Source organism: Dermacentor silvarum, chromosome 3, assembly GCF_013339745.2.
Source record: "Dermacentor silvarum isolate Dsil-2018 chromosome 3, BIME_Dsil_1.4, whole genome shotgun sequence".
NCBI classification, from domain to species: domain Eukaryota; kingdom Metazoa; phylum Arthropoda; class Arachnida; order Ixodida; family Ixodidae; genus Dermacentor; species Dermacentor silvarum.
This window is the reverse complement of record NC_051156.1, coordinates 9,409,450-9,536,545: the sequence shown is the minus strand read 5'-3', so window position 1 is coordinate 9,536,545 and position 127,096 is coordinate 9,409,450. Positions and strand designations below refer to the sequence as shown.

The following is a 127,096-nucleotide window of genomic DNA, read 5'->3' as shown; positions in this document are numbered from 1 at the left end:
AGCTGTCTCTCCTGGCTTGTCTGCGTGTTCTCCTACCTTGGGACTTGATTTTCTTGAAACTGACAAGGTTTCAGCAGTAGGATAATTGCGAAGCTGCCTCCATGCTCTGTTCTGCTGCCTACGTGCGTTCCGGCATTGTTCATTCCACCACGGAACACGGCGTTTGCTAGAAAGACACTTGTTTGGGGAATACACTTAGAAGCTGCATCTATTATGAAATTTGTAAAATACTCGATGGCACCGTCAATTCCGAGCGATGAAATGTCAGCCCACGAGAGCTTACTGGTAAGTGTTTGGAATTTTTCCCAGTCCGCTGCATTGACCTTCCACCGGGGAGCATGTGGTGGAGATTCGTATTGTCTTGGCGCTCTCAGCAGTATTGGGAAATGGTCGCTCCCGTAAGGGTTTTTTATAACTTCCCATTCAAGTTCAGGTAATATGGATGGAGAAGCTATGCTGAGGTCTATAGAGGAAAAGGTTTTGTTTGCAAGACAATAATATGTCGGTTCTTTTTTGTTAAGCAGACAAGCACCGGATGAGAAAAGAAAATCTTGAATTAGACAGCCTCGCGCATCGATGCGAGCGTCGCCCCACAGACTGTTGTGTGCATTGAGATCGCCAAGAACAAGATAGGGCTCGGGCAATTCGTCTATCAAGGACTGAAATTCGTGTTTGTGTAAGCGGTAATGTGGGGGTATGTATAGCGAGCAAATGGTGATGAGTTTGTTAAGGAGAACCAGTCGAACTGCCACTGCTTCAAGGGGTGTTTGCAGCTGCAAACGTTGACATGCTATGCTTTTGTGAGTCATAATGGCAACACCGCCTGATGATGCGAGACCATCATCGCGATCTTTACGAAACGTAACATACTGTCGAAGAAAGTTTGTATGTGTCGATTTTAAATGAGTTTCCTGTACACACAGCACTTTTGGATTGTGTTTGTGGAGAAGTTCTTGCACATCATCGAGGTTCCTAAGAAGGCCTCTGATGTTCCATTGTATAATTTGTGTGGCCATACTGAAAGTAAATGGGTGCTGTGTGTACTAAAAACAAAAAGGAAGTGTTGCATTAGATTACAGAGCCCTTTCCAGGCCCTGTAACGTGGGATTTGTCTTTTCTGAAGCGGTCGAGGGAACCTCGCCGCTCCTTAGGCGCTTGGTGCGCCGTCGGGGTGGGTGTGGTGTCCATTGCCTCTTGTGAGGCGCCGGACACGCGCTCTTGCGAGCGAGAAGTTTCACGAGAAAGTCTCGCCGCGAAGGACGAGACATTTGTGCCCACCAGCCCGGATGTCGATGGGGCTGCCTTTGGGCCTGAGCTGCGCCGGCTGTTGCCAGCACCAGCAGGGGCCGGTGAGGGTGAGGCAGCCTTGACTGCACCCACCGTGGGAGCTGCTGGCGGGCCTGCGGGTTCGCTACGCGAAGCGCAGGCTGCCACCGAAGACTGTTGTGGTGCCGGCAACCCTAGGGTAACCGGGCCTGTTCGCTGGTTGGGTGGAGTAGACTTAGCTCCTTCCACCCTGGGGGCAGGAGCCACAAGCGACAGCTCGCTGCGCGCGAGCTGGGCAGGTGGCAGTAGCCGCTGCGACGCTGCCCCTTGACGCGCCGCATCAGCATATGTGGTAGTGTCGAATGGTGAGCACCTTTTACGTGCTTCCCTGAACGATATGTTCTCGCGCACTTTGAGAGTGATAATTTCTTTTTCTTTTTTCCAGTTAGGACAGGATCTGGAGTAAGCTGGATGTTCACCATCACAGTTTACACAGTGTGGTGTCGCTTCGCAGTTATCTGAGGCGTGACCTTGGACTCCACATTTCGCGCATGTAAGTCTACCACGACAGCTCTGCGAGCCGTGGCCAAATCTTTGACATTGGAAACATCGTCTTGGATTAGGTATGTATGGTCTGACAGCTATCTTAGTGTATCCGGTTTCTATTGTTTGTGGCAGATCGCAAGTGGCAAAGGTCAGGATCAGGTGTTTTGTAGGAATTTCTTTATTGTCTCGTCGGATAATGATACGCTGTACGTTGGTTACATTTTGCTCTTTCCAGCCCTCCAATAGTTCGGTTTCGGACAAGTCAATGAGATCTGCATCAGAAACTACTCCGCGTGCTGTATTCATAGAACGGTGAGGTGAAACGGTAACAGGAATGTCTCCGAATGCCACAAGCTTGTTGAGTTTATTGTGCTGCTCTTTATCACGGATCTCAAGCAGGAGGTCCCCGCTCGCCATTTTGGTGACTTTGTAACCTGGGCCAAGGGCGTCAGTCAAGCCTTTTGCGACTAGAAAAGGGGATACGGTTCTTGCTGGTTTTTCGGTCTTCTCACTGTGAACTACTTGGTAACGGGGGAAAATTTATCTTGGTCTGAATAAGCTTAATAGTTCTTCGGTGCGTCCCCTCTTGTGAGGGTGACCATCAAGTAAACGGGGAAATGCAGGCGTTCCCATATTATTTTCGTTTATTTCGGCAGCAATGGCGGCCACCCACCACGGAGCCCAACTAGGGGACGCTGCAGCACTTAACACGTAAGGCTGCAGGCGCCAACCGTACATTGCCACTATAACCTAATATATTATACCCAAGGGAGGGTACATACACAAGGTTAACCCAAGCCGCCTGTGAAAATTAGGAAGTGACGGAAAAGAAGAGATGATAGGAGAGTAAAAGAAAGGAGATAGGAAAGCAAAAGGTTGGAGAGGGGGACAGGAAAAGGCGACCACCGATTTCCCCCGGGTGGGTCAGTCCGGGGGTGCCGTCTACGTGAAGCAGAGGCCAAAGAGGTGTGTTGCCTCCGCCGAGGGGCCGTAGAGGTCCAAACACCCGGCATCGGCTCAACCCCCAGGATCCCCTTTTCCCCGGACACGGCTAAGCCGCGCAAGGCTACACGCGGGAGGGTCCAACCCTCATGTGCTCGGGTACGTGGTGTCGCAACGCACCAAACGCCTGCTTACGCAGACGCCCCTGCGGGAAAGCGTACTACTGTTTCACTATGCATGCTCAAAGTTCAGAAATCGCAAAACTGGCGGAAAAGCGTTTTCAATGGCCGAAATTTGTGCATTTTTTCTTTCAGGCTAACAAATTTTTTTTCACAATTTCAGAATTATTGTTCTGAGCCCAAAACCTGCACCTACAGTAAATTATATAAAAATCGGGAATAGTAAGCAGGACTACTTGTTCGTTCTTATCTGGATTCACCCAGCAGAGCAATTAAACACTGGCTTGAATACAACATGATACAACCACAAAACAAATTACATAAATTTTATGGTATTAAAGAAAAACTTGACCACTCCCCATCTCACGCCGTAGTTTCATGAGTATTTATTTCTTTCCCCTTTGGGCATTTTCTACACTAGAAACGGATACAGTTGCAGACGGATTTTTCGGACTCTAAAAATTCGGACTTGTTGGATATTCCGGACTTCATAAGCGCACCGCACCGTCAGGGTTCCCAAAGACCTAATGCATTTTCGCGACCGATTTTCCAAACGAATTTAGGCACCAAGTTTCGATTTTCCAGACTAAATCGCTCGTTCCGAGCCACGCTACCTGAATCACTAATCACTTTGCACAATCCGTTCTCTAAGTTTCGGTTGCTATATCGCACATGGTGTGCTTCGGAGACGTCGCATCTTTGTGTGTGTTTATGCGGCTTCACATTTGTGTGACCAGCGACACCTCCGGTGCCTTCGCGAGAGCAAAGTGGTGCGAAGTAACGGGGCTCGTTTCTTCGATCTCCATGGCGATCTCTGCTAATGGTGATCGCCAAAGTGGTGCACTCTCTTGTCGGAGACGACGTCAGTCTTGCGCAAATCCAAGCAAATCTGATCGCCTCCAAGCATATTGTTATGGGGAAAGAGAGGTTTAAATTATATATCATACGATCCCGGCTGGTACGAATTTCGCTGTGATACGAATTCGTAACATTCCTCGGCCGAAATACATTGCTCACACTACGAAAAAAATCTGCCATTCCGAACGCATTGCCATGTCGTTGCGGATCATACGAACGCGTGAGCAACAGCAGTGGCGGCCGAGCCAGCGGAGTGACTGGCACAGATAAGCCGGCACAGCGAGATCTGGGCGGAATCCATTATCGCCAAGCAACCGGCTACATCATGCCGCTGTGCAATCTCTCATTGGTCCCCACGTCGAGCGGACCAGACTACATCACAGCCTAGCCGATGCTTAGCGAGAAAGTAGACAAAAACCGCTGGTGTAACGACGACCGCGGCGCAACACCCACGGCCAAAACACTATCTGCATTCGACGTGCTCAGGTAGTTCAGTGGCGTGCGAAAAACATTCCCGAGATCAGGTGCGCGCACTTATACGCCTTTCAGAAGGCGATCGTTGACGATTTGGGCAAGAAGAAAACGTACACGGTTAGTAGAACCCCGTTGATATGTTTTTCAAGGGACCGCGAAAGCAAAAAGTCCCAGTTTCGGCCGAAAGGTGAAGCAACGATTGCAATAGCAAATTAGTAGAGAGCTGTACGAAGTAAGGATAGTAGTTGTACCGGCCGCATAAACTTGTAAACATTCGCTTACTAACAAAATTAACAAGCACGATGTCACACGTGCACAGGTAAACATTAACACATCTCGCGCGATGACCGTGGACACTCGCAATCGAAACGCTTCTGTGAGGAAGCGCAGCAGCAGCAGCAGCGAGTGAATTGACCTTTGGGCCGTCTCTCGCTTCAACGCTAACTAAACGACGAAGGCACAGTGCATACAAAGCTACCGGCACTAGGCGCACTTTGTCAACATCGCAGATAATTTTGACGATAAGGTCCGCGCAGGTGCACACTTCGCGCACGTCGCAGATCGCTTTCAAGATACGGCACCCGCGCGGCTACGTTATATCTGCAACGTGCCAGTCGCTTGTTGCAATGTACAAGCTGGCTGCACTGCTAAATTTACGTGACCACCACATTCAAACGCAACGTAAGATGCAGGAACATTACAGATTGGCGATGTATCACAGGGAACTTAATACGTGGAAGTCAATGGGATTAAGGTCGGGACCGCGCGGCGTAGCAGCCGAGAAAACGCAGCAGCGAGGAAGGTATCAATGGGGTTCCACTATTAGAAATCTTTTCTGGTAAAAATGAATTAATTTTTTCTTGATTTTGTGATGTTTTGATGATACAAATATTTCACCCGACCCCGCGAGATTCGTATCACAGAGATTTTACTTTACTTACAATGCATCCAATGGCCTACAAGGCATACAATCATTATGAGGCAGGGCATTATTAGACATTTTTTTATGCCACTATAAGGCTGATAATTTTTATTTTTTGGGGTGAACGAGTTTTTCGGACTGTGATTTTTCGGACATTTTTTCGATCCCCGCGAAGTCCGTAAAATTTGTCGGCGACTGTAGTTGCACCAAGATGTCACCTGTGTAATTGTGCACTGGGGCGCATGCAAACGATACATGACCGGGCGGCACAATACGCTTCTTGTGCAGGCTAATAAAGGTGCGCGCTGATTCTGAAGGCTCTGTATTGTACTGGTGATAAAACTACCAGCTGCTGGAGACATTTATCGATCAACAATATTGCTGGTAAGTTGAGGAACATACTTGCAGCATCAAGTTATGCAAATAATGAAGCCGCATTTCCTGAATGTAGACGGGCAAAGATGACAATCTGACAGATCCGAATGCGATACAGGTGTGTGCGAATGTCCGCGAAAAAGTAAAAAATAAAAATAAAATAAAACACACCAATGAATTCGGAACATCTGCGACAAGATCTCTTAACATGTTCAAATCAACTAAACACGAGCTATGTCGCTCTGCCATGTCCATAACTTGCATATCTCGTGTCTTCGAAAGCCTCACTCTTGCAAATGCAACTTGTTATTTAGTACATGTATATGCGCGCTTTCAAGGGACACTAAAGACAAAAATCATTTCTTTTGTATCAGCAAAGTACCCTTTTCTCCAATATCATAAAGACCACTCTTATCATGACGAGAGACGCTTGGCAAGCCAGAAGAAGCGCAATAACAAGACAGGTGGCGACGCCTCCTAAAGGTTCCCGCACCAGCTTGCTGTGTCGTCATGGATTTTGACAGCGTCCTCAAGGGCATAGGTAATTCTTTAGCGGTAAACATTGACATACATTGTGTTCTAAGGGAGCCAAAGATTGAACATGGCGAGTTTTGTGAACTTTTGCTGGGCCAACGTAGCCCAAGTACGAAAAAAATACATTGAAATCCGTGATGGCACAGTGACACAGTGGCGTTGGCGATTCGGTGTAAAATTTAATAACTGAAACTTTGACCTTCCCTTTCTCTTCTAATAATCAACCTATTATTTTGAACTTAATGACAACAAAGCTTTCAAACAATGCTTTATCAGTCTAAACTGTTTTGCTTTAGTGTCCCTTCAAAATTACCTGCCAGGGTATAACAATTGTTGTGTTTCTGTAGCAGCTATTTCTGCCATACTATGCAGAGCAACGTCTCACCCACACCAACACAGAAACACTGTATGTTCTCATACAGTGCAAAAAAAAAAAAAAGCCCTTAATATAAGAACAACGAACCTGTGCTCTTGCATAAAACAACTAAATGAAATTCCGTGGCAGTATAATGAAAAACGAAGAATGCAATGGCACTGAAGCATATGCTCCGGCACGTTATCCAACATTACAAGTCATTCAGGTGCTGGCAGCAGGCAGTTCCACGGTATGTCCTCGCTATCAATACAGTCGATGCTCATTATAATAGACCACAAAAATCTAGTGAAAAAGGTACGTTATACCCAAAGTCCATTCTATCCAAAATTAGGGCTGCGGTATGTTGTAAAATGGCGGACCTTCACATATATACCACTGTCAGACTCGAAGGCGATTGCAATAACGATGAAAATATCGAAATTGGTATAAATAACAGATAAATTAGTTTACGTGACAACTGCACAACCGTGCAGCACGGTGCCTTGCTGTCTGCTGTTTTCTGGATGCTGGTCACTGACAAATGGCAGTTCTTCTGCACTAGAGCACGTATACACACGTAGAAGATTAAAAATGGCAGTTTTCCCGCATTAAAGCATGCATACACCCTTGCACAATGGCAAGATTAATGGCCAGGGTAACACCAGGGAGTCGACTGGCCAGCTACCCACCACCTGACTGCACAGCTTGAGCACACCATCGCCGCCGGTGATAATGACATCAACTACATTTTTTCATACGAAGCAGTTGCCGGTAGAACAAACTGTCTTAAATTTATGTTGCACGACAAGCGACAACCACTGTAGCACGAATGTGAGCTGCGGTACGAGGCAAATTCAACTTGTCGCCTGCATCTGGCCCCCGCTGCACCTGCACGGCTCGACTGCCTCCCGAACTTCACTGGAGGCTGTGAATAGCAGCCCATTGTCTTTTTTGAGCGAATCGTTGAGACGAGGAATAAAGCATAATTGAAATGATGCATTTTGCAATTATCGGTAGCTGGTTTTGAAGCGCCTGGCTTCGGTGAGCAGCACTGCCAGACGCTACAGCATGTTCTTCCACCTGTGTTCAAATAAAGGCCCACGCAGTGAACGTCTTGCAGTGTCAGTGAACTGACTAGCCGCCCCAGAGAGAAGAAAATCAGTCGAGCCCTCACATCACAGTAGACGCGCTTGACCATGCCAACGCTGAGCGCCAGCACGTCGAAAGCGTGTTCGAGCACGGCCGTGACCATGGCCCGGTCCTCGAGCGAGCCGCACTGCTCCACAAAAGCGTGCAGGAACAGGTCTGTGCTCAGCTCCTGCACTGTCCTTGCCTTGTACTTGTTGTCGTTGCAGTGGTCGGCCACCGTCTGCAACTCCGAAGCACTTGACGTCACGGGAGGTCCGCAGCCTGCATTTCATTTCATTTACTTTCTCTTAAAGCCGAGCAATTACAGAGAGGTATGGATGGTATGTAAAAACAAATTGAGTGTAATAAAGTTAAGTTGAACGGTTAACAAGGACTTTCTTGAAAACATTCGCACCAACGATGGACCTAGTATAACAACAGAAGCAACGGGAAGGTGGTTCCACTCAGGGCTTGTCAGAACGAGGCGCCCATGTGTCGAGGTAGGCCGACCCAGGTGAACTCTTGCTGCGAAGGGAGCTTACGTACAGTGACCAATGTTTTTATTCCAACAACTTTAAAACCACTGCTTCGTTTCCACTACTTTGCAGCATTGGTCCGCTTGATTCAATTAAACATTTGGCACCATTGTGCGCCTTGTTTGTACAGCTTAGATGTTAACAAGTACGGGGCAAGAAAACCATTTACTCCTTTTTTTTCTTCGATTAAATGTAGTGTTTAACTGCCTGAGGTAACTTGTGAGCTACGAGAAGTGTTTTAGAGGCCACTCTGGACTAATTCCGGCCACTCCTGGGATTTTTCAATGTGCACACCAAAAGCTTGGTACACGAGGCTTTTTGCATTCCGGCCACCAACCCATCAGTTCATAAACCGTCACCGTACGAGCTATCCACAAAAAACGTCACTGCTGGCCCACAGCCAGCGCTGTTGCTATTTTCCGCAGGTTCCGCCACTACGCACCACCGAAGCACCGTATAAAAGGAGTAGCACATGCAGAACAGATGCAGACGCTGAGAAAAACTACCGCCAAAATGGGAGCTCCATGTCACCTCCAAAGCGCAATATTTCTTGCCGTGGATACCACACTGTCTCGCTCGAGACGGACACCTGAACTATTCCAAAGCGCAAGCGCGCGTAAACGATACCGTCCGGAAAGTGCAAAGGATGACCATGCGGCTGCCCCACGATATGAAGGTTACATTTCTTTGTGGCGCGCAGCTAGTACGGCTGCAGAAAGAAGGGTGAAAGGAAGAGACATGCCTCTGTTGCTAGGCGACACTTGTCTGGGCGGAGCATGCGCTCGCAAAACCCGATGCGTCGTCGCCTCCGCAGTCTCTCGTGTTTGTTCTCTCGAGCACCGTCTCAGGTTTTACGAACCCATGCACCGAAGCGTCCCCTTTCTGCGCCTTATCATCTCCTAGCCTACTATTTTGGCTGCCGTAAAGTATACGCAGAAATCTATGAACCTCCAGATTTTTTTATTATTAGTTTGTAGTACTGGGGGGTTAAGATGACACAGAAACTGAATAGTGATCGTTATTCTGAAATGTTTGGTATTCTGAATTATTTTTACGTTGAAACTAGAAGCACTCGGCAGGCGATTTTTGAAAAGTTTGTTAATGTGGTGTTCGTAGTAACGAGGTTTCACTGTACTGTGTTTTGCAAGATGGCTGTATCTGTTCAGAATGATATTCAAAATTAGCTGAAGACTGACCCCCATTGTAGCTTGGCATACAACACTGTTCTGGGGCGATATCGGAGATCTTTGTTCAAAACGCGTTCTGTTCATTTGCTGTGACGCGACATAGTGGCAGTATGCAAAATTTTTTGAGAACGAGAGGGTGAGAGCAGCCAATCGGCAAGTGGTGAACCATTCCATAGCGGCAGCCGCCATTGGAATCCAATCCAATCCACCAGACGTGCCATGCAAAGCCAGACTCGTGGTGAGCGGATGACCGCACGAATTTCCCATCTCTTGTCGCGTTCTGCTCCTAGCAGACTACGTGCTCATAATCTAAATGATTGACAGGAGCGTGTCGACATTTTCATGTCACCAAAAACAACAAACTCACATCCGGGGAGTTCACCGCTTGCCGATTGGCTGTCTCTCCCTCCTGTTACAAATTTTGCATACTGCCACTTTGTGACCGGCACTATGATAGTTGCTCTTGATCGCGATGCGCAGCTCCACGATCGCTGTGATCGTGGAACCGTCGATTGGTGTGCGGCGAGGAGGAGAGGCCAGCAAAAGGGAGGAGAGGAGGAATGCCACTAGCTAAGTTTATTCAAGGAGCTTAGGTGTGAAGGGCACCAAGTATTGCTGTGAGTGCGCGCTCGCCGCTGATAACACGCGTGCACAGCAAGGAGGAAAAGGTTGCGCAGGCGGCACGGTAGCAAAGCTCACAACAAAGAGTTCAACCAGTGCTGTGTTCTCAACCCCTAGAAAAAAGTGATGCCTAGGAAAGAACACCAAGAACTACAGCCCTGGTGCTTTCTAAGGTGCACAAAAAAGAAAGCAATACTTTGGATGCAGTTTTCTCAAAACTATATTTTATGCTCTCTGTCTTGCTCCTGGAGCTGATATCTTGACAACCACTTGGGTTATTTTCAATCTGTTCATGTCGTTATGCTGCTTGAAGAATGCTGTACCCCGTGACATGCTTGTTTTGTAGCGGTGTGCGAATATGGAGTATCACCGAATCGAATAATGAACGTTCGAATAATTCAATATATTCGAGGAGAGACCTGCACAGTGTCACATGTTGCATGCACCACGAAGCCCCTTGTGCGTGATGCCACCCAAGTGAATGTTCCACTTCGTTTTCAGGGCAAAACGAGTAACGGGCACGCCGCAGATGGGCCACGCCATCTGACGCAGTAGCGGACTTCGTCACTGTGAGCGCTCACTGACGTCGGCCCGAGGCAGGGAGCGCACACACTGTGCCCGAACGCCGCAATTCGCACAAAGGCGCCATGCCGGCTGTGGCCGCCGCTGTCGGTACAAGGTTTGACTAGTTCGACGGGACCGACTGAAATGATAACGCGATGCAGACAGAGGGAATGGCCACAAAAGCAGTGCATATTTTGTAAAGCGCAAAATCATGCGGGAAGGTCGAGCCGATTAGCGGGCGATAGGTACGCAGATCGTGTTGGATAGGCAGTGACGATCTTCACACCATTTCAATAGCCGTCAATCTAACCCGCATGCGTGACCTCAGGACCAATCACCTGATGAGCCACCCGTATAAACATACTAGCAGCAAGCGAGCATTGTGTGAACTTACCGTAACCTTGCAGATTTCAGTCTTTGAAATCACTCCGAACTTAACAACTAAACAGTGCGGATGGTGCCTGCTTTTCACTGCCGGCAAAGGCTATGCGCGGAGTGGTGATCGAGTCACGTGACGCGTGGCCCTTTCGGCTGTCCAGCAGATTGGCCTTACTACTGCCATAAAGTTGGGATAACCCTTCTGTATTTTGGAGAAAAACTGGAAAGCAAACTTTCTATTCAATAAATAAAAGATGCTACAAGCAGCCATTTTTTCCTGTGTACTGACGTCGCATTTGCATGTTGCAGACGCATCAAGAGCCGGCATAGACATGCGAGAGGTGCACTATGCCTGGGATGAACCACTGTTCTAGTACAGTGCAACAGAGTAGCTACTCACCAAGAGCGGCCGCCAGCTGCCGATGCACCACAATGTCAGCGTAGCGTCGGATGGGTGATGTGAAGTGCGTGTAGAGAGGCACATTGAGAGCGTAGTGCGCAAAGGAGAAGGGATCCTCTCGGCGCCCCGCACAGAAGTAGACTGCCATCTGTGTCACAACACACGTGTCAATGTGATAAACGAAACACGCACTACTCCTGATGCTCAACAGACACGCAAGTAATAAAACAAGAGGTGACAATAATACTGCGCAAGACTCCATCTTTTGTCACACCTGCTTCTGCCCATCTGGCTGATCATCTGGCACTTGAAGAAATCATCATCATCAGCCTATTTTTATGTTCACTGCAGAACGAAGGCCTCTCCGAGCTATCTCAAACCTCTTGCACAAGCTGACCCCATCTGATGTCTGCAAGTTTCCTAATTTCATCGCCCCACCTATTTCTCTGTCGACCTACATAAACTGCGCTTCTCTCCTTGCAATTTAAAGCAATACTGTCCCGTAATGTGATTAATCAACAACATGGTGCCAAGTAAAAAATTCTATAGCTGTCAATGTGCATAAGTTGCCTTTCTTTAACCCGAAACTTCTTTGTTGGGAATGCTGCGAGACATGGCATTACTGACCGAAAATTGCACAGTGCACATATTTTTGTGGACAAGCACTGCAAACAGGATGATGATGATTATCGTTGTGTGCCAAAGCTAGACTCTAATTAAAGGTGTACAGTTTTAAACAATTCAGTCACTAGTTGTGATGGATTGTAGATAAATGTTTAAACAGTACTGTCCCCCCCTCTAACAAAACAAGAAAAAAAAAAGGGAACTTTTAAAGCTTTTATACAAACATTAACAAAAAGAATAAAGTGCTACAAACTCAACTGAAAGAAAGTCAAGGTGGTAGGATGATGCTTTGTGCATCTTCTAGTGAGTCCTCACAATTGCTGAGTAATTGACGCTGTGTACACAATTGTGTATGCCAAGAAAGTGCCTCAACAGCAAAAGCATTGATGAAAGTAATGATATTTAAGATATGTCGCATGCATCTTGAAACGGTTCCGATTGGAATCGTGTTGCCAGTTGAAATAACAGGCTAAACATGTTTTAGTAAAGCGAGTGGGAAAGTAGACGGTTGCGTGCACTTGCTCGGTGCGTGCATGTTGTATCTGGTGGGTTTGCTCCTTTCAAGGTGTGCTGCAGCAGGCATAATGCCTGGATGAGTGCTTTTCAAGCCTGCTAGACATGAAAGAGTGGATGTTCCCGTATGTAATGTCCCTGTAGCGAGTTTTCTCAGCGAGTCCATATTCTGTAAACTTGACAAAACTCACTAAAGAATTGAAAATTCTTGATCTATTCAGCAGCTATATGCTTTTTATGATTTTGAATATGCAAGAGATGCGGTGAAATAAGTTTTTAATTAACAGAATTCATTGGCACCTCAAAGCGTTAAACATCAACTGATGACAGCCATGGTGTGTATTATTTCTTTTCTAAAAAGAATGAAAGCATCGACTTGGATCATACACACACACAAATTATTGGCTGCAAGCATTCCGAGAAAAAATGCCCATCCTTTCACCACTGCTCATGAAACACATCCCACTGAACACCCCATCAAACATGGCAGTGCCTTTAGCAAATTAGTCGTGTGCAGCAACACACTGCAGTGAAATGGGAGACCTGCATTAGGCAAGCAAATGTTTGTGTTGACCTAAGGCTCCATGTTAATGATTTCTTCCTTGACACCACTGGACACACAGTTGATGACCAATTTTTTAGACATGCTCGATAATTCAAACGTTTTTGCGGCACCGCCACGTACCCCATTGAGCCAATTAAAAGAATGTCTGAAATTTTGCACACTGAAACCCTTGACCGTCCAATCTTTCAGACTTTTTGCCGTGACTGCAGGTTCGAAACGACATCAATCAAAGCCACCACCGCCACCATTTTAAATATCTCACAGTCTAGAACGAGCACTTTCACATGCCGATCCACTGGCAGCCATAGCCACCCCCGCAGCAATTTCAATTTCATTGAAAGATTCGCCACTGTCAGCATGGGCACCAACTCCACCACTGTGATCCTCGCCGATGGCTTCGAAGTGCAGAAAGCGCGACAACGGTCCAATTGTTGTATAATGGTGATTACAAAAAGTCAGGTTTGCCGTAATCCAGTTATGTTATGCGGTGAAGCCGACCAAAAGTGGGAAGGGGCCACAGCCACGAGACACAATATGTACACCCGTTAGCCAAAGTATACGGCCCACAGGGTCGCTGAAAAAACTGAATTTCTTCGTAATTAACATACATAAACTGAAATTGTTGAGTACACTGGAAAATTCGCAATGCCAAGTTGAAACAGCAGTCCACAATTTCAAGTTGCATGCACAGACAGTTGAAAAAAATCGGCTTTATCGTGCAATCCCTGGTTCGTATACTTTTGCTCACGGGTGTACAGTGAAACCTCGTCAATACATACCCACTTAAAATGTACTAAAGCTTAAAACATAGTTGTGATGAATCCCCGACCCAGTCTCCATTGAGCCTAATGTATTGGATGACTGCTTACGCGATACTGGCTCGTGGTATGACTACCAGTTAGTGTGTATCGCAATTGCTTTTTGTTGCGTAAAGTTAAGCTGTGCCGCTTCAACTCGCGGTGTGGCCAAGGCCATGCTGTGTTTCAAAAGGTCTTCTGCCTTTTTCAGAAAGTACAGAGTCCAGTCAACCAATGATTCCCGCTTCCGGGCGAGTGCGGCGATGCTTATACAGATAAGCCCGACTGGAGTGGCTTTTCAAGAGCTAATGCTGGGCTCACCTTCATGGGCTTGGAGAGCAGGTGCGTGAGCACGTTGAGTTTGGCATGCGACAGCTCGTCGTCTGCGCCCACCAGAGCATTCAGGGAGGCCTGCAACAGCACATGAGGCAGGGCATCTTTCACGTGACAAGTTGGCTAGAGCGAGTGGCACACACTGGATTGCCTTTGCACGACAGCATATAATCAGCCGACATGACAGCACAAGTACCACATTTCAAGCATGCAGAAGGTCAGCGAGCATAACTTCGCTGAAGGAGACAAGAAACCAATGAGTGGCAGAGTACACTGGGGTTGTATGTATGACTGCATCATGAAAACCAGTGCACAAACAAACCTCAGCATACATCTCGAGATCTTTGATGTATTCCCAATTAAACTTAGTTGTGAGTCCAGCGAAGTGTCCTCCCCTTTTATTTGAACCAGTATGCTCTTAGTTTGCTGGTTTGCATAACGCAGTGAGTGGCACTGCCAACAATGATAGCAAGTGATTGCGTGAGACTACTGAGACAGGGAAGTTCGCGGTAAGTGCCAAGATTGGTACACTGTACAGGCCAATTTAAAGGAGCACTACAATGACATTTCGATTTTTAATTTTTTTTTTGCTCTAGATAAAGGTCCTTGATCTTGAAACCCTAGAAAAATACTGGCATATGTCAGAGCCTTTGCTATACAGTAGACTTCTGTAAATTTGACTCCGATTATTTCGATATATATTGGTTAATACGATCCTGACCAAAGCACCCGAAATATGATTTGCTGGATAATTCGAACTTGGCTGGTCATCAGGCACGTGACCTATGGTGACTGCAGTGGTGACTCCAACAGTCTGTCTTGGCGGAGCTTAAGGTACAATACATGCGTAGAACAAACGCCATCTTCCGTCGAAAATGCCTATTTTCGGGCTGCCCCAGGAAGAGTTCAGTAGTTCACAATGAATTATTACAGTGCCCTACTTATTCGTGTAAAGAAACCACTAGTATAATGAACCCACCCCCACTTTTGTTCTAGAAAATTGAAGTTTTACTTTTTTTTGCCTTCCATAAAAAATGCACAACCAACCTTCAATGCATGTGTTCAGCAAGTTTGCTTTAACTCGACACAATAGGCCGGCGCCATCAGCTCTTGCCATTTGGACGCCCATCTTGCCATTTGGAGGCTCGGTTTGGCTCACTCGGTTGTCCATGTTGCTACTATATTATAGGCACATTCTCTCTGGAACAGCTAACCTGCAATGCATGTCTACACGATATGGCCCGATAGCAACCTATCGTTTCATTTCTGCTGGCTTTGCATGGCTATTACACACCTGCTAACATATTTTGCAAAACTAGTTTGCTACTGAAATTTCGAGTTCCAGAGCAACCACCTCAGCTGCAGGAGGTTGTGGGCTCGATTTCCATCGCTGCCAGTCACCCACTGATTCAAATGGGTTCAAAGTATACCCTGGCCTGGCGTTTGGCTTCCTCCAGGGTAGGTACGAAAAGAGCCTGCGCCCTCAATTCCCGTCAAAACCCTCGTAAGCATAAAAAAGCAGCTTTGGGCCGCTCCCACGGTATATCGATACTGAGATGCACTGTCGATATCAACACATCAAACAATTTTCTTCAAAGCAGCATTGGGGCACACACTTCTCATTTCTCGGAGGACGCAAGAACAGCATGAATTTGAAACAGTCAACCACCTGTAGAGTGCCAGCCGAGGTGGTGTCGAGTTTCACACCGTGGGCCGAGCAAAGTGCCTCGACCTCTATCAGCTGGGCATCGTCGGGCGGTGGGTGCGAACGCAGGAAGGCCTCCTCGGGAAACGCCTTGTACAGCCGGTGGGCCACGGCCATGTTGGCCAACAGCATGAGCTCCTCAATTAGCCTGCAAGGCAGGTGCAGATATAAGAAAGACAACCTGCCACCTTCACTCCGATCTTCATAGCCAGTGCACTCCTTATAAAAGCAGCAAAAAAAAAAAAAAAAAACGAACACTATTTTAATCCCCCACAGTCATATGTTGTATCACCACGACCACATCCACCGTAAAACAAATGCCTGTACTGGTGCAAGACGAATTCCTCCAGTTACTCCTGCCTGCACCAGTCCATACCTCGCACTGCTGACCTGAAGCGGCACAAGGCATTGATGACAGATGCAAACACTTCCTAGTTGCACAAGCTCAAATGTTCCCCTTCCCTTTTGGAGAAAAGCATGTGAATGCCTCGAGTGAATTGGGAAAAGCCGAGGTACAGCAGCATGAAAGGAAGAAGCAGCATTCATTCAGTTCTTTAAATAAAAAATGGCTCATAGCAACCGCAGCTTGTATTCTTTTTTGAAACAATATCTATTTCATTTTTTATTTTTCTTATCTGTCGTGCTGAGTGGCTGATCCAGGCAATAACAGCAATGCTGCAGCATCCAAGTCAATGAACTCCAGAAAGAATGGAAAATGAAATGGATCGTTACAGAATGCAGCCTTAGCTCCATCACCTTCACTTTTCGAGTCTTATTGCAGTATGTCTGAATACAGTGAACTAATGATAAAACTACTGCGTTTCACTGAATTATCGCATTCACTATAACTAAGCGGGTTCTACTGCACATGTTAGTCCTCAGACCCACCCTTAGACTTTACCAGAATATCCCGAGTAATTAATTGCAAGTAATCTGCAGTATTGCTGAACAGGACAATGTTACCTGGAAACTGTAAGTTGTCAGATATTCCCCACTGCTCGTAAGTGGTGTGTGAATAAAATACTCGAATGTGCTACAAATGTGAAATGAACAGTGGACACTGAAATAAATAAATATCTACAGTTCAGTTTTTTTAATATTTGGTATATTCGGTGAAATACCCGGCCTTGGTCAGTGCCTCGACGCACACAGCCTTTCCACGGTGCACGGTCTCTATCAAAACAGAGATTGTCCAGGTAGACAGGACCAATAAAGCCAATTCCCATGTGCAACGGGGACAGAGGGAATGGTGAGAAAAGCAGCATGTATGGGAACTGCGAAAGCATGTCTGAATAGTGGGCTCATTAGTCACCAAAAAGTATGCAGATTGTACAGAATATGTATGTGTGTTCCCACATGTTAATTCACACATTCACACACTCAGTTAGGAGCTTTCGTGTACCTGTGAGATTCAGCACACAACCTGTTGTGTGCCTGTTGTGTGCCAGTAACCTGTTGTTACTATAAAAAATAGAATACAAAAACGAAATCGACTAGGAAAGCAAAAAAACTTGGCTTTTGCAAGAACTTTGTCAGAGAGCACACATAGGGAATGCATTGCAAAATAAAAGTTAACCGTGAAACTTCTACAGTTAAACCTGCTTATAACGAGCCTCCATATAACGAATTCCTGGATATAACGAAGTTTTTCGAATCCCCGCCGTTACTCCATAGAAGCACATGTATTTGAGACCTCTACGTAACGAAGTGGCAGCGGGAGACCCCCTCGATATAACGAATTTTCCCCTCCGACCACCTAGAGATTTCGCCCCAAATTTTGTAATTCTTGCGCGAGCAGCAACCGGAAGCACCTTCTCCGCCGCGATAAAATGCGAAGCGAGCGCACGTGTGCGTGCGGGCGTGCGTGTGCGAGGCGGCCCTGCATGCCTCGACCCGGCGATCTTGCCGCCGCCGGCGTGACCTTTCCCCCTTCCTTCATTCGAATCTGATCCTGCCGCTTGCTGCAGCTGGCCTAGCCCGCCAAGCCGGCACTCTCTCCTTTTCCAGCGGTTGTTGCCGACGCGCTGGTACACGCTGTGGCACATCAGACTCAATGAGCGCGTACACGCGCTCTCAAACGCTGGCGGCGTGTGGAAGCGCCGCTGGAGAAGCGAGCGAAGTGACCTTCGTGCTGTTGTCTATCACTTCAACGCAAACTGAGCGCCGAGAACGCACAGCACGCAGAAAGCTACGAGCCGCCGACGCACCTACACTGCTAGTCTCTGCCCCAACGCAGATCGCTTTCAAGATACGGCCTGCGCGACCGCGCGCCGCCCCGCTATCCCTCCCCCCTCGCCGGTGCCTTGAGCGCAACGGAAGAAAGCGCGCTTCCTCCCCGCTTTTCTTGCGCGCGCGAGATTTAGACGCGGTCGTCGGCTCCCCTCGCACGTTTTCACTCGCACATACAGCATACGGCGCGCGGCGACTTTAGGGTACGGACGCGCCAGCGGCAAAAACACGCAGCAAAAACGCGCGGCAACGCATCATGCCGCGCGCGGCAAAAGCGGCAGGAATCGGGTGTCTTGCGGCGTGCCGCGCGAAATGGGTTCTGCGGCAAATGCCGCGTGCCGCGATATGAAGAACCAATCAAGAGCGACGAGGGTGACGTCACGGAGCCATCACAACCAGAACGCCGCCGGTCCGCGCCGGGTTTTCAATCGACGACCGTCGTCTCGCATGAAACAACGAGCGCTCGCGGTGTTGCTCGCCCGTTCGAAGAGCGCGGGAGATCTTATCACGCTGCCGCGTGGCGAGACGCGCGTGCCACGGTAGGATCGCGGCAAGGCGCTGACGCGCGGCAACTTGCCGCTTGCTGCATGATGCGCGTTTTTTTTTTGCCGCTAGCGTGGCCGTACCCTTATATACGGAATATCTATGAGCCAAAACCAATTTTAGGGCCACAACGCGTCATGGACACCATCTTTACATAGCAAATACGGATCTCAAGGGCCATACTTTTGCTGGCGGAATCCGAAAATACGTCATAGTTGTCGCCCCCGGCACTTTGGGAGGCCGATGCCATCGTCAAGCCACCAAGCCAAGCGACATGAAAAGTCAAAATGGCCGCTCGGGCTGACGCGGGGTGGCAGTTCGCAACGTATGATGCGGGAACGGTCCCACAGTTGCGACACAACAGCGGGGTTACCAATGCATTCAGTTCTAAGGGAGCTGTGTCGGGACCGGTCGAAAACGACGTAACAGCCGCGAAAACGCAGCCCCCGGGAACGTAACAGCGAGGTTCTACTGTAACACTATACGACGCTACGACGCCATCGTGACGCTCACTCTTCGTTTCCGATGCCTCGCGCTTGTGCGAAACGACACGCCTCCACGCACCGGTATCTGGTGTGACATTCCGAGGATGAGTGCTTCGACGAAAACGGAAAACGGGTGCGCGTTACAATTGAGGGCGCATTAGAATCGAGTAAATACGGTAAATGTTTATTTTTTCGAATTTTTGTGCCGAACCTGCATATAACGAAATCCTCTTTATAACGAAGTTTTTGGGGAATTTGTCAATTTCGTTATATCCAGGTTTAACTGTATTAGCCTACTTTGGCAAGCATTGATCGAGGCTTAGAACCGCATTGCAAACAGCACAAAGTGTGCTCCATGCATCGATCATCGACAGCGGCACTGCCATGGAGCAGTATTCTGTTGATTGCTTTCGGAGATATGATCACTTTTATGAGATTTCGTGTCACTCGCCACTGGATGCAGAGCAACGGCGTTACTCTAGTGCACGTTGTTGCCTGTAGACGCTGACACATCTGGTACCGAGTGTGAAAGTGATCGTATCTCGTATCCCCGAAAGCAATCGCACGTTATTGTGACCCCTTTGTGCAAATTTACGTCCGGCGACACCGAATCCGCATACGATGCCTATTGAGTGGTACCGAAACTAAGCGGATTCTATGGAGCCCTCCACTACGGCGTGCCTCATAATCAGAACTGGTTTTGGCACGTAAAACCCCAGAAAGAAGAAAGAAGAAGTACTGCACATGTTAGTCCTCAGACCCACCCTTAGACTTTACCAGAATGTCCCGAGTAATTGCAAGTAATCTGCAGTATTGCTGAACAGGACAATGTTACCTGGAAACTGCAAGTTGTCAGACATTGCCCACTGGTCATAAGTGGTGAATATGCGTCTCTTGCTTCCTTGCAGCAAGAGACGCATGTTCCTGGATGGTTGCTCAATCACGGCAGGATGCGTGGCTGCCATTTCGAGCGCCATAAACATGGCCATGTTGGTGAGATGCAGATTTTTGTTTTTGCCCTGTTTCGCAGATTATGCACTGTGCTAGGTATGCAGAAACTGTTGTGACATGTCATGTGGCCAATGCGTGTGGCTGTTCTGTTTGAAACGGTCGATCAACAAGATGGCGTCCATGACCTTTTCCTGGCACACAAGATCACTTCAGGCGCTTGGGTCGTTTCTGTAAAAAAGAATGACGGTATCTATGCAAGCGTAATGTAGTGGTATTTTACGCAATTTAAGTGCGGAGCAATATTTGAGCACGTTTTGGAGTCTGCTATCCTTGGGCGAGTAGGTGATATGCTGGGTACCGTTCCGGCTAATTTCGTTGATGCAGGATTGCACTTCAGCGACATTTCTTTGTTGAGAGATACGAAATGCATTGAATCCTATGGTCATTTGCCGGGGGATACGAAAATATTGTGTTGTCGGGCGAATTTTGTTATCGCGGTTTTCGCCTGTATGGGTAAATGTGGAATATAGGTCGACTCCTTGCTTTGAGGTGAACAAAATAAAAAATAAAATTATTTAACACAGTTAACTGCAGAACATACTTTATTTTATCAATATTGTTGTGAGAGACATAAACGCACATGAGCTGCCAGAGTTCTCTTTAAGGGATGGCTGCTAGTCACTTGCGACATAATCGGTGATGTCCAAGGCATCTGTTATGCAGGACTCGCTATGTGTGCCTAAGGTGCACCACTCACTGGGCACTCGAGGTGCACACTGGCAATCACTGCAGCTGACTGTAAGCATCGTCATGTGAATGCATCATTCGTTTCAATGGTCTAGCTTCCATCGATTGCAGCTACATAAGACAACGGGGCACTTTTCCATAAAATTTCTTGGAAAAAACTCAACCAATGTTTTGTTTTTTTGATATGTGTGCCTGCAGTAAGTGCTGGCTGGGTGTTTGTAGACTCAAACGTCCCTTCAAGCCTTCAACGGCCATCAGACTAACCCGTGCGCGTGATCTCTGGACAGATCACTATACATATCACCAGCAGCAAGATATATCAGTATATAACCACTTATACCACTTATAACATAACTGTAACGTATGAGACACGCGGAACCATATCCGAAGTCTTCGTGACAAAGTGCACTTCATCAAAGTGCTTGCCAGGCACTCCCATTGAATGATCGTTCGTTGACTGACTGGTGCCTGTGCACTGCGCTTTGTCAACAGTGCACGTAGTGAACCGAGCTCCAACAGCACTTTCGCCTTGCACCTCGCTAGTGTGCTTCGCGGGACTTCGGCAAAATGGAAATTTGAACGTGGCAAATGCGACCGGCAGTCGTAGGCAGTGCTTTGCTCCGAGTTACATCACGCGAAGCACAGGGAATGGCATACAAACAGTCTGTGTCACTGGGGCGCTTGGGGACGTCAGCAGAACGGAACTTGTTGGCACGTCACAAATGCTGTCGGCACTCATAGGCAGTACTTTGTCTGGAGTTCCGTCACGCGGAGCACAGGGCACAGGATTCGGACCGTCCATTTCAAGGGGGTCACGCACAACAATGTCACTGTCATAAGTGGCTGTAGATAGCTTTTTTTTTTTTTTACTTATTCGAGGGTTTGGACACTTCCGTTTTTGGCTGGGGAAACGAACTGTCGTATACTTTTGTTTGAACGATTGTCGTTGATTCATGATCATGTTAGAACAACCAAAACCATGTAACGAGAAAAGCAACACGCTGCACCGAGACATTGATAGACAATACGGTGCTCGCACGTGGAATCATACAACAAAGGAATGGGGGTTGCTAAGGTGACCGTGCCCTCGACCAGTGGCGACGTGCGCTAGGCGCGGCAAGACAAGGGCGTCAGCTCGGAGGCCGCCACAATAGAAGGGGGGTCCTCAACTGTTTCCTTTGTTCTGTGTTTGTTTAAGGGTGGAGCTAGCGTGAGACAAAAAAAGAAAGATGCAGATTTTGAATGATACCAAGATCGTGGCACTAAATAGCGGGAAAGATGGCTCCGTGAACTTTGGCGTTACTGCGCAATTTTGAGCTCTCTTGCTGTCTGCACTGACAAAATGACTTTTTTGGGGTACTTATAGTGCGTTTTTAGCCATATTGTTCTGATACAGTGTTGATTAGGCATTAAAGATGCCAAAACACGTGGTTTCCAAAAATCTATTTGCTTTGCAATTTTCGGGATCTGATCCCCTCGTCCCTCCTTAATAGCGCTGGAGAGACTGTCCCTTCTTGCCTGACAGCCTTGTTCACCAGTGTTTACCACTATTTTTTTTATTTTCTTGCGAGGAATTACAATGCCTGTGGAATCCCTTTAATCTGCTTCCTTCATGCCTTGACTGAGCTAGTGCCTCCACAAATGCTGGTGTATCTTTAAAATCAGCCTTGGCGAAACAACACGTGGTTAAATACCCAGTGCACATATTCAAGGCCATTCTACACAACTTTCTGTATGGCCCATCTGTAATGAATGCTCAAACTCTCCTTTCATTGCTTAGAAACTGCCGATACTACCGTCTTTGTGCGTCAGCCTGTCACGTGTTCAGTCCTGGCTGCTGATGTGCAAGGCTTCTGTGGTGAATGCCTTGCAGTGCAACCACAAGTTACCTTATCATACGTGCTCAAAACTTCTCACACGAAACACACGACAGACAGTAAACACTGTAAAGCAGTTACAATCCATAGAACCAAGGAGCAGAATTCTAATGCGAACTACGCTATGCTCACTCTGAACTGTAATGACTACACAGTGTGAATAATTCAATAAATTGCTGCCCACAGCTGGTCCCCCCCCTCTCGATCGACTCACCGGTGGCTCTCAGTGTGCTCGTAGACAGAGAAGCCGTAGGGCTGGAAGTTTTCGCCAAGCGAGAAGACCACCTTGACTTGGTCTAGCCGCAGGGCTCCCCCACTGAAGCGACGCTTGCGCATGGATTCCGTCATGCCACGCAGAACTCGCAGGCACTCGGCCATCTCTGCGATTGTGTGCTTGCCGAACACATCTGGCAGCTCGCCTGGGGCCCGTTCCCGGTCAGGGTCGTCCAGTAGGTCCTGAAAGAGGAAGTTGGCATCCATTCGTTTAATTTAATTTCATTACTTTCAAACCAAAGGCATTACAGAAAGGAGCCGGTTTTAACAAAATATATACATGAGTTGACATCGCTACAAAATAAATTATGCAATGCTGCCTCAAAGTATGCGTTATCCTGGATGGTAGCGACCGAAGCAGGAAGGCAGACTTGTTCTCAGAATAAAGTAGTCATGAAATACAGTAGACTTCCGTTAATTCAGCTCTGGTTAATTTGATTCCGACCAAAGTACCTGGCCAGCGGCCATACATTTCCATGGGACCATACCTACGTTATTTCAATCTCAAGATTGACTGGTAAGCTTCGCTGCAATACAGCCATGTTATTTTGCGAAGCATACGCAAATTATTGCAGTAAAGCATACCAAGAATGGAAAGGGGCCACTGTCTAAGGACAAAATACGCGTTTCTTGATTATACAAGCACGCACGCAAGCAAACTACAAACTTGATCGTGTATTCCTTGTCCACCGCTAGTTGGTAGCATAATATTGGGGCTGTCACTTTGTATTGTCTGCTATTCCTTTTATGAATTTCCCTTATTGTATTTTGCAGAAAACACCGGTGTTATACTACATAATCTGTGCAGTTCTGGGTGCTTTGCAAAGGGAGATTTTAGGCATCTTGTAACAATGGCTAAAAGACTTGCTGCAAGAATTCTGGCTGTTTACCATCCCCAAAAATGAGGTCAGTCAATGCAGCATGCTATTCTGTTGATGAAATGTCTTTGATTCAAGTTACAGATCACGTTTTAAGTATTCTAACTTCATCTACAGTACAATAAAACATTTTTCCAAGTACAGTAAAAGCTTGTTAATTCGAAGTTCACAGGGACGCTTAACGAGTTCGAATTAAACCGAATTCGAACTAGCGAAAGTCATTTAAAAACAGTGTGATGGCCGCCCCTGTGTATGTGCCGACTGAAGAGGAAAATGAAGTATCATGCCGTGATCGCGAGTGAGCCCCGTGCTACGAAAAGCCCTTGCAGTGCCTACCTTTACGTAACGTTCTTGCAACGTTATTGACGACAATAAACCTCATCGCATTTGGTGGAGGTTGCCGAGATCCTTCGCCTCGGGTTGCTAGAAAGCACGTTATTTACTGACAAAACTAATCTGTGATCATTTTCTGCTTTTTTTTTTGTTGAAAGCGATGGCCATCAGTTTGTCTTCGAAAGCGCGAATGTGACACATAGCTTCATCTTCACCCTCCTTGAAGTTGAAAAATAGGCGCCCAACACCAAGCGCCTCCATTGCAGTTGCCAACGAATTTTTCGGACTTGATGGATATTTGGGACTTCATATATGCACCGTCAGGGTTCCCATAGACCTAATGCAATTTTGCGACCGATTTTTTGGACAAATTTAGGCCCCGAAGTTCATTACTCCGGAATAAATCACTCATTCCGAGCCCCGGTACCCCATTGTGGAGGCTGCCATGTTGGATTTTCCGCTGGCTTGGCTTCCAGTGGCCCGCTCTATGGCCTCCAACATTGGGAATGAACACGATATCCTCTAGTCTCGGAGGCCATGCCTGCTCTTCCTTGGCTGACAAAACTCTCTAGGGGACGGCACTTTTTCTGTTTTATATTTTCGGTCAGCACTATCGTCATAACCACTTATTGCGGGTTCTTTTTTTTTTTTCACTGCGTGGGGTGATTAACTAGCTTTTACTGTAAATGCCACGTGTTCCATGATGACAACATGGCTGTACATTATGGAGAAATGTTTACACTTAAACTTGTGGATAAGGATGCCACAGTGACATAGCTACTTACGAGGAAGTGCATCAGGAGGTGCCCAGTTTCATAAGCATAAACAGTCGAACACAAGCAATTAACATATCTACAGTGCCTCGCTCTATTGCACATGGGAATGATCTTCTGCAGCACATGGCATTTACATAGAACAGTAAGACATTTCACAGTAACTTGCATGCGCTGCACTTCCAATATTGCCTAATGACATTTCGCAGTGTTTATCTTTGCTTTTAACCTTTGTATGCACATTCGCTATCACTTTATTTTGTGTTGAACTTCTTGCCCCGTATAAAATGTTATCCCCCTTACTCAATGCCCTTCAATGGGCCTGTAAGGAATTGTAAACAAACAAACAAACAAACAAATAAATAAATAAATAAATAAAATAAATAAATAAATGCAGCACAGAAAAAGTGCAGAGCTTCATCCCTTCAGTTACATCTAAGGCTTCACCTGTGCGTGCTCGTAGCTCAGCTTGCAGCACGACCGGATGATGGAGCGGCCAAACCACTCGCTCAGCACCCGACCGTCGGACGTCAGGGTCCACACCACGGACACGGTCAGCTTGTCCTCGCCGGGGTGCAGGCTGCACAGGTTGTCACACAGCAGTCGGGGCAGCATCGGAATCACCTGAGAAAACACGCACGCACAAAAAGGAGTTGAATAGTGAAGTATGGGAACTATGGCATTCATGGACAGCAGTGTAGTGCTATTCGTTAAAGTACATCGTTACAAAGAGAACAGGGGTCATATTTACGAGCCACGTCGAACGGCACAATGCTACAGCAAGGATAAGATCAGGGCACTGCACAGCCCAAACGGTCATGTTGTCATAGTCCAAGCGATGACCATCACTTAGTGCATTGCGAACCACAACACCCCATAAAATTACGCTGAACGTTTCCCATAAGTTGTTCTTAAAAAAAAAGTACTACAGTTAAACCTCGATATAAGAATATCCTCAATTCAACAAAATACTATAACTTCTTACAACATTATGCCCATAGAACATCATGAATCTCAGTCGAACCCATTTATAATGATCCCAGATATAATGAAACCACATTGTTGCGCATTTACAATTTTCCTACCCTGCCTATTGAAACTGCTTCCAAGTATAATGAATGTATTTTAGAGCACCATACTGTTACAACAAACGGCTCGAACTCAATCACGATAAAGAGAGGGCACATGTGAAGTACCAAAGCATGGAAGCGCACGTCCTACTTAGGTCCAAATACAATTGTCATACGGCTTTCACTATGAATGAGCGACTGCTGCGCGCGAATTTCGGAAGCCATGAAGGTTGTGTGCTTTCAAGGCATGCCTCCAGGGAGGATGTACACAGCATGAACAGAATGGCACGGGGCGTGCACTGTCGCGTGCGCCGGTGCGATATCGGATGCCATGACGGTGGCGACTGTCGTTTACGTGCAACTGTCCATGCGGCCCCACGTCCATTGCTCCTACTTCAAGGATTTCGAACGACCATCTATGTCCTTCCACCATGGGAACAATGGCCGCTCGAGCGTTCCTGTCGATGCGGCCAGAGTCGGCAAGCACGCTGCACCATGCGCTGCCGCCACGCAGTGTTGCAAGGGATTGGGGGTTACTATGCCTTTATCAGGAGATCACGGCACTTCGTTTATGCATTGCCGATTGCTGATAATGGTTCGCGGTGACGCTTTACCTTTCAAATATCGAATTTTTTTCGCCCGAAGTGACATAGATAGCGTACAGCATAGATAACGTACAATAATATTACAGCTCTTGTGTGGCTGATGTGAAGTCGTAATGACGAGACCATGATGTCTGAAACTTTCGCAGAATGGTGGCATGCCGCAGTAAAGTTTACACTTACGGCCAACTAGAACGCTTTCCTCTCTTTTGCACAATACAGCCATGTCCCGCAGGTAGTAAAATATATCACAAGCTCTCAAATAACTGTGCTGCAGTTTCAGAATGACAGGCGATTGGAACCGAGTGTCATTTTAAAAGAGCTATACAATGCCGCATTATGTTCTTTAGATTGACCGGAACAAAGATGACACTGAAAATCTGGTTTTCGGGCCAAAGTGCTGCGGAATTGTAGCTGCTGACGCCAGCTTCAGAGTGGTTAACTTTTGAGCGTATTTTAGGGCGAGTCCATATATAATGAAGTACTGATATAACGATCACTTTTTGTGGAACTATCGAGTTTGTTATAAACGGGTTCGACTGTATGCCAAAGTGTGTTTATCCCCGATTTCAATAGAGTGTCGATCACTTATAACGTAGCTGCTTATAGTGCAGGACCGGATGTAATACGGTCTTTTTAGAGTTCCGTTAATTTTCCCATAGCACTCTATGTATACGTGTGCGCTCCACCGGGCTTCCCTCGCCTCAGATCAGTTTCGGCAACCGGATGGGAAGGCCGTGAGCAGTGCGTTCCGCCGAGGAGCAGGCTGCGTTTGAGCAACGGCGCTACGAACGCACTCGGGAAAGGGCTCATCGTCGATGTGCCGATTCTAGCGCGAGGGCTTCTGAAGACCAGGCGTAACATCAGTGAAGAGCCGTCGAACCCGAGTTACAGGTGCACGATGTTGAAGCCAAACGCCAGCGTCGTCTTGCCCTCCAGGAACCCGACAACGGCGGTGCACGCCTCGGCAACGCTAGCACCGACTTATCTGGGGCGACAGTGATTATTCGGGGCGACAATGATTTGCATGTGCATTTATTAGCGAGTTTGGTTAACTTTAACACGTTGAAACATCGCAATTTGCATTGTCAATGGTAAAAAAATTTGCCTAGTAAGCTGTTACAGTAAAATATTGGGCATTTGGCTCATGTTAACTTGGAAAATTAGGTAATTCCCACAAGCTGTCTGTTTCTCCCCAACCTGTGCCTTATTATACAACGTCAAAGGCCCATAAACTCGGGGGCATTTGAGCCTTTGCCAGCCGCCATCACTCACTGCATTTTCTGTCAAGCAATGAGCTCGGATTGGGGATGGAGCTGCAAAAGAGTGCACCCTTGCCGTCTGCAAGCCCGTGCACCCTGCTACTGAAAGGATGGCTTTCCCGCAAAGCTTAGGCATTCAGTGGCAAGGCATGCTTTACAGGCTAAATTTTGCAAGCAGCCCATAATTTCACAAAACTCAGCACGAAATTAGATACACCGTTCTCAGATTAGATAAACCAAACCGCTGAGCCAGCAAAATATTCAATTTGTTTCGAATATTCATATCTAACCAAATATTCAAAAATTTTCGAATACCTATTTATTGAATCGAATAGAAATATAAAAAATTTTAACATTCGAAATGTTTGACATTTGCAAACCTCTAGTAATAGCCCAACCTGAGGCTGCTGTGGCATGCAAGCCAATAATGATGTGAGCGAAAAGAATACGAAAAGAATTGTTACTGGACATGGCTACTGATTTCATTCTTGCCCCTTCCACTAGCTCAACCACACTGGCATAAGGAAATGACTTGTGTAAACGGATCCAAGCAGAGACGGGGGCAATGCCACTGCAAGGGCCCCACTCACTTGCTCCACGAGGTAGACGCTGGTCGCCCGCTTCTGAGCCACCTGGTCAAGCTTCGTTCCGGGCCGCACGAAGCGCGACACGTCAGCTATGTGCACGCCCACCTCCCAGAGCTCCTGTTGATCTCCTTCGGGTACAACCAGCCGGCGACACGAAATTGCATCGTCCAGATCCCGCGCAGTCTTGGGATCCACGGTGAACACCAGCTCGTCTCGAAAGTCTCGTCGTCCCGACAGCTCTTCCTAAAAAACCATGACAAACGACGGGCCACTTCACGATGGGTTACAATTTTACAATACAAGCACTGTAGCAGTCTGTACTAGGCACACTCGGCTCCAAATAACGTCAAGAATGGCGCAGGTTTGAGCCATCTGGTAAACCCAGATTTAGAACCATATAGCACAACGACGAGACTTGTGCAGACAGACAGAAAAAGTAGTGCACCCATCTTCCCCTTTAACCCCATGCCAGTCTTCTCTTCATGCTGTAGGCTATACCTATTCAAGATGTTTGTTTACAATCAAACCACAGGGCCAATGAAGCATTTCTTACTCCCCATTTGCAAAACTTATACAATTACGTACATACCTCACTGCCGCTGTATACAGCCGACTTCCGTTAAAGGGGCCCTGAAGCACATTTCTTTGAAGCCTCAAAAACACCTCGGAGCAAGTATGGTACCGGCACCTCCGAGGAGTATACAGTAGAACCCCGCTGTTACGTTCCCGGGTGGCGCGTTTCCCGGCTGTTACGTCGTTTTCGGCAGGTCCTGGTACATCTCCCATAGAACCCAATGCATTGGTAACCCCGCTGTTACATCATTACAGGGGACCGTTTCTGCATCATACATTGTGAACTGCCACCCCGCGCTGGCCCGAGCGACCATTTTGACTTTTTCTGTTGCTTGGCTTGGTTGTTTGACGATGGCATTGGCCGCCCAAAGTGCCGGGGCCGACACTTATGACGTATTTTCAGTTTCCGCCAGCAAAAGTATTGCCCTTGAGATCCGTATTTGCTATCTAAAGATAGTGTCTATGACGAGTTGCGGCCCTAAAATTGATATTGGCTCATAGATGTTCTGTATAAAGTCCAAGGGCGATAACGCCGTCGCCGCGCGCCGCATGCTATATGTGCGAGTGAAAGCGTGTGAGGGGAGCTGACGGCTGCGTCTAAATATTGCGCGCGAAAGAAAGAAAAGCAAGGAGGAAGCGTGCCTTCTTCCGTTGTGCTCTAGGCACTGGTGAGGGAGTGAGGGGGAAGGGATAGCAGGCAGCGTTGTGCTCTGGCATTAACTGCGTACTGCGCGGCGGTGCGCGGTCGCGCGGGCCGTATCTTGAAAGCGATCTACGTTGGGGGCAGAGTCTACGCAGTGTAGGTGCATTGGCGGCTCGTAGCTTTGTGCGTGCTGTGTGTTGTCGGCGCTCAGTTTGCGTTGAAGCGATAGACAACAGCACGAAGGTCACTTCACCCACTTCTGCAGCGGCGCTTTAATTCCGCAGCGGCGTTTGACAGCGCGTGTCCGCGCTCATCGAGTGTGATGTGTTCATGTTTGCCTCTGGGCACTGACACCATGCTTGTTAATATAGTTAATAAGCGAATGTTTACAAGTTCATATGGACGATAAAACTACTATTCTTACTTTGTGTAGCTGTCTACTAATTTGCTATCGCAATCGATACTTTTGGCTGTCGGGTGAAACGACTTTTTTTCACACTTAAGAATTAAAATAATATTGTGTGCAGATCAACACTACTCCTATTTTACAATTTTTCCTGTTTCCCGGCTCTTCCGGTTTTTCTTTACGGTCCCGTGAAAAACGTATCAGCGGGGTCCTACTGTACTACCGAAAATTTTTTCAAGAAGACTTAGTGCAGTAGACTTCTGTGAATTGGACACAGTTTAACTAGATTTTTTCGGTTAATTCAATCCCAGCCAAAGGTCCAGGCTAGTGCCCAGGCTAGTGCCCAGGCATTTTTATGGGCCCAGACTTTCGTTATTTCGTTTCTAAAATTGGCCTTGACCAACTTGACCAATCAGCATGCACGCACTTGACCCATAACACGGTGACCCTGACACTGACCCCTTTAGTGGCAGCATCTGTCTCGGAGGAGCTTAGGGGTCAGTGCTAACAACGCTGCATTGTGCACATTTCAACTCTCGTCAGAAACACCTATTTGCACCCTGCACTAGGAAGACTTTCAATCAATAACCGTAGCTCACAATGTCTTGTTTACCCAATTCTAATGCCCACCTATTAAAAAAAAATAAAGAACATCGGGCCAAAAAGTGCTTTCACGATGCAGTCGGACACGAAAACCAGAACCACCTTTGCAATGTTTGCATGCTTCGCTGCATAACATGCATGTATGCGGCGAAGCTGACTTTAAAACCCGTGTGGCGAAACTAATCCGCCTTTTTCATTTTCTTGTGCTGCCCTCTGCCGCGCGCCGCTGGAAACGTTTTGGTAGGGTGCTGGGGCTTTCGCCGGTTGATTTGTAAACCTGCGCCCGTGTTAAGTGCACATCGGTTGTGCGTTTCGTGGATCGGGAATATTTATTACTGGCTTATGGGGGGCAGAATGTCGTTCCTGGAAGCCATGTAGCACTCACCAACTATATACATGTAGGGTGAGCAGGCCTGAGTGTGCTGTTTTGTTTACAGTGCGGCCGATAAAGGCACGCTGAGTTCCCTTTGCCGTAGCGGCTGCTTTGGAGTTTGTTGGTGCTAACTCCTGCACTTGCACCTCGCTTTTTTTGTAATTCTTTTTACACATTCTTTAGACATTTCGCATAAATAAGATGTTTTCGAGTGCGCAGCCTTCCGCATCGGATTTAGCAAAGCGATGCACTTGCTTACATCGGCATCTACAGCCACAGATCATTGTTAGCGTCAAAAAATGGGGGAAAGGTGCATATATGAAAAGGCGCTGATATGAAAGAATGTCAAAACGTAGAATAAAACACATATCTGCTCATATGAGCCGCGTTGTTCTATCGTGAGACGAGTCAGTATGAGCGGCTGAGCCACTTAAACAATGGCGGCTGTGATCAAGTTACAAATATTGGGCTGTTAATTTATTGCTGATTCTCGCTTTTCTTTAACTTCTCGATAGTTAGTTTGTGCATGTCATAAAGCATTATTAGAGCAAACTGTGCTCGCATAAGCGCCCATTTAAAGGCTGTGTTGTTCTCCTGCAAAAACGCGGATGCCATCGCTGACACCGTTGGTATATAACTGAGCGAAGCGGCTGTTTATGCTGCTATACCGAATGTACCGTTTCTTGTTTCGGGTTTGACGCAGAGATAAAGAGTACATCTCAAGAATTAAGAAATGTGTCAGCATGCCAACACGTAAAAACCACCCATCTACGTTGCAAATATGACCGACAGCCTACGGGAACGGTGACGTACAGATGTTGGCACAGGCGTTGGGCACAGCGCTGTGTGACCGCTTGCAGCTCATTGTGTACGCGCCATGGGAAGCGAAGGGTAGTTTATTTCAAATCACTAAGGCTAGAATTGGACTATAAAAGCAGTTTCCTACATTATAATTTGCTCACTTTTCAGTACCGGTCCGCCGGTAGCGGGTGCGCGAACTCGACGGCACCAGGCCTAACCTTCGCTGAACAGGATCAACATTGGCTCAAACTTATGTACACTGATTGAGAGGGTCGAATCTTGTGCATTTCAACTTTGTAGGCATGTCTTGACTCACTCTGAGCGCGTTATGGGTTCGACGGCTGATCGCGCGGTGTTCGGTCGAATGATGGTCGGCACGCTAATTTTATCGGTGCTGTCGACAAGAAAGCCCGTCGCAGTACGACAACTCGCACTCGTCGGTTAAGTCTTGTAGGCCTGGTATGATAAAATTGTCTGAGCGACACAGTGCTGAATGGTTGGCCAATCGTAGGCGTGCGCGTCTTATCGGTCTCGTATCGACCCAGTGTTACCGCGCCTTGAACGAGTATGTGAAGTCGGACACACGCTGCCACTACCAGCAAGCGAGGACAGACGCTGCAAGAAGTCTTCGTCAGCAACGTGTTTTTAAGTGTCGTCCAAGTGTAACGCAGGGGTTTATCGATAAATTTGCTATTACAGCCATCAATGCAAGGCGGCAACTACGTGGTTCCCTGTGCAGTCTAGACGAAGCCCTCACCGCTTTCTGTTAAAAGTGGAGTTGCAGTCTTACGCTATGCACGTTTTCGGTACCGCACCGACGTCGAGCTACCAGTGAAGTTTCAACGAGGTACACAGCACGAGTTTGCACTTGCAGTAGCGCACGTGCGAACGCATTTTTTTTTGGGGGGGGGGGGGGGGGGGGACGTTTCCCCAAGACGGGGCCGCACGGCCGCGCGCGCGACCCTTCCAAAACGTTTCGCGACTAATCCGCCAGGGCAGGTCGCATGCGCCGTAGCGCCGTGAAAAAGGCGGATTAAAGTTAAACCATTCAGTTGCTAGTTCAGTGTGTGTCATTGTCCCTTTCTGTCCGTGTCCATACGTTCTGCTCGAAACCATTTGTGCTATGTGCAACCAACAAGCTCAGGCAAACACTATTCTTAATTAAAGAATGCCAGTGTGGAAAAATTTTTTTGTTAAATATCAGATGGGTGTTATATTTATATTCTGTTTAGCAATTTCAATGTCACTTTTAAGGTAGTTTACCCCATTGGACACATAGAAAGCAGGCGCACATTTGATTCTGCGTGGTTCCTGCTGACTTATGGTGCCTATTTCTGCCGACTTCTGGTGCTGTATCGAAAGGCTTTCGTTCGTGTGCTTCATCACGTTCGATGTCTCGAGGATGATGCCCCACCGAAAATGATCTCTCGAGAATATCACCCCTGAATACAACTTAGCTGCTATTCATGCGCCATCGTGGCTTGTAGTACTTATAGTCATCCTGAGAGAGCATCTGGCAAGCAGACCTTGCTTGCTTAAGTGACTGTGCTTGCGAAATGTAGCCTGTGCAGCTTTGTCAAGTGCAGTTTACATGCTTTGTGCACGTTAGCTGGTCTGCGTCGCACTTGCCGGCTGCAGTGGAGTGCGTGCTCCGCCTTGTAAGCTGGGACAGGAAAGATGTGTTCTGCTTTTCTTTGCGCAGTGTTGTGCACTGCACAGCCATCATTTTTGTTTGAGCATGTGTTCGAGCACCTGACAGCAACGCGACGCGTCACCATTCTTGCAACAGCTCAAGTCACGTGTGAAACGAGAAAGCATGCCGAGAGAGACACCCATCGATTAGCGAATGTTGAGCGAGCGATGCACCTGGGTGCCTAAGTGCAACTGAGAGATAAGCAGTCGTGCACAGTGCTAGGACTTTTGCCATATCTGCATCACTACCGCTCACCGTCAGGTGCACGCGTCGTCTGCTTAGGCACTATGTAAAGGCTGCTAATAAGAAAATTAGACAATTACTAGCCCTGCGACTTTTCCAAAATTACACTGGTAGTATATCCTATGCATTTATAGCCTATTGAGCCCAAGTGAAATTCTGTTGCAGTTGGCCTTTAAGAAGTGTTTAATCTTGAACAAGCTCGACAGCACGGAAGATGACTCGATTCTCAGGCGATCACTTAAAGAGATAGTTTTGCTTTCGTGAGACTCTGCTCGTCCTGGCACCGAACCCCTCAATGTACATGACCGACAGCACTCTTGGCACTGTGCGAAGACCAAGTTTGGCACAGCGCCAGAAACACTTGTCGCAGACGCATTCGATGCCAAGTCACACAAAATTTCGCTAATGTGAAGCTATCGCTGAAAGTGATCGCCCAAGAAATCAGCCCAAGGAAAGCTCTACCTCCTCCTCAGATGAGTGAAGAGAATTCGCTTCCGGATTGTGATTCCTGAAATAACGGTACTATATTTTGTTCCATTCATCTTGTATTATTTTTTATTTTGCATGACTGGAAAGTCGACCCTTGCATTACAATCACGGTCACGTAAACATTCAAGTAACTATGGTACTTTTTCGTATTTGGGCTGTTACTGCCCAGTAAACGTTCTTGAAACTAGTTCAATGTTTGCCTATTTTTGAATACAATGGCAGTCAATCTTTACTGGAAAAAAATTAACAAGGCCGGAGCAGAGGCCTTCTAAATTCATGACGTCACGGTGAGGTGGTGTGGGATCTTAAAAGTAGGTGTTGCTTTATTATTAATGAAAATATATTCTTGAGGTGCATCTCCCCTTAAATGGCATTTCTTGATCTTATGGTTTTACAGGGAACAGTGTTGTGAACTAACCAACCAATAATTTCATTATGATTGATCAACCAATCTCCAATGACTGCTACTTGTAATTCACACAGATCACAGTAGAGTGCTGCAGACACTGTTTCAGCTTCAAACACAGCAATAACATGGCGATGATCAGCAACTTCTGAAAAAAGTTGCTGTGATTGATGTGACTGCTACTTCCATATGTAAAATTTGGAGCTTTCCATGCATTTCACGATGAGTGCAGACAGTGCTATCAAACTTAACATGCTCATTTCAATGTGACACTGATACACACTTCAGTAAAATTGAACTAACCTCAGGCACTTTCCAATCGGAGCTGACCCCGAGGTCTTCTAGGATGTCTGGTGGGAAATCTTGGTGGTCCACATCATACGACTCGAGCATGGCATTTGTTTCAACTGCTAGGCTGCCTGCGGGGCCGAGCAGACGACGAATCTTCCTGCACAAGGGAAACATGGGGCCATGTATACAGAACAGGCTCTCTCTCACTTGCATGTCTAACAGCCTTGTGGGCCATGCTGCTCTCGTTTATCTGAACAAACAGGTACATGGCAATTTGTTTGCAGAGTTGAGCAAAGCACGATGTTGGCCTATCTGGTGCAAAGCTGCCAAGGTCTGTGGCAAAAAACTTAAGTGTGGACTGCAGTAGAGTGCTAACTTAGGCCTGTTGGTACATGTTGCATCAAAAAAGGAGTAACGGCGCAAAACACCGGACATATAAAAGGAAATGGATGAAGCGCTGGTTGGTTGATAATGAGCACTTTGTTAGTTCCAGTCTGTATGTCCTGTGTCTTCTTGCACTGTTATACTTGTTTTTTGATGCAAGTGTGAAGAAATGCAGAGAAAGAGAGTCCCTTTTGTCTTCTGTCTTTTCTTTCTTCCACTCCCCCTTTTCTCCACAAACACTGATGACTGCTTTCGAAGTAACAAGTATCTACACTTCCCAGAAGTGGATGGCAAGTCCCAAGTTTTTCAATGAGCAAGGATCAAATAAATTAGACCTGTCACGATATCATCAAATTAAATTGGCAGCCATAGGTGCATAAATCATGTTGCTTCACGACCAATCGAGGCCCCGTAAACTGTTCAGGATGCAAATTACATTCTAAAGTGGTGGTGCGTGTGAAGTGTGATGCGCGAAAACAGTCGACTGCATCAGCTTGCCCCGAATGTTGGTTGGTATGTAAAACACAGTCGTGGCTGTGCAAATAAGGACCTTTAGGAAAAATGTATGGGGCCACACGTGCACACACACAGGCGACAACACCGTGGCTTTACGACTGCCATCTGCTTCCCTCCTTTTGAAGTAAGGAATGAATAAAGTTTAATTCAAAACCGGCACAAACTCAGTTTCCTATTGAGGTAGGAGCGAATCGCCTTCCGATTCATTGCACACTGCCTTCACAGCTATCATCCCCGACCATACGGCAAGCCATTGACAGGCCATCAAGATTGACAGGAGATGCTTTGCTGGCCTGTCAGAGGCATCACACTTGCAACTTTTTATCACAGACATGATTGCGATTTTTTTTTTAGCCAATATCAGTGCATATGCTTTGAACAAATATTGAAGGCATTTTTACGTTGGCTGCAACTTTGATGCGGTTTTGACTGTACAGACTACATGGCAAACAAGACATCAGTCACTCGACTTGTCTTCAAGGTGTCCCAGCTTTCCGAGAAAAATGCCATTACCACACATGCAACAGCACCGCAGTGCCCCTAGGTAACTCTCATGTTTGGCATGGCGAGAACACTCACCCCATAGGAAAGGTGGCGTCTGGCAACCACTTGACCAACTCGGCTAGGAACAAGGTGTGGGAGAAGTCTGCCGGACGCTGAAAGAAGCCTGCGAGGGGGACAGCATTCAACAAATCAGGTGTGCACATGCACAAACTTCTTATGTCAATGGAGTTGTGCAAAAGCACCCGAGCTCTTCGAAAAAAAAAAAAAAAAAGCGTGTCAGGCATGTGAGGCCACTTGCTCTCGAGGTACTAACGAACTTGATTACCTAAGCAGACACGGTGCGCATTAGATACAAGAGTTTGAACAGCTCGTAGGGGCGTCACAAAGATAGAAAAAGTTCTAACGAAACCACTATGGCAAAAATGATTACTGGATAGGGGAGTTTCACATCGTAAAGCAGGAACTCTTACCACAAAATCATCATGCACATATGCAAGCACACACATGCACGCAGACACAAATGAGGCCTTGCAGCTTCCTTTTAATACGCTAGCATTAGCAGTGCCAAATCGGAAAAAAGTGTGTGAAGTAAGGGAAGCCGGTCATGCGATAGAGATAAGTCGTGTGGTACATAGATGTGCATGTGCATGTATATACTATACATATATATATATACACATGTGCACGCATGCACACACACACACACACACATCCCTCTACCACGTGCCAGACTACTACTATACACAGTTAAAACTTGATATAACGAAGTCAGTAAAATCAGCAATGTGCTTCGTTATATTGAAATTTCATTATATTAAATTTGATCTTTTATGCAAATAAGTATAGTCGCCAATTAATCTTTATTACCCGGAAGGGGCCGTGAAATTTTGCGTAATCAGCAATTGAAAATAAAAAAAGCTAATTTGAATTAGGAAAATATCATTATGCTGAATTTGAGAGTCAGGGGAGGGGGGCTGGGCCCGTTCAGCTTTTCGAACCTTCCCCACATATACAATCATAACATAAGAAGCCAACAAACAATGACACCAAGGACAACATAGGGAAAATTACTTGTACTTACTAATCGAATGAAAGAAATGATAAATTAATGGAAATGAAAATGGATGAACAAACAATTGTCCGCAGGGGGGGGGGGGGGGGGGGGGACGATCCCAGGTCTTCGCATTACGCGTGCGATGCTCTTATCATTGAGCTACCGCAGAGCCATTTTCCCATCCACTTTCTGGGGTATTTATGTTTTACAACTAGAACTAACCCTGGGAGTTATCATTACTTCCATTAATCAGAATTGGCGATCGGAACACGATTGCTTCTCGGTTGGATGTTTTTTTGTTTGTTTCTTTAATATTGGCTGTCAAGTTGGGGGTGTGGCCCTTACACAAGTGTGGCTCTTACACCAGATTTATTCAGCAAGAATCTTTCTTCGTGTAATTGTCTTACACTTTGCTATCATTAATACTGCTTCACCTTCCCGGCAAAACTGCAGCTTTTTTATTATTATCTTTTTTTAATACTAGGAGTGTGAGTCCGAGTATAAGCGTTGCTGCACATGTCTTCTATATATTCCGATTTTGAGTGAATCTGGCTTGGCCTAATTTTGGTTACTGAGTGAATTCTATATACAGTAAAATCTCGGTGATACAAATTTCACATGGTCGCGTGAAATATTTGTATCACCCGAAATTCGTATCATCAAAACATACACAATATCAAGAAAAAATGAATTTATTTTTACCAGGAAAGATTTCTAATAGTGGAACCCCATCGATACCTTCCTCGCTGCTGCATTTTCCCAGCTGCTACGTAGCGTTTTCGCGGTCCCGACCTAAATCTCATTGACTTCCATGTATTAAGTTCCCATGATACGTCGCCAATCTGTAATGTTCCTGCATCTTACGTTGCGTTTGAATGTGGCGGTCACGTAAATTTAGCGGTGCAGCCAGCTCGTACGTTGCAACAAGCGACCGATGCGTTGCAACAAGTGACTGGCACATTGCAGATACGACGCAGCAGCGCGGGTGCCGCATTTTGAAAGCGATCCACGATGTGCGCAAAATGCGCGCCTCCGTAGACTTCATTGTCAAAACGATCTGCGATGTTGACAAAGTGTGCCTAGTGCCGGTAGCTTCGTATGCGCTGTGCCTCCGACGTTTAGTTCGCATTGAAGCGAGAGACAGCGCAAAGGTCAATTCGCTCGCTGCTGCTGCTGCGCTTCCTCACGGCAGCGTTTCGATTGCGAGTGTCCACGGTCATCGAGCGAGATGTGTTAATGTTTACCTGTGCACGTGTGACATCGTGCTTGTTAATTTTGTTAGTAAGCGAATGTGTACAAGTTTATGCGGCCGGTACAACTACTATCCTTACTTCGTACAGCTCTCTACTAATTTACTATCGCAATCGTTGCTGCACCTTTCGGGCGAAACTGGGACTTTTTTCTTTTGCGGTCCCTTGAAAAACGTATCAACTGGGTTCTACTAACAGTGTACGTTTTCTTCTTGCCCAAATCGTCAACGATCGCCTTCTGAAAGACGTATAAGTGTGCGTACCTGATCTCAGGAATGCTTTTCGCACGCCACTGAACGCCTGAGCACGTTGAGTGCATGGAGTGTTTTGGCCGTCAGGGCTGCGCCGCGGTCGTCATTACACCAGCGGTTTTTGGCTACTTTCTTGCTAAGCATCGGCTAGGCTGTGACGTGGTCTGGTCCGCTCGACGTGGGGACCAATCAGAGACTGCACAGCCGCATGATGTAGCCGGTTGCTTGGCGATAATGGATTCCTCCCAGATCTCGCGATGCCAGCTTGTCTGTGCCAGTCACTCCGCTGGCTCGGCCGTCACCGCTGTTGCTCACGCGTTCGTATGATCCGCAACGGCGTGGCAATGCGTTCGGAATGGCAGATTTTTTTCGTTTTGTGAGCAATGTATTTCGGTCGGGGAATGTTACGAATTTCTATCACACCGAAATTCGTACCAGCTGGGATCGTATCACCGGGATTTTACTGTACTTATGACCTCTGCCTGCAAGAAGCGATGTTTCCATCCCTAATACGTAAATGTAAATTATTAGAAGAGTTTATTTATTATTATTATTTTTTTCATGAGTCATTAGCATTGCCTATTGGAAATAGAAGCAATACTGAGACACATCATTTACGTGCTTTTCACGCGCCGTTGATAAAAGACGCTGCCTCAGGGGTCACTGAAGTCTGGAGGTTTTTTTTTCAAAGTAAAAAAAGCAGGCAAAGCAATTTGAAACGAGGTGAAAATACAGCACCATATTGACGCGTACTCTATCTAGACGTTTAAACGACGATGACAGTATGTGCTTTAACTGACTCTGAGTAGTAGGACAGGCTAATTCGAAAACGAAGAAGATGTCTTTGTGCTGGTGATTCTTAAGCTGTTCCGCCGTCTTGCTCAACGTGTTGCCTCTTGTTCGCGTTGACTCGTGACAATATTCATTCTCTAAGCATAGGCTATCCGTACCTTATAAATAATTGTTAGTTGGCTACCTCCTTCTCCTTAAAAAATATAATAAACTTTGCCCTGTACACACATTTAAATATACTGCGTCTGTGCATGGTGTGCGCAGTGGAAATTTTTAAAAAATGTTGAAGTGAAGAAATACGGATGAGGTAGCCCGGCTGCCACAGGTGCTTCTAATGCGCTTATCCTCCTATTATCAGGATTTGCAGAAATAAAGCGGAAGTATGAATAAAAGCCATGCACGTCTGCGCTAACAATGATGCAGAAAGCTTTTAGCCAGAATAAATATTTAAGTGATAATGAAAGTGGCAAAAGAAACCTCAAATGATGTAGGTAACAGAACTCAGGTGATGACACTTTAGGAGGGGGGGGGGGCTTAGGCCCCGGAGCCCCCCGTAGCCGGCGCCTATGCACCAGACGAGACGCCCTCTTTCTCTGGCGCCCCGACCCTAAACTGGACCAACGACCTCGCGGATGCCTGCTACCCACGAGTGACCTCGTTGCCCAAATGTCAAGCACAATGAGACAAGCCTATTTATGACCTATTTACAGAGTGGATTTTCCCTCTGCAAGTGTTACTTATTGCTTGCAGAAATAAACACGGTTAAAGCCGATGCTGCTGGGTTGCCTTATTCAACCGAACCCAGCGTAGCTGCGATTACACGTGCTATGATTTGGGGAGTACTACGGAACGACTGTGTGCGGCTAGATCCGGAGCTTGCCTTCAGTCCTAGTCTCATGCAGAGCATACCTCCACAACCTTTTACCAAGAAAATGTGTCTGAATATAGCCTGCCCATATATGACGGCAGCCCGAGAGTTCACTCTGGTAGTTTTTCAGCCTCCACAATCCAACAGTCACTCACCCGGTGGGCACTCCTGGGCGGGCACCATGAGGCGAGGAAAGCGGGCGTCCCTCGGAGAGAACAGCACCCACATTGGGTTGTTGTCCTGCAGCTGTCGCAAGAGGCCAGCCGTCACTCTAGAGTTCTTGGCCTCCAGGATGTGCACCACCTGCACAGGGTGACAGTGATGCAAATGATTGGTCGGTCGGGTTGAAGGTAATGTACCAGAGCAATGCAGGGACCGAGGGCGCATCCAACACTGGTGAACTGCAGAGAACGCACAACCAGTACGTTGCAAATGGTCCCTGGTCGAAAAGTGACAGTTTCACAGGTCAGTCACTCCCCTACTGGAGTTGCACAGCTGCTGAAGTAATTGGCGGCGCAGGAGCAGGACATTGCAATGAGCTGATGACTATTTTACGCGGTGATGGCAGTGCAAGCTGGAGAAAAAAAAAAGAAAAAAAATTTCATGCTGGAGATCATGGGGTTTCGAGCGCTCGCAATAATTGTCCGACGCCGTTGCATTTCCCAGAACTCCATGCGCCTTGCCTCCCCGCCTGGACGGGATGGCAGGGGCCCATTGGCGAAGTTTTGACGGAATTCGGCCCCTTACTTACATGCTATCTGGGTGTGCATGCACAAGACGCGGCCTGGGGAGACCACATACAGGCATCAGAGGGTGCATATGTGCTCCTCTCGGCTGGCAGCGGTCCCTTTGTCCGCCGCTGGCCGACGGTGAGCATGCCCACTCTTCAGTCATCTCAATGTCCTGAGGCAGCGCCTTCCGATTGTGTCCCTTTGTTTCTATTTCCTGCTGTTGGGGTGTGCAACGCCAGGCACTGACCTAAGGATAGGCGACCGCTCTATAGACTGGGTTCTTTGTTTTCTCTGCCGCGGTGCGCTGATAGCAGCCACAGGCAATCATTTGCCCATACTTTTGTTTAGCAATTACATTCCTATTTGGTTGTATTTTAAATGTGTGTTGCATCGAAACCCGGCTTAATACAGTGTAGACCGCTTATAACGTAAGTCGCCGGAGTTGCGACATCTGCAGTAAAATCGGTACCGCACTATAACCAAAACAACGATTTTCAAGGCCTGCACATATGCAAAACATGTAGACCAAGCAGCCGCGTGTATCCGAGAATTGAAGCGTCCGACCGGGAGTTTTGCATCTGTTTAAATTTACGAATGTTGAAAGGTTAATGTCCAAGTACCCGTGGTCTTTGCATGAAACAGACAAAATAATAATAATTTAAAAAAAAATGGCAACTGAAATTTCAGGCGCAGTATTGTGCCACATTCGATTTCTCGGACTGGGGCCGTATTCTGAAACGTTCGCCTAGGCGAAATTTCGCCTAGGCGAAATCACCGTGCGCGCTGATTGGCTAGTTGAGCAAAATTGAATGACGTCGGGCTCAACCACCCAATCAGCTCATCCAATTTTGCTAAAACAGCCAATCGGCGCACGCCTGAAAGCGAAAAAAGAAATTTCGCCTAGGCGAACGTTTCAGAATACGGCCCCTGATCGACGTATACACGATGTCGAAAACATGGCGACTGCGGAACAAGTTGCCGCCATTCGAGCGTTACCTGTGCCCTGATTTTCGTTATCAAGGTGGTTTCTACGCTTTCCATGAGCCATATAGCCACTGTAATGCATTTCATTGACTCAGCATGACATGACAACTTTGGTCGCCAATGAGGCGCGCTGGTTAGGCCTAGCCGGCGGGGGTGTTGGGCGGCATGCCGTCGCGATAAGCTTGCCCTTGATATATTTGTACTTGTAGACGATTACATAGAGACTACGCATGCAATCACGTGCACGGGCTGCACGGGCTTCGACGACGCTACGTCGAGTACCAGCCCAGCTACCGTATTTGGGTCTGGTCTCCAATATGCCGACGAAGACTTAGCGACAAACTGTTACGACGCTATTTCAGACCCTATAAGATCATCCGACGTATTGGCGCACTGGACTATGAGGTCGTGCCAGACGGCATTTCGCAACCAAAGCGGCGCCGTGCACGACCTGAAGTCATTCATGTGGTGCATCTTAAGCGTTTTTACGGCCGCTGACGAACTTAGGGACTTTCTTGCTTTGTTCTTGTTTTTTCTTTGTTGTTTTCGCTTTCGTGTTTGTAGCATCGGGACAATGTTTTTTTAAGGGGAGGGTATTGACATGTGAACTTCTTTATCTTTCACCGGTGGCCGCTTTTCCCCGGCTAACAAATGTTAAACGTTATTGCTAGGCGCAGGATGCGCCTGCATGTGTCGGAAGTTTCTCAACCTTATCGATGCTTCTATCAGTTGCCTGTTGTCACCGACGCTTATGTATTTTGATTTTATGAGCGACGCAAATTGTCTAGTACTTTCTGGAAGACATGCGGGCACGTGGGATTACTCTGGAACCTTCGATGACTCATGTATAAAAGCCGACGCATTTCCCCGCTGATCAGATTTCGATGATCGCCGACTGCGTTCGCCGCTATCGTTGTGCTTCAAGTGCAACTTGCTTTTGTGGGCACAGGTTCGGCCAATAAAGTCCGTTTCGTTATTAACAGTTTTGCGAATGTTTTCTTCACCGTCACTAGTACGTGACAATATTGTTTTCGGCCGGTCCCGGCATACCTCTCATAGGACCCAATGCATCGTAACCCTGCTGTGTTGCGACTGGGGGACTGCCCCCGCATCATGCGTTGCAAACTGCCACCCCGCGCCAGCCCGAGTGGTTATGTTGACTTTTCATGTCGCTTGGCTTGGTGGTTTGACAATGGGATTCGCCCAAAGGGCCGGGGGCGACACCCCCCCCCCCCCCCTATGACGTATTTTCGGTTTCCGGCAGCAAAAGCATGGCCTTTGAGATTCATATTTGCTATCTAAAGATAGTGTCTATGACGTGTGTTGGGGCCTTAAAATTGGTTTTGGCACATAGACGTTCTGTATGAAGTCCAAGGGCGATAAAGAGAGCCAACGACCTTGGTTAAATGTTGCGCACACAAGAAAGAAAAGCGGGCAGGAAGCGTGCTTTTTTCCGTCGCGCTCGAGGCACTGGGGGGATGGGAGGGTTAAGGGGCGTCATTATACTCTAGCAGCAACTGCGTACTGCGCGGTCGCCCGGGCCGCATCTTGAAAGCGATCTGCGTTGGGGGCAGAGTCTAGGCAGTGTAAGTGCGTCGGCGGCTTGTAGCTTTGTGAATGCTTTGTGTACTCGGCGCTCAGTTTACGTTGAAGCGATAGACAGTGCGCAGGCCACATAGCTCACTGCTGCTGCCGCGCTTCCTCACGCCAGCGTTTTGACAGCGAGTGTCTGCGCTCACAGAGTGTGATGTGTTCATGTTTGTCCGGGCGCGCGACACCATCCTTGTTAATATAGTTAATATAACTAGTTTATACGGACAACACAACTACTATCCTTACTTTGCACAGCTGTCTACGAATTTGCTATCGCAAGCAATGCTTCGGCTTTCGGTTGAAACTGCGAGTTTTTTTTAAAACGTATAAATTAAAATAAAATTTTGTGCTGTTCACCACTACTCTCATTTCTCAATTTTTCTGATTTCTCGGCTCTTGCGTTTCCCGAACCTTACATTTTTTTTAATGGTCCCGTGAAAAACGTATCAGCGGTGTTCTACTGTAATACATATTCTGGCAGCAAAGGTGTCAAATATAGTCACCTGCTGAATTTCAAGATGCCTGATTTGTCAGACCTGCGTGATTATTCGCACTTCCCTGCGACATTGCTACCTACCCCTAGCACAAATGTAGAACAACAAAAACATAAACTTCAGACATTGCACAGTGTTTTGGGCATGAACTATGCACGCTATGCTGCAAACATGGCGCTATAACCACATGGTGGCTATAAACAAAGTTTGCACCCTGTAAACTAGGCACGAAACTGCAACTTAAGTTGCCAATGCCAGAGAAAGCGGCGCAGGTTAGGCCTAGCAGCCTAAGCACTGCAGCTGGCAGAGTGGCTGGTGACAAGGCATTGCGGGAAGCTCACTGTCAGTATGTTTGCACTCAGACTCATAGAACCTAGTAGCCATTGAGTGCGAGATCAGACTCATGGGCTCGACTGACGGCCGTACTAGCAGAGTACAGATCGACCCCCCCCCGTGTCCGAAACACGGCAGCGGCAGCAGCTTGGCTTGGTAGAACCGCAGTTGGCAAACCAACGTACCGATCCCACGTGATAACTCCGATTGCACGGTTGTGTCTTTTGGCGGTGCAGAGTGCTTTTATGTAATTTATTGTTCCAGTGCCTCGTATTGGTATGGCAAGGTGCCGACAGGCCTTCGAAATATGTAGGGGACCACTGCAGCCCTGTTGGAAGCACCCTGCTTGCATTTATTAGGCAGAGACCCATCGCAATTCTTTTTTGGTGAGACAGTATAGACCACTTATAACGTAACTGTTTATAGTGCAGAACTGGCTACAACGCGGCCTTTCGCGACTCCCGTTTACCCTCCCATAGGACTCCATATACACGCATACCGCTTACATTGCAGCCGCGTGAGACGAAATACTGGTTATAATGCGGCTTCCGCGGGAAAATCTCGCCGACAAGGGCAGCAGCGAGCCCGCTTCTCAACAAGATGCGTGCTGCCGGTCGGCGTATGCATTATTCTATGCAATCACACTCTCATTAATTCGGACTTATTTGGCCGCACATCGGTTAATTCAGACTACTTTCGGAGCTCGGTGAGCGAGGAGCACCACAAATGTGCGACACAAAAGAGCAAGAACGGCGCTAGCGTCCAACCGAAACAAAGCAGCGGTACAGCGTACTAGAATAGGGCAGTGAAGCGACTGTCGGGGGCTGCGCCTTGACAGAGCTGTCACGGTAGGTAGCGAATGTAGCGGCGGCGCTGCAGTTGCCGACTACGCTGTTCCCGTTGACAACGCGTGTGCGATATTTGGCGTAGGCACTCTGTTTCGGCTACGTGCTCCTTTATTTAGTGCGTGTTTTTCAACACAGTTCGTGTAGAATGGTGACTCCTTGCTTCAGCAATGGGTAAGCAACACTTGAACCATTGCTACGCCCCTGGATGTAGCACTGGATACACTCGAGCGGATGCTACAAAGAAGCCCTCACTTTTCAAGGCACGCAGGACCCTGAACGACGGAGCCTATGGCAGCGGAACTTGCACAGAGCGGATAAACCACTTACGGAGGATTGTGCAGTTTGCGAACTACACTTTGAGCCGCATTTTGTTGTGAGGGATTATGTGCACGTAATCAACGGCGAAGAAGTTCGTCTACCGCGACGAAAGCCTACGCTTTCGTCAGACGCCGTGCCAAATCTTACCGAACGCCCCGGCGTACTTATTCAAGTGCGTGGTGCTGAGAAGGAACGCGAGAAAATGCAAGGCTGAAGAGACCAACAGACCAGCTAAAAAGGTACTATTCTCGAGTGCTGAAGAGCATCAGACTGCAGATGAGCCTACTGATGTTTGTGAGACAGTTTGTGTGTACCAGCCCAAAGTGGTGATGTAAATTCTGTCGTGATTGTCGCTGCGCTAAAGAATGTAACCCCGCCTAATAAGCGCTGGGTTCTGCATGAAACGCAAGACAGAAGGAATTTGTTTCACTTCGTGAACCTTTGACGCCGTCACAGGTGAAGTGAGAGTCGAAAGGATAGCTCTGGTGCTTTTCGTGTGAAGACATTTTTGCGTTATTTAACCATGGCATTGCTAAACACATTTATATTGTGCATTTCTCTGCATTAGGTTCTCAATTTTGTCATACCATGGAAAACATTTTAATGCGTTTCTAAATCATTGTACATATATGTATGTTAATACCTTCTGCATTTTGACCTGGAACATCTTGTATATTTGTGTTGTGCATTCTAATAGTATGTGAATTCTTGGCATCCTCACACCACGGCAGTGGGCAATAAAACTTTGAAGGTAATCATTATCTGTTGCAGTTTTTTTACTTCTTTCGTCTCATCTATTGATACCAGTAGACACTGCGCATGGCATGCACTGTCATTTCCAATCGGTGCAAGAAAGCATCTTTGCATCGCGGTTTTGGCTAAAATAGAGAAAGAGTAAATTTCAAACACTAGAAAATTTCATTTCACTTAACGGGGGCGTCCTGGGTGCGACTGAATGAAAGAAGTTGCGGAAGTAGCCTTTAGAGTGCACATGCCATGCAGGCTTCGATGCGCGCCTCCCCGTAGTCGCCGATCACAGCGCCGCCGCAATAGTCGCCCAAGGAGCGCGGTCGTTCCACTGCCCAATTCTAGTACACTGTAGCGGCGGAGTCTGCATCGCCACAGCCATCAGTTGAAATCATACTGTGAATGACAGCAACGCCGGAACGCTTTGAGCCTATTTGTGTCTTTAACGCCTGTATTCTTGCATTTACCGCTGCGCATAAATCCGCGTTGGCCGCGGGCTTTCGTAACTGTGTAGTCATCATCCCCGATCGCGTTGATAGTGGCCGCGGTTTTCTCCGCAGCGGTTACGGCGAACAGTAGTTTCGTTTTTACTCGGTATGTGCGTAGGCCGCATGCCTAAAGAACTGCGTAGTCGCCATGGATGATCACTTAGATAGTGACCGCGGTTTCGACTGCCAGTTGTTGCAGCAAATGGTAGTTTATTCGCCCAGGCTACGTGCGTGCGTAGGGCGCGTGCCTTCAGCACCGCAAAGTCGCCGTTCATAATCACATCGATAGCGGTCCCGGTTGCGGCAAACAGCAGTTTCGTTTTGACTCGGTGCAAAGCTGTCGAGCTTGAAGAGCACCGGCTACATCGCGATTATGTTTTCGCCAGCTCACTAGAGAAAACGTAATCGCAATGTGCGTGCGAAAGTACAAAGCGTGTCTACATGCTTGATCTACATGTTTTGCATACATGCAGGGCTTGAAAATCGTTGTTTTGGTTATAGTGCAGATATTCGCAACTCCGGCGACTTATGTTATAAGCGGTCTACACTGTATCTGTGTGTATGCTTATAATAAATATTAGATATAATGAAGATATTTTCGTGGCTGATGCAACTTCATTATAACAAGGTTCGACTACGTTACCAAAGACTCATCCAGGCTGCTTCTGCTTTCCTTGCCGGAATCAGTGCTTGAACATATTCGACGCTTTCAATTCCTTTCACTATCATTTGGTCAGATTAAGATTATACTGTACACATGTGCTGAAGGAAAGCCTCTCCTTTTAATTTCATTCTTCCCTCTTTAATTCTTCGTTAAGTCTTTCATCAATAGTTTGGATAAGTATACGAGGTAAGCTGCACATGCAGTATACCTTTTGAATTAGGATACAAGCGCAAGAACTTGATGGAATAAAAAACACACAAAACGTGTATAGTAAAAGTGTACATTAAATTCTGTGCACTTTATTTTTTTTATAATAGAAATTGGGAGTTAAAGTGTTAACTTTGACAACCAGGGAGGGATCTTGCCATGTGCACCCAATTTTTAACTTTGAATACTTATACTTTGGTTGTGAACGAAACAAACGGACGAAGAAAAGGACTAGATGACGCGAGCGCAAACTCTCAACTGGTAGTTTTATTGAAGGAACATTATTTGATGATAATGATGTTTCTTGACATCCCCTTAGAAATGGGGCGGGGACAAATAGTTTCCTAGCCTGCTTGATTTAATCAGGTTTTACAGTTTAACCTGGATATAACGAAATTGACAAATTCCCGAAAAACTTCGTTATAAAAAGGATTCCGTTATATGCAGGTACGGCACGAAAATTCGAAAAAGAAACGCTTACCCTATTTACTCGATTCTAACACACCCTCGATTGTAATGCGCACCCGTTTTTTGTAACCAAAAGAGAGGGGGAAAAAATGTGCGTGGACGCGTGTCGTTTCGCACAAGCGTGAGGTGTCGGAAATGAATAGCAAGTGCCACGATGGCGTCATATAGTGTCAGGTTAGTGAAGTGAAGCGCAGAGACTTGCACAGTAACCAAAGAGTGGCGCTGCCAGCGCGTTGAAAAAAAAAAAAAAAAACTTTTTTTTTTTTTCCTTCGGCAACATCAACTGGAAAAGGAGAGTGCCGGCTTGGCGGGCTAGGCCAGCTGCAGCAAGCGGCGGGATCAGGTTTGAATGAAGGGAGGGGGAAAGGTCACGCCTGCAGCAGCAAGATCGCAGAGTCGAGGGATGCAGGCCTGCCTCACGCACACTCGCATGCACGCACATGTGCACTCGCCTCGCAGTCGTCGTGAATTCAAGCGTGCCAAGCGCGCCGCCGCCACTTCGCATTCCGTCGCAGCGGAGAAGGTGCTTCCGGTTGCTGCTGGCGCAAAAATGACAAAATTGGGGCGAAATCTCTCGGTTGTCGGCGGGGAAAATTTTTTATGTCGAGGGGGTCTCCCGCTGCCCCTTTGTTACGTAGAGGTCTCAAATACATGTGCTTCTATGGAGTAACGGCGAGGAATAGAAAAACTTCGTTATATCCAGGAATTCATTATATGGAGGTTCGCTATAAGCAGGTTTAAGTGTACTACATCTATCGCTATCTAGCCTTTTGCCTAACTGATCTCAATCTTAAATTTTGTATTTAAAGCTTCTATCGCCACACTGTACCATTACCTAAACTTGCAATGACTCCGGTTCTATCAATCTTTTCCCTGTTTTTCTTCCAGCAATACTCCAATCGTCTCAAACTTTTCTCCACTGCTGACGAGTTAATCTTTCCATATTCTTTGAATTCCAATGCTTCTGGAAGGTGGGCTCTCCCTAAGGGTCTCGCTGGATCAATATCTTGGCATTGAAAACAAACACATGAATACAAACACCAGATGCCTTTACTATCAGTCAATCCAATTGTTTTCAATGTTTATATTATTCCTTGTTTGTCCCGGTGTTAGTTTCACCACCAGGTGACGCTTGTAAGGATCTTTCAATAATGTTCCTTCAATAAAATTACAAGTTGAGAGTTTACGCGCTCGTGTCGTCTAGTCCTTTCCTTCGTCAGTATGCTTCCAGCACAACCCAAAGTACGAGCACGAATAGGCACCAACTTGCCCAGCTTTCAGTAGTTCTTCACATTGCCTTGCACTGGTGTTGACCCCTAGAGTGCTGCGACAGAATGCCTCCGAACAGGCCAGGTGGCAGCACCTACCTCTCCAGTGCGCTGTACGAAGCGCTTGGAGAGTGGATGCCGCAGAATGTCGGACACCGTGAGGCCCTCGTACTGGCCCTTGGCTGCACGTGTCGAACTCTGCCCACTGTGCGTGGCGCCTGGCTCCTGCTTCTTCTTGCCCTTCTTCAACGAACGCCTTCTTCGGTGTTTGCTGTTTCCAGTCCCACGTTCGCCCTTGCGACTGCTGACGAGACAACATTCCTCCACTGCAGGTGCCGTCTGCACAGGCACTTCTGCAATGATAAATTTGAATTTAAATTAAACACTCAATCAACATTTCACAGTACGACATCAACAGCTTATTGTTGGAAGTGCAAATGTAGCGGGCGAAGGGAATGCAGTAAAAATGCATGTAAGGACTGCACTAGTGCAAGGGCCTCACCCTGTTTCCCCTCAAAATTTTGAAAGAAAGAAAAATTTATGTGTGGAACACACACTGTTTCCATGACCCATGTGCAAATAGTGGTTAGGCTTCCATGTGCCCCCCACAGATGGCACGCGAGAATGCGGATTCAGCTTCTTTCTCTTCTGCGCGAACTCACGCTATCTATATTGGATATCGGCGTCAGTTTTACCATCTCCAGCTTTTGTGGCTGTCAATTGCATTTCGTTTGCCTGCATTGATACATGCATTGTTTAGCTTTGCTGTGTGCAGTTTGCTTTTCTTTTTTTTCACGAAATCCCACCGAGCATTATAAGTTTAGCACGATGGACAAGCACCTTAATAGTTAGATGGCTGGTTTTAAACTGAAAGTTGTAGAGTTTGCTCTCAAACATGGCAAGTGTGCAGCAGGCAGAAAATTCAATGTAACCAAGAAGTGTGTTTGACGATGGTACAATCAAAAGGATGCATTGAGGAACTCAAGCTGCAAAAAAGCGCACTTTCTGAGGCAAGCCATGCAAGTTTGCTGAACTAGAAGAACAGCTCCTCCGCTATGTGACGGAAGCATGGAACAATGGCTGTGCATTCACAACACACATGTGTGCGAGTGCAAGCCTTGGCGCTTGCAAAAAGCATGGTGCGCGAGGACTTAAAAGCTAGTGCCGGCTGGGTACGAAGAGAGGAATGGCCTCTCCTTTCAGCGAAGCACCACGCTTGCTGTGCCAGCAGCTTCTGCACGACTACACTAGTAAGGTGCCCAGCTTTCAAAAGCATGCTCACAAAAACACACCTTGCACTGCCTGAGGTAGTATGGCCGCCACTGGAGCAGCAGGCTTGTCTTCCGGTCCTTCTTGGTCCCCGCTGGTAGCGAGACCCCACGTGAGGGGCCCCCAGCCACCGCCAGCTGTAGCGCTTTTGCCGTTCGACGACTGCTGCTGCTGCTGTGGCTGCTGCTCCACAGCGGGCCCTGGCGGAGGTGGCACATCGATGCCGTCTACCTGGAAATATCCACCCTCTACAGCTGCATGCAGACTCGGGCAGCGTACACAAATCCTTATTAAGCACTTTAATGAATATCGCCTGTTGTGCACAGCAGTTGGCTAATAGACCAGAGAAAGAACAGGCAGGGTCAAAAGTTTACAGGATGCGGGACCTCGAAAAATTCACCGACCATCACGATACTCCCTAATGCCAAATTTGAGCACAGCTCTATGCATGTTTTCATTTCACGACATATTGGCTGGTGCGGACAAGTTGCCTCGTGTGGCATGTGGCAAATGGAGTGAATTGTGGTGCACTGCCTCGCTAATCGGGAGATCGCGAGAGGCAGCACGTCGGTGACGTGTGGGCACGATTCACAGCAGCTGCCGCAGACAGACCTCCACTCATGCAGCGATTTTGTTTCCATAAATGGTATAGCTGGACGCGCTCGCCACATACCATAGGTGAACAGACGGTGGCACGCTACTCTGGTGCCATCTCGTAGCAGTTGTAGCCCATCTTGGAAGGCACTAGGCTTTTCTGCTCACGCTTTCGTCGCAGCCTCCTCATCCGCTTTCCTCCGCGAGCTCTCTTCACTATCGCCGCCTTTCATCGCCCGCTGCGCTCCGCATTCACTCTTTCGTTCTTCACTGTGCTCGTCCGCTCGGTTATGCTGAGGGACAACACCGACGCCAACACTCAATGCAGGAACGAGCACCTAAGAGCTGTGCTCTAAAAGCCGGATATGCCCGAGCACACAGCCTGCATTTCATTTGCGTTACATGTACTATCGCGCTCAGTATGAGCTACACCGCGGTAGCGCGTGGCCAAGCGCACTGTAAGGTTGTACAGTGGTGCCGATCATGACATGTTTTCGAGTTATCAGGGGAGAGTTTGGCAGTTACTGTGAGTGCGCATCGCCTCCACTCGCTTGCTTTTACCCTTGCCCTCCTTTATTTGAAGGAATTTTTCGCCATTTATTTTGCTCGTTCATTCTGTTTTTACTGAAGAAAAATTCGAAGACAATACAGCGAATTTGCCGCTGACTGGAGATGGCGTGTGAAACTTATCAAAGAATGAGCGCTACCTTCGTCCAAGAAGGACTATGCAAGTGCTTTTTACTTAATTGGACACTTTTTGATCGCGTCATGCTTCTAGCAAAGAGGGAGACCCGGTGACCACACGCGCTGTGCAATATTTTCAGTAGAAAGTTTTACCAGAGCTGTGCGACCAATGCACAACGCGTTGCCGTTGATACCGTTCCGGTGCTCGCTAGCAGCATTTCTTCTATGGCCGCAGTAGCCGTACTTTGCTTGTTTACCCTTACGCTGATAATAGCTTCCAATAACACCAGTTATCAACATATACCAGTCTCCAGTCAGTTCGCCTAAAAAAAGGGAGAGGCAGGAAACGCTTTTTTTGGATACGTCAACGTGATCGTGTGCACAGCTCTTGACTAAGAAACTTACCTGGCTTCCCAAAAGATTGTGTGATCATCAAAAGAGAGCAAAATGCGGCTGGAATGAAAAAAAGGCTTCCGATATTTCAGCGAAAACAGAAGCTGCGCTGCTTTCTTGTGTGTGACAGGAATTGGCAAGTATAGCGTAAGATGGAAAAGAAAAGCCAATTTCTGAGCAGTCAAAGAAATGAGGAACAGAAATGATGATGATGATATATGTTGTTTTCTGGCGCAAGGGCCAGCTATGGCCAAAGAGCGCCAAGACGTGGTGTACTGAGTGAGCAATGGTATGATCAATGACAGTGGTAGGTGTAGGGTGGCTGTAAAGGGGCCTAAAATTCTGCGCACTAAAGGTGCGTAAAATACAAAATTAATAAGATCATGACAATGATGTGATAGGGCGCAATGAATATGGTATAAAAAAAGCTGTGAGCGATACAAGGCACTACTGCCTCACAGAGACCCTTAGTAGCAAGAGCCTGGAGGAGAGTGCATTTCAAAATGCTGTCGCAGCAGCGTCCTCTGAAAGAGGACCCTGCTACGAATCTCTCGGGCGAAGAACTTGCAAAATGTCGATGTCGTTTAAAAAGGCTAAAACTGAGTCGTGCTGAAATACCGGGTCATTAGCTAAAAACATCGCTGGGTGAAGGGGTATGTTCTCTCTATAGGCTTGAACAAAGTGTTTCTTTCTTTCAGGTTCTATTAGAGGACACTGCACTAGGATGTGAAGTACAGTAAGTACCTCCCCACATCTAGTACAGGTCGGGGGTTCGCCTCCAGACAACAAGTAATTGTGCGTGCCGTAAGTGTGTCCTATTCTGAGCCTACAGAATAGGACATCATTTCTTCTAGATTTCGTGGTGGATGGCCAGTTCCCTAAGCGAGGCTTAATTAAATGAAGTTTGTTTAGACTCTGGGCGTCCCACAAACGTTGCCAGTGGGCTCGAAGTCTCTTGCGTAGATATGGCTTCATATCGGGAACAGGGACGGGCATGGATGTGTTTCCAGCTTTTGAGTCGATGGATGTGGCAATCTGGTCTGCCAGTACATTTCCCTCGATGTCTCGGTGTCCTGGCACCCAGCACACCACAACATGCTGCCCAGACGCATATATATTACATATTAATGAATAGAGCGATACTATTACTGGATTTTTGTGCCTTTTAAGAGATTTTAAAGCTTTTACTACGCTCAGCGAGTCTGTGTAGATAATTGCTTTTGGTATTTTCGATTCTTTGATATGTTTAAGAGCCGACAGTATTGCACAAGCCTCTGCTGTGAAAATGCTCGTTTGGGGGTGCAGGGCGTCGGCATCTGAAAATGATGGGCCAACCGCTGCATAAGAGACGCCAGCATGAGACTTTGATGCATCGGTGTAAAATTCTGGACAGGAGTATTTATGCTGCAGTTCGAGGAAATGCATTCGAATGTGTGCAACCGGGGCGTGCTTCGAAACATGTAAAAAGGACAAATCACAGTCGACAATCTGCCACTGCCACGGTGAGACCTGTATAGTGGGTGTCATTAGACGATGTTCAAAGAGTGGGACATCCATTTCCTCAGCCAGACTTCTCACACGCAACGAGAAGGGCTCTCTTACTGCAGGTCGGTTATGAAAGAGGTGGGAACTGGACAAATCATTTACGGTGGAATATGAGGGATGTTCACTGTTTGCATTCACTCTAAGAAAATACATGAAAGCTGTGTAGGTCCTCTGGAAGTGGAGGGACCACTCTAAGGAACAGAAAAATAACACGAGAATTGTAATATATCTTCACTGGAATACAAAGCAAATAACATAGTCAACAAGCCCTAGTCAAGATAATTATATGAATAACAATGTGAATAATGTATACCGAATGGATTCAGAAAGCATAAAAAACAAACGCAATATTGTAGTAACAACAGAAATAATGACATTTTCTAATATGAAAGGAAATATTAAAGGGCAAAAACATGAGTAACGAGAAAAGAAAATAGATGGAGCGGTCGTCACGCCTTAGCTGGATTCAGAAAGCATTTTTAAAAAACAAAGGCAAAATTGTAGTAACAACAGAAATAATGACATTTTCTAGATATGAAAGAAAATATTAAAGGGAATAAACAGGAGTAACAAGAAAAGAAAATAGATGGAGCGGTCATCACTCCTTAGTAGCGGGTCATGGCCTCTTGAACGGCAATCATGTTCTGTATCCTCGACGGGAGTGACGCGTACAGATTCTCAATGAAACTGTGTTCATTTTGGAGGCGCATTCATTGTTCTTCTACAGCGCTCCACAGCTTATCAGCTGATGAACTGTGCAATCCTCTTTTGCAGAGCCTGACCTTCATTCTACCCCATACGGCCTCAACGATGTTAAGGTCTGCACCTTTGGCGACCGACCTGAGACACCACACCCCTAGCATGTTCAGGAGCTCCTCGACAACCTTTGCAGTGTGGACAGGTGGCAGGGCTTGTTGGAGCAGGAAGTCCCCGTCAAGAAAAGGCCTGTCCAACGCGTAAGGGATCATGACATAATCAAGAATGTCGCAATACCTTGCCGATGTCAGCAGTCCTTCAATAGAGTGTAAAATGCCAAGTCCATCTCGGGACATAGCGCCCCAAACATCGACAGAGCGGCCGCTCGACGAGATTTCCTGCATGTAAAAGGGGTCGTAGCGGGCGTTGACAGAGCGCCACATGTGTTGCTTTTAGTCCCAGCATGTTGTGAAGGTAGACTCGTCGGAAAAAAGTAGTTTTCCAATTGTCCGTGGTTCAGCAGACGTGTTCGATCGCGAAGTTAAGATGCACCGGTCTCGTTTGCCTCGGAGAGGCGCGGCTTCTGGGCCGCAACGTGGCTCTCGAGTTTTCCTTCCGCGAGTCGTCTTATTGTCGACATGCTTGCAGACACACCAGCGGCAGCACTGATCTCCTTGGCAGTGCTGAAGGGGCTTGCCTGCGCGGTGTCGAGGATATCCATGTCCTGAGCAGCAGTCGTTGCACGAAGGTGCCGTTTATGAGGAGTGTCGCTCATGCAGCGTTCATCCCTATAAGCGTGAATGATGCGATTTACATTCTTATTCGACCTCCTCGTCAGCTCTGCTATTTGGCATTGAGTATATTGCTTCAGGGACAGTTTAATTATTTGCAGGCGCTCAGTGTTTTGGCACTCGGGACATTTTCCAAATTGAACGTATTAGTGTTTCATTGTGCACACTACACGCAGCCGCTTTCACCCAACAGGGTGCACGCCGCATCAGTCCGGAATTCGCCATTAAATAAAATGAAGCAAACACAAAGAGCCAGGCTAGATATTACCTGTTTTGTGAAGCTCGACTTGTCGAGCACGAAGTTTGGACATCAAGCCAAGGTGGTAGTTATCATTTTCGAAGCTAATATCACCACAGGGCCAAACGAGGGCGAGTGAGGTATCCACGTTGACGTATCCAAAAAAAGTGTTTCCTGCCTCTCCCTTTTTTTAGGCAAACTGACTGGAGACTGGTATATGTTGATAACTGGTGTTATTGGAAGGTATTATCAGTGTACTTAGGGTAAACAAGCAAAGTACGGCTACTGCGGCCATAGAAGAAATGCTGCTAGCGAGCACCGGAATGGTATCAACGGCAACGCGTTGTGCATTGGCCGCACAGCTCTGGTAAAACTTTCTACTGAAAATATTGCACAGCGCGTGTGGTCACCGGGTCTCCCTCTTTGCTAGAAGCATGACGCGATCAGAAAGTGTCTAATTAAGTAAAAAGCACTTGCATAGCCCTTCTTGGTCGAAGGTAGCGCTCATTCTTTGATAAGTTTCACACGCCATCTATGGTCAGTGGCAAATTCGCTGTATTGTCTTCGAATTTTTCTTCAGTAAAGACAGAATGAACGAGCAAAATAAATGGCGAAAAATTCCTTCAAATAAAGGAGGGCAAGGGTAAAAGCAAGCGAGTGGAGGTGATGCGCACTCACAGTAACTGCCAAACTCTCCCCTGATAACTCGAAAACATGTCACGATCGGCACCACTGTACAACCTTACAGTGCGCTTGGCCACGCGCTACCGCGGTGTTGCTCATACTGAGCGCGATAGTCCTAGTGTAGGCAAACACCATACTGTAGTACTGTTGTAATGGGTGCAAGCTAAAACTGGGCTGACATTTGGCTTTTTTGTGAATCTTGCAAACTTTCGACCTTGCCCGTACATGCCGCAAGAACACTCATGGGTGGGAATGCTTCACGTGGGTGCCGTCTCCCGTGGCACCCACTGTACAGTCAGGAGCAATATAAAGCAGAACACCTGAATTTAGGGCAAATCAGTTCCAGAGAAATCTCTAAGATGGAGTAAATTTCATGAAAAGGAACAATTTTCGTTCCACGTGACAGTAGCACAAAGCTACACAGGAAGCCCATATACTCAGAAAAGAAGCTTTGCAGTTGCAGAAAAATTTCTCTTGATTCAGTGATCGATCTGTGGACCAGGATACTGGTTGTGCCTAGGCCGCATGATGCAACACATATACACGGAGAGACAAAGAAAATGGACAGGTCATGCACTGTCCGCGTTACCTTTATCCTTTTGGTCATGTTACGTTGGCACTACCCAGGCACAGCTATGAATCTGCACCAACTTGCCCACCTTTCAGTCATTCCAAAGTGGACCATAATGAATTTTTCAACTGCGAAATCTATGTGGGTTTCCTCTGTAGCTTTGTGCTCCTGATGGGTGGATGCCAATTTCTTCCTTTCAGAACTTGATCTGCATTCGCGACCATGAATTTGCTTCTTTTAATGTGAAAATAAGGAAGTTTAAGTTTCTTCACAGAAAGAAGTTTCTTCACAGATTCTTTAAGAGGAGAGGTACATACTGAAGTGAAATTACTGCAATAATTTTGATTTACAACCACACGAAGCCAACTAAACAATGAAGGCTGGGGTAGCGTATGAGAAATTAACTGCTCTATTTAATTGAAATGTAATAAAGATTAGTGAAATGAAAGTAGACAAAAAGACAACTTTCTTCAGATGCGAGCTGGATCTACATTTTCCACATTACATGTGCGATGACTGCATTCACATTCTTAGGAATTCCAGTGTTTACTTGCTTTTAGTTAGTTATTTTGTAGTGTTGTAATTGTGCACAAACTGTTTGACTGCTTTTGCTTGTTAGGTCTCTTGGGACACGTCAAAAACTGATGTAGCTTTTAGTCCATAATGACTATCCACAATATATACTAGAAAATAGAACAGATTTGAATTGATAGACGGATTGATGCTCTACCCCAAAGCTACCATGGTAGCTATCCATACAGCCATCAGCTTTCCTGGTCTTTTGCGTGTGTGTACTATATCTAGTCCTATGAGTACCACTCTCAGCCATGGCAGTGGATGTGAAAAATCATCTCAACCAAAGGTGGTTGAGAGCCTTTGCTGTGTTGCCGAGCTGGAGGTGATGTCGACAAACACGAGGCAAGTTTGGCCAGCCGAATTACGCCGGAACCGGCAAGGCAGCGACGAGTGAAGGAACACAACAAGGCAGCGGACGAAACAGAACTCTCTCCCTTTATTCCACGCTGTGCTCAAGAGTATTTTGCCCGCTTGTACATGTGACGTCGGCACACGACTTAACCAGGCAGGTCTCAGCTAGTTTGCTTAGTGCCACCTGGTGAAAAAGGCACGCACTCCATGACACAACAGCGTGTGGTTTGCAACATCAAGGATGGCATCAAGGACGACATCAGGAACAACAAAGAACAATTAAAGACACCTGTGTTTAAGCTTTAGCTGCTTCAATATAAGAAAATGTTGGAATCTAAATGACACCAAGCTTGTTTGAGAAAGTGAGGTCGCAGCAATAGTAGAGCACAGCCTCGCTGCCTGCATCACGAGGACAAAGGCAATGCTGACGAGAGGTGTGCGCCCATAGAAGACACATAACTAAATACAGGCTTCTATGCACCTTGTGTCACAATAACACATCCATTCTGGGGGGCTGGACAAGAATGGGCACATACACGTGGCCATACTGAGTGGCACATACCCAACTGCACATTCCCAGTGACTCAAAGTTGTTTATTATTGGGCAGACAGCAGCGAGCAGAAAGTTGTCTATTTGGGCACATACCGCGAGGCCCAAGTTTCCTTTACATATCGACAAAAATATCCAGCAAGGAAACAACAACTGACACAAAACCCTGGGAAAACAGCTGCTTTTAGCTCTGTGTCGTGTCTCTCCTTTAACTCCGTCCATGTGCAATCACGCTGCTGCAACCATTAAAAAAAAAAAGCTTGGTTTTAAAAAATACACACCAACTAGGCTGTTTAGTAACTCTGCTGAGCCCAAGCAGACAGGAGATGACTGCAGGCTACAGGGACCACTGTTGCACCGATCGGTGGACTGCGCGGATGAGTCGCAAAGACCTTGACTTTTTTTCTTCGGTGAACAGTTGGCGTCCAGTGCCTGTCCTATACGTGTACCGAAGTGTTGGTATGTGTTTCACGAGACTGCACCTAGAGTAACAGCGAACGGCAAGAGCACAACCAGAGTACCCCACTCAGCCCAGAGGCTGATGTGGCTTCCCACGTTCTGACTCACCTCCGAGGTGGCCATGGATGCCACCAAGTTGAGGCTGCGCCCAATGCGCTCGGCGACGCTTTCTCCTACCCTGCCCGGTGGCGCGCTCCCCTCTTGCTGTTGGTCGTTGTTGTTGCGCGCGTCCAAGGAGGCCTGCAGGAAGGCCATGTCCTCCAGGCGCTGCTCGAGTGCCACACTGCCTGTGCTCTCCGCATCCGACGACCAGTCGTCCTCGCCGCTCAGTTCGTCGGGGGCGACCGCACGCCCTCGCAGAGGAGGCGACGAGGAGCGGTGGTGCTGCTCTTGCTCGGGCACCTGCACAACCGTTATAATGAGGCACATGAATCGCTGAGCACCACATGGAGCCTACGGAAGGACAAGAAACTTATCACGGGCGGGTAACCAGATAACGTGAAATGGGTGCAGAGTAGAGAGCATGAATTTGTTTACAATACCGCCAACTCCAGCAGGCATTGTTGCAGAATGGATACCAAATGATGAATGCACGTACACAAGTCTTTTAAACAGATAGCAGTATTATCAAGGAAAAACAAAAAACAAAAGCGTACAAAAGATGGTCCACAAGCAATTAACATTTCAAAATTGTCCTCGACTCTAGGCCATCTGTTTCAATTGCATGCAAATCTGAAGCCACGCTTCCAAGCATCACTGCGCCTATGCAGGTTTGGTTGGCGCACAGCTGCACTGGTGCTTTGCATGTGGGCAAGTTGGTCCGGGGGCATTTGCTGCCGTCTCATTCACTTGTGGTGCAATACATCCTTCCGTGCTATCAAAAATGCAAGTTCACCTCGAGCAGTTCCTCGGGCGAGAAGACCATGGTGGAGCCCAAGTCCTCCGTCTCGGCCCAGGGGTCCACAGTGACGACCTCCTGCTCTTGTTCCCGCTCTCGCTGTGGCTCTGGCTGCGGAGCGGTCGGTGCTGGTAGCCTGTCTCCACCCAGTGTCGTGGCAACTATGGCCGAGGGGAGTGGCGCCAACGATGCCTCCAGCGAGCAAGGCATGGGCAGCCGGCCTGGGCGGGGGCCTCCCGACTTGCGGTGGCTCTTGCCATTGCGTTTCTGCTTCTGCACGTACTCCTGGACCTGTCCTCAAAGCCAGGAGAGAGTGCAGTCACTTCTTGTAATCCCACCTCAGGGAGACCAAGACTTTTTTCACCATGGTAGCATTAGCTTCTTTAAGACAAGGAAGTAATTTCATTATTTTTCCATTTATTTTTATTTTTCAGAACTTAAACTCACACAAGAAATTTGGACAGTGTTTCTTAAATATGTCATCCGTAATTTTTTTACTTTCCATACTTCATTTCTGGATCTTAGTATAAATTACCAGAATATTATTTGTTCTTTTTCTCCTAGCTTCCCCTACATGGAAAGAGTCTGTGTCAGCTCTGTACAGTTGAACCTGCTCATACAAAGTTGTTCTGTCTTAGGAGCGCTGCGCAATGAATGTACCAAACAACAAGCAGTGCCGTGTCCCCACAAGGCACATTTCATCTCCATGTTCAAGTGATCAGCAGCAGCTGATCATGGGAACTTGCAGTGGTAGCTATGCAATGAAAAAGTAAAAGAGAACACAAAGAATTTCATACAAAGGTCGGTGGACAAACAAGGAAACTCGAAATTTTCTGTCATTAGATTCACCTATCAAATAATGGTGAGCTACCAGCCCGTACTCGTGTGTAGCTGGAAGACTAAAACTGAACTGCAGAAGATTGCGAATGTCACGTCCTTAGCAGATGCCCACGAATGATGTGGTATTTACACCTCACCGTCCCTTCAGCATGAAGTGAGCATCCTTATCAAGCTCCGATCTCACTGAACCACTGTGGGCTCGCATGCTGCCTTCTTTTGGGCACAGAGCGTGGGCTGATCGCGCTTGCTCAAAAGTGCCGATCGTCTTGCTGAAGATCACGATTAATACTGAGACCACACTGATGCATCCCTGACATCAGCCTAATGAGAGGTTAACAAAAAAAAAGAAAAGGGTCTTCCGACTCCTAGCTCAGTGCTGCTACATGAGGTCACAACTATGTGGCTGCAAGCATCCAAGTAAAGATAGAGAGAAAGAAGGGGGAAAGATAAAGCGCGGTCAGGTGTGGCTCGGCTAGAAACCTGCTGCCGGATGAAAAGCGAGTGCAAGCGACGCTGCTCCATTGCCTTTTCCCTGGTATTTTACAAGTCGAGATTTCAAGATATCAGGAGTTCGGTGCAAAAACTTTTTAGATGAGATGTGAAAACCCATGGGCTGACACCATGGCCAGAAAAAATTGACTTGACCAATATTTTCAGATACCAGAGTTTGAGCAAAGGAGGGTTTACTGTACACCAAATTAAATTGGGACTCAGAAGCCCCGTGTGTGCTTATGTTAGTCATGTTACGGATTTGATATACATGTACAGTTGAACCCACTTATAACGATACCGCTTTTAACAATATATCGGTTATAACAATGAGAAGCTGCTGCACCGTCAACTTTTGCATGTTTTATATGGTGAAATAACCTGCTTACTACAATGGCCCATGCCGCATTATCGGTTATAACGATGAAGTCTGGCTACTGGGTGTCCGTGCCGAAAGAGAACGGAATGCAAAATCCTTGAAAAGAAAAAAAGAAATTAGGGCTGCTGCACACTGCCGCGCGTTGTTTTCCAGCCTTCTCTGCATCGCCAGTCTCGCGCACCTCTCTCCCGTCACCCTTCCACCCCTCCAAAATGGAATGGGCTGCGCTCATAGCTTTACGCCGCACCACAATCCGAAACAAGAATGGACTGCGCCATCTCAATTATAGCTGTGGGTGCGCCTGCTTGCTTGCGGGCCGCTCGAAATTTGCAGTTCTGCCGACGAATTACTACGGTTGCCACACGGCGCACTTTTGATCGTGTTCAAGGCTGATCCAGATCGAATTTCTCAGTCGTGATTGACCCCCTTGTGCAAGCTGTGCAAGGTAGCCAATTGCAGTCAAGAATTTCGATCCGGATCGAGCTTGATCGCAATCAAAAGTACGCCGTGTGACACCGCTCGTTTGACTCGCCACCGAAACGGATGATGGCTGATCCCCCCGCTGGTCTTCGGCAATGCATGACATTGCCAGTGAATAGAAAGCGCATTGCTATAGATTTGGAAACGAAGTGCTTCTAACCGATGATGCGATCGTCACGAACGTGCTTGAATCGGATCGTGACAGTGGCAGCGATGAGGCGGGCTGCCTCACCGTTGTTCTCGCAGGAGTTCCTGCAGATGATTCAGTCCCTCCAGGGCCTCGTTTTCGCGAGGGACCTTTGCGAGTGAAGGATGTCAGTAAGCTTCGCGTAGAACAAGCAAAGCTGACGGACATGGGCTTATCTCATGCTTGTGGCGATCTTGCCCCAGCGTTGCCTCAGGATTTCTCAAGCTGAGAGGCTGCCACGGCAACCTTCTTGCATTTTTTAAAAATGCCCCTTTTGAGGCCACCAAAGCGATGCTTCGGCGGAAACCGCATGTCACTTGATGCCCATGACCCCGCTTTGCAGTTGTTATAGCAGTGCCATTCTTGAATGCCAACAGCCGTGGCTTGCAATTGGAGCATGCAGGAAGCAAAGTTAAACAGTTAAACGAGTCAACTCAATCAGCAGCCAGATGGAGGAAGGTGGTGGAGAGGCGCACTGGCCCCCCACTATTATAGTTTTCTCACAACAGCTCTGCCATCCTCCTATTTTGATTTTTTTCATGCAGCCTGGGTAAACAATTCTCGGTTATAACAATGGAATTTCGTGGCACTTGAATATTGTTAAAGTGGGTTAATACGGTCTTTTCAGACTCCCGTTAATTTTCCCATAGCACCCTACGCATATCACTTAGTTGCAGGAGACGAGATACCGAATAAAGTGTGGTTGTCTGGAAGTTCGTCAGTAAACTGAGACGACGAACGCTCCCCTCAAGCCGCAGATATACTCCTACGTAATGCGCGCCCACGTGCACCGAGCTCTACGACGTCACAGTGGCGAACAACCGGCGCACAACCGGCGTCTATACTCCAACAACACAACGCAACCGACCTGTCTGGTGCAGTCGGGCGCATTCCTCCGTGAATAATAGCTCCATTTATATTTTACGCCTGCCACGGTGCATCACGCCGGCCATGCATCTCAGCATTCCACGCGCGAAAGAGCGTCCAAGCCACGACTTTCTGCGCATTAACAAGCATGATGTCACGCGCGCACGAGCAAACATGAACACATCTCACTTGATGACCACGGAAACTCGCTGTCAAAATGCTACAGTGAGGAAGCGCAGCAGCAGCAGTGAGCGAATTGACCTGCATGCTGTGTCACGCATCAACGCGAAGCCGCAAAACAGTGGTGCCACTGACGAACCGAGATTTGGAGCAATTTTTTGAGCAGCAAAATCTTAATTTTGGAGCCGTTTGGAGCATACAGATCCAGATTTCGGAGCACTTTGGAGCTAATAAATCGCAGCTGCTGGACACGTCCTAAGCTATTTCAAACACTTAAAATTGACAAGCGTTATTCCGGAAAGTATTTGCTTGCTGTAAAACAATTTTGATTTGCCTCAAAATACATGAATTTCCCTTTAATTTAAATGAAGACAACAAACCTGTTCACACAGTGTGCTGTAATTAGTTGTATTGCAAGTTGAGTGAAACTGCTCAGATGTTTCCTTTTACATCGTATGATTTTTTTCATTGACAGCTGACACTATGTTTTCAGCAAGGCTCTAGCATCAGTCAGAAACACCTGGCCAGACTCAATGTCATCAATGCTATTCTGAGCCAGGCCAGTCTTGATAAGCCCCTTGTAACGCTCAGTCATTGCTTCAGACGACACCAGGTACTCTTCAACGGTCTGTTTTTCCTCGTGAAGCTCAAGCCTCTGTTCATCAACTGGCCAATTCTAAACTGGCGTCGACCGACTATTTCGACACGAGCAATTCAAACACGCTCGATTATTCAGACTACTTTGAGGCACCATCAATGACCCATAAATTGAAAGTATAAGTTCGACCGAAATTTCAGACACCTTATAAGGTACGAAATTCTATATAATTCGGAGTCCGCCTGCTAATTTGACCGCCGAGTTGAGCGGAAATACCAATATTTTGGTGTTGATAGTGATACGTCGCTGGCATCGCCCCAGCATGGTGGTCGGCCATTTTGCCGACACCTCCTGGAAACCGAAACTAGCGAAGCCTAGTTAATCCAGCACCGACCACGCCCAAACCGTAAAGCGAACTCTGGCAAGCCGTTCGGGAGTGCATTCAGGTTGGCTCCGTGTGTCCAGCATTTATTCATTGACGTGTTAACTAGCGACACGGTGGCGGCGACTTACGTTGTTTAAGCGGCGCCGACTACCCTTGATGTCTCCGCCAACGAGGACAGTGACTGCTTAACAAAAAAAAAAAAAAAAAAAAAAACGCCGTCATTTGGCTATGATAGCGCGGTCGACTCCTGCACGGCGATTTTGTAGCGATGCAATCCGCTCGATTCTATACGCAGCCCTTATCGTCCACCGTTCTCTGCCGGCTGATACCATATAACGCAGGCGGAGTGCCGCTCTTATACCACTGACGAAGCGCAAGGAGTGGCAGCGGAAAATGCATCACTACAAAATCGCGGTCCTGTTGCCAAAGGTTGAAGATTCGGTGCATGCATTGATTGTACTTTCGTCTTTTTGTGGCGACAGCATAACAATGGTAGAGATACGGACTGACCAGGTCGTAGGCAAGCGTACGTGCGCACAGGACCGCGTTGACAAACTTCAGCTTTATTTTTGGACAATCCCCCCCCCCCCTTTCCGGGATACTTTCACTTTCACGACATTTCGCGCGACTAGCTCAGGACACGCCGACGGATGATAGATGTCCTGGCACACTACTAAGTATGCCAACGCTGACGCTAGTGACGTGAAATCCGGCGAAAGTGAACGTATCCCCGAAAGTGGTCAACCGAGAATAATGTCTTTTTTAGCCACTGACGAAATAAATTCAGTTATTTCCTGGCGAATTTGGATATTTCTGACTCCCAGGCGGTCCGCATCGAGTCCGAATGAACGGTTGCCGTTCGATTTATGAAGCCGCTTTAGCCATGCGCGGTACGCACGTCTGTGGGCCACAGCGGCCAACAACCTCCTTGGCGGCCACACACGTAATGCGCAGGCGCTAATTTGGCGCACTTCGGCGCAAAATCGTGTATTTTTATCAGGATGGCGCAGGAAATCTCGTATGGCACAATCTGGCGCATTTGGCGCAGGAGTGGGAGCACTGTGCAAAAACACAGTGCACGGTGGACTGTGCCCCTGTTGCAGATGGCTTTCAAGACACAGAAGCCGAGGCGGGAGCGCTCGAATGCCCGGGCTGCCCTGAAGTAGAACGTGCCCGCCTCCCCTTCACCCCGGAGCCTTGCACGCTTCCTTCCCGCTTTCCTCCCTTGCATGTGCAAGATTGAGCCGCGATCGCAGGCTCAACCTCGCATGCTTTCACTCGCACACTACAGCACACGGTGCGCGGCACCGATTTTATCGCCATTCGACTTGAAACAGAACCTCTCGGCAACGGCGACAGCAGAAATGTGCCTGCAGTGTCATACAATTGCTATCGCAATAAAATAGCTGTTTTGGTTATAGTGCAGTACCGCTTATAGTGAGGATAATCTCGACTCTGGCGACTTATGTTATAAGCGGTTTACACTGTAGTACTAAACGATCTCTGGCCTTTCGGCGAAATGTTGCTGGGGTACCCGGCGGTGCCTGATGCCTGCTTGCTCCCGATTTAGAAGGTGTGCAATGGCAGTGAGCCTGTGGCAGCGCCTGGTGCGCGATGTGCAGACTGCTCGCTGTAAAAGGTTTATAGATATGTATGCACACAGGAAGTGAGCAGAGTGGATAAGAGAGCAAACGGGAATAGCTGATATTCTATAGTTGACATTAAGGTGAAAAAATGGAGCTGGGCAGGCCATGTAACGTGTAGGATGGATAACCGGTGGACCATTAGAGTTACAGAATGGATACCAAGAGAAGGGAAGCTCAGTTGAGGATGGCAGAAAACTAGGTGGGATGATGAAGTTAGGAAATTTCCAGGTGCAAGTTGGAGTCAGCTAGAGCAATACAGGGGTAATTGGAGATCGCAGAGAGAGGCCTTCATCCTGCAGTGGACATAAAATATAGGCTGATGATGATGATTATGCAGATTGTATGTGATTTATCACTCAACTACCCTGTGTACTGTTTGCTGCTGTGTGCAGCATGGGGGATGAAGTCTAATCGGACGGCACGAAGCCACCTTTGACTTCCTGTCCTTGATAGAAGCGTTTTGCACAGATTGCACTGAGCATTATTACTATTATTGTTATATTAAAAGACGTGAAGGCTGCAAGAAGACAGCCAGCTCACCTGGCCAAGCAGGCGCTCGATGCCAAGCACCTCGATAGTGTCCGAAGGCCGGGGAGCCCCAGGGGTTGGAGAGGAGCCATCCCAGGTGGTTGCGGGAGGCACTGGCGATTCGGGCAACTCGTCTCCATCCACCTCCACGGCATCCTCCTGCCAGGCAAGACATTGAAAACATTGCGTTACTACAGGCCTTCCCCAATTGCAGTGAACTTTTTGCAACAAGATGTAGTAATGGGTGGTTGGTAATGTGCAATTCACAGCACTGAAAACAGACAGGGCATGAAGAAGACATGTACGCAAGAGCTTCCTGCAGTAGTTCCCAATAATGCCAGTCCAAGCAAACAAAGTGCAAGTAGGATGCAATGCTTGTGTGCACCACTGAAGACTTCAGTGCAGTCCACAGCCATCAATGAACTAAACACAATAATGAGAAAATTTCATTGTCACTACCTTGAAAAGCACTTCATCAAGAAGTTACACTGATCACGAGTGAACAGCCCCTTCGACTATCAAGAGGAGCAGAATGTATCGAAAGCAGTGTTCTTGCAGTGTCCTGCTTTGTTCACTGAGCAGTGAACACGCTTAGTCATACGGTGCAGGCATTTAGGCAATGTCAACATACGTACAAGGCTTTATGTGGACATGTAAAATAACTTCCTGTGGCCCGGCAGTAGATAAAAAACAGCAGCTGCACACATGTCACTAAATAGCAAAAACACCACACTAAAGAATTGAAAAAAAAAAATCATCATGCTGTCATCAACCTTAAAATGAGCATGTTGTGCCAACTGTGCAACCTGACAGCGTTCCCTTAGTTGCAATGCTCCACTCTGTACTTTATATATGAAGTGCATTTTGGGTCACTAACCACCAAGAATATCATTATACAATGAGAAGCAATACATGTGTCCAGGGCCTAGACTTCCTCAATGACAAGCACATAGTGCTGTGAACTTCTGCAGAGATGGCTGCTCGGCGATTGTCACATTGAGTGCACTAACACAGATGAGAGAGATTGCGAGAACGCTGCACTCCCAAAACCAGCGCAAAAGGAGTTCTAATGCTGACGGACATACTACTTGGACCATCCTCGATACCTGCATGCTCAGCGGAAAGAAAAAAAAAACGGATAAAGCTGCCCACCTCCAAGAGCGAGTCGTTGAGCTGCTCCTCCAACGCCTCGTCGTCTTCGACAGGAGAGCCTCCGCTCGTGCTGTTGTTGCCCAAAAGTGCGTCGTGGATGCTCTGCCCCATCTTCTGCTCCCACAGGTGTATCCGGTCCCAGAGAACCTGCAAGGGTGTCGCACACTGTTAGCAACCTTGACGCTGCCAAAAGTCACTGCGATACCTGTCCACAGGAAAAAATACACTCCCTTCTCGCAATGTTGGCAGTGCTGGCATTACCATTTTGCACTGGTGCACTGTGTCAAGCCATGCCAGCACGGCGGCTACTCAGCAATGCACAATGAAGAAGCGAAGGAGTGCAAGGCTTTCCTGCTAAAAATGACAGATGTGCCAACCTTACAATTAAAAAAACATGACAGTGGAAGCCAAGAAATACTAAAAAGGAGCTAAAATGCTAGGAATACAGTAAAACCTAATTCGGATTTCACGGGACCCAATAAAATGTCCAGATTAACCGAATGTTGAATTATCGAGGGTAGTGAGAAAACAAACAAATGCTTACTAAGTCAACTCGCTTTGATTTACTGAATGAATCAGCAAATCCTGTGTTTATTGTGCAGAAAAGCAGTGCAGAAGCTGCAATTCTTGTCATCTCGTGACTGACTAGCCCTCGTAGCTGCCAAGGACTTGCGACTGCCTTCGCAATGTAAACGCGGCGCCCATATTTATCTGAGACATGCTTTTCACTACTGCGCACAATTGCAGATTATTATTTCGCCAGTGAGCTGGCGAAACACACTGCAATGTAGCCGGCGCTTTTCATCCTCGACAGCTTTTGCCGTGCTTGCAACATTGTGTGCACTGCCATGCACCTAGTCAAAACGAAACTAGTGTTTGCTGCAACCGCTGCGGACGTAACCGCGGTCGTTATTGGCGTGATCATTGATGGTGACTACGCAGTTATGAAGACATGTGGCCAGCGTGGATTTACGCGTGGAGGTAAATGCAAGAATAAAGGCTATAATGGCACAAATAGGCACGAAGCGTTATGGCGTTCCTGTCGTTCACGTGCAATATTTGCTGATGACTATGACGATGGGGGACTCCGCCACTTCGTTTCGTTTGGACACTAGTGCCATTCTTGCTCTTTTACTTGCCGAGCTCCAAGAGTTGTCCGAATTAACCAATGTGTGGCCAAGTACGTCTGAATGCATATTAAGTAATGCATACGCCTGCCGGGCCAAAAGGATGCGTCCGAATGTTCCCATTTTCCGAATTAATGAGGTTTTACTGTACTAAAATACAAAAGGTGATTTGATTATTCAATATGTTGGCTGCTTACTGCAGATTCGCACACTTTCTTATGCAGAGATGGTGTGAACAGCCACCATGCTCTATATAGTCACAGCAACAATGATCTGAGCCTCAGACAAGCCAAAATGTTTATAATGTTTATCAATGACATATTCACATAATGGCTATTGTTGAAAATGCGGCTGCCATTATACATTGGTTTTATCAGCTGCCGCGTGGGTATGCCCATTGTGCCGCAAAAAACACTAACCGACTGTATTTGTATTTTTTTAAATTTTGGTTTTGACCTAAACTATATGCAAATGAAAAATTGTAAAATATTGGTGTCAATACGACAATCGTAAACAAGTACTAGAAATCGGGCATTTTGCAATAAAACTGTAACAGCTGTCAGGCATGAAATGATCATAATTACAAACAAAAGTACTATAGTCTCACGCCTCAACTACTCATGGATTATTAATTAGCCTACTCCTAACCTTTACAGACAAAAACTGGACACACCCAAATGCTTTTAGCTATGGTCAACTGAACAAACGCTGCCTCTGAATTGTTTTCATTTCATGTAAAAGACCTAGTGGCAAAATTGACCAAGATTGGCCTGGTTGGTATTTCATTTTTGATTATTCTAGCACACAGTAAAAAACATAAGATGGAGAAGACATGAGACATCAACAGCACTCTAAGAAATGTCTGCACCATTAGGGTAGCTTACCGTGTGCCCAAACAATAATCATCTACCTTGTGTGCCATTGCTTTCTTTCCTGCTGTGCACCCAGTACTTCCAGGTCACGAACGGCATGTGTATTATCAACATGACGTAACATTTTTGACAGAAATGTAGTGAGCACAGAGTTTTCAAGAAAGAAAATGCAAGCAAGGCAGCTCACTACATAGACTTCCGTTCATTCGATCCTGACTGACAGTCCTGACTAGTGCTCATGCATTTCTATGGGTCCAAACTTTCATTATTTTGATCTTAAAGTTCGTCTTCGCAGGTAATTCGAACTTGACCAGCATCTGACCCCTATGGTGACCCCAATAGCGACCTCTTTAGACGCAGCATGTGTCTCAGCAGAGCTTAGGGGACAGTGAATGCATTGAGCACACACCATCTCCCATCAAAAACGGCTATTTTCGGCCTGCCCTAGGAGGATTTTCAAGCAATAACCGCAGCACACAATGTCCGAGTGACATAATTACCGCAAAAAGCACCGACACAAAAGGCAAAAGAAACACGCACACAACGACACAGGCGGCTTATTTTTGACTCCCAAATAATTTATTTCAGGCACGACTCTGGAATAAATATACAGAAAAGCACACTCACAATGTCTGATTACGGTATTTACCCGATCCTAACGGGCGCCTTCCTTTTAAAACGAAATTTGGGCTGAACATTGCCAGCGTGTTGCAATCGGACACAAAACTATGATCGCCTTCACGGCATTTGTATGCTTTACTGCATAACGAATGTATTGCGGCGAAGCTGACCTTAGGAAAAGAGCCTCGATGTGCAACACATATTGGACCCTTGCCCATTTTTCTTGATAAGAAATGGGGTGTGCGTTACATTTCTACGTTGTTTAGAAGCTTTAATGTTATTTCTATGCCAGTTTTCGACTTCGGACACATAGAAGGTGGGCACGCATTTGATTCGGGGGTGTGTTAGAATTGGCCAAATATTGCCAAATGAATCTGCAGTGTGTTTTGGGGTTTTTTCTGCATTGTGTTTAATTCGACCCTCCGGATAATCTGCTTAATTTGATTGGTCCCGTCAACATCCAATTAACGGAAGTTCACTGTATTATTGTTTGTGTACAATTACACCCGAAAGGGTGTAAACGTTTTTTTAGAATAAAGCATTACTTTTAACTACACTTTAAGGGGCCCTGCAACATTATTTTACAGGGGCTGTCTACTGTTAGGAACATGTCTTTGGAATGTGGTGGGAATGAGAAGAATGTATGTCATATACTGGTGGAAACGAGCATGCTTGTATCCCATAAACAAGGAATCGCATTTTTAATTCGGCTCTGAAAGTTCTGCAACACGGCGGTGCTCGACGGCGTAACAGTGGAACCAATCTGCGTGCCGTCATGTAAACAAAAAGCCGTGCAAGGGGAGTTATTTCGCTTGAATACAATATTGCATTCCTTGAAATTGCATTTTATGAGCTTGTGCTAACTTTTCTTTGCATGAGAGAGTAATCTCTTGTTTCCAGCTAGTGTGTTGAAAAGCAGCACCGCATTGTGCAAACGAACGAAGGCGGATTGGAGTAGTGCGTTGATGCATGGCCTTCGACATTGCCATCCCCATCCAGTAATCACTGTTGTTGGTGTTTGTACAGATTTAAGAGACTACGCAGATCGAAATATTGTTCGAAAAATTTCTACTCGCTTTCCATGAGAAACAACTGCACGCCTGGACACTTCGGATGGTAGGCTTTCTATTGTGCTACAAAATAGAAGATCCTTGAAAAACGGTAGACAGGCCCTTCATCCACTAAGTGCTGTGCTACAATGTGTTTCTTGTATCATCCGAAGGTAGCAGAAAAAAAAAGAAAACATTGACGTGGGCAAATGAAAGTTACTCAACTTGTAAATTGTAGGCATGCTCGACTCCCTCGCATACCCTTACGTTGTTCTCCTCGCATGGCTCTCGTATCTCCTGGAATTCAGCTTGCCCACGCAGCATGTGCAGTGGTGGGAAGGCGTCTGTGGGACGGTCCCGCAGACGCCTTGCCGTTTGCGCGTATGCGCTAGCTAGCTTGCCTATGTTATAGAAGGTGCAATAAATGCTCTTTCGGCTTGTTTCCACTACTGCGTTGTCCTTCCTTTGCCCTGAGAGCACGCCAGAGACCCCACAATATTCAAGCTAAAAGCAGGCATGCCCTTTTGTACTCCAGTTCAAGTAGCAAAGAAACCATCAATTAGCCCAAAGCCTGTTTTAGTGCATGCGTGTTTTGTGGAAGCATATGAAAATGGGACTACGTTTAGATGGCTGCCTCCATGAGCATGACTACAATGTTTGCGAAAGACAGAAAGGGCACCAAGTGTCAGTTTAAGAACTGCTGTTGCAAGCCTAAATTGTGTTGTTGACATAAGTGCTGATCGGAGGGCCAGAAGGAGTGGAGGCAGCCAAAATGGCTCAGGATGACTGCGTACGTATGACTGCGCCATCAAGTGTATTATCTAAAGAGAATTGTGAACAAAGACTTGCCAATTGAGGAAACGTCCATCACTGTCACAGCAGTACAGCATTTACTGCTTTGCAAAGGCACCCATGGCAAGAACATAAACACATTCTTGAAGAATGCTCAGCACATGCTGCTCTGACAAAAGGTTCTGAAGCACTTGACGTGTTGGCATGATCAGCCAACATAGCGAACAAACACAAAATGCAGCTTACCACGGAGAGAGAGAGAGAGAGACAGAGGAAAAAATATAAAATAAAACCTGCCTTCCACTCCTCTTGCGGCTTGATCTTCACAGCCACAAGGTCCCCATTGAGAGCTCGGTTCCGGTCATGTAGACCGCCAATATAGATGTCCATCTGACTGTCCTGCAATGCACAAAAACCAACAGCCAGGTCACATCTGCGCTGCAGGTTGCATAACAAAGATTGCATAACAAAGGAAGATACTAGGGAGAGGTACATGGAATAAGCACTGAACTACTGACCAATGTTTACTCAGGAAGGTGCTCCTGCAAAAAATTGCACGGTACACTCGAGCAGCAATGCACTATGATGCATTGCTGGGAGATCGGGGGCAGGGGAGGTGTCAGGCTAAACAGAGGCTAGGCACTACAGATAGGTGTATAGTGTGCAGCACTAAGGTCCATGGCTCATTCTCAGTGCTTGGTTTCAATTTACTTTTTTTTAAAATGCAGAAAGTGCCAATTTGATTTTAGAATAGTTATGTCCAAAGCTCTGAAAACAAAACTTTGAAGCGACCTGAACCACTTTTTACAGAAGTCGAGAAATGCATTGAAAATTAAGGTAGTCTATTCCAGAAATTTGCTGCAGCAAAAGGTACTTCAATGCGTTCAGCAGAAGCCGAGTTATTGGCAATCAAGATTGGCCTGTGATCCCCTTCGTGGTGCTCTCGGCCTTTCTTCATAGCCTTGCACTGCAAAGGCTACGGTGCAGCAGAGGAGTGCCTACAACGCTCTGCCTACTGAATGCCACCGTGGTACGCAGTTCAGATTTGATTTGGAATGTTCATGTAGACGCCACTACTTCCGAGTTTGGCACCTACAATGTACAAAACTCGGAGGCTATGCTCTCAACTGACGGTTGAGTTCATGGTGCCTCCACAGGTGCCCCATACCTATGCTGTGCTGCAGTGTTTGAGATAGCTACGTGCGGCTGTGTTTTCTAGCAGTGAGTGGCATGAGTAGCACATTTCCTTTCGCACTTACCTCTACAGCTATCAAAATTTACGAGGGTCGAATGAGTACTGTGCGAGTACGTCGGCAACACATACATCGGCTTAACTGCACAATTTACAAGGACGCAACCATCCCAATTTGCCCAGCTTTATATACTTTTGACGCAGCAGGATTCGTTTCCAAATTTACAATTACATTCTTGTAACAAAGTTCTACAGAGGGAGAGAGTGAATGCAAGATGACAGTGCAGCATGACTCTTGGCACATTACAAATTTAATTTTCCCCTGGTCCAAGTTCTTCCCCTTCAACCCATCTCTCTTCACCATGCCTCACTCCTGTTTCACATGGTATGCAAAGGGTGGACAAGGTAGATGGGGAAAAAAAGGTCCCGCACAGAAAACAATGTACTGTCACTTGCTGTTGCATGCAGTCTGGACTGAGGCCTCTGCGACCTTTTTATTTCTTCCATGGCACAACAGCATTCTACAGCTCAGCATGAAGACTTTCCAAAATTAGTGGAATGAGCCGGCCCTTGACCTTTTTATTTAGTTGCAAACAAAGGTCTGCAACATGACCACTGAAGTTCTTGCATACGCCATCTATAGACAGTTCAGTGGGAACGCATCACCCGTTTCAAGGCAGCATTAACGATTATGCTCTGGCGACACTGCTGGTGCTTTGCCGTGCTGCAACTTGGTACTTGTGGGGGCCACAGAAGCGACGTAATGAACTATGCTATCTGGCCATTGGCAGCAAAAGGGTGACAACAGTAAAAGTTGAAAAAGTCCAAGCTGCGTCAGGAAGTCTGTTTGCTCTACAGTTTTACTCTCCGTCAGCTTGGCAGAATAAGTGGATACTCACCAATATTTTTGTAGGCTATGCGCTCATCCACACTCATGTGCACTCACTCATGCTCCTACTAAACAACCCTCCCTAGCGTTTAGAGTTGCTTGCATTTACGCTTACCGACCCCTACTCACGCTCACTCCCACTTGCATATATACTCGCTTCTAGTCACACTCACCGACAGTCACTCGCATTGATACTTCCACCTACTCAAACTCACTGTCACAAAATTTCATACCTACTCACAATAACTGGCGCTCACTCCCATTCCCCCCGTACTCATGTCTACGCGCACCCTTTGTCTCTCACTAACGCTCTATCACACATCTTTAATGATGACACATATAAATACCTGAAATAAATTTTTATTTCCTATCTAAACGTGAAAAGAACATCGAAAACATATACTTTACAACAAAAAGAACAAATATTTAGCAGAAACGTTTTCAGCAATATGGGGGAAACACCAGGCAGGAAACTAGATGCGAGCTTCACCCCAAGCCACCTATGGCTTTGTTTGGAATTTGTACAGATGGCTCTCGTAATATGTGAACCATAGATGCACATTTCAATGGCTTTACGTCACAAGTGTGATACCACTGCAGCCGGGGATGCATCGGTCTGTCTCCTTTGACTGTGCTTTCAAAAGAATGCGAGTTGTGTGCCAAACTTTTTCCTCATCCTGTGTTCATGCTCTAAACCAACAAATGACACTTGCTGCCTGTCATTTGATGCTGGCCAAAGACATTTAGCCAAATGCTTTGTACACAATGCCAAAACTGAGGAAGAAACACTTTTCATCAGCTATGTTGTCTTTACGCAACACTCATCAATAAAGGGTTAAAATGAGTGCAGAGCAAATATGAGTCCGTGTAGTCGTGAGCAAGTATGCCAACCTTTGGCTAGAGGAAATGAAGGCGATTTCAGTTGCAAGTTTTCTCATGCAACATGATTACACTATCTTTCGCTTGCACTGAGCTTTTCCTCCATCACTAAAGTGTGCACTGAATCACACTTTCTGCAATGTTGTGAGCAATTTACCTGCAGTGCACAATTTAAATCTGCAATTGAATTTATTTTTTTGAACTTCGAAGGAAATGAAATCGATTAGGTCAAGCACTCATCCTGCTTAATTATTTCCACTCTGCGATGTCCCCTCACTCATTGCTCTTCAAGCGCTACACATACTGTGTGACCCAAAAAACTGCCTTGCTGTTATCCCAATCTTGGTGTTCTCCAGCAGTGAAGGAAGTTAACCAGAAGCATCAAAATTCCAAGCACAAGAGTACTGATCAAATCCCACTAGTCTGGCATAGTTCAATGGCTGGCTCCGAGCTACACAAGCAACACCTGACAACAGCTGCTGGGTTAAAATCACAAGTGCCATGCACATGCACAAGATATGCATGCAAGGAATTATCAATAAGCATGCATGTCTTGCTGCTGGCAGGTTGTGGTGATGGCACGGCGATCACCCTTTTGCAGCCGTAATTATGCTCTTGAAGAGGCCATATGCAAACTTGCACTTCAATAAAGCTGTGCTCGCAATCTTTTGGTGCCATTTTCCAATTAACCTTGCACCGAGCAGTTATTGCTAGACATCACAGGTGCAGTCCAGAACCACCCATTCGGTCACTCGGGACAAATGTGATTTGGGCTTCTCCGACAGTGCGTCAATCTACTAAATCGGCAAATGGAAGCTGCGGCACTGAAGCTACTTGCAACAATGCCATGACTAAGTGTACAAAGCAGGGGCGTAGCCCGAAACTTTTTCGGGGGGGGGGGGGGGGTTCACCGGCCCGACCGGGAGGGGGGGCAAGCTTCTGCTTTCCTCTACGTCACGTGATCGATAATAAATATCGGTAGTTTAAGCAGACTCTATACATGTATATCAAAGACATGGGACCGCCCCCCCCCCCCCCCCCCTCGCCTGTGCTTGTGAAGAAATTAAGTAAAAAGTAAAGTAAGCTCAGTAAAATACAGTAAGTACGACAGGTACAGTGGGCGTTTGGAGCAACGGTCTCTCATCACGCCACTGAATGGACCAGTCTTCGAAAACGCATCATTGAGACGACCAGTGCGATCAGAGAAGACATCATTAATTGTTAATTTCCGTTAAGCGTAGATGGCGTCGTCCTCGTCGGGGCGAAGTGCGTTTCACAAGTCAAGGACGGCTATACGCGTGAAAATGCACGTGTGACTAGGCTATACCTACTCCCATAGCAATAGCTTGTTCTTCGCGTCTTTGCGCTAGAAAACTTAAATACGCGCAAAAACGCGTCCTTTTTTTTGAAGCTTTCGTCGCCCTGCTCCCTCATACGAGAGGGTTGCATTTCCTGCGGCAAGTGCATGGGCTGCTGTGTCTTCCGCTGTGTGCGAGCATGCAGCCGTCATTGGCCTTTACGTCAACAGATTCAGAATTGTACAGAATATTTCACCGCACAGCATAGATATGGCATGTGTATATGCATTTTAAGTAGTGCGTGCAACTCATTTCTGCTTCACTTACGCCGGTGCAAACAGGAACCTCACAGAATCTCGACTGGTTGGTGTACTAGTGATGCAGGAATGAACTCCGGTCTTGTTCAGTGCATAGTGCACATAATCAATTTCTCAGGACGCGTGAACTCCGACGAGAACTGTCAGCGCCTGCAACAAGAGTTTACTTACGCTGTACTGCGCAGTGCGCACAGCAGTAATTCATGCTTGTCAGCTGTCTGTTTCGTGCATTCTGTTGCGAGTCGGTGGAATTTCACTACTGTCATTTCACTACTGTTCCGTAATTCTCCTCACACGGGCGCGGTAGCGCTGAGTTACAGGTTGGTGCCTAGGCGTGATAATATTTCTTTAATAGCTTTTATTTACAAGTTGTAATAACATTTCATCATTTTGTATTGTCGCCGCCTCCAGGACACCAAAGGGGCAACGGGAACACCACAGCTAAAACCCGGGCTGGCCCTTGTGTTGGGGCTGGCCAAAGCCTGCGCGTCCTACGTGAGACCTACGCTCTCACTCTAAATATAGTCGCGACGAGAAAAGCACCCCGCGACTTCTGCAACATACCGTACACGTGCAAGGAGAATTATGGAGCGCCAACGAGGAATCTGCCTAACTATTGTCTGTCATGGAAGTGGAAGAAAAAATGGCTTTTATACTTCTACCTACTTGTTTTCTAGAAATGGACAATGAATAAACGAAAGACGTGGACACCTCGGAAATGGCGGTGGTGGGTTCGCCTCGCTTTGCAAAAGCGCGAGAAGTTGGGTCACGCCAAGGCTTCGTTGCCGCACCTCCAGTCGCGAGACGTTGAATACTATCGCGAGTATTGCTGACAGTACGTTTTAGTGCCACTCTTGTCGTAGAGCAAGGGCTGGTTCTTGATCGCGTCGATCAGCATTACAGCCTACACTTTTGGTGCCATGTTCAATTTTACGACCGGTTGTTTGCATGCTAGTGTAGCTTCCAGTGAAGCAGAACGACTTTCCGCCGCGTTTCCGCTTCGCCATGGCGAAAAAATCGGCCCGAGACCGATTTGGCTCGCAGCCTGTTTTTCTGCCTGTTTTGCCGCCTAGGAGGGCGGATTTTTGCAAGATTTTGCCGCTTCCGACAGCTTCGAGACCAAGTGTGAACGTAGCCTAAGATGCTGCGCGAGCGCGGCCTAACCGGCACCTGAAGGGAAGCGGCGGAAATGTATACCGGATATTTCGACCACCTGGGGTCTTTAACGTGCACCTAAATCTAAGTAAATGGGCCTCGAGCGTTTTCGCCATCATCTAAGATGCGGCTGCCGCATTTGTTGCGCATTTCTTGCTTCAGAATGCGGCCGCCATATTCTCGCCCAAAACTTCACAAAGTGTCAAAGCCTTGACAAACACTGTGACAGTTTTTTCCATATGCAGACATGATTCGCTGTAAATTACCAACCCAAACGGAAGCGCCCAGGAGTGAAATTGTGATAGTAGCACCGGTTTCATGAATTATGTCAGCGCGAAGCGACGCGAACAAAGGATGGGTAAGTGGGAGAGGGGGGGGGGGGTTGAACCCCCCCAACCCCCCCCCCCCCCTGGCTACGCCCCTGGTACAAAGTAGTTGTGGCTGCTTAGGCGTGGCAGTAACAGAGCCAAACGAAAACCCATAAAGTGCCTGCCTTTTCACCTTTGCATGCTGCAGCTAAAACTGAGATGCTTGGCTTGATTAACAGGCAGATGTGCATTAATGCAACAAGTATTATTAATGCATTGCTGCTTATAGCACCATTACGCCATGGAAGCGAGGATAGGCACCAACCTCACGCACTACTGCCAACCAATTTAATTTGGAGCTCTAATTTGACGATGCATTCCTGAACCTTGACATTCATTTATTTATTGGTGCTTACTAGCAATATACCAACTAGTTAAACTTTCCCTACGTTCAGCTATGTCAAGAATGAAGCACAGTGAACAAGTCAAAGAACAACCAAATGTGCCTATACCACGAACTAGTAAGCATGGGCAGAGACAAGAAGTAAATCAAAATCCAAAAATGCAGCAATATGCTGTGCTTGCCTCCCACTTGGTACGGGGGAATTACTCAGCTTAACTAAGCATGAAAACAGAAGCAAGCACCAGGTGAATTGACTGCTAAAGCATTCACCAATGCAGCCAAAAACTGCGCAACCTTTTCTTGGAAGGGCTTAGACTGTCGAGAATGAGGTCGTGGGTTCGGTTACCAGCTAGGGAAGCGTAGCTGGTAACCGAACTGGTAACTGGTACCAGCTGGCAACAAGCAGCTCGCCATCCGGATCTATTTTGAAATCCTCCTCAAAACCTGAAGACAGCCTCAGTGTCATTTGATCTAGGCCAGCTACAAGAGCTCCACCACAAAGTCCAGGCACATGCGAGAACATGAAGGCTTATCGTTAAAAAAAAAAGAAGAAACAAGTTGATCTATGAGCTCTACTTTCTTCAGTAATGCAAGATGCCTAAGAGCCCCACTATTATGCCCAAACAAGAGCATCACTTTCCTTGATTTCTTCAGTGAATTGCCTATAGCAAAATATTAAGTTGAGCTAGATTGATAGATTAATAGTCTAAAAGTCTATCATCGTATTCTGTGTGCCAGTATGTCACTTTGTTGCATAAAAATTGCTGCCAAATGTTCCGCTGCTGTTGGTGAATCTGAACCACTCGAGTCAAAACGAATGAGTTGACATAATCTCCACGTGACCTCCCTCTATGACACTCTTTGTGAATAGGCCACTGCTGAGGTCTCAGGAGAGATAACATAATCCACAATAGGTCGCACCAATCACATTTTTCATTTTTGTCATTTTTTTGCCTAAAAAAGCTCTGTTCTCACTACGAATTATGAATTCATAATTACAGAAGACTAATCACAATCTAGCTCGACTTAATATTTTGCTTTAGTTGCCCTTTAGGCGTTGGGAGGCTGTGGTCAAGACCGTGGTGATTTGAGCTTCAAATGGTGGTTTCAAAGTGTTAAATGGTCAGTTACTCCATTCACGGCAGAAAATCTCCTCTCCTGTTTACCATGCAGAGACCAGTCAGAAACGAGCAGGAATGCTTGATTTGTCATTCTGACAAGCATGTCATCTAACTCGGCGACTCCTACAATACGACAGCTTCTAGAAAAATTTCTACGAAAGCTGGAACAAGCAGAAACAGCTACCAAGGTGACACAAGTGGCAGGTAAAATGCAACAACTGCTCCAGAAGGCATGTGACCTTTCTGCCTGTCAACCTAGCCTCCAAAGAGAAAACCTTCATTGCTCTTCTGCAGACGTTGAATGCCAAGGGAAAAAGAATGAATGCTTCTGGCCACTGTAGAATGCTGTTCAATGGTAGAAGCCAACACAGCTTCACCACTGCAGGTCCTTTCAAGAGACAGCTGTGAAATAGGCAAGTCCTTTACCATTGCCGTGTTTGGTGGTGAAGAGTTGAAGAAAGTAACAAAGAGAGTCCATGCCCTTCTAAGAAAACACTATAAGGTCCATTCTAATTGAGGAATTACAAGGTATGTCACTTACCTAAACTATGCATCTTAAAAGTATGTATATATAAGTGAGAAAAAAATGCAGCGAGGATACTAACTTGCTAGGCAAAAGGTAATTGACACAATGAACCAATCACATTTGAACAAATGAGCACTCACAATGCACAAGTGAAACATGCCACAAAACACAACTACGTTTGGTTGTACAATGGCCATTTCTTTCGTTGAATAATTCAGTCTAGTGCACAAGCGCTGCTTTATGAAGAGCTTCAGTTTAATTTCAAGATGTGTCCAAGGTTCCCATTTGGCTCAAACACCTCCAGACTGGCCATGTCAAGGACAAAAACAAAGGAGTGCTCAAAACATGTTTGTAGCTTGCACAAAAGCGAAAACAAATGAGACCAGAAAACCCTAAAATGTCCCACTGCTGTGAAAAACCCACGACGATGGGGAGAATAACAATTCTCTCACAACGAATCAACTGCATTACTCTAGAATGAGGTGTAACTTGTGAGGATGCGCGACTCTCGCGCGTCCCCTGATGTTGTTTCCCCCGCATGGCTCCCGTCTCCTGTATACCGGCTTCACCACGTAGCTTTGCGGTGGCGGAGTTGCAGCGTACTACGAGAGATGGCACTAGTGTTGCGCTGCTAGTGCCACCTGACGGCGGGGGGGTTTACGCGGGCGCAAAAGGGAGAAGGCTGTTCCTCTTTGGGTGGGGGTCGGTGAGCGATGCGGACGTCCCGCGAGTGCGCCGATCCACGCTTCGCGAGACCATCTTGCGTGGCTAGGAGCAGGGCACCGGTAGGGACGAACACGGATCGTTCGACTGCGCCACTGTTCGCGTGACCGTACACGTGAACGACTAGGTGATGGTGTCATAGCATGGGGCGAACATATTCGCTCGCTATCCAGTCGCGGTGAGTCGGACTTTCTTGATTTGTCACGCACCTATGTGAATGTTCAATGGGTAGTACTTTGGCTAGCGTGTATTAGTGTATGAAAGGTGCAAATAAATGTCCTCTTGTTTGTTTGCACTACTGTGTTGTTCCTTTGTACCAAGAGCACGTGTGAGACCCCACAAACTGTGATGCTAGCTCTGTCAAGCAATATGGCCAGAAAGATGGTATCCCAAATAAGGACTCCACAGAGGAAGTGCCATCAGTACAAGGCAGTTGACACTTTTAAGGTATATCAGTGTGGCCAAATGGAGCCGTATCGATGCACAAAGTAGGGGTACTTAAAGGTTCACTTAGATCTAAACAATCACACCTGGACACTTAACCAATATTAGCATAATAAAGATGAATATCACCAACAGCCTAAGTAGAAGTGCAGTCACACATGAAGGCCTTCACTGTCGCACTAAAAGTCAACACAGACATCGTTATGTGTCAGTATTATAAGTATAATCGATGCGAATCTTGCCTCCCTGAGTTATCCACTTTGCCTCAGTGTGTCTGGTGATCTTGGTGCTGCTTTCTACAGGGTCTACCTGTGGTTGACAGGTCTTCTCCGATTTCCCAGGCTATCCGACAGTACTTAAGGTATAGGAAAGCCACAAGGTCATATTGGTTTTCTACGAGGATGATAATGATGAACAAGCTGAAGAGGAGAAAGTTAATGACAAAGGCAATGCCAAGACGAATGTCATCAGGGGTTCTGACAAGTCTGGCCAGGTACAGTGAAAAATAAACAGTGCCTTCAGGATCTTGAATACCGGTGAAATAGGTGTGTCAAGGACAGGAGTTTAAGCATGACAAAGATATTGAGCCTACTGGCACCCATTTCGGGACACAGCACCCACCAGATGAATAAGCGCCGCCCATGGGCTGGAACTACGTGCTAAGATTTCCTAACGAGCACACAATGCCCAAGGAACCCATGGATTTCAAAATGATAAAGTCACGAGTGGAGGTTTGTGAGCAGCAGTTCTGGCAGCTCCAGATATGCCTCACGATTTGCCCTGGCAGTACCAATTTGAAGGATAAACCAGCAAGAGACGGAGAAGCCGATGCTGTGGTTTGTCCGAGTTATGCAGCAATAAAGCAGCAGCGAGGTACCCATTCATCGGAGGTGATGTTACCTATGGCCTAGCATGATGCGAACATTCACAGCAGTACGGTAGTTCTCAGCTGAGCTAGTTTGCCGATACTTTTTGGTAAATCGGTAGACGCTTATGTTGACAACATGAAAGGAAAATGACGCATTGCTGTTCTACCAAATAAATGTTTAATGATGATCACAGGGTGTATATGTACTAATGACGAAGACACATTCAAAAAGATGCTGATACATGTATCTGCATTCGCTGTTGTCCAATCTTGCCTAAAAAAATAAATCGCAACATATTAGACAAGGAACGACCACGGAAACAAGACCTTCTGCAGTTGTCCCTCGTCTAATGTGCTACGGTTTTCCAATTATGCAAGACCAACTAGCCCGAATTTGCTTTAGTGAAGTGAATTTGGCTGCAAAAACATTTCTTCTATACGAGGGTGATGGACAGAGCACTGACACATCTTGCACTGTTTTCTCCAATGATGAAGGCTTCCAGTAGCTCTCATGCCACTTTTTCACGGTTCTTATATATGACACGTGCGCGATTAAGCTGTGGCCTGCATATAAACGGTTTGCAGAGAAATGGCAGATGGCCCGCTTGCATGCTTAGCATGGCAGCATTCTCTCGTGCTCTGTCAAGACATCTTCCCATCTCACCTATGTAATGCTTTCCGCATGAAAGCGCAGTATCGCACATTAATTCTTGCTGGCATTACTCTTATTTTGTTTTGTGCCCTTTTGTGCATCTTTTTTTTTGCATGTTGTCTTGGTCTACCTGCCGGCACATCGAGTAGGCAAGGATAGAGCAGAGCACACGACACTGACAACATGTCTGGAAGCAATCTTCTTTGGATTGTGCATCAGATTATGATGGCATACGTCCTTGTATTCTCTTGCGAGCCATTTCCCTTAGTCACATCTTTGATGTCGAGCATAACGATTTTGAGTTGAAAATGTCCAACTCAAGAGATCAGATAGAATTCGCTGAACTGTCAAAACTAATAAACAAAAAAAAGTAAGGGATATTCGAAATTATAACGTGGGAAAGATTGAGGAAGCCGTAAAATATGGACGCAGCACTAAATCAGTAAGAAGAAAGCTTGGCATAGGACAAGGCAAGATGTATGCACTGAAAGATAAGCATGGTAATATCATTAGCAATTTCGATGACATAGTAAAAGCAGCGGAAGAATTCTATACTGACCTGTACAGTGCCCAAAACAGCCAAGCTACTTTCATTCAAAATAGTGATGAACCGGATACAGAGGCTCCTTCTATAACTAGCGCTGAAGTTAGAAGGGCCTTGGAAGATATGACCAGGGGAAAAGCTGCTGGAGAAGATGGAATAACAGTAGATTTAATCAAGGTTGGAGGAGATATCATGCTTGAAAAGCTTGCGGCCCTTTATACGCAATGCCTCACAACTTCAAGTATACCAAAGAGCTGGAAGAACGCCAACATTATACTAATCAATAAGAAGGGAGACGTTAAAGAACTGAAGAATTATAGACCCATTAGCTTGCTTTCAGTATTGTATAAAATATTCACCAAGATAATTTCCAATAGAATCAGGGCAACACTTGACTTCAGCCAACCAAGAGAACAGGCTGGCTTCAGGAAGGGATATTCTACGATCGATCATATCCATGTCATCAATCAGGTAATTGAGAAATCTGCAGAGTACAATCAACCTCTCTACATGGCTTTCATAGATTATGAAAAGGCATTTGATTCAGTAGAGATACCAGCAGTCATAGAGGCATTGCGTAATCAAGGAGTACAGAAGGCATACGTGAATATCTTAGCAAACATCTACAAGGATTCCACAGCTACCTTGGTTCTCCACAAGAAAAGTAGAAAGTTACCTATCAAGAAAGGGGTCAGGCAAGGAGACACAATCTCTCCAATGCAATTCACTGCATGCTTAGAAGAAGTATTCAAGCTCTTAGACTGGGAAGGCTTAGGAGCGAGGATCAACGGCGAATATCTCAGCAACCTTCGGTTTGCAGATGACATTGTCCTATTCAGCAACAATGGAGACGAATTACAACAAATGATTGAGGACCTTAATCGAGAAAGTGTAAGAATTGGGTTGAAGATGAACATGCAGAAGACAAAGATAATGTTCAATAGCCTGGCAAGGGAACAAGAATTCAGGATCGCCAGCCAGCCTCTAGAGTCTGTAAAGGAGTACGTTTATCTAGGTCAATTACTCACAGGGGACCCTGATCACGAGAAAGAAATTTACAGAAGAATAAAATTGGGTTGGAGTGCATACGGCAGGCATTACCAAATCCTGACTGGGAGCTTACCACTGTCGTTGAAAAGAAAAGTGTACAATCATTGCATTCTACCGGTGCTAACATATGGGGCAGAAACTTGGAGGTTAACAAGGAAGCTCGAGAACAAGTTAAGGACCGCAAAAAGAGCGATGAAACGAAAAATCTTAGGACTAACGTTAAGAGACGGGAAGAGAGCGGTGTGGATCAGAGAACAGACGGGGATAGCCGACATTCTAGTTGACATTAAGCGGAAGAACTGGAGCTGGGCAGGCCATGTAATGCGTAGGATGGATAACCGGTGGACCATTAGGGTTACAGAACGGATACCAAGAGAAGGGAAGCGCAGTCGAGGTCGGCAGAAAACCAGATGGGATGATGAAGTTAGGAAATTTGCAGGCGCAAGTTGGAATATGCTAGCGCAAGACAGGGGTAATTGGAGATCGCAGGGAGAGGCCTTCGTCCTGCAGTGGACATAAAATATAGGCTGATGATGATGATGATGATGATTTTACACACTGCGGTAGCGAGTGGTCTGGGATAGCTTGATCCAAGAGGCATCATGGCTATTCTATAATGCTGCATGTGTTTTCATGATGGCACATTTCCAAGGAGGACTTGAGGGCTGTGATGACCATTTCATCCTATCAGTGGCTCAAGTCAACAGGCAAGAACTGCTTGCTTGACCTCATGGCATATTTAAAGCAAACATGCCCTGGGGTAAAGCTTAGCACTAGGTCAAGGAACCTAACAAAGTACCTAAATGAACTTACACATATGGCAAAATGAAGCCCATAGCTAAGTTGATTTTCTCACAAAAGTGCTTCACTTGAGACAAGTGTCCCTAAAAATTTCCCTTCCCGAAACAAACCACATCTAACCTTTACAATCCTGCACAAAATCTCAACGCTGCGCATTCTACAGAGTCTTTCTAATGTGTAAATAGAAGTGCCACGTGTACACTACTCTTTGCACTGGCTGATTTGTGCTCGGATTTCGCAGAGAAGTAGCATGTTGCAGAGGGTTGAGTTTAATATCACGTTTACGAAGCAGTACTTGACTGATTGTTTCCAATAAAGCTGAAGTGCATGTAATCTGTGGCAATACCAATAAAGAACCATTAATTTTGCTGGAACAGAATTATGCAGCCACCTACATGTCACCGCTATGTGAAACATGCCTTTCACTACAGTGGTTACCGACGGTGCGACCATTCGGTTCCAGCAGAATTCACCTGCTGCCTGCTAGAAATCGACTTCGCTCAGTTGCTAGGTTGACTTCGCAAGAAAGACTGTGGCATTGGGTTCAGTTACTGTATAAGAATGAACTTTTCTTCAAATGGAAACATTCATTTTAAAAACCTGTATGCATTTCCTCCGTGGTGTAACTTTGTGTTACTTGCAGGTGTACAACAACTCGCCTCTTCATGAACTTTCCATCACCTTGAGGATTCCTGCTTCTGTAGAATTTCCTTAGTAACAAACCTGAGGTATTAAACACATTCATATCGTAACCCTTTAAGTCGAAATTCCTATCGGTCATACTTGCTAGAAATGTGCTGCGACAATGCTAACCTCTGTACACATGTAGTTAGAAAATTGCAAGATTGTTCTAATGTTGTTTTGAGCACGTTTAACACATTTTTTCCCCTCAACTACATACACCATTGGATAAATTGTGGCCATGCTTAAATGGTAGGAAAAAATTGTGGCCTCCTTCTTTTAGAAGTTCTCTGCTCACACGCACAGTTTTGCATAGAACAAGTTCTTACAGGAACAATCACCTCTTGCTTATGCAACTAATTTACTAGCGATGTTATGGTGTGGCAAAACAAGACAAAACAGACAAGATCCCTTTCACCTGCAGTTTGAATTATCCTGAATGCTTCAGCTTAAACATAGCTGGAAGACATCTGACCAAACTCTGCAAAGAGGCTGAAGCTACAATTTAGAAAGGCTGCGCAAATGCCAGAAATATTTTTCATGTTAGGTTAAAAGAGCTGACATAAGATCCCACGACCTCAGCATAAACCACCAACTACAGTAAGCGGAAAACACAATCCCAGCGTTGCAGAAGTGGCACAGTGATATGGCTAATGAAGCAGCTCTGACAAGCATTCTGAAGGAGATCATAGAATTGGGCCAATTTATCACGTATTACACTCTTTCCATTAAGTATCGCATCGGGTATCAGCTGTCTTTAGTACTTTCCTGGTGTTCCTGCCAGCATTTACTTCATGTTTGCGAAAGTTCTTGTGCAATTCTAGCGCCCCAAAGATATGTCGCATTGCACAAATGGCCCAGGAAACCAGACCAAGGCAGCATTAGGCATAGAACTGGTACTATGCTTAGCATTTTGTGAGGCACCAAGTTGGCTATTACAGAAAAACCTAATTAATTCAGAAAATCGGATAGTTCCGACTCGTCGCCTAGCACCGGCAGGTGTGTGCATTATTTAATGGAATCAAACTCTTGCACACTGATTAATCCGGACAACTCTCGAAGCTTGGCGAGCGTCGCAAAAGAGCAAGAACGGCGCTAGCGTCTAACCGAAATGAAATGGTTGAGTCCGCATTGCCATAGTAATCAGCGGAAATCACATGTCAACAACAGGAATGCCGGAATGCGTCGTGCCTATTTGTGCCTTTATAGCCTTTATCCTTGCCCGTCTACCACTGGACGTACTGTATTTACTCGAATCTAACGCACAATTTTTTTCCGATACAACAGGCCCAAAAATTGCGTGTGCGTTAGAATCCTGTACGACCCGAAATCTGCGTTACCATATCGCCATCGATATGTACGAAGGGGCCATTTCAACATGGCCACCTCGTACGTGCTTTGAGCCTAGCTGCTGTAGCTTCCTCCACGTGCTGTAGTAAGAGTGCTTAGGCATTAGTCTACCGTCTGTCTTCCCGTTTTCTGTGATTGCTCTATCAGCACGAAGTGGTGAGTTCGTCATGATGCCGCATTTAAAAGGAAAGTGATCATGTGGGTGGAGACAGATAGAAATCGGGCCGCATCAAAGGCGTTCGGAGTTCCCGAAACTTGCATGCTAGACTGATGCAAACTGAACGAGAGGATTTTTGCCAGCAAAGCATCACGGAAGGGTTTTAGTGGAACAAAGCAGGACATATTGTGTGAGGATCCACTTCGGTGATATGATTGCCTTGGCCCTATCTTCAAAGCGATCTGCGACGGGGCCAGAGTCCGCTGCGTGCTGTTTTTTTGCTGCTTATGGTTTACGTTGAAGCGAGAGGCAACACGAAGGTCAATTCACTTGCTGCTGCTGCTGCGCTTCCTCACTCCAGCATTCTGACAGCGAGTTTCTGCGGTCATTGAGTGAGATGTGTTCATGTTTGCTTGGGCACGCATGACACCATGCTTGTTAAAGTTAGCAAGCGAATGTTTACAAGTTTATACGGCCGATAGAACTACAGTGGAATCTCGATGATACGAATCTCACGGGGTCACGAAAAAAATTCGTATTAGCCGAAATTCTTATCATCGAAACACAATTAAAACTAGCTAAATTAAAGAGTCGAGAGGTGAACTCACTCAGGCACACGTACGTTAAAAGCTTTTACAGTATAGACCACTTATAACGTAACCGTTCATAGTGCAGAACTGGCTACAACGCGGCCTTTTCCGACTCCCGTTTACCCTCCCATAAAACTCCATGTATACGCATACCGCTTACAGTGCAGCCACGTGAGACGAAATTGCAGCTTCCGCGGGAAAATCTCGCTGACAAGGGCGGTAGCGAGCATGAGGTGCGCCGACCGATGGGAGAGGAGATCAACGAATGCGATGCGGAGGAAGAGCATGAGACGTGGAGCACGAGTCCAAGGGCAATAAAGTCGTCACCGCGCGCCGTATGTGCGAGTGAAAGGACGCGCGCCTTCACGGACAGCGTACGCACAGCGGAGAGCAAACGCGACTTCCGTTGCGCGAAAGGCCGTGGGGGTATGGGAGGGAGGGAGGGGGGGGGGGGCGACACTGTGCTGAGGCGCCAAATGCGTATCTTGCAACCGAGCGCAAAGGTAACTGGCGACGAAATCTCCCCACGCAAAAGGAGCAAAGCGGGAAGGTAGTGCGGGAGGGAGAGAGTTGGGAATACTGATTAAAAAAAACAAAACGCTACTTTATGTCTGCCTGACGCAATTAAATTAAGACCCAACAAAAACAGATAAATAATAAATACAAGAGAGACTATGATTTATTAAGAAATTAACATGTTCTTACTTGAGGACTGTTAGGTACAACTCTGGCAATTTTCTCATATACAATGACATTATCCGAATTGTACAGGCAAAACGTCCCAACACTGCCAAATACACTTCCGTCCATTTGAAGTGCACATGTTTGAAGAAATCTGTTTAGAGGGCATGCAGAACGTAGTCTAAGAATCACTGTGAAGTTGTGGAAACAATAGAAAACTACCACCATCTCCAGATTTTCGGATTCAAAATTGTGCCTCTTGTCACTGAGAATGAATGATCTTGTACGCTGAGAAAGAATGCCTGACGGCGGTGAACACCTTAAAAAGTAAATTACGAACAAAACAAAAGCCGCATGCGCATCACAGTTTTCTTCCTTCTTTTGCTCTTCACTCTCCTTTCTCCTGACGGCTTTCCGCGGTTTCGCATTCGCCAACCGCTCGCGCCATGTCAGCGCGGCGGTGTATGCTGGCCGGCACCTCCCATTTCACAGCTGCTAGCGGTTGTTTTCCAGGAGTTGGTCGAACTAGAGGGCTAGGTTAAACCCCATTGAGTTCCGAAGAGTCAATGTTGCCCGGTAACATGAATAACGATCTCTAACTGCACTCGAAAGCGAAACTTGAGGGTAAATAGTGTTCATATAGGCGCCGATATTGAAAATAGGCATTTATAGGCATTTAGGCACGAACGCCAAAATAGGCCATTTATAGACACTATAAAAACACTATAAAAGCCCTTCTTAACCTCTAATTCATGCTCACATATCAAAGTGGGGCGATAGGAGCGCAAGGAACAAAACAGGCATTTGCCTAAAATCCGGTCTCTAGTCATGAGGCCTTCGCCGCTGCGAACACTTATCAGTCACGTTATGAAAATTGCAGCTTCCACACTGGTTTGGTGCAAAATAGAAGAAGGATTTCTTGATTCATCCTGTAAATAGAAGCCTGTTGACATAGTAGGCATTTGTTTGTTTTCTTGATACCCTCAATAATTTGACGTTCAGTTAATTCAGATAGTGGTTTCGGTTCCGTAAATCCAAATTACCGAGGTTTCACTGTACGAAATATCACTGCACCACTGATATGACTAGCAAATTTTTCTTTTACGAGACTTGCTCCCGACAGTAAATTACCACAGAACTCCAGTGGTTTTTATCATTTCAAGCACCATTAACACATTGCATGCCTCTTTCCGTTTACCCCATCTAAAGATATCCTATGTTTTCTGCATTTTTCTGCATAACTTTAACCACACATGCAGCATGTAGAACCAATGGAAGGATATATTTTTTTGCCTTTATTGACAACACGAGCCCTGCACCTGTAGTGCTAAGACAGCGAGGCACACAAATGAAGTAGTGTTTGCCATAATCCATGGGCAATGGTTATGAGGGAACGCCAGAGATATATAAAGCTAGCAAAAGCCTTTCTGGTGTCAAATGTCGTGGGCACTGTTGCACAATCATCACTTTCTGTAAATCTGCAACAAATCAGCAGGAGAAGACATTCTGCATAACACAATAAGAGAGAACCTGTAAATGTTGATAAACAACTAAAATTAAGCGAAGCTACGTATATACAGAGACACTGTGCAGCTTGCAATAATGCCAGAAATAAGAGATTCACAGAATGCCAAGCTCCTTAATTAGCTTCAAAATAAATTACACTGTGTGTTCCAATAAGACTACATGCCAGGTAAGCAGTACCCATTGAAACAGCGAGTTTCATGTTCAACTAGGACTGGTAAATGTTACGTTACATTATTAATGTGATGTAAAACACTTTGAACAGCTTGCAACAGACTCAGTGTTTAATTGGTATTTGGCCATCCTTACGGATACTTTGCCCCTACATTTACTGCCATATTGGGTTAGGTGCACATTATCATACATTTTTTTCTTCTTTGCGATGATTGCCAATTTGCATCTAATATAAAATAACAGCCCACCCATAGACTTAGCAACAATGAGCACAGTTCCAGTCACAGTCAAGTCATGTTGAGATTCCTTGCATTGCTGCATTTTCCCAGCTGCAGTTTTCATGGTCGCAGCTTGAAGTCTATAGGCACTTGTGTATAATGTTCCCATCTGATACACTGCCATTCGAGTTGCATTTAAATCATGCAGTTATGTAAGTTAAGCAGTGCAGTACTACCAGTGGTGTGGCATACCATTGCCACCACCAGCTGGCCCCGCACGGGCCTATGGCAACTTATCAGCAGTGTTGACGCAGTAGTTAAGAGCCTGAAGTGTGTAATGACTGCCTATATGTGTACTACACCCTAATTTGCACAGACTTTAAAAGTACAGTTGAACCTCGTTATATAACGAAGCTGGATATAACGAAATAATGGACATAACGAAGTAAATGAAGTTCCCCTTGAAAACATAGTAGAGATCCATGTATTTAAAACTTCATTTTGCTGAAGTGAAATTGCCTTGCCAATGGATATAACGAACTAGATTAATCTCCGAAAATAAAAAATACCTGACTGTTTCTCGCTGAGTACTTTGCTTTCCACATGGTTTGGCACTTGTTCGCTGTGGCAGTTGAAAACTCCCACCTCCCCGTGTTGAATACACCATCAAGCAACACTGGTCTTCCTCACCGCTGCGAACAAGGAGCCAGCTGCTCACAACTGCACTTCTCCACTGACCTCTCTCTCTTGCGTGTGTCTGGCTGTGCGAGCCACCCCACCTACGTGGCTACGCACGGCGGTGCAGAAGGTTAGTGCATTCACATATACTGCACTTCTGCCTGCGTGGCACGCTGTGCAGGCAAGCGCAGCTGGGCGTGTCCTCCGAGATCACCCCGGCACAATTTCGAGGGTAATGCACAAGCCTGCCCGGCTAAGCACGTTGATGTGAAAAATGAGTAAATTCACTTTTGTCTCTTTTGCTGTGGTGCAGCACACAGGCAGCCACAACTGGACGTGGCGTCCGAGATTTCCCCCGACGCATTTTGGGGTTGCACCCAGACTGTGCCTGCGCCTGCTCGCCTGTCCGTGTAAGCCGCGCCATGCTGTGCCACTACGAGCGGCGGTGAAAAGATTTGTGCATTCACTTCTCTCTCTCCTTGCGGCATGACACACAGGCTGGCAACTAGGCGTGGCCTCCGAGATCACACTGGCATCAATGTGATCTTGGAGGCCACAATCTGGCTGTGCCTCACTTGCTGCTCGAATTCGCCTTCTCGATCACACAGCGGAGCGCTGTGTGGTGTGCCGTGTGCTGCTCGACTGCGACGAGCCATATGGAAAGTGGAAGCGCATGACCATCACAATGGAACAGAAGTCAGCTATCTAAAGGCTGTCACGTCAAGTACTAAGAAGCCGCATATGCGCCAGAGATTGTTTTGTTGTTTGATTAAACCATCGTCGCATGCGTGAATGTGTAGCGGTTCCATGGACTGCAAAGACGTATTCTTATTTCCATGTTTACAATTGTACACCCCATTGGGCATAGATTGCAGTAAATGGCAATAATGGATATAATGAAGTAACGTATATAACGAAGTAACTTCAGCTTCAACTTCGTTATAACGAGGCTCGAATGTAATTGCAAATGTCAGCGCATGAACATTCACTTTCTCATAACTGTTCTCTGATGAGCTGACTTTTTCAAGATTATGCAAGTATCAACTTGCGAAGCTCTAAACCATTCTGCATCATCAAAGCCTGCAAACATGAGCAGGACTTCCAAGCATAAAATACCATATAACATGGCACACACATTGCATACAAGTACAAAGTCCAACCAGGCCCTTCTATGATGTGTCCAACATTTAAAAATGCACAAAAAAAAAAAAAGCACCAGCATAGCGTGCAAAGCAAAGAGAAGACAAAGCATGGATAGCAGCAAGAGGAAAGCAGGGGTGCCAGGAAACCAAAGGTGGAGCTACAGCCCTCAGCACTGCTGCGACAGCGTGAACTCTAAAAGCCATTGTGTGCTGTGCTGTGTGCATGCACAGAAAAAGCATGACGAAGGCCACTCAATAAAACTGGCTTGTGAGAAAATGCACAAAATTATGAATGCATTGTGATCAGGGCATCCATTTGTTTTGACTGACAGGTGCACCACAGGTCAAACTTCTGTCCTAGCCCTAGGATAGCTTACATGATCAGGGCCACATGTTGTAAAATACACCATAGTACTGCTAACAGGGGGCACGCGCGCGCACAGGCACACACACACGCATGCACACACGCACGCACACACGCACACACACACACTCGCACTCTTAGTGCTGGACTTAAACTAATACATGAAAAATAAAGGTATCAATTGCACTATACTTCATAAAGACCTAGGGTGCGATCTTGTACGCGTTCCAAAATTGAACGGAGGCGGTCCGTTCCATCGAGCCGCACACGATTGGTCAATTTGATCGTCACGGCTCAAATTGACCAATCGTGTGCGGCTCGATGGAACGGACTGCCTCCGTTCCATTTTGGAACGCGTACAAGATCGCACCGCTATTTTACTGGTCCACTTAAAGTGGCTTCGCATTTTCCAATAGTTGTCCTGGATCAACTTGTTTTGCACAGGATTGCTCTCTCTTGCTCTGCTATGGAGACACGGATTCGACGAGAAGGTTTAGTGTGCGCTGTGCAGGAACACTTCCGTGGTGATCTAGCACTATGCAGTATGTTTCCTGCTGTCAGACACCCATTTGCGATTTTTATGAGCTGAATGAATGCCTTGCTGTTGGTTTTTCTTCAAATGCATTGTTTCCAGCATGCTAGTGTAAGCCCACTGTGGGCCAAAATGTACCTCGCTGCCACTGTTTGTTCGTTCAACAAACTGTTGACTTGATAGCCACAGAAGCTGCACACAACGCGACACTCACTTGTCCGTTGAGTTTGCTTGGCAGACTATATAAAGCTTTGAAATGCCTGGGTGATGCTGATCAATAGTGGTCGAACAAAGAATGTCGCTGCAGCTTGTTGCGCGGACAAGTCCCCTTGCTCGACTGCTGTTGATCACTTCCTCCATCTCTTTATGCTGTGTGATGCTGGCGTTCGCCCAGTTAGCAGAGTAGGTAGCAGACTCCGAATTTCTGATCGTTCTACAAACTGTCAAGCTCTTCAGAGGTCAGTACTCCCAATGTTAAGCATGGCTGTTGAATTACTGAAAAATAAATACCATTTGTTGCGAAAATATTTCTGCTATAGTAGAAAGCCTTGTCAAGTGCCAATCGTACTATTGCCTGGTAAAGCAGCACCCTCTGCAGGTCGCTCATTGAACTTTCCTATTTACTATGCAACACTGCTCTGCGCATAGAAAACCACTTCTTGCGACAATAAAAACACCCTACCCCATGAGTTTAGACGCTCTGGCCTCACTGGTGTTCTAAGCCTGACATGGCTATAGGGCTGCAGCCATGACCCCAAGCAGTTAGAGAGAGAGGCCGACAGGTTAGGATGAAGAGAGAAACAACAGGGGAGCCAGGGGAAGAGGAAGGAGCCAGCGAAATAGGACTACCGAGGATTACCGGCGCACTGATAAAGGAGTCCTCGTAGTTCCGTGGGTTGATGCGCAGCACCCCCTGCAATAGAGCACAAATGGCAAGACGGACATGTCAAGGCACTGTTGAATGCACATCTGCCCACCAGGCCAGTGCATCACGAAAGAGTGGCACAAAATGACAACACACAACGACAAAGAAAGCTATGGGATAACTGCCAACTCTCGACTAAGATTTATTAGCACTGCATCATATGCACGCACAACATCAAGGCAAGATGCTGTAGATTTGCACAGGCCAATAACATGTGTCACCACCTAGTATTACCCTGCCCACAACGACCTACACAGGTATGCCAGTTCCTCTCTCGCAAGAGTGATATTGAAGCTTGGCTAATGCAGACAGCACCTCACGTGTGGTATGAGCTGCCTTGCCTATCACTGTCGCATTCTGATGTCTGTGTTTGAACAGCACACACAGATAATTACGAGCACTTACAAACTTTTGTTAAGCGACAAGGTGTGCTCTCCTAGCCTAACATTAATGCACAGGCCAGTCTGTCCTCTTATACACTCGGTCATAGGAAAATGGAAAGGCATACACGACACTTGTTTAGCAGGAGACATACTTATTAGCATGTTTGGCCTCGCAATACAGTATAGACCACTTGTAACGTAACCGCTTATAGTGCAGGACCGGATATAGTGCGGTCTTTTCAGACTCCCGTTAATTTTCCCATAGCACTCCATGTATACACATATCGCTTATAGTGCAGTTGCGGGAAACGAAATGCCGGTTACAGTGCGGCTGCCTGGGAGTACGGAAGTCAGCGGAGACGGCGAACGCTCACCTCAAACGGGCGCCCCAAGGAGTGCTCGAGGAAGAAAGAGAGACGAAGTGGAGGAGAAGGGCACGTAGTGCGAACGAACAGCCAGTGAGGCTGAAACCAGAATCTTGAGTGCGAGTCGTGAAATATTGCGGCGCGCATAGCGAACGAGGGCCACGAAACTGCCAACGCTGGCCAACGCTCGCTTCACGATAACGGCAGTAAACGAAACTTCAAGGAGCGGGCGACACCGGCACGGCACGGCGAAGGGCGCACGCGGAGACCGTGGAATGTGAGGGAGGAAGGCGGCAGGGAAGCGGATTTCGCAACTCCGCCGCTTCAGTGGCTCCCTTCGCCCTCCCTCGTAGCTCCCTCACTTTCGACTGTCACCGTGCAGGCGCCGCCGCTCCAGCCGGCCCGGCGCCAGCTCCCTGCCCTGAAGTTTCGTTTTCTGCCGTTATCGGGAAGTGGGCATTTGCCGGCGTGGGCCGTTTTGTTGGCCTTCCTGGGACACCGCCGCTGCTTCCCTCTGCACCGTAGCCGCAACGTGCAAGGTCAACACGTGACTAGAAAGTAGAGGAAGCATAAAGGAGAAAGAAGGGTTCACTGCCATTTTCTACGCATGGCTACGGTAGCGTGGCTGAGACGTCGGCACGTACACACATGTTCCGGCGCAATGCAGAATCGGCGACCTTGCCATTTGAGAGAGGGTGACATTTCCGCCGCGTTTTTGTTTTCTTTTGTTTTTTGCTCGCGCGCGACGTTGAGGGGTCTCTCCTAAGCTTTTACTCTATGGCGGTGCTGGAGCAATGCCGGTCGGAGGCACCGTGCCGTGTGATTTGGTTCGAATTAAAGATGCGACTGTCAATTGAATGCAAACATTCTAGCCGCATTCCTCGACTGTCGCATACGCATGGCGGCTCGGTGCACATGTTTTGCACATGTGCGGGCCTTGAAAATTGTTGCTTTGTTTATAGTGCGGTACCGCTTATAGTGAGGATATTCGCGACTCCGGCGACTTACGTTATAAGCAGTCTACACTGTATACACCAGGATTCACAGACTACACTCAAGCTCACTTTTTAATGACTGGCCAAATCACACTTAAATTTGCCAGGGGCGAAAAAACCCCCTTCATACCGACCCGCAACATTCTAAAGCTGTGTGACAGTTTATGTAGTACACAGGACAAGACAACTAAATTTGTTTTCTTATCTTTAAAAAAAGTTACATTCTGGGGTATTACATGCCAGAACGAAGATATGATTATGACTTTGACGCTGTGACTTTGGGTTAAATCTGACCACCTAGGGTTCTTTAATCTGCTTCCAATGCGCAATACGCGGGCATTTTCGCATTTTGCCCCCACCGAAATGCGGCCGCCACTGCTGGGATTTCATTCCGTGCCCTCGGGCTTAGCAGTGCAAAGCCAAAGCCACTATGCCACCACGGTGGATTGTACTGAGGTTTCTTTTTTTAATGCCATGAACACCACTTAATTTTGCTGTGGCTGGCAAAATTTGCGGATGGCAGGCCTTCTGCTTCCATTTATTTCAATATAAAACAGTGCAAGGGGAGGAAGACATTGCAAGGCACATAGAACTGTAATACACAGGTCTCTACGGGCGAGACCACACAACCGTGTCCCACCACTACTGCACCATATAGTACTAGTGATAACTAGCACAGAAATACTCTCACCTCTACGACCTCCCCTTTCTTCAGGGCCTGTTGCACTTCACAAAGGGGCATGTAGGCCTCATACTGCACAGGGAACAAAAGGAAAATAAGTCAGGGCTGCAATCACAGGCGCACACACCACAATGCATATTTGACACTGTAATCCTGAACTGAAGATAACATGCACAACGAACACAGGGGCTGTGAGAGATGCCAGATCAATTCTGACCACCCGAGGACTCAGTGCTCAGCGCACTAGCACCCTTTCCAGAAATGCAAGCACCGTGGCTAGGAATTGAACCTTCTACTTTGCGCTCAGACTGAGACACGTCCGACACAATATACATGCTCCAAGTGTGCATGTTCTGTCCTCTAGTGGCGTGCAGCAGACACATTTTGTATGGCGTCGGCGGTTCACGGAGCAGAAGACACACCCATATGCGATGGTGTGGGATAGCCAGCATAGTTGCAGTGAAGTGCTGACGATGCGGTAATTGTGCTCGTGTTTTGGTAGAAGTTCCGGCTGACCACAACGTTTTTCAGTTAACGTGCAGTCACACTAGGCTGACACAACGCCGATGTCGGCAAGAAGTAGACATGATGCCAACATTCGGCAGACTAGCTGACAGACCTTGTTAATAAGAGAGTCTTTAGTCATACTAGGAGGACGACAATGCGACCGACAACTGCGAGTTGTCACAGTGTGACAGGCTTCCGTGTTGACGATACACGAGTCTCGCAATCGACCATTGTGCTTGTGCAGTTAAACCTCAATATAACAGCAGGTGAAGTAGCACTCACTTTGGCGGCACGATCCTTGGGCTTCTGTCGTTGTGATGAGAAGGATGGAGAGGCCAGGTGGGTCTCTGCAACACAAGCAGACGACAAGCAATTGAGTGCACTGTTCTCTCATGGCCACCTGTTGTAAACAAGAGCAAACTATCATTTAACATTTTCCTGTCCGTGACTATTCCCATCGACAGCCCTCTTGGAAATTCACATTTTGCCACTTTCCGAGTGTTCTCGGACAGCTAGCGCCGTTTATTAGATTATTTAGGAATCATTTAGTCAGTTTCAGCTTTCTTTTTCTGCCACGCGGATTTTTCAAGAGCCTCCGGAGAAGAGGCACGGTCAGCCCGATCGGCTCTACGAGCGCTCATAGTTTCCAAGATGGCGTTGGCATCGAGTGCTGCTCAAGCATGCAAACGCTGCATTTCTACCGATTCCAATGCATCTGTGAATGAGCTTTTGGACTCGCATGCAGATGCACTGGTCAATGTCATATGTTTGGTCTGTCCATATATTATCAATGGAACAAACTCTGCTTTTATCGGACTCATTGATAACAAACTATCAGCTACAACAGACAAAATTTTCTCTAGATGGATGACTTATGGCGCTCTGAGGCTTGTCGCAATTCTTTCTGGGGTTTAAAAGTCTAGGATCTTCATTACCCACAAAAAATGAATAGTCTAAAATATTATGTCAGTATCCCTTTAAATGTATTTAGAAAGAGATGCATTTATCGATTTCTTAGATGTTACGGCCTCTATTCCTGACTGGAATCATCAGTAGACACCTCAATTGACGCATCCAAGGATGTAGTTAGACAAGTGTTATACTTGTCTCTGCTTACGCCTCTCACCAACATCCTTGCCTGGACATCTCCTTTGTACTCGTGGCACAGACAGCTACAGGCCGATGAAGCGGTGCTCGTGTCATACGCTACTACTGCTACCTCGCTAATTACAACAAGCTTCATGCCATTTAGATTCCTGTAGTGCACTGAATAATTCCATCTTTAGGTGCTTGTTTGTGCTCCACAAAAGAAAGCGGTTGTTACAAAGAGCAACTGTCCTTGGGCCCCAGCTGAGTGATGAGAGCATAAGTCACCAGAGTCGCGAATTTCCGCACTATAAGTGGTACTGCACTTGTGAGAATCCTCGGGTCCCATGACCGCTGCACGCGCAGCCGCACGCGCAGCGAACGTCACGTCAGACACATCCGCGCCAGGGAGAGTTGGGAGAGGGGAAACTTTCCTTCCGCGGGCGGCGCACGGGAATCGCAAGCGCTATCAGCGCCACCGGCTGGTTCACGTGAGATCCCGCTGACATCGCCCAAGCAAGCGGCGATAGCGGAAATCTCCGCCGCCGCTCCCGTTTTCCCGCACGTTGTTAGTCAACCGCGTTCTTGCCGCGGCCGCCCGTATTCCCCAGTTGGTAAGTCGGAAGCCCTTTTTTACCTAGTGTATTATTCTCCTCGCGGGACCCTCAGTGATGTCAACTATGGCTAGCTAGCCTGCTCGAAGTGTTAGTTGCAGTCGTAATAAATGCTTTCCGAGTGTACACGTGGTTGTCGTTTATTCTTTCCTCGAGCTTGTACCGGACTGCGGTTGACGCACAGGCCTGCGCCAACTGCGGGGCTCGGTGTGCCGAGGCAGAGAGCCGTTGACATCATTTCCCCCCTTATCCCGACACCACTATAACCAAAACATTTTTCAAAAGCTGTGCATGTGCAAAACATGTCCAGGTACTGAAGCATACAACCGGGATGTGCTCTCACTTTCACTAGTTAGGTAGTTCCTCCACTTTCCTAGTGCCGTACAGCCACTGTGAGACATTTCGTTGACTTTGTACCAAACTGAAACTTTGGCCGCCGACTCCCGACAAGACGGCGTGATTAAGCCTAGCCGGCGGGGGTGTCAGGCGGCATGCTATAGCGGGATGTATATATATGTATTCGTAGACGAATACAAGTAGATCTGGTACGAGGTTACATGAACAGACTGAACTGAGAGCAGAGTGCTTGAAGCAAGGTTCGCAGGCGATAAGCCAGAAGCTATCGCGAACATGTATCGGAAAAGTTTGTATGAGCGCGCACTGGTAGGAATGGCGAAATCTCGTGTGTGGACAACGTTTCGAACTAATGAATTTGCAGAACTCAGTTTAAACTGACAGCGCTGCAGAGTCAAGGTCGCATGCGTGATAACTGCACTTCTCCACGATTCACATGGTGTCGCATAAATGCGAAACGCACTGGCAGCCTTGACCGATATTATCGCAATGCAGGAGTTGAACAAGCAACTAACTGATTTTACTGTCGAAATTTCTTTTTCCGGAGTGCCCAATACTTCAGACATTTTTTGAGACCCCGCCCATGACCGAAAAAAATCAGTCGGCCCCAACTGCATTTACTTTCCACATGCAAACTTAAGAGCCAAAGAGTGACAATGCGCACACGTCAAGTGGCTGGAGCAAAATGCTTCTCCGTCGCTAAACCAGCACGCTGCTGCCGAGTCTTTTTTCCCCCTGCATTGCATGTTTGCCTGCTCGCTCTGTGTCTCCCTCCTCCTCTGCGTCACCCTCGTCACTCTCCCGTCAGCCGGCGCACCTCATTGACAAGCATTCTTGCTGCCTCGCTTGTCTGCGGGATTTGCCAGCAAATGCATTACAGTAAACTCGCGATAATTAAACTCGAATATTTCGTACTCTCAGTTAATTCAAACAAATGTTGAATTTTCGGTTGGCCTGCTATGTTTTCCCTGTACTTAAAAGCCACTTAAATCAAACTACACTATTTGGTTAATTCTGTTAATTCATACTTTTTGCTTACCCCTAACGAGAAATATCTGCTGCCTCTGTTGCTCCTAGCAGAACAACTTTGTTCTTATATCACTAAAACAGTTGAAAATAAAGCCGATTACATGCCCACACTTGTCAGAGTGTCAGGTCGGCAGTGAAGCAGGCTCAGGGCCACAAGGCACACTTAAGCACGTGACGCACCTTTTGCACCGGCCGCATCCCCGAGATTGCAGCTCAACACATTGCGCAGCATGTCGCGTCGCGCATTCCCTCATCAGCTGTGCCACTGTGTGCATCATGTTGGCATGAGGAAAATACCAAGCTTTCTTCGTGAAGGAAAAATTGGCTGCGATTGAGTAAGTTGACTCTGGAGTTAAAGACTTAAGTGGCAGTGAAATATGGGATTTCTAAAAGCACACTGACGGCCATTCTTAAAGTAAAGGACAAGCTTCAGAGCAACGCAAGCCGATCTGCACTGGCCCGAAAGAGGCTTAGGAAGCAGCACAGCTGGAGCAGGAGAAGGCGCTTTTCGTCTGGCTCGAGTGAGCATGGAGCTCCAATCTGCCAGTAGGTGGCCCAATACTCCGTGTTCACCACTTGCCGATTGGCTGCTGTCTCCTTCCTGTTCTTACACATTTTGCGCACTGCCACTTCTTGACGTTACAGCAACTGAAATCTCCAATAGCACCCTTGCTCTCTAAATGTACCCTTCATAAAGTGGGACACAGCTGATCCCAGATTTCACACGTATGCTGTGACCCCGTCTCCTTTCATTAAGCATAACTACTGTGGCGTGCACTTCTCCCTTTCCGTGTGCCTTGAAGCAGCAAATAGAGCCTTGCGCCACATAACACACAGCTACACTGCCGTTGCAACAGAGGCAGGCACTTACCAGAGCTTCGCCGACTGGAAGGGAAGGAGCCCTCCGAGAGCGTAGCTGCACTTGATGGACTGCAGGGGCTTCGGCGGAGGTGAGAGGAAGCCAGTGGGCTGGAGCCACTTTCTGACCTGCACAAAGCAAGACATTTAAGAGTTGACTAAAACTGGCTCATGCAGAGGACATTTTCTTGCTTTGTAGTAAAGGTGTTGCACACCTTTATTGCAACTATGCACTAAGTGCACTGGGCTATGTAACGGCTGAACATAAATAAGCCCCCGTGGCTGTGAAGAACGAAGTGGCTGCACGTCAATCAATTGCTCGGTGACACTACTTTATCAGAACGTCTCCTATTGACTTGTGCACTTGGTGTTGCAGCACATCTCAATACACTGCCGTCCGCGAGGAAACAGACAAACAGATGGTAGTCACTGCTGACCACTGCTGCCGGCTGCACACGATATCGCCTTGGCCCTTTTCTCTTATTTTCCACCATCCTTAGTCTCATTGTCCTGATGAACTCCATTAAGTCATTTCTTCTGTACAAAGTTCTCCAACTGTTAGTGGTCCAACGTCAAACTTGTACCCGCTCTTGACGTTTTCCCTAGTCTGCAAAAGCCTGACGCGCTGGCTGTGGATGAGGCGGTAGTTGCTGCTGGTGCCTGATCAGGCTGTAATAATGTAGGCCCACCACTCACCCGCAGCGTGCGAGCAACTGGAGAAGCCGCCGTATGGGATTGTCTCCTTTTCTTCTTGGGCCTATTCATCATGAGAAGGTCGTCCATGCTGTCGTTCTAATTCTCGATGCAGGCACCGCAAAGGCGCCTGTTGGCACATCGGCAGCGGTAGATCACGACAGTGCCAGTACAGCTACACACAATGTCAGTCGACTTTGGACGAAATCATTGAACATGTAGTCCTCGGGCATCTCTGGCGGTAGTGGACTTGCCGGTGTAATCAGCGGGAAATGCTGGTCGATGAAAGTGAGCTTCTTTGCCAAAGATGTTGGCACTTTCGCGTATGACTGTGTTGTAGTTGTGATGTTCTCTATGCAGTAGTAGCACTTGTGTGGGTCCAGTGCGAACTGAGATGGCTGCATGTAGCGGTCTTGCTAGTCATTCTTGCGGCGGCTGTTGTGATTGCTAGTGTTCATTTTGCTGCTGGTCTTGGCACTTTCGTGACCGCAGGAAAATCGGTACTTTTTGGGTGGTCTAGGAAACAATTTTTTTCCTGTCACAGAAAATGCTTGATATTCATAACATGGTATCAAATTGTAGAGGACGAAATTGCTTCTAACGGTATTAGTTTCAAACAACACAGCTATTAAAAATACTAGTACGAAAAAGTCTTAAAACGCGATTTATCAAAATTATCAAAACACTCATTACACACGATTTTCTGGTACCAACATTTGTGATTGAGAACACACAAAAATTACCCCCCAATACAGCTACGCTTCTTTTCTACCAGTTTATATGTTCCTAAAGAACACAAGGCACCAACGTTTAGTACATTGCCAAACTGCGACCTTATGTGGCATTTTCCGGTCGCTAGAGCCCATGTAAATAAGAAAAGGCAAAAGGCGCGTGCAATTGAAAACAGTAGCCGCCTGCCGAAGCAGCTTCCCAGCAGTACTTTGCCTGCCTGTCTCACGTTAAAATGCTGGCATGCACTCGGTTTTCTATTTTGGTACCTGTCAATCTCCTCCCAGGTCATTGCACACCACATTATTGCAATAAGTATCTTCACCTACATGTTCCACAGTGCATGTCACATAGTATTGTTGGAAGTGCACTGCACACTTTTAACAGGCGATAACTCAAGCAAGCTGCTATTCTGTGCTGCAGGCAGTGCAAAATGAGCGTCAAGTTTCACTCAGGCGGCATAGTAGGCATCGTATCCAGCATTACCCATCAGATCGATTTCGTTTTGGTTTCACAAATGGAAATGACACAGGTTACTGGGGCGCCAACAGCTCCAAGCCCATTTCCGCCGAGTGGGCACGTGAGAACTTCCAGTACATCGCCAAACTGCTATCGTATGATACATTTTCTGTGTGCTAGATCCCATGTAAACAAGAAAAGACACGAGGCACACTCGATCAACAACAGTAGCACTCCGCTGCAGCAGCTTCCTTGTAGTACTCGCCAGCCCATCTCACGTGACAACTTCAGTGCACACTCAGTTTCCTATTCTAGTATCAGTATCTCTTCCCCGGTTGTCGGCAAAAATGCTGCTAGCCGGTATGTCGATGCATACAATGCAGAGCCGCATGAAATCTCGTGAAAGTGATAGTATCCCCGATGGTTATTGACCGAGAATACTGCTCTAGATTGTAGTCTAGCACAAGATAAACCTACAGCAACCTTCCCAAAAAACGTGCTCTGTCAACATCTTTGCGATGGCACGTCTGATGACTCTGATGGCAGGCTGCTGCCGACGCCATGACTGAGGTTTCAACTTTGTATTCGATTGTAACGTGCAGGCAATTTTCGGACCCATTTTCTCGGAAAAAAGTGCGCTTACTACATAGCAAGCCACCCACATGTTAACATCAGTCAGCCCACAAGTGAGCCCTGTGCAAGTTTCTATGTCTCTCTCACTTGTTCCTGCGCCAGCTCCATGTAGTTGTAGCAATGTTCATGGCGCGCCTACCTGCTTCCAGGAGGTGGACCTCCCCCTGTGCGCTTGCAGCGGTGGGCCGCGTGTTGTGCCTTCAGCTCTGGCGGTAACAATGCTGATCCGCCTCCGCGACGTGGATCCGAGGCTGCCCTGTCCCGTGTGGGACCCCACGAGGCAGCGCCCGACAAGGATGATGAAGGGCTGGCACTCAGTGGAACGGATGGGTGTCGGCAGGCGAGCGGCGACCGTGCCGCTGCAGCTGTCGCGGCAGAGGAGGCATTGGCACGCAGGTTGCTTGGGTCACTGAGAGAAAGCCGACCCCGCTCGCACGTTGCCAGGCACAGCTGTTGACGCTTGGCCTGCACACACACACAACTGGATGAGCCCAATTTGCAGATACATTTCATTAGCAAAATTGCTAGCAAGGGTTTCTTTTTTGCAATTAAGAGGAAGCTTTAGCTTATGGTCTCCTATTTAAACACATGCTAAAGGAGAAATAGTTTTTTTTTGGCAACCGCTGCACCGAATTTGATTAGTTTTTTTTTTGCATTTAAAAGAAAGAAGTAAAAATCTAGTGAATATAGAAGCGGATTTTTGATTTAGGCCGTCGATTATAAATCGGCCCCCATTATTTTATAAAAATTGTTGAAAATCACAAGATTTAGACACAAGAAACTATCAAGTTTACAGCTTTGTAGCTCAGCAATGAAAAATGTTATCACAACTCTGAAACTGCATTTAATTATTTGTACGCAGATAAATTTATTATATATGATACACCCCTCTGAAATATATTACTAATTAGTAAGTAAGACTTTTGCAAAACTCTCGTAAACATTGCAATAAATCCATGTGAGCTGTAAATTAATGTACCAAGTTTGTCCACTTTAGATGCTCTAACAGATGCAGCTTACAGGACTGTGACATCTGTTTTTGGTGCTAAGCGACAAATCTGTAAACTTGTTGCTTATATTTTTTTTAACTTACCAATTTAGGGCCATTTTTGTGAAAAACATTATTCCACTAAATGAAAATTAGGCTTAATACAGTCACTATTATTTAAGTTTTTCTCTCAAAAGCAACAAATTTCATTACAACTGGTCCAGGGGTTCTCAGAAAAGTATTTCTGCATTTTCCATGCACAGTAAACTCTCATAAGACGAACTCGGCTAAGCTGAATTCTTGGATATACCGAACAAAGTGGGAACGCTTAGTTGGTTTTCCATACACTCACTGCAAAGAATATCTGCTTAAAAAGAACCACTTCGCATATACTCTACAGTTAATACAAACTTTTGCAGTGACTACCAACACTGGTGATTCCATGTAGCGGGGATTCATCCACTACACGGAATCACCAGTGGCGAGTCATCCGCGGAACAAAAAAAACAAAAAAAAATTCCCCCTGGCATTGCTTGGCAAGCTTATGTTTGCATGTGTCGTCTGCTCAGTGTCTACCTTACCATACTGTCGACACAAGATGCACGGTTAGTGGGTTGACACAACAAAGGTTTTGGCATTGTAACCATTAGTTGCATTTACATGAATGTGACAGTGGGGCTTCACTTCATCTGTACACTTTCCCAGCAGTTCCTTGCAACCTCTTTAGTCAGTAGTAAGGGCGAACACCCCCTATAATTGTTTATCCACGCCGCATCGTCTGCTTGCCTTCCATTCGGCATTTGCTCGCCACAGTTATCATTTACCATACTAGAGCGGAGTAGTAAGTTAATCATGCAGTGAACAATTAGACTTTTAGCAGTACTTGTAGCGGGGCTTGTTGGTGCATATTCAGTGTTTCAGGTTGCACTCCTTTATACTGAATTAGGCCTTTATAGCATTCAGCATTGCCAAGGCACCACTGGTGCTAATGCTGTGGTGCCATCTGCTAACTGCAATTCAACGGCTCAGCACCACCTTTGTAGTCCTAGCAGCTTCAAAACAAACAGCCAATCCCAACAATAATGACAAAATATGCCCCTTTTTTTTCCCTTCAGCATGAGATGAGACTAATCGATGATGGATTTACCATTTATTTCTTGCTGTCAGTGCGGAGAGCCAGTAACAAGCGTGAATTCAGATCAAAGTGGGTGGTCAAGGCGGTATGGGCACTGTGATGTTGCTACATAATCATGGTTACTGCTGTTATTACGGGTACCAGTGATAACCGCCGCAGTAATTCACAGTATACGACATGCATGTGCAAAGGGCCTAACATGTCATGTAGATAACGTATCATGCACCAAACAAATATAAAACTCTATATACCCCTCAACAATGAGATATTTATGCCTGGAACTATAATCAACTGAGCAATGATGTTGCCTGTATACACCTTGTACCTTTGACAGTGCTGTAAGTTATTTGTCAGACAGAGTGTAGCACCATAGGACCGCCACACCAGATTTCAGGTGATGTGAATAGTCTGCTCTTTCATGTTTGAAATCGCACTGCACTTGGTGCGTGCTTTGAATTGGTGACATTAAATGGTAGCCCAATTTGTCACCGTGCTCTTGGCGAATCGAGACTCCATAGCGCAATTATTAGCTCGACAAGTCATCATCATCAGCCTATATTTATGTCCACTACAGGACGAAGGCCTCTCCCTGTGATCTCCAATTACCCGTTTTGCGCTGGCTGATTCCAACTTGCGCCTGCAAATTTTCTAACTTGATCACCTCACCTAGTTTTCTGCAGTCCTCGACTGTGCTTCCCTTCTCTTGGTATCCATTCTGCAACTCTAATGGTCCACTGGTTATCCACACTATGCACTACATTGGATAGCTCAACAGCTATCCAATAAAAAAATAAAATTTTTGCTAGTACTTGTTTGACAAAGCGGTCCATTGCAGGGCCACTTTGAGCCTTGGTCCATTAAGCTAATGGAGAGCACTAGTAGAGACCCACCTTGGCGTTCTTTCCTTGGGCCTTCTTGGCACCCTTGCCTTTGGAGGTGGTGGTGGCAACCGCAGCCGGGGCAGAGGCCTCAGGCGGCTGGGTGGCAGCCCCCGGGTCCGCCGGCCCCAGGCTGAGCTGTCCGAGGCCGTCCTTTAGCAGAGCCGCCGCTGTCGATGCCTGACCAGAGTCCAGAGCCACCTCCCGAGATCCCTGTCCACTCTCCATGCAACAATCATGGGCTCTGCCTGCGTCGATCGTGCACACGCACAAACGAGAGAGGGTGCACTCAATCACCACACCCAGTGGAATTGCACAGAAGGACCACTGGCAACTAGACTTACGAGATAGCATTATTGATGAACAACTTTCTGTGGCAGTGAGAAAAAAAATGTTGCAGATTTGCCCGAAAGGCGAAGCATCGATTACGATAGCAAATTAGTAGGCGACTATACGAACTAAGGATAATAGGTTTATTGGCCGTATAAACTTGTAAACATTGGCTTACTAAGTAAATTAACAAGCGCGGTGCCACATGCGTGCTGGTAAACATAAACACATCTCGCTCGATGACCGCTGAAACTCGCTGTCAAAGCGCTGGAATGGGGAGGTGTGGCTGCAGCAGCGAGCGAATTGACCTTCGTGTCATCTCTGGCTTCAACGCGAACGTAAAGCACAGCGCACACGAAGCTACCGACACAGAAGATGTGCGCGCTTCTTCTGCATGACAGAAGAAGCGCGCATCCACCCCGCCTTGCTCCCTCGCGCGCGCGAGATTGAGCCACAATCGTCGGCTGACCCTTGCAAACTTTCACCACTCCCACACATACAGCGTACGGCGCGCGGCGACGGTGTTACCATGTTTGGACTTAATACGGAACCTCACAGCGACGTCCACGACCACGGCAGAAATGCACTTGGAGTGTCCATATGATCGCTATTGCAATAAAAAGAAGTGCACCCTTGCTGTCCGCAAACCCATGCTCCTTGCTACTGAGAGGCTGGCTTTCCCGCACAGTTTTGACGTTTAGTGGCTAAGTGTGCCTTACAGGTGAAATTTTGCTGGCACTACGAAATCGTCAGAACATTCTGCACAAACTCGCCCCAATATTCTTAAGATTCATCATTGTCGGCCTATATTTATGTCCATTGCCGGACGGAGGCCTTTCCCTGTGATCTCCTATTACCCCTGTCTTGCACTAGCTGATTCCAACTTGCCGCTGCAAATTCCCTGAATTCATCACTCCACCTAGTTTTCTGCCGTCCTCGACTGCGCTTCCCTTCTATTGGAATCCATTCTGTAACCCTGGTCCGCCGGTTATCCATCCTACGCATTACATAGCCTGCCCAGCTCCATTTCTTCCTCTTAATGTCAACTAGAATATCGCATATCTCCGTTTGCTCTCTGATCCACACCGCTCTCTCCCTGTCTCTTAACGTTAGGCCTAACATTTTTTGTTCCACCACTCCTTGTGCGGTCCTTAACTTGTTCTCGAGCTTCTTTGTTAACCTCCAAGTTTCTGCCCCATATGTTAGCACCGGTAGAATGCAATGATTGTACTCTTTTCTTTTCAACGACAATGGTAAGCTCCCGGTCAGGGTTTGGTAATGCCTGCCATATGCACTCCAACCCAATTTTATTCTTCTGTAAATTTCCTTCTCATGATCATGGTCCCCTGTGAGTAATTGACCTAAACAAACGTACTCCTTTACAGAGTCTAGAGGCTGACTGGCGATCCTGAATTCTTGTTCCCTTGCCAGGCTATTGAACATTATCTTTGTCTTCTGCATATTCTTAGATTAGATAGAAACAAATGCAAGAACCGTGTCTGCTTCCGCATAACCAGCAATATATTCTATTTGATTCGAATACTCGTATTCAAGCAAATATTCGAACATTTTTGAATATCTATATTCTGAATTGAATATGATTATTAAAATATAATATTCAAACTTTTCGAATATTCACACACCCCTACAATAAACCAATAAAAGAAGACTAAAGCAAATATGCCATTCATATCCACACAGCAGAAAGTTGTTGCTACAAGTCAACCACATAATTTTATGGCACCATCTGCCAAACATGATTCCTCCTCTTTATCAATTGACATCTCATTTTCCCTCTTTATGGTTCGAATTTTGTTTTGCAGTTTGCAGTTACAAATTTATATTTCTTATAAATATTAAATGCAAAAAAAAAATTCTCAAAGCATTTTTTCATACTGAGTTTTTCAAACTCAGTATGCTACAAGGAGCTTGCAAACTTTTAAATTTCAATCCTAATCCTGTAAGGAATGGGCATAAATTATTCAAAGATTGTTTTCCCACCGTGATTCAGATTTCACACTCCAGCATTGCGAGCAAAATCGCGCGATGCAATAGAGCAGCGTCCATGGCATCCATCGATACCGGCGTCAATAGAAGAATGTTGTCAAGAAACAGGAAATACGTCAGCCGAGAGTTCTGGTCTGCTCCGCTGATTTCGGCAGAGCAGTCTTGGTTGTTTGGTGGAGTGATCGTGTCTCCGTAAGTGCCTTCAATATGCCACTGGAACACATCCTGATCTGCCAGTTAGCATTGCTGGCACTGATTTCTCAGTGTAGTTTCAACTTTTCTTCTCTTACACATCGGTTATTCCTCATTAGGAATTACCGATTCGTACAGAAATGACTGGACCACAAACTGTTAGTCATAATTCTTCAGTGCAAGAGGCCTTATAAAATTGAGTTAACAGGGGGACAGCCACCCGAAAACAATTAGGCAGCTCAAAATAAACAAAAGCAGGATAAAAAGAAAATGTCACCTCTGCAGTCAACTTTAGAAAGTTTTTCATGATCCAGTGAATAATGCACTTCATAATGAAGATGAGCATTCTTAGATTTGTGGTGCCAGCAGGAGTCGACAGCTCGATGGCACATAACAATGAAAATGACTTTTATTACAATGCATTTGCTACGGAGAGTGACAGCATGTCTGAATCAGACTATTCAATAATTTGTGAAAGATGGCAGAACAAATATGTAAGATCTGGTTGTCCTCACCAATCTGCATCTCAACAAACACTGGCAGATAGCAATAACATTTAGGGAGTACCTTTTAGATACACATGCAGATAAGCGGGCTATATAGGGTAACCTGACAGAGCTATTACACAGAGACATTGCTAAAAGCATTAATTTACAGTAAATTACTTTTGTGCAAAAAACACACAAAACCTGCACAACAATAAAGGGGTGCGGACTTCAGCAGTTGCTCTAGTGCTGAAACAATTTACCAGAGGGACAGCAGCAGAATGTCATGCATGGCCATCCTTTCAAGGAAACCTTCTTTGCAATGCAGGCAGTGCTATCTTCAACCACTGCCAGTATTGCCTGTTGTAGCCATAATTCAATTTCTTCAGCTCGATTACTCGAAAGCAGACATTTTTTGCAAGAGGAATAAAAATAAATAAACCTACTAATTAACAAAAACTAAATGAAGGGTTTAATGACACATATTGCCATTTACGAGTATTAGTGAGCTTGCAAGGCGTATCCAATTGGAATGAATTTTTTTAGGATGGCCCCAGTTTCAAGATATTCATTCCCAAAAGTGAATGACAACATACATAGGCATTGCAGTTATATTTTGAATGCATAAAACCATGTTTCTTTAAAGAAGTGTAACAACTGTGCATTTTTACTGCAAGTTTGATGACTCATATCTGGAAACCGGTGGTATCTCCAAAATTAGTTCGAAGTGGATATGCCTTGACAACTGACTGGCTACAATTCGTAAACCGCAATGTGTGTTGTAAAGCTTCAGGCAAGTTTCATACTCAGTTTCACGCAAGGAGAACACTAGCAACATTTGTGACAAGGCAAAGAAGCTTGGAGAAACATTTGAAGCACCAAAACAAAGTGTTTTCCCAACAAAAAGCACACGTGAAGAGACAAAACGAAAGTTTTCATGAAACAGCAGCATGCATAAAACGAGGCTGTGCATTGGTCCCTAATACAACATGTTTCATCGCGTTAATAGACAGTTTTAGCAGAGCGTACCTCGCACTCCATTCCGATTTCATGCGCCAGGTCTCTGCAGAGAACCTGTGTGGATATTGCATTTTTCATAAGCATGACTTGCCTGAACGCAAGCGAGGCGCTATTATCTTGGCTGTAACACGGTCAAGAAGCCGAGTCGACACACCCTCACACTCCGGTCAAATCGCTCTAAGGGAGGCGTTATACGTTCTGCTGCCAGCATGAGTGTTGCCGCGCGCGTGCACTGGCGTTCCTGGTAAGTGGCTGTGAGCAGATCGCTAGCATGCACCGGTCCGAGTGAAACAGGCCGTATCCGCACAGTTAATACTTTCTAATGTGTCTGGGCCATCTGCAAAACCATTGTTTGGCACAGAAGTATCTTGCACATGCATGTCACATGCAGGAGTCATGTCAACACACTTGGAAGGCAATGTTAAGAGGTGTGATAAATGTTTGAAACAAAGATAATGATTTGACAAGAGTCAGATCAAGTTGGGTTCATGCACCAGGGAGAGTATGCTTGTTTCATGCTATTCACCTCATTTTGAGTCATCCACGAGAAGTGCAGTTTACAGCATCAATGCAGAGAACACTGCTTCAGGTTCATTCATGACAAAGCAAAAGCACTGAAGCCAAAGGTAGCAGAGTAAACACTGGCTTAATCCATTCTTGCTAAGTCTAAGAGAATATGTCTGCATTATCTGAACTTCGAATGGACAAAGGAACAAGGACGAGTTCTGGGCAGCTCTTGCATGCCCTTAGCATCTCCCTAGTGAACATCTAATATCGCAGAGAGACCAATCGAGGCAGCAAAGAAAAAACACTCATACCACCTGATGATGTATGAGGTTTTATGGCGCAAGGGCCAATGATGATCAAAGAGTGCCATGAAATGGTACGATACTGTCAATGGTGCGGTTAATGACAAAAGGTATAGATATAACCTGGCTGTATAGTGGCCTAAAAATATTCCCTGTGAAGTGTGTAAAATGTACTATATATGTATTAAAACTACAACATGTGAGGTAGGCTATGGACATAAAATATATGTTGCGAAGTCATTGTAAGATTAGAAAAATGTCACAGTTTCGCCCTAAGGGCGAAGCAATGAATGCGATAGCAACACAGCAATGTCATACGAAGTAAGGTGAGCGGCTTTGGCAGCAACAATACGCAGAACTGTTGTCGACGCCATCGGCGTTTTGCCCGCGTTAGCTCAAAATGCGTGCGGCGTTGGTGACTGTTGCTGGAGCCTCTCATATAAATAGGCACTTGGTGCCGCAGCTAAACGTCGCGTCCCTTCCTTCCCCCTCCCCCACGGCCTCTCGCGCGTCTGAAGAAGGCGCGTTTGCTCTACATATATGGTGATTGTAAAGGAGAAACGAGACGCCTAATTCTGCAGCCCTTAAGCGAGCACGGCGCAGAACGCGCGTTTGTTCTCCACCGTGCGTTCACTCCCCGTGAAAGACGCGCCCCTCGCGCCCTTTCACTCGCACATACAGCGTTCGGCGCGCGGCGACGATTTCATCTCCAAATGACGTCATACGGAACCTCACGGCGACGGCGACGCCGACGGCAGAAATCTGCTTTTGAGTGTCCATATAATTGCTATCGCAATAATATAAGAATATTCAGTAGCACTGATGATGATCGCATTTTATTGGTGCAAGGGCATCTAAGGCCAGAGAGCACCAGGAGATGTGTCGTGGTTTATCAAATTGCGAGTTTAAAACTGATTTAAAATAGATGCTGTATAGAGGCCTACGCGTAAGATAGATATTTATAGACATTAGTGCATCGATTTTAAAATAATTACTACAATAAATACAAGGTCCTAAACGTGTTGGGTACAGGTACACATGTTAAATTATTTGTGGATAGTCCGAGCCCGTTACTGTACAATTCTTGCTTACGCAAGTGGGAGGGCTCCGACATACTTTTGTGCATCAGACTGTACCTCACCTGTGAGGCGCAATATGACGGTCGGGATAGAATGAGATGATTTCTAGAAAATGAACTTGCGCAAGATAATTAAGCACTCTTTTAAAGTTAAAAAGTGCGTCCTCTGATATGAACATCGAGGGATGGGGTGGTATATGGTGTTTGTAAAGTTCCTTAAAATGAGTCACTCTCTCTCGGTGAAGTTCAGGACATTGAGGACATGTAGGACGGTTAGGTTCTCACCGCAGAGTGTGCACGTCGGTGGGTCAGTTGCAGTCGAGAGGTATTTATGTGTGCCATAAGTGTGTCCTATTCTGAGTCGTGCCAGGGTGACTTCGGTGAGTCTATCAAGCTTCAGAGGGAAAAATTTGGTTAATTGCGGTTTAAGCAGGTGCAACGTATTTTCAGCTTCCTTGTCCCATTCAGCTTGCCAATGATTATGGAGCACCTTTTGTACCGCAGGTTTCATGTCTATACCAGGTACCCAGCTTACATCAATTGTGTCCCGATGAGCCACTTGTACAGTATTTTTGTCCACCGTTTCATTGCCTGCGATCCCAGAGTGGCCTGACACCCAGCATACAACAAGAGAAAGTTTTAGTTTATAAGCTACGTGAATGTGTTTAAGGAGCTTGTTTAATACAGGGTTTCGACTTGCTTTGCCACAGGACAGGGCTGTGACAACGCTTAAAGAATCTGTGTATACTATAGACTTTTGGATCTTGTGCTGTACTATGTACTCAACAGTGATCAGAATACCGTACGCTTCCGCTGTAAAGATGCTGCTATGGTTATGCAAGGTTTTAGAGTTGGAGAAGTTTGGGCCATGGGCTGCACATGATACCAAGGTTGCAGACTTTGAAGCATCAGTGAAAAATGCCATAGAAAAAATGCCATAGATCTATACTTGTCTTCAAGGGTCAAAAAATGTTGCTGGATGAAGGCACTTGGTCAACTCTTTTTGTTAAGCTTCTTTAAAGGACAAGTCACAGGTGACTGGACATTGCTCCCAAGGTGGGATAAGTTCAGCGTAGTCACTTCCCTGTAGATCTGTGAAAACTATTGCGAGTTTTTCTGCAACAAATTTCACTGCTAATGGGAACGGCGGGGCGTGTGAAGGCCGGTTTAAATACAACTTATTTGTGGACTGATCATTTATAAGTGCTTTTCATGTATGTTGTTTTAGCGACATTAATGTCTCACCCGGGACCTTGTATGCAAGGGCACATGCTCTAAATGCTACTATCACAGCAGTAGCCTCTGCTCTGATATGAGGCTGTGCTACGGATCGCTTGTGTGTATATAATGCAGTAAACAAACATATTTAAAAAAGCCAGAACTGATTTGCTACCAAAAAGTGAGTCATTGCCAAGGAACATTGCTGGATGAAGTGGAATTTGCTGATGGTACGGAAAACGTTTTTTTTTTCTTGAGCTTCTATTTCACGACATTCTAGCAATACATGGAGGACAGTCGTCTCGCCACATTTACCAAAGGTGGGTGATCCCTGGTCAACAGGTATGAGCGTGTGATATATGTGTGCCTCATTCTTAGTCGACACATGTTAACTTCAGTTCATCGCGTTTTTGTTATGGTGTTGGGTAAGAGGGGGAATGCCAACGACGCTATGCCTCGGCACACCGAGCCTCGCAATTGGAGCATACAATTTCGTTACTGTGGCTTAATAACATGCAGCTTATTAGATGTATAAGTGTCCCATGAGCACTGCCAGTAGTTTCTAAGCCATTCCCATTTAAATGACTTCAAGTCTATGGCAGGGACAGCTAAAGAGGAGTTGGTGGCTTTTGTTGCTATTGGTGCGGCGGTTTCGTCAGCAAGCACATTGCCCTTGATGACATTGTGCCCAGGAACCCAGCATATTGTGACCTGCTGGCTAGACATGTAAGCTGTACACAGGAGTGAATCGAGAGAATTTAGTACCGGCTTCTTGCTTTTACGGAACCTTATTATACTTTGAGAGTTGGTGAATATAATGTCTTTTTGCATGTACATTATTTTTCTTATGTTTCACAGCTGACCATACAGAGTATGCCTCGGCTGTAAAGATACTCAGTTCCACGTGCATAATATCAGATTCAGAAAAGGATGGTCCAAGTGCTGCAAAGGACGTGCCAGCCTGTGACCTTGATGCATCAGTTTAATACACCAGGCATGAGTACTTCGCCTGAAGTTTTAGAAAGTGCATTCGTTAGAATACCTGCCTCTGGAGTGTGCTTAGTGACCTCAATAAACAATGTGTCGCATTCTATGAGCTGCCACTGCCACAGCGGTAACAGCTTTGCTGGCAGCATGAGACAATGTTCAAGGAGTGGGACACCCAATTCTTTGCTGACACTTCACACGTGCAATGAGAAAGGCTCTCTCGCTACAGGTCAATTCTGAAAGAGTGGTACTGGTTATGTCGTTAATGGTTGAGTAGGAGGGATGTTCGAACTTAGCATTTACTTTCAGAAAAAATGTGAAGCTGGAGTATGTCCTTTGTAGATGGAGAAACCACTCGTATGCCTCTACGTAGAGGCTTGCCACAGGACTTGTCCTAAAGACACCTGTGGCCAGGCAGATGACTAGGTGGTGGATGGGATCCAGCATCTTTAGTGCTCTGGGTGCAGCAGACTGGTACACTATGACAATGTAGTCTAATCGTGTATGTATAAGGCTCTTACACAGGTTCATGAGGCACTTCCTATCACTAATGCACATTGTGTGTCCTAAAATTTTAAGAACGTTTATTGTCTTTAAGCATTTGTTCTTAACATACTTTATGTGTGGGATGAAAGTTGAAGAAAGGATGAAGAAAGGATGAAAGTGAGCGGGTACGGCGGACCGGAAGGCGGCATGTGGTCATGAAGTCACCTTTTCTACTTCGTGCAGCCTCTTCTGCTCGGTCTCGCTGGAAGGCTCGATCCGGAATCTTGCCTCGTCACTAACACGTGTCTGTGCTGACACGGGTGCTACAGTACCTCAACTAGTTCACAGTGCAACCCCTGCCTTCGTTGAAATCGAGATGACAGCGCCATCTACCGCGACTATGTCATCGGACTGGCCTATAAAGGATCGTCCGCAGAGCTACACCTTCAGTGGGTACGACGGACCGGAAGGCGGCATGCGGTCATGAAGTCACCTTTTCTACTTCGTGCAGGTTAGTCCCAGCTACAACAGCTTTCGTAGTGATTATCGTGGCCTTCTGGTCCTGCCGTGCCCTCAACAGTGTATTATGATTGCATGTGTTGTATTCTCTGTGTGTGCACTACTTTTGTGTGGTGATGTGGAGACTAATCCGGGCCCTTCAACAGCAGAAATGCTGAAGGAATTATTGGCAGGGCAAAATAAACTAGCTGAAGAAATGGCTGCACTAAGGGAACAACAGAACAGCATGGAAAAAATCATGTCTGATCTTACTTTGCGCTTTCTTGAAATAGAAAAACTGACTGCCCAGGTCGAATTACTCGAAAAATCAATGAAGATCTTGAAATCTAAACTAACCGATCTGGAAGACCGCCGTAGACAATCAAATTTGGTTATTTTTGGCATGCAGGAAGATCCTAATGAGAAAGACTCGGATTTAAAGCAGAAAGATCTAAACTTCTTTTCAACAAAACTACAGGTATCCTGCCTATCTGTTGGTAGAATTCACCGCTTAGGCAGGCAAGGCAATACTAGACCAATTATACTTCAGTTTCACGACTATAATGAGAAGCATGCAGTGTTTAAGAACGTACACAAGCTTAAAGGGTCAAAAATATCAATTCACCATGATTACTCATGTGAGACATTGCAGAAAAGGAAGTTGTTATGGCCAAGTGCTAAGGGTGAAAAACAACAGGGAAAGACTTTCGCTCATTAATGATAAGCTGCAAGTAAATGGGGACGGAGACGCGCAAACCAGAATAAAGGCTCCTTTGTCACATGGTAATTCTAGAATGGACTGACCTGTACGTTCCTCTAGTAGTCAACTGAAAATTATTAACATAGTTTCATTAATAAATCAACAGAACTAGAAGCCATCCTGTTAGATTATGATCCCCATGTTGTTGTTATCACGGAGACCTGGCTTCGCGACGACATTGATGACGCTGATGTTTTTCCGCCCTCATATCAGGTTTTTCGCCGTGACCGTCCTACTAGAGGCAGCGGCGTGGCTGTCTTGATGAAACATGGCATTCGAACATCACTGCTACGTCAGATAGAAAATCACGAAAGTCTTACTTTGAAATTGTTCTGTTCAGGGCGCACTTGTTGTCTGCTGTTTATAGAGCACCGGATGCACCACCTCGATTTCTGAAGGATCTACGCGATCATTTAGGGTCATTTTCTAGTACAGAAGTAATGATAGCTGGCGACTTTAATTTACCTTCTGTTGACTGGCGCTATCTATTCTCAAATACAGATCGACATTCTGATGTTGGATTCTTGCTTGACATTATGCTAAACCTGGATGTGCAACAAGTAGTAACAGAGCCTACGCGAGTTTGTAATGCGTCCTCTTCAATCTTAGATCTTGCTTTTGTTACTAGGACAATTGAAGAATGTAGTCTCTGTGAATCCCGGTATTTCTGATCATGCAATGGTTTTGTTATCGAAAAACCTTGTATTGTTCCCTCCGAAATAGTTTCTGTAAAAGATTTTTCTCGTACCCGGGATGAAAGTGTTCTGGATTATCTTGAAATAAAATTCAACAGCTTTCAACACTCAGATGTTATTATACTTTGGGATCAATTTAAACAGATATGCACTTACTGTCTTGACAATTTCATACCAAAGAAAACAAGAAAATCGAATCCCTGGATCACGAGAGAGGTCTTACACCTAAAAAGAAAAAAAAAGGAGCAGCCGCAAACATTGCTGAAGCCGCTCGAACAGCATTTAACGAGGCGTTGAAATGTTCCAAATGGCATTATTTTCAACATACCCCACCAAATTTTTTAAACGAATCCCCTCACAAGTTCTGGGACTTCTTGAATCAGAAGAAAAAGTCGGTTGACGAGATACAAATTGATGGTGTTCAAATTGTTGACAAGGAGGCCCATTGCGGAACATTTTAACTCGTATTTCCACAGCGTGTTTTCCATCCCTTCTGAAAGAGTCAGTCTTACCCCTGTATCTTGCTCTGATCTCGAAGATATTGTGTCACTGCAAGGTATTATGGCTATGCTTTCTTAACCTGAAGACTAAAACATCACCCGGTCCTGATGGGCTTCCGAATGCGTTCCTTCGTCGTTACGCTGAAGTGCTCGCCCCATTTCTTGCATGCATTTTTCGTGCATCATATCTTCTGCGGATCTACCGGTTGACTGGCGAACGGCGCGTGTGGTGCCTGTTGTGTTTGCCTGTGTTCAGCTGTGTTCAGTTTGCGGGTTGGCAACCTCTCTACGATAGTACTAGTGTAGTCAACCTTGTGCGTGACGGACGTAGGGTATATAAGGCCCTGACCGGAAATAAAAGCTCTCTTTGTTGTTTCGCCGTTACGACAGCAGTTTCGGCTCGCCTTCGCCCGGTGTCTTTTTCTTCGCGCCATCTTGCATTGGTGCGGAATACAACAGTGCCTATACACAAGAAAGGTGACACTGCGCTGATTTCAAATTATCGTCCTATACCTCCGACTTCTTCATGCTGTAAGATGCTTGAACATATTATTGCTAATCACGTAATCACGTTTTTAACAGATAACATTCTGTCTTCATTTCAACATGGGTTTAGGAAGGGCTTTTCTACAGTCACACAACTAACCACAGTAATTCTCAATTTTGCAAGTGTTATGGACAAGTCTGGTCTAACTGACGTAATTTTTTTTTACTTTCGAAAAGCATTCAACCTTGTTTCACATCAAAAGCTTTCAAGCTAAAATACATTGGCCTCCCACCTTTCCTAATAAACTGGATTTCGGCATACGTGGCAAACCGCATACAGTCGGTTTCTGTTAATGGTCACCACTCACGTCGTTTGCCAGTTACTTCCGGAGTACCACAAGGTAGCGTACAGAGACCACTCTTGTTTTTGATTTTTATTAATGATGTGGTTAACATTGTTAATGAACCAGTACAAGTTCGTTTATTTGCGGATGACAGCATTTTGTTTCATGAGATTGCTTGCCGAGAGGATCAGGAACTTTGGATACTAACCTTCACAGCATTTATTCATGGTGTAAACGATGGGACATGCAGCTTAATGAAGAAAAAACAGTATACAAGTAAACATGCAAATAACCAAGAAAAGACATAGGTGGAAGTTTCTGTATAATCTTCCTACTCATCATCTCGTTGAAGTGAATGAATATAAATATTTAAGTGTGACAACAACTAACAACTTAAGTTGCAATTCACATATCTCTAATGTATGTGCTGCCTCATTTCGTAAACTCTGTATTCTGCGTCTTAAACTAAAGCAAGCGCCCCCGGAAACTAAACTTCATGCATACAAATCACTCATTCAGCCAAAATTGGAATATGCATGCACAGTGTGGGATCCACATAATAAACACAGTATTAATGCACTAGAAATGATTCAGCGGAAAGCAGTTAGGTTTATTTTTTATAAGTACCGTATAAGCAACTCTCCAACAAATATCATGCGCAATAAAGGTACACGGACATTACAACTACGGCGGAAAATTCTAAGGCTTGAATTTCTTTTCCTCTTCAAAAATAAACTCTCAATCGATCCTGCTCCATATGTACGTACATTAACTACAAGACTAACCAGACATCACCACTCTGAATCTTTAACTCCCTATCAAACAAGAACTAACACTTTTAAATTTTCCTTTTTCCCTGTACTATTGAAGAATGGAACGCAGTACCATTATCATTGCTAAACAGCACTGACTCAAGAGACCTGATCAATTTTTAATCTGTTAATATCACAACAGAGATGTGAGCGTTTTGGTTTGTTTTCTTTTGAATGCTTGTATTGTATTGTAATCCTGAATGCTCTGTTGTAATTTTACCCCTCCTGCTTGGGCCCGCATGGGCCTGCAGTATTTTGTAAACAAATAAAATAAAGTATGCTTTATGTCTAGTATTATGCCTGAAAATTTGTATTCGGTGATCACAGATATGTGCTGTCTATGCCCTCATATCAACTCAACACTTTTTCTGTCAGCAACAAACGGGTGCAGCGTACAATGTGCCCTCTTGCCTTGTGGTCACTGCTATGTGGGACAAACTGAGAGATGCATCAACACAAGGATGAATGAGCATGCATACAACATAAGGATCAAGAGTCAGACCCCGATTGGCCCTCCACTGCAAGACCTGTGGGTGCACACCGGATTTTAAAAGCTGCACAGTGCTGAAGCCCTTTATGAACCCTTATGTGCATTTGATGTTTGAAGCACATGAAATTCTTTTAAAAGGCAGCAATTGTGTTAGAACATAGTCTGTTAGCCTAACCAGAGAAGAAATTGCATATCTTAGTGCAATTCCATTGTGATTATACTTTGCCAGTGGACCACTAACACGAGTATTTTTTATTTTCGGTTTAATTTTGCTGATCTTTTTGTACTAATGTTCATTTCCCTACACCTTTTTTTCCTTAACTGTTCTTGATAACTTGAAGTCATGTGGCAGAGCACGTCATCATGGAACTTGTTTATTGCATGACGCAATGAACAAAACCTGTTAGTAGCTGCTCGTGTGGTGTCTTGTCTCATTCGTCGTTTCTCGCACTGTTTCGACGCTAATTCTGCCTGCTACACCGTAGTATATGCTATAGTGGCTATATGGCATTACGCTGCCCCACTAGTATTCTGTATGCACTTATGCTATATATTGTGATTCTTTACTGCCAGATTCATACATAAAGAGCAACATATAATAGTACGCACAGCATTGCTATCAATAGAAAAATAAACGGCAGCTTGAGTGAGCAACTAATGTCATAGTCAATCAACCGTGTTTACAGCTCCAGCACGAGAAACAATGAAATTCTTCAAAGTGGTTCTAACACTACGATTACATTCGGTACACGAACCTCAAGTACTGCGTGCAAAATTAAATTCCCTCGAACGGCTTGGCAAACCCCAAGAGTTTGAAAAATCTCAAGGCTCGCTGCCGCATCATTCCAGGTGCGCTTCAACAAATAAGCACACAACAGTGGCTACCAAGAACACAAATTCCTACATCAGACTGAGGGAGCAGCAAAATTCCCTTAATCGGGATCCAACACGGTGCACGCCATACGTGCCTCGTTCGTGCTGCTATTTCGAAAGCGTGGTCGCCTCGCGTACTTTACGCACAATGCAGGCCACGACGCCGATCGATTCTGAAGCACGGGGGAAGAGGGCTGCGCTTGAAGGCTCCCGGAAGAGCGCTTCCTTCCGCAACGCGTCCTTTGCCTCCCCATCGCCCAAGGACGAAAATGTGGCAGACCCGGATAATGGACACAGCGACGAGGAGAAGCCAGATAGCAGCGGTGCTTAGGCTATCCCTGCTGCACTTATAAAAGGCGTCAGCAACACAGCAAATGCGACGTCAACTGTTCTAGAGTGGAATTTCTAATGCGGGTCGCAGAACGGCGGAACGTGCACGTCCATGTAAACCAGTACCTGGACGACGCTGTTTGAAAGAGAACCAAGAGTGGCGCACCGAACGGGTCAAATGAAGTATTCACGCATTCCAGGGATTCGAAACTCGACTCCGCGCTCGGGACGAGCTATCAACGTCGAGCACTGCAGCAGGATCGAACGTCGGCTCGGCGCTCGAAGCGATACGAAAGCCTTCATACAGATACCGACAAAAAGAGTTTAAGAACGAAACTGTATCTTCAGACGTCATTTAAGAGCAACAATACTGACAAAAATATAGACTGAAAGTTACATAAGACGTCAGCCGACGTCGCTGCGGCATGAATCGCTGCCAAGGAGACTGGCATGTTTCTGAGGCCACCCCGGCGCCGTCGAATGAAAGCGTAGGGATGGTGGAAATGAATAAGTTGGCAAATTCTTACCTAGCACGGTTTCTGAAGAGGCGGATCCCAGCTTATTATTTGACGAAGCAACTGTTCTCCAACGGGACAGTATCGGACAGTATTTCCAATGGCCGACGCAACGCTGGCAAGAGCCACCGGCGGCTTGAGAGAGAAGAAAGTTCGGAAGAGGAAAGAGGGCACGCTTTGACGATGGCGATTCCCCTGCCTGAACGCTACGAGCGGAGTGTTTCGCTTTCGGCTGTCGATCGGCAGCGCGACTAGCGCAACGCGGGACGACGGGGAAAACGCGAAAAAAAAAAAAAAAAAAAAAATCCATATATCCCGGCCGCGCCCGACGACAGCAGCAGGCAGTATATTAGCGCCGGTTGCGACATCCTACGCGGGGCTCTTGCGACTAGTCTTGAGAAATAAAAGTCGATATTGAACTGGCGAATGGCAAAAAGAAGTCGTGTCCGTGGCTAGCCTATTGCACACCGCATACGGCAAGTTTATTAAACATTCCAATTTTTATCTCGCATTTATTGGCGAACATTTGCTACTTTGACCGTATCTATCTATCTAGCCGCCTACGATTTCGTGCTCTCATGGTCGTTTCGAGTAGCGCACCTAGGATCTCTGCCAGGGGGGGGGGGGGGGGGGGGGGGGTTTGACAGTTTGCCAAGACCCTCTAAACAGCACTAATTTCAATTGCTTCACAAGAAATTGTCAAAAAATGCGCTTTTTGCGAGTGTGCAGACGATTGCGCGTCTTACATCGTTTAGCTGCAGTACTCAAATGCGCAAGGAAAGAAAAGGGGTTAAACAAAAAGGGGAGGGGGGGTGTTACAACCCCCGAACCCCCCCCCCCCCCCCCCCCCGTCGGTGCGCTACTGGTCGTTTCGATAACTTGGTATGTACCAAAATGGGCATACTATGCCAAGAGTATTGACGAACATAAATTATATGACATGACATTAATATCATGACATGCGTGTCATGTAGGTCATGAAACAGCCGCCTACGTCTTGATGCTCTCATGGTCGTTTCGTTAACTTGGTAGGTAACAAAATTGATATATTATGACAGGAGTGTATGACGAACATAAGTGATAGGTCATGACAAAAATGTCATGACATGCGTGTCATGTAGGTCATGACAATGACCCAGCGAAAAAGTTTAGCACTCAAAAACCGCTCAAATGGGTTCGGACGTGGGTACTAAGTCAAGGAAACACTACAGGATGCTGGTAGAAGTAATAGTCATGAGCATGACAATGACTCAGTGAAAAATATTAACACTCAAAAGTCACTGAAATGGGTTCGGACGTGGGTAATAAGTGAAGGAAACACTACAGGATGCTGGTAGAAGTCAGTCATGAGCATGACTCAGGGAAAATGGCAATGACTCAGCAAAAATATTAACATTCAAAAGCCACTAAAATGGGTTCGGACATCGGTACTAAGTGAAGGAAACACTACAGGATGCTGGTAGAAGTCATGGTCATGAGCATGACTCAGAAAAAAAAATGTCAATGACTCAGCGAAAAAATCATTAACGCTGAAAAACACTGAAATGGGTTCGGACGTAGGTACTAAGTGAAGGAAACACTAAAGGATGTTGGTAGAAGTCATACCCACGAAACACACAAGCATCTATTTGATGTCTAAAAGATGTCTTGAACGGATAATTCAAAAGTCTAATAGCTGTCCTGATCAAGACATTTTCTAGCCATACGTGGACGTCTACAGGTACTTCAGTAAGCCCTGCTAACGTTACGCTAAAAGTTGGCTAATAAACATCTCGACAAGAACAACTTCAAGAATTGTATAAGACGTTCCCAGAATTCTGTAGTAATGACTTTGGAAACATTATGCAGGCTTTTATAAAACATCTTGACAAGAACAAGTTAAGAATTTTATTAGACGTTCCCAGAATTCTGTTATAAATTATAACAGAATTCTGGGGACGTCAAACAAAATTCTTAATTAAGCTACGTGTTAAGCTACCTGCATATTGTTTGCGAAGTCATAACGTGTAATGGCTTCAGAAACAATATGCAGGCTTTTATAGCCGTCTTTAAAGCAGCATTTATAGATTGTCATTCTACAGTGATGTGGTAAGCAAAATTATTGTCCACTTCTTCCTCATACCATGCATCCGTATGCTAGCTTCATAGTACACATGTTACTATATAGAACTGAAAATTAAATTGAAGCATTACATTATATTATTTATAATAACTTGCATAAAATTGTTTAACATATATCAAATGTGCAATACACATCCAAAGCAAATGAGCATAACAGCATTAAGAAAAAATTACCTGACCTTTTCAGAAAGCGGCTTTATTTACTAATAAATTAAAGGACATGCAGAATTATTTTACAAAATTTTTAATACAGTAGAAAAGGTGACCACAGAAAATAAGACGTAGCTGCAGTAACTACAGCAATCCAGGTCCCTTCCCTCTTGGATACCGCTGGCTGCCCACAGAAGTTGGTTCTGTAATACAACAGTGAAGAAAAAAGTAAGCCACACTTGATTTACAATAAAGATGTGCGATTCGGTATTTCAAATAGCAACATATGTGCCGTTGTTTTACCTCGGTCACATTTACTTTATAAATTTAAGCAATACTTTCTCTCGAAGTCTTAGGCTGTACGATGACGTTCAGAATTATGTTGCAGATATATGAAAAAGCTACTGTAGAGTGAAATTAAACTGGCAAATGGTTTCATCCACACACGACTTGCAGTAGGTCATTAGCAGTTAGATGGTTTGCAAACAAATCTCTTACAACAGTATGCTACTTTTATTTAAGTAGTGGTGTTGGTGCGTTGTAGCAACAGGTGGGCTTAGCCTGACAATCAAGGCCGGCAACTGCTCCTTCCGAGTGTCTCTTACAACATCCCTGCGGTATTGTACCACATGTCAATAAAACCACTCTCTTCCTAAAGTGACCCTAAACACTTAACTAATCATAGAATGGCCTCACTATATTAAAGGACGTCGTCTCACGAATCTCATGCCGCAAAAAGTTTTCCAATCCTCCAACTATAAGGGAAGTTACCACACCAATGCAAGACTATTTTCCTGCCTGCTAGCGTGCTGGAAGCTACACAGAGGAGAAGCCAAGAGAGCAAAGTCCCGGTATATTACGCAATGCAGCACGCTGCTGCCATCTTAAAGGCCACACGCAGCTAGAATTTCTGTAATCGTTCAACCAATTATGTGAAACTCAGGCTTTACCTCCCAGATCACAAAAGAACGTTCTGCTACATACCGTGCATGCAAATATATTCGAGTCTAAACTTCGCACCGGCACGGGCCCGCCAAAACAAAAGTGGCGTGCAAGTTGTAGCAGGTAAACGTATACGTACCGTACGGAACTGCGCCGTATCTGCAGGTGCTGGTCAAGGCTTGAACGTGAGCAAAAAAAAAAAAAAAACAGACTTGGGAAGAAAAGCATGAGCACTGGCGAGCGAACGCTTGCGAGCATGAGCACGGCCCCTTTGAATCGCTCGCGGAAACTTCAGTGCGCCCCCCTGGTGCGGTCCAAGACACGTGGTCCAAGAGCAGATAGCAGCTCGCTCAAATGGAGCGCACGTTTGTGACTGCGCGCGGCCAGATCTGTTGGTGACGATAGCTGGTATCGCAATTCCGGCTTCTTCACCACTTGTTCACGCAAACACAAAACGTCTTGAAAACTTCTCGGAACGGCTACAACCGGCTATAGACGTCTTGGTCTACGCGAAGATGTTAAACAGATGTTGATGGAAACATTATGTAGCAGGAAGTACGGTTAATCAAATATGCCATTGTGTTTCAGCTGTGGTAACAGCCCACCTCTGGCGTCACCGGAGTATACTTTGGTGAACGCCTTGAGAGCGTATAACTCAAGAACTTTTTTAGATGTTTTTGTCGTAAAATGTGCGACATGCTTGGGCGTGCGCGTGAAAGTGAAATAGGTTTAAAATGCGCGTGCCCGCACAGCACAAATTATTTTTATTCAAACTCTCCTAGATCAATTCAACATCCAAATTCGTGAGGTGAGTCCTGTTGTTTACAACACCAATTCCATTAAAATTCAGTATGATGATATTTTCCCTAAAAATGCAAAGGCATTATCTTACCGCATGCTAAGCTCAATCTTAAATGATTACTTTTTGTACGCTCCAATCGAGACAGTTATTGCCACTGACGCTTCTCAAAATGAAGAAAAGTGTGGAATTGGAATATTTTCTCCTATTATTGATTGGTCGTTCTCTCTTCACCTCCCAGACTTCGTACCGATCTTTCTAGCGGAATTTTTAGCTGTCGTTCTAGCCCTCCGTAAACTCAATACATCAACACGTTCCACAGTGATCGTGACGGATTCTTTATCTCTGTGCTCCTCCCTCACAGCTTCCGATAATTCCCCGGTTTTGCGAGCTTTCGGATCGTTAGTGCCCCCTCAATTAGCTTTGATTAGATTGGTGTGGGTACCAGGGCATAAGGGCCTATTTCTAAACGAAATGGCAGATTTGTTGGCGAAAGCGTCCCTGAATGGCCCGGTAATTCATATCCTACCGATTTCAGCTTTAATCATAGGGGCTAGATTTCGGAGCAAAAATGATGCTGCGTGAATTTCACGCCCCTTAACAAACTCCTCAGATTTTCAGCACTTGTCGCATTATTGGAATAGCAAACTCTGTCAAACGCGATCACTTGAAGTCGTAATCACTAGACTATAGACGCTGCAGAATTCCATTTTTAAATTTTTACCTACACAGAGCTGGTCTGGTTCCCTCTTCTAACTGTCCCTATTGTGGACAACATGAAACATTAGATCATTTTCTCATTGTCTGTCAAAGATATTCTGAATTGCGAAAAAGAACCTTAGAAACACCGTTACGCCTACTTAGATTAGAATTAAATGTTCAAAATTTTATCATTGAGGGCTTCTACCCTTGGGCACAGCGATAGGAAGGTTGTCGATGCCATCCAGAATTACATTACAGGGTCAGAAAGATTTAGATGACAAAAACAGGGCTTAGGGTTCCGAAATATTTTTACAAATTTGATGACTTGCTGTCTACTTCTTTTTTTTAGTCATCATTTATTCATTTATTCTATTCAAGTTATCTGATATATTTTAATTATTCATTCTCAGATGCGTATATATTCCCACATTTATGTTTGCATTATTTTATACATCTCCTTTCTCATTGTTATTTCAAACTACCCGGTTCTTGGCCAATCCCCCAGAGTGGGTATGTGCCAGTAACTCCAAGGCTCTACATCTACATCTACGTCAGCCGCTGCCGGTCTTGTAAATACCGTGTTAATATATTTCTTACTTCTTTCCCCCGTAACATTTTTGGTGGAGTTTGGGGGCTCAAGCGCAAGACGGATTTACGCAGCGGGCGCTCCTTGGCTGCATCTACCATGCCAGCTCAAGGCGAGGATG

General features: G+C 46.2%; 1 protein-coding gene across 1 annotated transcript; it reads right to left on the bottom strand.

The window, feature by feature from the left end:
* Positions 1 to 7,305: 7,305 nt before the first annotated feature.
* LOC119443719 (DIS3-like exonuclease 2) lies at positions 7,306 to 121,842 on the bottom strand. The gene is made up of 25 exons (XM_037708429.2): positions 121,688 to 121,842; positions 106,773 to 107,008; positions 103,899 to 104,224; positions 101,259 to 101,374; positions 97,587 to 97,651; positions 96,807 to 96,869; positions 94,307 to 94,360; positions 72,484 to 72,585; positions 67,726 to 67,872; positions 66,586 to 66,732; positions 59,992 to 60,285; positions 59,205 to 59,498; positions 50,988 to 51,195; positions 49,795 to 50,048; positions 40,708 to 40,855; positions 36,413 to 36,500; positions 34,946 to 35,090; positions 28,416 to 28,655; positions 25,339 to 25,515; positions 22,849 to 23,090; positions 15,767 to 15,950; positions 14,086 to 14,175; positions 11,266 to 11,413; positions 7,532 to 7,861; positions 7,306 to 7,376 (listed from the first exon to the last, which is right to left on the bottom strand). The coding sequence occupies exons 2-25, from the start codon at positions 106,986 to 106,988 to the stop codon at positions 7,306 to 7,308; spliced, it is 4,149 nt and encodes a 1,382-aa protein (XP_037564357.1). The 5' UTR covers positions 106,989 to 107,008; positions 121,688 to 121,842.
* Between the last annotated feature and the right edge of the window lie 5,254 nt (positions 121,843 to 127,096).

Coding starts and splice junctions, on each gene's coding strand:
- LOC119443719 (XM_037708429.2), bottom strand. CDS start 106,988: ATGGAGAGTGGACAGGGATCTCGGGAGGTGGCTCTGGACTCTGGTCAG. Junction 101,375..103,898: donor GGTCCACCTCCTGGAAGCAG/GTAGGCGCGCCA, acceptor TGCTTTGTGCAG/GTCAGAAAGTGGCTCCAGCC. Junction 50,049..50,987: donor ACTACCTCAGGCAGTGCAAG/GTGTGTTTTTGT, acceptor TTATCATTGCAG/AAGTGCCTGTGCAGACGGCA.